Consider the following 121,896-nt stretch of genomic DNA (forward strand, 5'->3'; position numbering starts at 1 on the left):
AAGCTTAAACAGTAGTTGTTGACATTTAGTTTCTCATTGGACTGAGAGTCTCAGTTCCTTACTAGCTGTTGGCTAGAGACCATCCTCAGTTCCTTGCCACATGGAGCTCTACTAAGTGACAGCTTGCTCTATCAAAGAGTGCACGCCAAAAAATGCAATAGAGAGTTTGCTAGCAAGACAGAATCTTTTGTAATCAAATCGCAGAAATGGTATCTCATCAACTTTGCCTTATTCTATTGCTTAGAACAAGTCACTAAGTCTATTCCACACTGAAGGGGAGGGGTTCACACAAGGGCATGAATCCCAAGAGGTGAAATCATTGACACCATGTTGGAAGTCTGCCTACCATACTTACTAATATTTACCAGTCTACAAGGTCAAAATAAAAAGAGGAGCTAACTCCAATAAATGATCATATTTCTGTATGGAGTTATGTGATGATATACATATCTGGGCCCTTTAATTTGTTGGTTTTTCAATGAAAGGAATAATTAAAGTGTTTTCTGTGTAGTATGTACTCTAGAAGGTCAGGAAACATACTAATTGACAAAGATACACAAAACAATATTCTAAATAAAAAATGTGTTTCTGTCTAAAGTTACTTGGAAACTCTACTGGAGGCTTCAGAAAATGTACTCTTTAGCACATTCTTCCAAGAGTGTCTTTTAAAATTATTCTCAAGACCTCACATTTTTTTTTAACAAATACAAATTTCTCAACATCTGTCAAAGTGTAAATCTTAGAGTATTATATGCTGAACTTACAGATGTGGCACTGAAGACAAGTATTTCTTGCAGTTTGCCAGATTTCTGCCATATTAGAAAATACACAGATGACTGTTTAACACTGTGTGTCACTAGACAGGAATTATATTTCACATCTTAATGAGAAAATACTGTCTCAAACTTGTTGCATTAAAAAATTAATTAGCAATTCAACCGTTTTAAAGTATTTTAAAAACTAGCTGTCACAAAGAGATTTTCAATTCTACAAACAGCAGAATCCGAAATGAACTTTCAGAATACAATGTTATCATTCTTAAAAACCTGATTACTAAAAAAGAAGGAAAAATAGGGCTTCCCTGGTGGCGCAGTGGTTGAGAGTCCGCCTGCCGATGCAGGGGACACGGGTTCATGCCCTGGTCCGGGAAGATCCCACATGCCGCGGAGTGGCTGGGCCCGTGAGCCATGGCCGCTGAGCCTGCGCGTCCGGAGCCTGCGCTCCGCAACGGGAGAGGCCACAGCAGTGAGAGGCCCGCGTACCGCAAAAAAAAAAAAAAAAAAAAAAGAAGGAAAAATAAACAGTCATAATCCCGCCACTATTAAATATTTTGGGATACAGATACAGGTATAGATCTACAGCTCTACATCTAAACCTATACATGTATAAACATAGACATAAATTCTTTCAGACATTTAAATATGTATATAATTTTACCACAAATGAGATCATACTCCTCTTTACAATGACATATGAAACTGTTATAAAACAAAGATTAACAGAGCAACTGGTTTTCAATGAGGCATTGCTAAACATGTAAAGTAATGTTAGCAGCAAGTTAAATGAGAGCTACACAGAGCAATAGGATGGCCCTGCATATAGTGCTGGATCTATTGTTCCCAAATGAATGACTTTTAAAATAGATAAGACCGGCACCTGATTTGTGCTGTAGTGTTTTAACCATATTGTTTTGATCATTCTTTTACTTTGTCATATCCTTCTGTAGCTGTTTATTCTGTTAGGTACTCTTCTTAAATTCTTTCCTTCCCTAGTACCTGAATCTAATTTACTGGTTTCTAAATCACTGAATTATTATTTGTTCTTCTCAGAACAAATCTCACTTCTGATAAATCTTTCTCTGATATCTTAACTAGCTTTGCTTCCCTCTTCCATCCAAACTAGTTGGCATAGTTATTAACTTACTATTTCTCTTTTCCCCACTTTCTTCCTCACCACCGTTTATGACCCTATGGTTTCAATGATTAGTTCTATTCTGGAAACTATTAAACCTATCTCACCTCAAGTTTAACATGTGTAAATGGAAATTCATTCACTTCCCCCAAATTACTTGCCTCCCTCTCCAATTTCTCCAGTATTGTTCCTTTATTCTACTTAACACCCAGGAATTATCTTCAACTTCTCCCTCCCTTTATCCTATCCAATCTCTCTTTATTAAATCATGCTTCAAGATGCCTCCTAAATTTGTTCATCCCTTGTCATTTTCTTTGCCTTCACCCTAATACAGGCCAACACTGCTTCACAACTAGACATTAGCAACAGTGTCCTGAATGGGGTTAGGATATCTGTCCCCATGCCCCTGTCCCTCTTTCTAGGCTACTCTTACTGCAACAGTCAGTGAGATATAAGGAAGGGGGACCTGTGCTTGAAATTAGGGGCTCAAGGGTAAATTCTCTCTCTGCTACCTCAGGTGTCACCTTCAGCATATCTCTTTTCTCTTTCTAGGCCTGAGAATTTCCTTATCTGCAAAATGGCACATTGGACTGTCCACGTGGGCTCTAAGCCTCTTTGTAATTCTAAAAATCTCCTACTCTGACACTTCTTTGTTCAAAGAACAGCAATGATTTTCCAGAATGCCCCCACCCTAAAGATCAGAGCTATTACGGTTTTCCGGTTTGTACTGTCCCTTAATTCAGATTGCTCACTTTACTGTACCCCTAATGACAAGCCTTTCCACTTGTTCTACTGTTGTTCTCCTTCATTTGTAAACTATATATTTTCTAAATGTTTGGGAGTGACTGCTAATGTACAAAGCACTTTGCCAGGCCCTGGGAATAGCAAGGTAAAAGACATAATCCTTACCCTCAAAGAATTTACCATCTTATTGGAGATATGGGTAACAAACAGACAGCAGTGTGTTAAGTGCTATGCTAAAGAAGTTACCATATCCCAGTTGTTTGGGGGGCAGAAAAAAGCATCACTTAACATGACCTAGGAAGGCTTCAGAAAAAATGCACCAATTCCAAGCTGAGCCCTTGAATCTTAAAAGGGAAAACAAATATTAAGGAGGAAAGGTGTGTCCTATTGCTACCCTGAGCAGCAGGAGAGAGAGGGTAAAATTTTTTTAGTACTGGGCCAAGTGCCAGATTGTAAATACTGAAGAGGGAAAGAGGCAAGCAGTGAGGCTGGTCATTATAACCGGACTGGAATGCCACCCTAAGGAGTTTGGATTTTATCAGAGGAAAGGTGAAGTATGTCTGAATTTGATTCAGACAATTCGTTTCCTGCCCTATTATTGGGAAAACGTGGTAACTGGGCACTAAAACGTTCAAAGCTGATGGCAAGGACAATCCAGTAGGGGGAAATGGTGACCTGCCAAAAATTGTTCTGGCTACTGGTTGGTCTATGAAAACGCTAATGTGACCGATGCCTTACGGCCTCATCCCCCTAACCAACCTCCACTCGTACCCTGCCTAGTGGCTCCCATCAACCCCCGGCCGCCAAGACACAGAGCGCTGGGCCCGAGCTAGGACACAGAGGAGAGCGCTTCCGGAGACCTCGCGAGATTTCCTGTGAGCCGCGGCCGACCAGACGCCTCTGTCTGGTCGCCCAGCAACCGCACCTGCTGCCGAGGAGGCCGGGCACCCGCGAAATTTACCAAACCTGAGTTACTGACCCGGCTCATCCCGCGAAAGGTGAGATGCCCTCAAGGGAGAAGTGTGGGAACCGAGGAAACCCTACAGCCATGTTTCTCAAACTTACCTGCCAGTAAGATCTCCTGACATCAAGAATTTCCAGAAAAAGTCTTAAAGTCTGTATTTTAAACAAAGGGCTAGAATCAGGCAAGGTTGGGAAACAGCTCTAGGGGAGGGAGACACGGGTGGAGTGGTAGCCAAGAAGCTGAGGAAGCGGGATTTGTGGGTTTGAAAAGAGGAAAGCCTCACAGCCGGCGATTTAGAGCATCTGTAAGCCACTGGGTTTGGGGCTACCTAAGGGAAATATACAAACTGAATTCGGAAACGTCCCCCGCATCTAGCCAGTAGGAGCCCCAAATGATGAAAGCCAAGGGGTCTACTAAAATGGATTTCCAAAGCACTTGTATAGCAGCTCTAAGCTGTCCCCACTAGCGATCTGGAGAGCTAGAGACATCCTAGCAAATGGAGCCCTGAGAGTACAGAGATACGTAGTAGGCAAAAATTATGGAAAAGCAGTTTCTCAAACTTTAGAAAATAATGAACCACTTTTAAAAGAAAATCAAGGACATCTCACAAGTGTTGACATAATTATTTCAGTTTAAACTCCTGAAGCTTATAATATCTCTGAAACAAACTATAGTACCAATAAAGTTTAATATTCTATTAACAACATGAATGGTGGTGTTTTGATGAAACCAAATCCTTTCTTGTGGATTTGATTGCTATAATGCACATTCTTTTGAGTTAACAGTCTCTATCATTGTGTGTTATGGGTTCAATTCTCTCCCTTTCCACATTCAAACCCCTGGAAAGTTTGCCTATAGCTTGTTGATGAGGTCCATTGGCCTTCCCCTAGTTTAATAAATACTTCACTTATATATTACATTAGCCTCTTTCCTTTTCTAGTTGTCTGAGAGAAATTTACTTCTATACAGACACCAATTTGTGCACTGGAACCTAGAGACAAAGTCCATTTATAGCATGGTCATTCATGAGGATTCAGATGATCCAAAATTTCTGTTTTAGCCCAGGTTAGAAAACAGAGCCTGAAGGAAAAACTCATGTGATAACACTTTTTGGGAGGCTGTAATCTCAGGGAAGGAAGAGAGAGGGAAAAAAGGAATGAGACAGAGATGGAAGGAGAGCAAATATAAGAGAATGTGTAAGGCAGAAGTCTGCAGCATGTTTTCAGAGGGACCTTTTGAAATGGCTGTGTCTCTTAAAAGTCTATGGGGGAAAGAAGGGAGAATAAATCACTCATGGTTCCTGTCTCTCATTAGTAAAAGTTACTGCCAAAGGGCATTGCTTCCTTCATAGTATAGGCTTGCTCCTGCATGGCCACCTGCACAGCAGTCTCCTGCCTCAGCTGTAAGGGAGAAACCCTGGGATGTATAACCTTTTTACGATGTGCATTTTTACCACAGTTATCGTGTAAAAAATATATTTGAAATTTCTAGAAAAGTATCTAAAATTTTAAAATATGGGCCAAGGAAATATTTTTAAAATACTTTAAATATTTAAATAATTTTAAAATATTGCATTTCGACACATTAGCTACAGAGAATGTAATTCCTAAAAGAATGACATTTGCAATATAAACAAAAATATATGATCCCTAAAAATGACTCTAAAAAAAACCCTTATGCATGGCCTTAATTAGGAGAAAATTATAAAACTACTGAAAGTCATTAAAGAAGCACTCCAAAAAAGGAGAGACATACCATAGTGATGGAAATGATAACTCAGTATTAGAGAGATGTTAGTGCTTCACAAATTATTTATAAATTCAATGCAATTCCTAACAAAATTCTGACAGGATTTTTCATGGAACATGACAAGTTGATTTTAAAATGTATATGGAAGAGTCAGGGAGGAGAGGATTCTGGGAATATGCCAGAATAGGGAGCATCTGTCTCCCCACCTAAACAACAGCTGCACTGGCAGAACCTGTCTGCTGTTAACTATTTTAGAATGCTGGAGTCTGCTGAATGCTTACAACTTCCAGGGGAAGGCTTAGACAATAGACTGCATAAGCTGTGGTTCATGTTGGTCAGTTTCAGATCTTACCTCTGCAATAGCTGCCCATCCCTCACACCCAACCTTGTGGCAGGAAGCTGTGCAGGGACTTCTGGAGCATCTTGCTCACAGCTTACAGGAGCCAAGTGGGCAAAAAGCACTATCCACCAAATATTGAGGATCTGCCCGCTAATCATTCATTGCTGCTTCTGGTCACAGAGATGCAGACAAAGAGGCTGTACCTCTCCCCACTGTTGCAAGCCCCACTCCCTCTGGCTGAAGTGACTTCCAGAAGTATGTAAAGGGCTACTGCCCATTATTTCCCCCCTCTTCCTTTACTTTTCTCTTTTTCCCCTTTTGGAAACCAGACATTAAACACTAGGGCATTCAAAAGCAGCTCCACATAAAGGGAAAAACAGAAAGTGACCTGTACATGCCAAAAGAAAGGTTCAGACTTCGAAAAGACCTGAGAAGACCTTAAGTTTATACCTCAGGCTGATCCCCAGCACAGAGATAGCCTGTAACAATTAAAAAAAACAAAAAAACAAAAAAACAATAACCAAAAACAGCAAATTCTGGGGAAGGAGGAGAATCTGATTTTCAGAGCTACCACATTATTAAATTAAAATGTCCAGTTTTCCACAACAACAACAACAAAAAAAACCAAGGCATACAAAGAAATGGGAAAGTATGGTCTATTCAAAAATACATAATCAGGGACTTCCCTGGTGGTCCAGTGGGTAAGACTCCATGTTCCCAACGTGGGGAGCCTGGGTTCAGAACCTGGTGGGGGAACTAGATCCCATATGCATGCTGCAACTAAGCGTTCATATGTTGCAACTAAAGGATCCCACATGCCACAACAAAGATCCCACATGCCACAACTAAGACCCAGCGCAGCCTAAGTATTTTTTTAAAGTTTATTAAAAAAAAAACAAACTACATAATCAGAAATTGTCCCTGAAAAAGACCCAGTGGCAGATATACTAGACAAAGACTTTAAAACAACTGTCTAAAAGATGCTCAAAAATCTAAAGCAGTAGAGAAAGTCAAGAAAATAATGTATGAACAAAATGGAAATATCAATAAACATATAAATACTAAAGAGAAATTCTGGAGCTGAAAAGTATTGAAGAAAAATGAACAGAGCCTAAGGAACCTGTGAGACAGCATCAAGCAGACCAACATATGCACTGTGGGAGTCCCAGAAAGGAGGGAGGGAGGAGGGGAGGAGGGAGAGAGAGAAAGAGAGAGAGAGGAGAGAATATTTGAAGAAATAATGGCCGAAAACTTCCCTAACTTGATGAAAAACATAACTCTAAACATGCAAGAAGCTCAATGAACTCCAAGTAAAATGTACTCAAAGAGACCCACACTGAGACACATTACAATCAAATTTTCAAAAGACAAAGAATCTTGAAAGCAGCAAGAAATAACTCATCACATATAAGGAATCCTTAATAAGATTATCAGCACGTTATTCATCAGAAACTTTCAGGTCAGAAGACAGTGAGCCAATATATTCAAAGTGCTAAAGAAAACAACCTGCCAGCAAAGAATCCAATATCGACAAAACTGTCCTCCAAAAGTGAGGCAAAAATAAAGACATTGCCAGAGAAACAAAAGCTGAGAGAGTTCATTACACTAGACTTGCCCTGCAATAATGCTCAAGGGAGTCCAGCAAGGTAAAATGAAAGAACACTAGATAGTAATTTGAAGCCACAAGAAGAAATAAAGATCTCAACAAATGTAAAAACAAGGGGAACTACAAAAGCTAGTATTTTTGTAAAAATGGTTAGTAATTCCACTTTCTGTTTTTCTACGTGATTTAACAGACTAATACATTTAAAAAGCAATGAGTCTAAAATCTGGTAGTATTGTAACTTTCGTTTGTAACTCCACATTTTGTTAAATAATTTAAGTGACTAATGCATTTAAAAGAATTGTTAGTTTATATTTTTGGGTACACAATGTATAAAGATGTAATTTTGTGAGATCAACAACCAAAAAGGTGGGGACAGAGCTATTAAAGACACAAAGTTTTATGTGTTATTTAGGTTAAACTGGCATAAATCAAATTAGAGTGATATAACTTTAGGATGGTAAATGTAACCACATGTAAATGTAACCCCATAGTAACCACACAGAAAATAGCTCTGGAATATACACAAAAGGAAATGAGAAAAGAATTTAGTTTCACTGCAAAAAATCAACTCAACAAAAATAAGACAGGAAGACAGAAAATGAGGAGCAAAAACAGTATAAGACATATAGAAAATAAGTAACAAGATGACAGAGATAAACATTTATGCACCTAATGAAAAACCATCAAAACACAATATATGAAGCAAAAACTGACAACTGAAGAGAGAAATTATTACAGTTCTACAGTAATAATTGTAGACTTCAATATTCTATTCTCAATAATGGATAAAACAACCAAACAAAAGTAAGGAAATAGAGGTCTTAAACAACACAAAAAAGAAACTAGGTCTAACAGATATATACAGGACGTTCTACCCAACAACAACAGCAAGCACATTCTTCTGAAATGCACATGAGACATTTTCCAGGATAAACCATACCTTAGGCCACAAATTAAATTTCAATAGATTTTAAAAGATAGATATAATACGAAGTATCTTCTCCAACCACAATGGGATAAAGTTAAAGATCAGTAACAAAAAGAAAATTGGAAAATTAACAATAAGCAACGCATTTATGGATCAAACAATAAATCACAAGAGAAATTAGAAAATTCTGAGAGATGAGTGAAAATGACAACACAACATACCAAAACTTATGGGACACAGGAAAAGCAATTCTAAGAGGGAAATTTATAGCTATAAATGCTGACAGAAAAAACAAGAAAGATCTCAAATCAACAAACTAACTTTACAACTTAAGGAACTAGAAAAATAACTAAGCCAAGGCTAGCAGAAAGAAGAAAATAATAAAGACTAGAGCATAAATAAATGAAATAGAGAATATAATAGAGAGAAAACCAATGAAACCAAAAGCTGGTTCTTTGAAAAGATCAACAAAATTGACAAAGTCTTAGCTAGATGGACTAAGAAAAAAAGAAGACGCAAATAACTAAAATGAGAAATGAAAGCAGGGATGTTACTACCAATTCTACAGAAATGAAAAGGATTATGCAAGTACTATGAACAATTGTATGCCAAAATTTGGATTACTAGATGAAATGGGAAAATTCCTAGAAACACAAAGCCTACCAACACTAAATCATGAAGAAATAAAAAATCTGGGGCTTCCCTGTTGGAGCAGTAGTCGGGAGTCCGCCTGCCAGTGCAGGGGACACGGGTTCGAGCCCTGGTCTTGGAAGATCCCACATGCCACGGAGCAGCTAAGCCCGTGTGCCATGGCTGCTGAGCCTGTGCTCTAGAGCCCACAAGCCACGACTACAGAGCCCGTGTGCCACAACTGCTGAGGCCTGCGCGCCTGGAGTCCGTGTTCCGCAACAAGAGAAGCCACCACAATGAGAGGCCTGCGCACTGCAATGAAGAGTGGCCCCTGCTCACTGCAACTAGAGAAAGCCCACGCAGAGCAATGAAGACCCAACGCAGCCAAAAATAAAAATAAATAAATAAATTTATTTTAAAAAAGAAATAAAAACTCTGAATAGACTTATAACTAGGAAGGAAATTGAATCAGTAATCCAAAACCTCCCAACAAAGAAAAGCCTTGGCTCTGATGGCTTCACTGGTGAATTTTATGAAACATTTTATGAAAAACACCAATCCTTCTCCAACTTTTCCAAACTTTGAAGAGAAACAAACACATTCTTACTCATTCTGTGAGGGCAGCATTACTGTGATACCAAAGCCAGACAAAGACTACAACAAAAGAAAACTATAGACCAATATCCCTTATAAACACTGATGCTAAAATCCTCAACAAAACACTACCAAACCAAATTCAGCAGCATATTAAAAAGATTATACACCATGAATAAGTGAGTTTTATTCCTAGAATACAAGGATGGTCAACATGTAAAAACTGATGAACATAACATACTACATTAACAGAATGAAAGGAAAAAAACACATAATGCAGAAAAAACATTTAACAAAATTCAACAACCTGAATTTTCACAATAAAAACACTCAACTACCTAGTAATAGAAGGAAACTACCTCAACATAATAAAAGCTATATATGAAAAACCCAAAGTGAACATCAGACTTAATGGTGAAAGACTGAAAGCATTTCCTGTAAGGCAAGAATGCTCACTTTCACCACTTCTGTTCAACATCACACTGGAAGTTCTAGCCAGAAATATTTGGCAGGAAAAAGAAATAAAAGGCATCCAAAATGGAAAGAAAGAAGTAAAATTATCTCTGTTTGCAGATGATATGATCTTATATGTAGAAACTCTAAAGACTACATACACACACACAAAAATGTTAGAACCAATAAGTGAATCCAGCAAAGTATCAGGATACAAAGTCAACAAACAAATACCAGCTGTGTGTCTATACACAAACAATGAACAACCTGAAAAGGAAATCTTTTAAAAATTCCATTTTCGGTAGCACCAAAAAGAATGAAACACCTAGGAACTAACCAAAGAGGTGAAAGATTTATTCACTGAAAACTACAAAACACTGTTGAAAAATTTTAAAGAAGATATAAATAAAACATATCCCCTCTTCAGGGACTGGAAGACTTAATATTGTTTAAGATGTCAATAATACCCAAAGTGATCTACAGATTCAATGCAAGTCTTATCTAAATCCCAAAGATGGGTTTGGTTTTTTTTGTTTTGTTTTTTTGCAGAAATAGAAAAATGTATCCTAAAATTCATAAGGAATCTCAAGAGATCCAAATATCCAAAACAATTTTGAAAAAGAAGAACAAAGCTAGAGGACTTGTACTTCCTGATTACTACAAAGCTATAGTAATCAAAACAGCATGGTACTGGCATAAAGACAGAGATATAAACCAGTGGAATAAAACAGAAAGCGTAGAAATAAACCTGACATATACAGTCAAATGATTTTTGACACGGATATCAAGACCATTCAATGGGGAAAGGACAGTCTTTTCAACAAATGAGGCTGGGAAAGCTGGATATCCACATGCAAAGAATGAAGTTGGACCCTTATTTAACACCATATACACAGATTAACTCAAAATGGATCAAAGACCCTAATGTAAGGCCTAAAACTGTAAAACTCTTACAAGAAAACACAGAGCAAAAGCTTCACAGTACTGGATTTGGCAATGATTTCTTAGAAATGACATCATTGACACAGGCAGCAAAATTAAAAATAGGCAAATTATAGTTCATGAAAATTTTTTAAATTTGTGCTATCAACAGAATAAAAAGACAATACAGAGAATGGGAAAAAATATTTGCAAGTCATATATCTGATAAGGGATTGATATCCAGAATATATAGAGAACTCTTAAACCTCAAGTGGGCAAAGAACTTGAAAATATTTGCAAATCATACACCTGATAGGGGTCTACAACTTAACAAGAAAACAACCTGATTAAAAAACGGGCAAAGGACTTGAATACACATTTCTTCAAAGAAGATATACAAATGGCCAATAAGCACATGAAAAGATGCTCAACATCACTAATCATTAGGGAAATGCATATCAAAACCACAATGAGATACCACGTCATGCCCATTAGGATGGCTACTATCAAAAATACAGATAATAACAAGTGTTAGCGAGGATGTGGAGTTATTGGAACACTTGTGCACTGTTGGTTGGAATGTAAAATGGTAAAGCCACTGTGGAAAACAATATAGCAGTTACTCAGAAAATTAGAAGTAGAATTACCATAAGACCCAGCAATTCTGCTTCTGTATATATACCAAAAAGAATTGAAAACACAGTCTCGAAGAGATATTTGTACACCATGTTCACAGCAGCATTATTCACAATAGCTAAAACATGGAAGCAACCCAAATGTCCACAGATGGGTGAATGGTAAGCAAAATCTGGTAAATACATACAATGGAATATTATTCAATCATAAAAAGGAAGGAAATTCTGACTTATGCTACAATAAGGATGAACCTTGAGCACATTATGCTAAGTGAAATAAACTTAGTCACAAAAATAAAATATTATTCTACTTATATGAGGTTCTTAGAGTCATCAAAATCATAGAGACAAAATAGAATGGTGGTCACCTGGGCCAGGGGGGAGGAGGGAGAATGGAGAATTATTGTTTAACAGGGATAGAATTTCAGTTTTGCAAGGTGAAAAGAATACTGGAGATAGATTGTGGCAATGGTTGTATAATATTATAAATGTACTTAGTAAAACTGAACTGTACACTTATAACATGGTTAAGATGGTAAATTTTATATTTTACCACAATAAAAAAATTGGAAAATAAAAAAGAGTTAAGAACCAAGACTAACCAAGGTGGAGCGATATTATTAAGCTGTACTAATTTAGACAGGGTTGACCTGGGGATAGATACATAAATCGATAGAAGAGAAATGAACCATGCATATATGCTGGGATAATTGGTTCTCCATAAGAAAAAAATAAAATTAAGTCTCTATCTCACTTCTTATACATTAATCAATTCTAGATTAAGACCAAAACGTGCAAAGCAAAACTTTAATATATTTAGAAGAAAATATAGGTCTTTCTCTTAAAATTAGGATAGGGAAGGAGTTACGTAATAAGCTACAAAAAGCTTAAAACATGAGCAAAAAATTTCTTGATACATTTTACTATATTAAAAAATACGGCTTCCACTTTTTATAAGATGCCATTAAAACCAAACTGAAAAATCAAGGAGAAAAGACAAGCTACAGCTTGGAAATAGATATTTGCTACTATAAAATCAATAAAATATTAGTATCTGATAGAAATACACACATATCTAAAAATTATTTATAGAAACAGAACCCAAAAGGAAAAATAGGCAAAATATAAGAAACCACAATTAACAGAAAAGGAATTCCACATGGTCAATAACAGGAAAAGACTCTCATCGAATGGCAAATTCAAATCCATTTTTGTTTCATTTTTATAAATAAAAATCTCTAAGAAAAGAAAAACAATGAGATATATCACACCCATCAGATTGGCAAAAAGTTAAAAACTGCAAATATCAAGGTTGACAGTGGTGTAAACCACATTGTAGAGCAACAGAAACTCTTAACTGCCAGTGGTAAAATTCTTTGGAGAACAATTTGGCAATATACAGTAACGCTGAAAATGTCAGGAAAAGCCATCCTTAGTTTTAAACCTTAAAGAAGCTCTTGCACATGTGCTAAAGATGTTGTATATACAAGAACCATAAAAGCAACACTGCAAAAGCAAAGAATTAAAACACAAAAAAATCTATCATCAGAAGAAATACATTTCTTACAATAGGATTTTATACAGCAGTGCATATTTCCTAGAGCTAATACACATCAACTCTGATGATTCTCACAACCAAAATATTTTTAAAAAAGAAAGTTGGAATCAAAATAATACCATTTATGACTGTAAAAATGTAAAAAACGATACCATGTATTGTTTAGATACACACATATCTATAGCAAAAGTATAAAGACATGAATAGGGATGTCTAAATTTAGAATAAACCCTAAATTTGAGAATGGAGCAAGAGAAAGATATAGAGGGGTTCAAATGTATTTGTAATGTTTTATATTTTCAGCTGACCTATGGATTCATGGGTGTGGTGTTATTCTTTATCATGAAATATTTTTAAGGTCAGATTAAGAAAAGCTACTTATACTTAACTAGAAACTTTGTTCAGAATATTATTTTGTCATGTTTGAAATTTCATCTGTAAACAATAAGCTTAAATTTTTATTATAAAAATAATGAATTTATGGAAATTTCAAAAATCTATGAAGATTTCATAATTTTATTCTGTAGATTATATCTTGCATTCTGAAGAGCCTAAGGATACATTCTATATCTTAAAATACTTTATTGTGGGTATTTTATATAATATAGCCTGGGTAATTATATGTCAATGAGTGAGAACACAAATTTATCTTTCAGTGAATTCATTTTTTCCTCCTAAGCATTTATTTCACGTCCAGAATACCACACAAATTGAGGTGTTTGGTTGGTGAAATTCCAGATACATTGGAGTAAAAATGCTTAATTTTAAACTGTATTTTTGGTTACATATTGAATAAGAGAATATAAAACACAATTGGGGAAACTGGGATATTTATCACTTAAATAGCTATACTTTCTGGATGATTGAAAACAATGGGTTATCTCAAACTTATGGACCACATATGGATATCTTACATAAAGCAATATTTTATTAATAGCATGTTTTCCTTATTCAGCAGCCTTAATATATTCCAGGTGAAATAATGAACAGTTATCTGTGAACAAAACAATTGTAGCATAATGACAGCAAACATTTATTGACCTATATACCAGGTACTCTGTACATGATTATCTCATGTAAGCCTCACAATATCCCTTGCAAGTAGGTACCAATCCTACTTTTATAAGAACCTGAGGTAACATGCCCAAGATTGCCTAACCAGTGAGCAGTGGAGCCAAAATTTGAACCCAGGCAGTCTGGGTTGAGAAACACTGCATTATGTTGCCTCCTTCTGGATTACAGTTGTAGTAACATAAAATGTCAAGGCCAGCTCCATTTTTAAGTATTTTCACCACTGTCCTGTGAATATGCTCAAGGTTTGCATACCATGTGTTCTGACTTGGGAGACTAATAAATATGAACACTTGGTCTCATTTTCAACTGTCACTAACTTGAGTGGTTTGAGACAGATCTCTGGGCCTTAGTTTCTTCATGTGAGAACACTAAATGATACTGAGGTATTTTCAACTCAAAGAAAAATAATCCTTTAAGAGATGCCCACAATAACAAGTCAACACTAGGGAGAGCAAAAGATTTAAAAGTAAAAGTGAATGTGTATAGTGATTTAATCAATTTTGGTGTTTTAAATATTTTTATGAAAATAATTAAGGCTATAAACTTAGAAAAAACTAAATATCCCTAAAAATGTCTATGAACTAGTTTATCAAACAGTTTTATGTAAGAAAATTACAGAATGAGTCAAAATAATTTTTCCTAGGGCTTCCCTGGTGGCACAGTGGTTGGGAGTCTGCCTACCGATGCAGGAGACACGGGTTCGTGCCCCGGTCCGGGAAGAGCCCACATGCCGCAGAGCAGCTGGGCCCGTGAGCCACGGCCGCTGAGCCTGCGCGTCCGGAGCCTGTGCTCCGCAACGGGAGAGGCCACAACAGTGAGAGGCCCGCGTACCGCAAAAAAAAAAAAAAGAAAAAAGAATAATAATAATAATAAATTGCTATGTACATAATACTTTTTTTCTTTAATTTTTAGAAAGTTGGGCATAAAAAAATACCTAAACCTGCTTCTTAACATGGTACCAGAAGAGAGCTATTGCCAAGAGTTTGATTTATAGAGAAATCATGGTTCGACTGACCTTGGATCTAATTGCCAAAAAGAGCAATCTTAAATCCCGAAAAGAAGAAACCACTTTACAATACCTGAAGAAAATAACTCATATAAATTTTTCAGCCAAAAATATAGATGCAATTGTAAGAACTGTGAAATTATTTCCTCTTTTTATATAATTAACAATGTAAAGTTTAGAAACTGGTATCAGGGCATACTTTCTTTTTAACTATATTTTGATTAGTCAGCTTTATGTTTTTATTTTAGTTTCCTGCTTGTGATGTTAAACTTTAAAAATTAAGCCTCTATAAAATACACCATTGTAATTGTTAAATATATGTGTTAAATACATATGTTCCCCTAAAATTCTTTATAGTGTAGCAAACTAGATTTAGAAGTATATGCTGGAATAATTTCAAAGATAATTAGTTTTGGATAATTCCAAAGCCTTGGAATATGAATTTTTAACATATCAAAATATTAAGAATTATATGTAAGTACCATATTTCAAAACATGAACAGTGACATCTTTTTTGCACATAATTTGACTGGTTATATAAATGTAGGTTATACCATGTCAGTTATATCAGACAAGATTATGTTAACTTGGATATATACTCTGTGCTAAGCTAATTTTCTCTGTGCTAAGCTAGTTTTTGGCTATAATTTGGGAAATTTTAAAGGCAGCAATAACCCTTTTAGGCCATTTGTATTGGTATCCATTGTCTACAATAAAATGCTGAAGACTACAGATAAGCAAAATTTTCTTGGAAGCATAAGCTACATGAGGGCAGGGATCATGTCTTTTTTTTTTTCACATCACTCTAAATCCCCTATCCAGTACAGTGCCCGACTCATATTAAGTGCTTTAATAAATATTTACTGAACGAATGAATGAATGAAAAAAACACAAAAGCTCCAGGCAAAATTGTCAATTAAGACAGTCAGGGTTTTTTTTTTTTGCAGAGACCTTCTTCAGCTCCCATTCTATATTCCTTTCCAGTTTCCAAGTGAGCCTTTTCCCTAACTGCCCAAATCTCATGTTTCCTTTTTATTGCCCAGAGAACTCTGCCTCATCATACCACCACAGACAGCTTTCTCCAGAGAGCTTCCATTTAATGTACTTTTGGCTCCTCACAATCAGTGCTCCTTCAATGTAGAGGACCTCTGTTAGGAGGAAAGCAAACTGGTTAAAATAATTCAACCAGTTCCTAAGATGTGGCTGTATTTTAAAAATCTTGTTGACTTAATGAAAGCTGAGATATTTTTGAGCAGAATTTCACTTTACCTCTTGCCTACTTACTCTAGACTAACTCTACCACACACAAGAAATGACAGACTTTTTAAAATACCTTTATTTTCTTACCTCAAAAGTAAGTGGTGTTCATTTAAAAAACACATATAAATACATATAAAATAAATATAAAAAGAAAGAAATTGACTTGTAATCCGTCCGTGCAGAGAAAACCACTATTAACATTTAGGTGATGTCCTTTCAGTCTTTTTTCTAGGCATGTATTCACATAATTTTACAATAATGGGTCATGTTGGATATACTGTTTTTATTTTATTATGAGATCTACAAGATATTACTAAAGAAATTAAAGGATAATTAATGGCTATAAGGTATTCCCTTCAATAGCATTATCATAGTTTCTCTATTAATCCATTGTTCTTGAATATCTAGATGACTTCCAGTGGTTTTTCAGTTTATTTCCAATTTATTTCCAATTTATTTCCAATCCTACAGAAAGATTAAGCCCTGATTCATAATGTTGAAGCAATTATTTGTTAGATGCTTCAACTTCCAGAGGAGCCTAATTGCTTCCAAGGAAAACTGCTTGCCCTGAGAAAATCTTTCCTAACAAACACAATTTTATTGATAAGGTTACAGAATACTAAAACCTAGAACTAATTTTGTAATCATTCTAGTCTCGTTTTGACTGTGCTAAGAACAGAGGAATTCTATTCTTTTATATTAACCTTAACGAAATGTGTAGAATGATTAAGTGAAAAACTTTCTTAAAAACACAAGTTTTCAGGAGAAATTATCACCTGTTTTTATTTTTCTTTTAGGAAGACCTCTCTCTTTGCAAAAATCTTAGCGTTTTATATTTGTATGATAACTGTATTAGTCAAATCACTAACCTGAATTATGCCACAAATCTGACCCACTTATACCTACAAAACAATTGTATTTCATGTATAGAGAACCTCGGGTCATTAAAGAAACTGGAAAAACTGTAAGTGCTTTTATTTCTAAGTAATGTAATTGTCATCATTACAGTAATATTTTTGCATTCATGCATTTCCTTTATCTGCCTCATTTTTATTCTTTTGCAGTATTATTAGTACTAAATAGACTGTTATACATGTAATACTTGACAATTTGTGTTTTATTAACCCTGATAACTTCTTTTGAAGGAGGGTGAGTTGTCTTAAGGGCTTATAGGGATACATACCTGAAACCTGCTTATTTAGGCTCTGGTGAAAAAAGTTTCCATGGAACCCAAATGAGTTCTGTACCTTTTAGAATCACACATCTCAAAAAGGCAGGGTCATAGAACTGATAACGTTGATATAGATTTGATTGTAAAAGGCATTTACTACCTATGATGATTTTAATTAAACAATGAGGCCCAGTGGATCCAATTTCCCCAGATTGGAGGAACGATCAGTGATTCTCAAAAAGCAGGTCAAGGGCCTCAGAATGGGGAAAATAAGTGGGGTGGGAGACGCTTATTAAAAATTCAGATTGCTATACAAAACAGATCAGCAACAAGGCTTTACTGTGTAACACAGGGAATTATATTCAATATCTTATAATAACCCATAATGGAAAAATAATCTGAAAAATATATATATACATAACTGAATCACTTTGCTGTACACCTGAAACTAAAACAATATTGTAAATCAACTATATGTCAGTTAAAAAATGCAGATTGCTGGGTTCCAACCTAGGTAACCAAATCAGAATCTCTGGAGGTTAAGCTCAGAAATCTTCATTTTTAAACCTATGACCCAGGTGATTCTATGCACTTCAACACAACAGGAGCACTGGTAGACAGGACTATTTCTCTCACTTCAAAAAAATAAATATTTCTCAGACTTAATTAAGTGTAAGAATCAAATAAATAAACTTTTCATTGATTCAATATAAAGAGAACATTCTGCACGTACAGTTGACCCGTGACCAACATAGGTTTGAACTGTGCAGATCCACTTACACATGGATTTTTTCCAATAGTAAATAATACAGGACTACACGAGCCATGATCCACAGTTGGTGGAATCTGCAGATGCAAAGTAACCAGAGATACAGAGTCCCCACTATAAGTTTTATGCAGATTTTCCACTACATGGAGGTCAGCGCCCCTAACCACACACACCCCATCAATGTTCAATGGTCAACTGTATAATTTTCACATAGCTCCATGATTTTGTTATTATGTTTTTAATCACTTCTAGACCATGATGCTCTCAGAATGTCTATTTTAAAATGGTTTACAGGGGATGGTGGTGGTGGTGTGATGAACTGGGAGATTGGGATTGACATGTATACACTGAGGTGTATAAAATGGATGACTAATAAGAACCTGCTGTATAAAAAAATAAATTTAAAAAAATGGTTTATATTTTGCAGATATCTGGGAGGCAACTACATTGCTGTCATAGAAGGCTTAGAAGGCTTAGAAGGACTAAGAGAGCTTCATGTTGAGAGTCAGAGGCTTCCCCTTGGAGAAAAGCTCCTGTTTGATCCAAGAACTCTTCATTCTCTGGCAGTAAGGCCAAATTTGAGTATTCTGACAAAGAATATAGTGATCAATGCTTATAGTGAAAAAAGGAAGGTATATCTGGACGTTGTAATACTCTGCATGTTTATATGGCCAGTTGAGAATTTGAGAGCTAAAACTAATTTTTCCTAAATAATTTCTCAGAGACTCAGCAGCTATAAAATGGGAATAATAATTCCTGCCCCTAGGGTAACTGGAAGGATCAAAAGAAGGATGCGAAAAGGCTATATAAAGTATGAAGTTCTAATACAGATGTTAACTCATTCCTATTTTGACCTTGGTGTGATCATGATGACTCAAAACTTAAAATTTTAGGAAAAAAGCCTCAGGAAAGAGGAAAGCACAGTTATTTGGAAAAATAACAACCTAGAGAATCATTATAATGATAAGTCATTTTCTCCCTGGATTCTGATTTAATTGTAGGTTGCATTACGTACAGCTCTGCCTCATCCAAAGCAGGTAGAACTGGGAACAGAGATAAGAGATTCCAGCTGTCACCTGACAACAGGTCAAATCACATAGAGGTGTCACAATGAGTTGAGAAGCAGGGAGCCAGAGGGTGCCAATCCTCAAAATGAGATTTGATAGGATATGCTACTTTCAATTCTGGAGCAAGGGATGTAAATGGAACAGATTTCGTTGGTTTTACTTCAGAGGGCCCAAAAACAGAGGGCAATAGGAGGTTTTTTTAACAAAATTTATAACAATTGAGGGGTAGTGCTATAAATTGAAAAAGAAAGGAGTGATCTGATTTCTGTCCTACCCTCCCTACTATCCCATAGAAACAACTGTGTCTCAGCTCAACCTCAGCTGAACCAAGCAGACTCATGCCACTGTGGAGATGGATAGTTTTATTACAGATTATGACCGAAAACGTTTTTGCTTGCTCATTTTTGCAGATTCAAGTAGATTCTGAAATTCTAAATATAAGGTATACTTTTTAAGCTGTACAGCAGGTCTTAAAAAGTATCAGGAAGTATCTTCTCTAAAGGTTAGCCATGTGTGGACACCTGGGTGGGTAGTCTCCATCTTGGTAGAGAATCCCAGGCCTTAGATTTTAAGATGGCTCTGATTTAGTATTGCTCTATTGTATATTTATGTCCTCATTAACGGCTGATGTTGAACTTCTTGTTAATTAGATAATTATTATTTTAACTGGTTTCTGAACATATGGATTACCAAGAGAAAACTATATGGAGAGATAGACATAAAAATAAAAATCAGATATTCTTTCAATTCTTGGTCATGTTTCCTATTTAGAAAAATAAAGATAAAAACTATTTCTCCCAGGGACTTCCCTGGCGGTCCAGTGGTTAGACGCCATGCTTCCAATGCATGGCGTGCGGGTTCAAGCCCTGGTTGGGAACTAAGATCCCACATGCCACACAGTGTGGCCAACAAAACCCCCAAACAAACAAACAAACAAAAATTATTTCTCCCTAATCTTAGTGATATTTAACACAAAATGATAATTTGCTTGAACTGAAATAAGCATTTTTTCTATATTGTGTTATCATTTGCTTATTGGGATATCTTTGTTCTCTCTTTGCTTCTTTCTTGGCTTCTTTCTATAAATTTCTCTTATATCTTGGAAGAGAAATTGGACTTACGAAGGAACTTTAGACAAAAATAGTAAGTTACATTACAATTACTATATAGCTCTAAAAATTCCATCTGAAAAAAAGTATGACATAAAAACAAAATCTCCAAGGATTTTTATTTTCTTGCCTAAAGAGCAAAACAGCCTGAACTGATAAATTTTTAATTTTTCACAGATTAGGATTTCTGGTTTCTATATATAGTATTTAATTAGACTATTTATTAACCCTAATTTAGTTACCTTTCTTACAGAAATCCCTCTCTATATTGAATATCAGCAATAATAATATTGATGATGTAAGAGACTTAGAAATACTGGAGAATCTTAATCAGCTCATAGCAGTTGACAACCAACTTCTGCATGTGAAGGTAAGGTAAAGGAAAAATTCTTTAATATTTACATGAAATTGTGATTGAAAAATACTTATTTTGCTAAATAACTATAAAATGTATTAATTTTAAAACGACTCTGAATTTGTCCTAAAACAAGTTTATGAATCTTTACTTCTTAATGCATTTATTTGCATAATTCTGTGTCTTACCTGGTTTTCTCTTCCATACCCCAATGCCTCCATCCCTCACCAACAGAAAAATGTTTCTCTGAGAAGGAAGTATATACTTTTTCCACTCTATATTACTTTTCTATCAAATGTTTCCCTCTGGAGACTAGATTTCTTGCTCCTTAACTCTGCTCTCCCAGCGAATGAGTTTCTAGTAACTGTGACTAGACTTGAACTCTCTCCCAGCTGCTCCTCCTTGGGGAACACCTGGATCTTTCATTTATTCTAATTTGCACTAGCTATATTCATGTCATGTTATGCCATATCATGCCATATTCATTCCATTACTCATTCATTCAAACATGTATTGGGCACCTACACATTTGCCAGGCACTATACTACTCCATGTATTGAAAGAACAGAGGAAGAAAGAGTAGAGTTCCAGAGATTAAAAAAAACCCATGGTCAACAAGTGATAAGACTACAACGTGATTCTGTTTTCATAAGTATTGTGGTATCACTAACTTAGCTTGGGGCTAGGGAAGGCTTCCTGGAAACAGTCATCTGTGAGCTGAACCATTGCCAAAACCTCATAGTTTCTGGTTTGGCAGTGGGGTGGGCTATTATATAATTTTTTTTTAAATAAATTTATTTATTTATTTATTATTGGCTGTGTTGGGTCTTCGTTGCTGCGTATGGGCTCTTCTCTAGTTGCAGCGAGCGGGGGCTACTCTTCATTGCGGTGTGCAGTCTTCTCATTGTGGTGGCTTCTCTTGTTGCAGAGCACGGGCTCTAGGTGCACAGGCTTCAGTAATTGTGGCACGCGGGCTCAGCAGTTGCAGCACACAGGCTTAGTTGCTCCATGGCACATGGGATCTTCCTGGACCAGGGCTCGAACCTGTGTCCCCTGCATTGGCAGGCAGATTCTTAACCACTGCGCCATTAGGGAAGCCCTGTGACATAATTTCTTTACATAGGACCATAGAAGGAAGAATAGGCTTCTTTCTCCCATAAACAGAGCTCTTATTTCAAAACCACTTTCAGACGGCTATCATCTGACCCTAAAAAAGTTACCCCGGTCTTGTTTACAAATTCAGGACTATTACCTGGCTCATCTCATAACTACTGTAAGCAGTAGATAATTATGAAAAGAAATATTATTCTACTACAAATGAATTCCCCCAAATATTCAAAATGCCATTAAACAATCATGGTAGATATTTAAAATAAAAAGAAATAAGGAAGCATGACTCAATTAGTCATTTCAACTTACAACATGAAGGAATTAAGAAGTTCACGGGATAAATTCTGCATTCAAAATATTTTAAATTTTAGACTGCTCTTCTATGCTTTTTCACTGGGCATTTTGTATTCATCAGAATTATTTAATTTTCCTATGATTTCACAGTATTTGTATCCATACTGTGATAGATGGGTAGTCTTATATAAGATACTGTATACTATATATATGATCCTATTCAAAGTGACAGAGCCTGGAGTTTAGGTATTTGATTAAGTAGAGAGGACCTGGGATGTGCACAGTGTTCAACATTCACCCCATGGGAAATGGGAACAGAGTGGCTAAAGACAGCAGCTCACCTTTCCTGGGGAGAGAATGGTGGAGAAATCCGGTCTCCCAAATCTGCAAGATAAGTATTTTCCCTAAATGTTTTTGAAGGCCAGGTTCTAAGCACAATGCTTGGCAAATGTTCAGTAATGAGTGCTGAATATATCTTGAAAGATCTGGTTAGTTGTTAATTATCATAATTACCAAGATTCAATGTAGTTATTGTCATTACTTTTAAAGTCTTATTCTATTATGCTTTAAACTCTGAATAGAAGAGGAGAGTTTAACAGGACAAAAATGCTATCCTATAAATACTCCCAAAGGAAGTTTTTCTGAATGACATTAAAACCAAGCTATTTTGCCTACAATGATTCTCTAAGGCCAAGTTAACGTGAGATTAGAAAGGAAGGTATAGGGGCCATGGTCATGAAATTGACTATATTCTAAGTGCAACAGAAAGTCACTGCACTTAGAATAAAGGTCCTTTTAGGCCATGGTCATGAAGTTTACTATATTCTAAGTGCAACAGAAAGTCACTGGAAAGATTATATTTTTTAAAGATTTCCCTATCAGCTATGTGAAGAATGGGTTACAAGAATGACAGCAAAAGAGATCAGTTGGGTGACTACAGCAAGATTAAGAGAAGACGGCTGCTTGGAGATAAAAAGGAGTGGATGGATTGAAGGCATATTTAGATTGAACTCATGGAATCTGCTGATTAGTAGGATGTGTAGGAATAAAGAAAACAAGAATCAAGGTTTTTGTGTGAGGAACTAAGGAGACAGTGGTAGCCTTTACAAGTTGGGGGATACAAGGGAAGGGATAAAAGAATTCCTTCTATTGAGAAGCCTATTTGATATTGAAATGCACATGTAAAGTAGGCATCTGGAGTTCAAAGGAAAAGCAAGATTGGAAAGTTTGGGAGTCAACAGCATTTAAATGATATTTAGAGCCTTGGGACAGGGTGACAGACAAAGATAAAGAATAAATGAGGCCACTCCAATATTTAGAGATCATTTAGATGAGAAGGCACTAGTAGGAGTCAATGATGTAGGAGAAGACAAGAGAAAAAGGAGGTTTAAGGAAGAGGGAATGGCCACTTGACTTGAATGCTGTTGAATAGCTGACATGAGGGCAGATAAGAGGTTATAGAAATGCACTGAATCTGGCAATAGTGAGATTAGGTCTGGTCAACTGTGTTTTCTGCATATTTCAGAACAGAGTATTTAACAGGTGTTTGCATTGTTTTTTCTTGTAACCAAAGCCCCACATACCTGTTAGAAACTTCTTTCCATGTTATGGATTGAGAAATTTCAGGCTTTTCATGAAATACTTCCCCATACCTGAAATTTCAGTATATAAACTAAAGGACAAGAGAAGGGAAAATTAAAAGGCTAAAACACCTTAAAAACAAAGTTAGAGGGGACACGTTTAATTTGTTAAGAAGTTGAACCAGAGAGGCTGTGGTTCAAAAATCACAGCTCTGTGTCTATTAAATAAATCATATTAAATAAATCTATTAAATAAACCATATTTATAAGTAAAAACATTGCCACAAAGAAAACTCCAAGCCCAGATGGCTCCATTGCTGTATTCTATCATATACTTAAAAAGGAAATTATATCAAAATTACAAAAACTACTTCAGAAAAATAGATAAGCAGGGAATACTTCTCAACTCCTGTTATCAGGCTAGCATCATCCTATCCCCAACACTATTGCAAGAAAACTACAATGAATAAAATAAATAAAAGCAATATCCCTCATGAACATAGATTCACAAGTCCCTACCAAAATATTATCAAATAAAATCCAGCAATATAGGACTTCCCTGGTGGCGCAGTGGTGAAGAATCCAGCTGCCAATGCAGGGGACACAGGTTCGAGCCCTGGTCTGGGAAGATCCCACATGCTGCGGAGCAACTAAGCCCATGCACCACAACTACTGAGCCTGAGCTCTAGAGCCCACGAGCCACAACCACTGAGCCCACAAGCCACAACTACTGAGCCTGCCTGCCACAACTACTGAAGCCCGCGCGCCAGGAGCCCGTGCTCTGCAACAAGAGAAGTCACTGCAATGAGAAGCCCGCACACCGCAAGGAAGAGGAGCCCCCACTCGCCTCAACTAGAGAAAGCCCACGCGCAGCAACAAAGACCCAACGCAGCCAAAAATAAATTGTTTTAAAAAAAGTCCAGCAATATATAAAAAGATTATCCATAATGACCAAGTGAGATTTATCCCAGAAATCAAAGACTGGTTTGACATTCAAAAAATCAACGTGATGGGGACTTCCCTGGTGGCACAGTGGATAAGACTTCACGCTCCCAATGCAGTGAGCCTGGGTTCAATCCCTAGATCCCACATGCATGCCGCAACTAAGAGTTTGCAGGCCACAACTAGGGAGCCCACCTGCCATAACTAAGGAGTCCACATACTGCAACTAAGGAGCCCGCCTGCCTCAACTAAGACCTGGTGCAACCAAACAAATAAATAAATATTTAAAAAAATCAATGTGATGCACCAAAAAAATTAAAGGAGAAATATTCTATGATCATCTCAATAGATGCACAAAATGCATTTTTAAAAGTTCAACAAATTATAAATAGAAGGGAACTTAACCTGATAATTGGCATTCATGTAAAATCAACAAAAATATCATACTTGATGATTAAAGACTGGATTCTTTCCCCCTCAAGACAGGGAGTAAAGCAAGGATGTTTACTCTGCTCTATAGAAGGCTTAGCCAGTGCAATAGGCAAGAAAATGAAACAACACTCAGTTTGGAATGGAAGAAGTAAAACTATCTTTATCTGCTGACTACATGATAGGATATATATTTAAAATCACAAATCTACAAAAAGCTATTAGAACTTACAAATTTAGTAATGTCATAGGATACAAGGTCAATATGCAAAAAAACAATTCTCACATACTAGCAGTGAACAACTGGAAAATGACATTTTTTAAAAATACCATTTACAATTTATGTCAAGAAAGATTAAATACTCAGTAATAAATTTACGAAAATACATGCAAGAGCTATAGAATAAAAACTATAAAATACTGGGAGAAATTAAAGAAGACCTAAATAAATGAAGAGAAATAACATTTTCATGGACTGGAAGACTCTATATTATTAAGGTGCTAATTCTTTCCAAATTAATGTATACAGTCAACATAATCCCAGTCAAAATCCCAGCAGATTTTTTTTTAATTGACAAACTGATTCTAAAATTTACATGATAATGCAAAGGACCTAAAATACCAAAACAATATTGGTAAAAAGAATTAATGTTGGAGAACTTACACTACCTGATTTCATGACTTTAACATTATAATAATCAAGACAGTGTGGTATTGGCATAGGATGGATACAGAGATCAAGGAAACAAATTAAAGACTTTATAAATAAATCTATACCTATGTTCAACTGATTTTTTTTTTACAGAGGTTCTAAGATAATTCAATGAGGGAAGGATAATCTTTTCAACAAATGCTGGTGGAACAACTGGACATCCAAATAGTGAGCCTTCACCCTTCATACTATATACAAAAACTTACTCAAAATATAACATATCCAAATTTAACTGCTAAAAAATAAAAGTTCTAGAAAAAAAACATACATTTGAGTTCTTTAAAAGAACACAAAAAACATGACCTATAAAAAATTGATAAACTGGACTTCATCAAAATTTAAAACCTGCCTTTTGAAAGACATTATTAATGAAACAGTGAACCACAGAGAGAAAATATTAGCTATCATGTACCTGACAAAAAATTTTTATCCAAAATATATTTTTAAAAACTCTTACAACTCTATGGTAAGAAGACAAGCAACACATTAAAAATGGACTAAAGATTTCAACAAAAACTTACAAAAGAGCATATACTAATGGTCAATAAACAAAAAAAAGATACTCAGTATCATTATTCATCAGGGAAATACAAATTAAAACAAAGATGTGATACCACTACAGACCCACTAGAATGGCTAAAAATAAAGAGATTGGCAGTATCAATTTTGGATGAGGATGTGGGGCAACTGGAACCCTCATTCATTGCTGAGGAAAATGTAAAATGGTACAACCTTTTTGGGAAACAGATTAACAGTTTCTTATAGAGTTAAAAATGCACTTACCATATGACTCAGCAATCCCATTCTTAGGTATTTACCCAAGTGAAATGAAAACCTATGTTCACACAAATATCTGTATGCAAATATTTATAGTAACTTTATTTGTAATTTTGGAAACAACCAAATCTTCCTCAAACGGGAATGGAGAAACAAACTGTGTTCCATACAATGGGATATCACTCAGCAATAAAAAAGAATAAACTACTGATGCACACAACAACACGGATAAAAATCCGATTATACTGAGTGAAATAAGCCATACAAAAAAAAGAGTACATGCAGTATGACCCCATTTATATGAAACTCTTGAAAAATAAAAACAAATGTATATGGTAACAGCAGATCAATGGCTGCCTGATGGGAATGGTAAGAGGCTGACTGGAAAGGGCCATAAGTGAATCTTTTGGGATGATGAAAATGTTTTTTTTTTTTAATTAATTAATTTATTTATTTTTATTTTGGGCTGTGCTGGGTCTTCATTGCTGTGCATGGGCTTTCTCTAGTTGCGGCAAGTGGGGGCTACTCTTCGTTGCAGTGCGTGGACTTCTCATTGTCATGGCTTCTCTTGTTGCAGAGCACGGGCTCTAGGCATGCAGGCTTCAGTAGTTGTGGCACACAGGCTCAGTAGTTGTGGCTCGTGGGTTCTAGAGCACAGGCTCAGTAGTTGTGGTGCATGGGCTTAGTTGCTCCGCGGCATGTGGGATCTTCCCAGGCCAGGGCTCGAACCCGTGTCCCCTGCATTGGCCGGTGGATTCTTAACCACTGTGCCGCCAGGGAAGCCCGAAAATGTTCTTTCTTGATTGGTGGTCATTGTATGGATGTACATGGTTTGATCATTTAAATAAATGTATTTTGTTATATGTAAATTATAATTCAATAGTTAATTTTAATATTAGAAAAATTCTCCAGAACCAAAGGACATGAGTTTCCAGATTGAAACAGTCTCCCAAATGCCAGCACAGTGGATGAAAACTGACTCACACCCAGGTCTATCCTTAAAAGTTTTTAGAACACCAGGAGTAAAGAGTTCCTAAAGGCTTCTACAGAGGAAAAGCAGATCATAATGCAAAGAATCAGAAATCAAAATGGAATCAGAATCATCAGACTTTTCAATCTGGAAGATAGTAGAATAATGTCTTCAAATTTTTGAGTTAAAAATATTCTCTATCTAGAATTATATATTCAGTCAATTTTTCAAGCAATTATGGAGGTATGAAACATTTAAAAAATGCAAGGTTTCAAAAAAATTTATGTCCCACATACGTGTTTTAGGCAGCTCTTGGAAAATGTGTTCCACCTAAACAGGAGAGGAAAATAGGAAAAGGGAAGACATGGGATCTAGGAAACAGAAGAAAGGTTAAGGAAATTCCCAGAAAGAATCTGAAGGGAATTTGAAGTGAAGGAATGTCCTAGGAAAACATCTACTAGCCCAGGCTGCCTCAGGCTGAATTGGTGATAAATACATAGAAAACTAAGCAAATAAATAACCAACCAATTTTTAACTCTAGGGAAAATAAGAAACAACCATAGTGCATTAAGTGGTTTAGCTCTGAACAATACTTAAGTGATCTTAGTAATATGGTCAATGGATATTAATCTTATTAATTTAAGTATGACTCTGTTGACAGGATGGAGGAAGGGAAGAGTCGTAGGGGTTGGAGTAATACTTATGAAAACTAAATCATCATCTTCCATAGTAGGAATTCAGTAAATACCTAAGATTTAAAAATCAATAAACAGCAGTTGTTATTTAGCAATGTGGAGGTTAAGTGTGCATAGAAATAGCTGAAGTGGGACTTCCCTGGTGGTCCAGTGTAAAGAATACGCCTTGCAATGCAGGGAACGTGGGTTCGATCCCTGGTTGGGGAACTAAGATGGGGCAACTAAGCATGCCCACCACAACTACTGAGCTTGCGCACCTTAACTAGAGACCCGACCCTGCATGCCGTAAACTACAGAGCCCATTGGGTCTGGAACCCGCACGCCACAACTACAGAGCCCACGCGCCCTGGAGCCTGCATGCCACAACTAGAGAAGAGAAAAAGCGCACGCCATGACTAGAGAGAAGCCCACGTGCCGCAACGAAAGATCCCGCATGCCTCAAGGAAGATCCCGCCTGCTGCTGCTAAGACCTGATGCAGCCAAAAATAAATAAAAATAAATAAAATGTATGTTTTTAAAAAAAAAAGAAAGAAAGAAACAGCTGAAGAAGTTGAATGTGGTTTTGTTTTAAGCCCAAAGGTACTCTTTACTTTTTGTTATAAACCCTATGGTCTTATTTGATTCTTTAACTGTGTTGATTGTATTGCTTTGATTAAAAAAAAAGAACATAATTTAAAAAACAGTGAATGGCTGGTAAGGAACAAATGGTTAATATCATTGTTATTGTATATCACCATATCCCCCATTAGACTGAGAGCCTTTAAGAGCAAGGAATTTTTGTTGATTTCAGGATTCCCTAGAGCTCAGCCCAGTGCCTGGCACATAGTACACACCTACTACATGTTTATAAAATGAATGAATACAAGAACAATTTAAAATATTCAACTATCTGGGGAAGGAATGCAAACCATTTAGCAAGTTCCAGAGGCTGGGATAAGCCAAAAGTTGCTTTTCCCTCCCACAGAGAAAAGATATTCAGGGAGTGAGGATGAAATCTGAAGTTCTTTTACTTCCAGCAAGAAGACACAAGCAATTAAAAATGCCTAGACACAGCTTCTTGGAGGCCTGAATATAGACTTGCCTAGGAGTCATCGGAAATGTGCTTTTGTGGTCCATTTTAAATCATCCTCTGAAGGCTTAGTCAAAGGACATGAATGTTAGCATCAGAATATTAACTTATTTCTCTGTATCTATTCCTGGGATCAGTGTCTCCATTTTTTGGATTTAAATTTTCCATTCTTTATACTCATTGATTGAAGTTGCCCAAAAGCTGCTGACATCAAACCCTGTGCCATGGGAGAGAAAGCTCAATGTGCCATACATAAAGTCGCTGACATCCATCCTAACTAAGAGTCTTCAACAACAGACAGCTTTGTGCCATGGGGAAAAAGAAGTGGACGTCATTAGAGAATTCTAACAAAACCACTATAATTACCAAAGGTTTTTAGCACTTAGACCAGCTGCCTTTAAATAGCCATTGTAGGTTCCTCGTATGCATCTACAGAAAATACATGAAAAAAGAAAAAAATGAAAAAAATAATGATCACTTAGGATGGTTGCATAAGGACCTGGAAGAAGCTGGGCCAAGTGGCTTCTGTCCTTCCTGCTGTTTGGGATTTCATTCCCTTCCCTCTCACTTCTACAGACTCACAGCTGCCAAGGACTCCTTCCCCCAAGATCCTCTAACCCTGCCATCATCTCTCCTATTCCCTAGTCCAAAGTCCAGGGCAGAGACTTGGGGTGGGGGAGGAAAAGGTGAGAATGGCAGAGGAGTAGAGGAAAAAAATAGAAGATAAATCCTGTCTTTCCTCTCTTTCTCTATGTCTGCAGCACCCCTAACCAGCAAATTTTTCAAAACAGTTCCATATAATTTCTTGTTTAAAATTCTTATCCTGCTTCTAAACCATTCAATCATATATGCATTCATTATTTCTTCTTCTTCATTCATTCAAAACACCTACCACGTGGCAGCACTTCCTAGACAATGGGGGAGACAATAGTGAGCAGAAAGCAGATACAGGGCTTCCCTGGTGGCACAGTGGTTGAGAGTCCACCTGCCAATGCAGGGGACACGGGTGCGTGCACCGGCCCGGGAAGATCCCACATGCCGCGGGGCGGCTGGGCCCGTGAGCCATGGCCGCTGAGCCTGCGCGTCCGGAGCCTGTGATCCGCAACGGGAGAGGCCACAACAGTGAGAGGCCCGCGTACCGCAACAACAACAACAACAACAACAAAAAACAGATACAGTCCATGGACTCAAAGAGCTCTCGGCATTGAGAGGAAGAGAAACGTTAAGCACGTAATTACCCCAAAAGTAAAATTGCATCCGTGGCAAGTGAAACAAAGGAGAAGTAAGTTGCTCTGAAAGCCTGTAACTGGGGGATTTGCCTTAGGGAGCCCAGTGAAGGCTTCCCTTAGGAAGGTATTGCTGAGCTGACCTCTGAGAGAACAGAAGGGCTTACCAGGTAAAGAGAATAACATGTGCAAAGGCCCTGGGGCAGGTAAGAGTATGACAAAGATGAGGAAAGAGAAGCAGAGACAGTAAAGATGGAGCATAGCGCAAATAGAGGCTGGTGGGCAGATGAGCTGCATAGGCCATGATAGAGTTTGTCTTTATCCAAGAACAGTAGGGAGCCACTGAAGGTGTTTAAGCCAGGGGTGATGTAATTATAGATTAGCATTTTAAAAAGATCAGTGTGGATACAGTGTGGAGAATAGACTGAAAGAGGCCAGGCTGGTTAGGAAGTGAGAGATGGTGGAAACTTGAACAGGTAAAAATGAAGTGAGCTGACAGACTGGAAATCTGTTTAGGAAGTAAAGTGGACAAGACTTGATGGTGAGTTGGATATAGGGAGTGTGGAAGAGGGAGAGGTCAAAAATGGTTCCATAGCTTTGCCTTGAACAATGGAAAATAGGGAACTCAAGAGTCAGGTTTAGGCGAGAGAGAGATCATGAGTTTTGGTCACATAGAATCTGAGGTGTCTTTGAACTGTTCTAGAGAAAATATCAGTAAGACAATTGGTTATATGACGCCAGAGCTCAGTGGACAGAAGAATGTGGGAGTCTTCAGCATATTGGTTAAGTGCCCACTGAAACTGTCATCATGGATGAGATTGCCTAGATAGGGGAGGAGACAGTGTACGATAAAATGCTCAATGTGGCTTCCCACAAAATCTGGTTCTTCCTCTCACATACAGATGACCCTTCCTTCCTTGGTGTAATAGATGTTTTACTATTTCCATCAATCTGGCCATCCTTTTTCTGTAAAGGGTCTGCTTATAAATGGAGAAGGTGGTGGGTTACAGGAGAAAAAAGTTTTTCTAACCATGACTTTACATTCTTCTGTGGTCCATGGAAGAAAAACACTGTTTGAAAGGAATAAGTGTAGATTATAGAAAAGGATGCAAGAGAACTGATCCCTGATGGTCTGCTGCAGGGACACCTACTTCTGTCCCCAGAGGGTGCTCCACTGCTGGGGAAACATGGTGGTAAATTACAGGGAGGTTTTATTGCACTATCACTGCACAGATATTCTTTGGGCTTTTTCTTGACTAAATATTTTTATGGGCTGATTCAGGCAACAGTCCACCAGGCATAGCACTGTTTTTTTTTTAACAAGATGTGTTCTCCATTCTCAAAAGCAACTTTTAGGAAGCAGCCTGTTTATATACTGGGGATTTCTAGGGCCAGAGGTTTGTTATTTGTGGGTCAAAGATTCATGCAGGATCCAGGGAGCCTGCAAGAAAAGTCATAAAGGGTGCGGTCAATAGGGTAAGTTGCTCCAAAGAATGAGACTAAGAAAGTCCGGGGAGTTCCCTGGTGCTCCAGTGGTTAAAACTCCACACTCCCAAAGCAGGGGGTGCTGGGTCGGTATCTGGTCAAGGAACTAAGATCCCACATGCAGTGCGGTGCGGCCAAAAAAAAAAGAGTCCGAAATTGTCAATGTGTAGCTCAATGATAATGTTAGCAGTGCCTGACCAAAAGCACCAGGCTGCAGGAGTGCCCAGTGACTGAGGAAGCAGAGGCAGTGACCTAGACTCATAACTCCAAATGTGGTCCTAGAACCAGCAGCATCAGCATCAGAAATGCAGAGTCTCAGCTTCTGCCCCAGACCTAATAAATCAAAACCTGCATTTAAACAAGATCTCTAGGTGATTTGTAAGGACATAAAAGTTTGAGAAGAACTGGTCTGGACTCAAGAAGTGTAGTGATGGTATGTAAGAGGATAAAAGTCAGAGGTGAGGGATAGACTGGAAATGGAAATGCAAGAGAAAGATGATCCCACGAGGAGGAGGCCTGTGGAGAGGGGAAGGGATAGAGAGAACTGATTAGTTTGGGAAAAGAGGTGGGACTTTTCCTTTGTTAATAAAAATCGGAAAGAAGAATGGAAGAGGAAGTGTGAGACCAAAGGCAGATAACTGAGAAAACTCTGTGCTTGATGACTCAGTTCTCCCCAATAAAACTGGTGGCAAAACCAATCACTGAGGAGGAGAAAAAAAGGTTGTAAGTCAAATACTCCATACTTTAGAAACTCCCTTCTTTAACTCTACCGCTCTAGTTTCAATGATATTTATTTTTGATTAACATTTCTTTCCTTTTTTTTCTGTAACTCCTTTAAATAAGCATGCAGCAATGTATTAAAATATTAAATTCTTTAATAACTATAATAAAACTTGGAGTTCTACAAGTAGCTTGATGAGCCATGAACTTTTCTAGGGCCAACATTATATATCTTGCTGACACTATTAGGTCAAATATCATGGTTGCAAAAATGTATAAAAACTTGAAAGAAAAAAATTTTAATCTTTACCTATAGTTTTTATTTCTGCAAAGTTTGCTAAATCAATAAAATGATCTGAAAAGTTCATCTCACAGTCAGATATATCAGTGATTTACTTCATTGGTTTTCTGATGACCATTTATCATGAGGTAAAGCATCTTAGAATGAATGGTGGAAATCAAAAATTTGACGTGCTTGCCTCTTAAATAAACTAAATATTTGATTTATAAGACACAAATGAACAAACCACTACAGCCTGTCATGTTTTTCCAGTTTCTAATTTATTCAACCTCTGCTCAATATTGATCCTGACAAGCAGAGTAACCCAAAGATAAATTTATTCACTCCACAGTTTAGTCAGGAACAAGCCAAAAATTATAGATTTTCCCAGGCAGATGATGACAGGCAGTCAGGGGGATGACAAATGGCTGTCTTTAGATTTAGTTAGGACAGTTGGGCTAGACGTTTCCGATAAAGATTGGAGCACTCTGGTCCAATACAGGTTCATCAGCAGCCATCATTAATTGTAGAGAGAGCACTGCCAGTGCAGCAGGCTCCTATACAGGAGCTGAGGCACCAACCCTGCATGGGAAATAGAATTGGCTCTTTAGTATTTTGCAGCACTCCTCTAAGTGATAGCGTGACATGATCATTTATCATACAGAGACTGTCCAGAAAAGTGTCTGCTCCCTTTAGTAACTTATTGAAGGGCAGGAAAGTGAAAGCATTTTATTAAAGACAGGAAGGCAATGAACAACCAGAGCGTATCCAAAGAGTAATCATATTGCAGCACAGGATTAGTTTAGTCTTAAATAAACATACACTGGAAGGAGTATGTTGAGGATAATTTATCAGGTGAGGAACAATTAACAAAAATCTACAGGATTCTTTTTATCTATATAAATTTAAAGTTCTCTTACTGCTATTATTAACTTTTGGATGATGGGCATCATATTCAACGATGTACAAAGATGCAATGCACAATTCCATCCTTAGAGTTTTTTAAACCAAGAGAAATACAGTGAAACTGTCACATAAAATAATTATGGCTGTATCAAAAGCTGTGGAACAAATGCTGTGAAGAGGGCATAATCCAGGGCCCAGGACTGAAGGATGAAGTTACAACTTCTGAAGAGAGCTTTCTTTTACGAAGTCAATTACTTGTCAGTGGATCAGAAGCTTATTCTCCCTTACAACAATTTTTGCTCTCTGCTGACCAAAATTAAGAGAAAGGGAATTAACTGAGGGGTGGCAGAGCAGGCAAAGAGGAAGAGAATTAACACATGTATTCTTTACCTGCTTTGTTCCACGCACTTTATATCCCACAACAACTAATCCTAATTATCCTTACTTTATAAATGAGGATACAGACTTGCCTAAGGTCAAATAGTAAGAAGCAATGTCAGAAAGTTTAGGGTTGCCTGTATATTTTTAAAACAAGTCCTTATATTTTTCACATAAATTATTTATTTGAATACATTAGAGTCTAGCACAGAACTTAGCCCTTGACTCAATAAATATCTGATGAATAATGAAGTAGGCAGAACTCGAGCCACCATTTTATATACGAAGACATTGGTCTCAGCAAGATTAAAGTGCTCTGCAGTGGGTTCTGGACATCTGGCTGTTCTTCTAATTATTCCCCAAAAGACAGCATTTCTTCATGTAGATGCAGGCACATATCTGGATGTTCCATATTTGTTACCTCCTGGATATGAAAGTTTGGGAAGGATTTTTAATATATAGAAGGGAACTGCTGTCAAAGCTTCATAGTAAGAAAAAAAATTTTTCTAAAACCTAAAGAGTAAATGCAGTCTTATCATAAGAAAAATTTCCAAAAGTGGAAAAATGAAATATCTAAGCAACAGTAAACATGGATCAAGCAAAGAATAAGATGGAAGGTGTAAATAGTTAAATTAAATGGATATACAAAGCTGAATGGTATCAAGCTTTGCAGGTGAGGAAATGCTATGGGGAATAAAAATACCAGGCAATGCATTATCAATTACTTTCAGCTTTGCAATTAAGAATATGTATGAATTAATCCATAACTTTTATTTCCCAATTTTCCCTTATACCCTATGATAAGTTTGGTCTTGGCTTGAGGAAAACAGATAAAAGAATCATAGGTGTTTGTCTGCTGCTATCCTCTGGAACTTTTACTAACTTTGAAATCCTCATACCCATATTCTAAAGAAATGCAATCCTCCTGGATGTGTACAACATCACATATACGGCAGTGCTCTGACAACCAGAAAGCTCTCCACAGAATTAGTTATTATCAGTATTTATTATTAATATTAGCAAAACATTTGCTTTAAAGTAATGTTTTTGCCCTACTGAAGGTATTTTTCCTTTTCTTATTTTTCTGCCTGTGGCCACTGAATTTTTACAAATCAATCATGGGCTATAGAGTAGAAAAAGTTTTTCCATTACTTGTTTTGAGTAATTCTTTACAGATTAAGTTTGGGGCATATATTGATATAAGAAATAAAGTATAAAGTATATTTCACTTCCATTAAATAGTAGCTAAGGGACTTCCCTGCTGGCGCAGCGGTTAAGAATCGCCTGCCAATGCAGGGGACACGGGTTCGAGCCCTGGTCCAGGAGGATCCCACATGCCGTGGAGCAACAAAGCCCATGTGCCACAACTACTGAGCCTGCGATCTAGAGCCTGTGAGCCACAACTACTGAGCCCACATGCCACAACTACAAGTCCACATGCCTAGACCCTGTGCTCTGCAATAAGAGAAGCCACTGCAATGAGAAGCCCGCGCACCGCAACGAAGAGCAGCCCCTGCTCGCCGCAACTAGAGAAAGCCTGCGCACACCAACAAAGACCCAACGCAGCCAAAAATAAATTAATTAATTAATTTTTAAAAAAATAGTAGATAAAGTAAAATATACACATAAAAAATGAGGAAGGGGAGAAAGCAAGAAAAGGAATGAGAGAAAAACAAGGCATTGGAGACAGAGATATTGGATTGAAAAAAAATTCAAATAGGGAGAGAGAGGAGGTGAAGAGGGCAAACTGAGACAGCTGGTTCTTAAAGGCGATCAATCTGTTTTTCTCACATTTATTTGGATTTTCAACCATGGAATAACTTAATTATTCCTTTAAATATCAATAAGTTGATTTTCTTATGAGCTATTAAAACATGCAAATGTTTATGATGTACATAAAACAAAACTGTACCTACAGTATGATGACAATTAAAAAGGAAATCCCTATGCTCAAAAAGAAAACTAGAAGGATACATAACATATTAAAAGTGATCTTTGGGTGATAAGCACACAAGTTTTTTTTTTTTCCTCCTATTTTCCCCTTTGATATTTTTTTAACGGATTTTTTAAAAAGAAAAAGCAACAATAAATATTGCTTGTAATGTCAATGGACTGCTTACTTACTACTCCATAATGGCCTTAATCTGTAAACTTCCATAAGCTCCACTAAGAACAGGGCATCTTCTGTAGCATGGATAGCCAGAGGCAAAGTGGTTTCTGAGCTGCAGGTTGGGTCCATTTAAGGGAGTGTGACAGTAGAGTTCTGTGGCCCCCAACTCAGGACCCTACTTTTTGCCTCATCTTTAGTCCTCTCTATTATTAGTATAGACTATTTTATCAAATAAACATTTATTGTAACCTAAGTACCTGGCACTGAGCTAGAACTCCATGGAAAACAGTAATTACCTTTTAAAACAGTTAACTGACATGAAAGAAATATTTATACTATGAAATACCTGTGTCTTGCTTTTTTCTTCTCTAACGATAGGATTTGGAGTGTTTACTGAACAAGTTGACGAAGCTGTGGAAAATGGATCTAAACAGAAATCCTGTTTGTCTCAAACCGAAATACAGAGATAGACTAATATTGGTGTCCAAATCACTGGGTACATGTTTATATTATATTAATATGATTTTCTTAGAGAAAGAGAGCTGGTTAACTCTTTAGTTAATTTATCAGCAAGCCTTCAGAAATATGAATATGACATCTGGATCTACAAAAATGGTCAACTTTAAATTTGATATTTTAATAAAAGCAAAAGTTAAAATTGAGAAATAAAACATGAAAAAGATCTGCTGTTCAGAAATAATTAAGACATCAGACACTCTTTCTTTAAAAAGAAAATGTGGCTGTTACCAACAAAAATGGTTAGTCATAAATGTGTAGAACTTGCTGGCCGTTTGCCAAATTTTCACTGGCACAAATCCTCTGAAGATCCGGAGACTCTTGGTTCCGTAGATAAAATTGATCAAGGTTTTCATTGCTTGACACTTGCCAAATGGCACCTTAAGAACATACAGGAGTTCCTTTCATTTGAAAGGGGAGAAGGTGGGGAGTCCCTTTATGAGATCCGTACAAATAATAACATTCCTGAATCCGCACTATATAAGGGGAAATTGACCAATGCTCTTCAATAGGTACCAAGTTATACAGTATCAGAGAGATAATCACTGCCCTCTCACAGAGGAGATTTGTGAGAGTGTTTCTATGACATGCTGTACTTGAGTATAAAAACTAACGTATGGCAAAACCACTTCAAAGCTCATAGCTATAGTAAACTTGGTTAATCATAATGCTAGTACAGTGGTTCTCTTGGGGGAAAGAGGGGATGACAGAAGGTATATCAGAAACATCCAAGACGATTTTTCAAAACACATATGTGAGAGTCACACCTTACCTACCCTCTACCCCACCAGCCAAGAGTAGGAAACAGAGAATACACAGGAATAACAGTCATGTATATTTTTAAAGGTAAATTACTTGTATATTTGTACTTGGAACACTATCAGTCATTAAAAATTGTGTTTAAAGAAAGACATGGTAAAATGCTCACAATACAATATTAAAAAGTAAAATGTGATACTGTATAAATAGAGAATTCCATTTTTATATAATACACACATATACACACAATACACACCTAGAAAACAAAACAATGCTAAGAAATATACTAAAGTGTTATCCGTGGTTGTCAGTGATTATTTCTGGTTGTGGAATACAGGCAATGTTTTGTTTTCTCCATTTCTTTGAATTTTCCAAATCTTACAACACACAAACTTATTTAATATGCTCAATTTTCAAAACTTTTTAAAGAAACAAAATGTAAAGATAACTGAAATCTCACTTCATAGAACGAAGAGGCCAGTTATGCGATTATTCCTATTATATCCTATATCTTAGGATATAATAAGCATTATTAATGTATGTATTTTTAAAATACCATGTTACATATATAAAGCTTCTTAATGAAATTAACATAAAATATATTTTACTTTTTCCTATGAATAATCATAGAATTATTTAAATGAATAGATAATATTTAATTTTTGTTGAATATGACGTTTTTGTTTTTTAAAATACTTTATGATCCAAGAAGGGTGACCATACATCAAATTGTTTATAATGATTACCTTTGCTAGTGATGGGAAGGAGAGATATGGATAGCAATTACAGAGCCTTTTTATGTTTTTTTCCATCATGTTTCAGTTGTTTATAATATGCACATATTCTTTTTGAAATCAGAAAAAATAATTAAAAATAAATAAAAGCTCAACAAAAACAGAAGCTGTGTAAATAAGGTATTTTAAAAATAAATTTATTTCAGCCTATCGTGTAGCTCTTCATGTGTCCTAAACCAGAGGTATATATATTGTATGTGTATACATAATATTTATATATTGTATTTATAATGTTCATGCTGTATTGATACATAACATTTATAGCATTTATATACTACATTTTTTAACATATATATTTTCTCTAGAATTCCTTGATGGAAAAGAAATTAAAAATATGGAAAGACAATTCCTAATGAATTGGAAAGCATCCAAAGATGCCAAGAAAATCAGCAAAAAAAGGAACAGTAAGAACGAGGATATAAGTAACTCACACATAAGTAAGCAGACTGTCATTCATTAGTTAATCACTTCTACTAGCAAAGAGAATATTCTACTCAACAAAAAAAAATACCAGAAATAAGGGGGATTTGTGGGTACATGCATGTGTGTATAAGTGCTCCAAGGCACATAACTATAGAATGGAATGGAGAATATTTGTAATTTTTGAATTCTGAAATTGTGTGTTTTAAGATTTTGTGTTCACATTAATATTAGAATCCTTGTTACAAAATTAAAAATTAAGCTTTGCATTATCAAAAAGTCTTAAAAACAATGTTGTTATGAACTAGCACTGAAAAAATAAGAAAAAGAGTGTGTTTATTTAAAAGTAGATAAATTTTTATATAAACTATTTCTATTTAAGGTAAAGCAAATGGAACAAATATGGTGAAATGTACCCAACGTTAATTCTAGTTTGTTAGATTTTTGGATCACAGTTGTAGCTATTATTATTTATCACTGATTCAATAAATAAAATATAAATATATAAACAAACAAAAAAATAATGGGGGTTTGTTTAGATTTTTTATGGGCTTTTTTTAACTTGTTTACAATTCCTAGGAAATTTTTCCTATAATGTTTATATATGAAAATGGTAGTTACCATATATGAAAAAAGCTATGTTTAGTTCATATTGAGTATAACTATGTCAGCTATATAAACAGAGAGCCATGAGGGTGGGGAAAAGTGTATAATTTTATATCTGGCAAAAGTGCATGACACTAGTTATATAAATGGTGAAACAACAATCAGCTATGTAACTTGTGAAACAATTCACAAGTATATTTGTTTAGCAAAAGTGCAAAAATCACATTTTTCATCAGGATAAAAAATAAAAATGTATCACAACCACATATGTTCCGTATACTCTGTGGCCTGTCCTCTTTGTTAAGTACACACCCCAACATTTGAATATTTTGATTATAATATGTCTAAGGTTGTGTTACAAGGACACACCAACCTCCCCTGCCTAACTAATGAAACTAAATGTAGCTAAGTATGATGTGTAACAATCATCTTTAGCATACTGGGGAGTATCCTAGAATTCACTCTTCACAGATTCTATAGTCCACAAGGCTGAAATGAGGCCCTTGCTCTGTTCCGTGACAGTGTTTGAACGCTAATGGTCTTCTAATTCCACAGCTAACAGGGGATGGAGACACAGAAAGAGGTGAGACCAGGGGAACAGGGAAACGGAAACCAAAACAGTGTAGTGAGGCTTTATGCATAGATAGCATATCCTAGGAGCTCTATCACTCTAGGACTAGGAGGTTGAGGTGAAGAGAAGCAGAGATGGAAAGCTCTGATGATTTTGCCATATTGTATCCCCTGAATATGAATTGTTAACATTATTTCAAAGAATTGGACTTTTTAAGCTGACAATATTCACATGAGTGATGATATTGTGTTGGCAATATGAACTTCTCAACATCTAAAACCTATAAAATGGACAGGAGGCATTTCTCCTCCTCTGCTTATACCTGGCTGGCTGTGAAGAGCAAAACTAGACTCAGGATAAGGACTTGCATATTTTCAGTATTACCCCAAAGATGCCAAAGTACCACCAAAGCAATGTTGAGAAAGAACAAAGCCAAAGGGATCACACTCCCTGATTTCAAACTACAGTTGACCCTTGAATAGTGAGGAGGTTAGGGGTGCCGACCCTCCCCAAAGTCAAAAATCTGCATGTAACTTTACAGTCAGCCCTCCATATCCTTCGTTCCGCATCCAAGGATTCAACCAACCTCAGATCGTGTAATACTGTAGTATATACTATAGAAAAAACTCCACATAAAAGTGGACTTGAGGAGTTCAAACCTGTGTCATTCAAGGGTATACTACTGTATACTACAAAGCTACAGTAACCAAAACAGTATGGTACTGGCACAAAAATAGACAGATCAATGGAACAGAATAGAGAGACCAGAAATAAACCAACGCCTATATAGCCAATTAATCTACAACAAAGGAGGCAAGAATATGCAATGGGGAAAAGACAACCTCTTCATTAAATGGTGTGAGGAAGACTAGACAGCTACATGCAAAAGAATCAAACTGGACCAGTTTCTCACACCATATACAAAAATAAACTCAAAATGGATTAAAGGCTTAAACGTAAGAGCTAAAACCATAAAACTCCTAGAAGAAAACATAGGCAGTGAGCTCTTTGACACTGGTCTTAGCAATATTTTTTTGGATCTGTCTCCTCAGGCAAGGGAAACAAAAGCAAAAACAAACAAATGGGATTACATCAAACTCAAAAGCTTTTGCATAGCGAAGGAGACTACCAACATAGTGAAAAGACAGCCTACTGAATGGGAGAAGAAAATTGCAAATGATAGGACTGATAAGGGGTTAATATCCAAAATACACAAAGAACTCATACAGCTCAGTATCAGAAAAACAAATAACCCAATTAAAAAATGGGCAGAGGACCTGAATAGACATTTTTCCAAAGAAGACATACAGATGGTCAAGAGACACATGAAAAGATGCTCAACATCACTAATCATCAGGGTAATGCAAATCAAAACCACAATGAGATACCACCTTACACCTATCAAAATGGCAATTATCAAAAAGACAACAAATAACAAGTGTTGGCAAGGATGTGGAGAAAAGGAAACCCTGGTGCACTGCTGGTGCAATTGTAAATTGGTGCAGCCATCATGGTAAACAGTACAGAAGTTCCTCAAAAAATTAAAAATAGAACTGTCATATGATCTAGCAATTTCACTTCTGGGTATCTACCCAAAGGAAACAAAAACATTAATTCAAAAAGATATACACACACCAATGTCCACTGCAGCATTATTTACAATAACCAAGATATGGAAGCAACCTAAGTATCCTTCAATAGAGGAACGGATAGAGAAGATTTGTGATATATACAATGGAATATTACTCAGCCATTAAAAATAAAAATAAAATCTTACCATTTGTGACAACATGGATGGATATAGAGGGTATTATGCTAAGTAAAATAAGTCAGAAAGAGAAAGACCAACACTGAATGATCTCACTTATATGTGGAATTGAAAAAACGAAACAAAGAAAACAAAACAAAAACAGATTCATAGAAACAGAGAAGCAGTGGTTGCCAGGGAAGCGGGATGAAAAAGGTGAAGGGGATTAAGAGGTAAACCTCCAGTTATAAAATGAATAAGCCACAGGGACGTAATATACAACACAAAGAATATGGTCAACAATATTATAATAACTTTGCACAAGGACATATGGTTACTAGGCTTATGGTGGTCATCATTTCACAATGATACAAATGTCAAATTACTACATGGTACTCCTGAAGCTAGCAAGATATTGTACATCAACTATATTTCAATAAATAAATAAAGTGATTTCAGGCACACCTTGTTTTATTGTTTTATTGTGCTTTACTTTATTGCGCTTCACAGATAATGCATTTTATACAAATTGAAGGTTTGTGGCAACACTTTGTCAAGCAAGTTAATTGGCACCATTTTCCCAACAGCATTTCCAATAGACATATCTCCAAAGAAGACCTACAAATGGCCAACAGGTATATTTTTTAAATGCTCAATGTCACTAATCAACAGGGAAAGTCAAATCAAAAACACAATGATGGGACTTCCCTGGTGGTCCAGTGGCTAAGACTCTGTACTCCCAATGCAGGGGGCCTGGGTTCAATCCCTGGTCAGGGAACTAGATCCCACGTGCCACAACTAAGAGTTCACATGCTGCAACTAAAAAAAACATCCTGCATGCCGCAACTAAAAATCCTGCACGCCACAACGAAGATCAAAGATCCCGCATGCCGCAACTAAGACACAGCAAAGCCAAATAAATAAATAAATATTTTAAAAAAAAACACAATGAGATACTTCCTTATACCTGTCAGGATGGCTATTATCAAAGGACCAAAAAAAAATGTTGGTGAGGACATGGATAAAATTGGAACCCTTTCACACTGTCGGTGGGAATGCAAAATGGTGCAACCAATGTGAAAAACAGTATGGCAGTGCCTCAGTATTTTAAAATAGAATAACCATATGATCCAGCAATCCCACTTCTCACTATTTATCCAAAAGAACTGAAATCAGGATCTTGAAGACACGTTAACCCTCCTATGTTCACTGCAGTACTATTCACAATAACCAAGATGTAGAAACCTAAATGTCCACTGACAGATGAGTGGATAAAGAAAATAAGGTATATACAAACAATGGAATACTATTCAGCCTTAAAAAAGGGAAATTCTGTAATATGAAACAATGTGGATGAACCTTGAGGACATTATGCTGAATGAAATAAGCCAGTCACAGAAGGACAAATATTGCATAATTCCACATATATGAGGTATCTAAAATAGTCTAATTCATAGAATCAAAGAGTGGAATGGTGGCTGCCCAGGGCTACCGGTGGTGGGAGAAATGGGGAGTTACTAATCAACAGGCATAAAGTTTCAGTCAAGCAAGATGAATAAACTCTAGAGGTCTGCTGTACAAAGTTGCACCTAGAGTCAACAATAATGTATTTATTGTACACTTAAAAAATAAACAGGGTAGATTTCATGTTAAGTGTTTCTACCACAATTTTTTTTTAAAGCCATACAGAATGTTATATAGTACAGAAGCATCATTTCATACCTTGTTGTAGTTGCTATCATGATAATCATTAATAATTTAAAATGGAAAGCACTCCAGTCTAGGAAGCCAAGAAGAGGGGGCAAGGGAAGAAAAGAGAGCTAATATTTATTGTGCCAAACATTTCAGATATTTATGCGCACTACTGCTTTAATCATTTTAACTTGTGGAAAAGATAATTATTATATCCATTTTGCAGCTGAGAAAGCTGAGTTTTAGAAAGATGAAATAACTTGTCTAAGGTCACAAAGATAGCAGGGAGACAGTGATTAATCAGTTATCTGACTTCATCAAACAGCTTTGGCTTCTAGTGACCACTCTACTGATGACTGGCTGAATCATGCTTGGACCTAACGATAATAATGTCTGCTCTACGTAGAAATTCACTTCAGTTTAGTGGGAATTTAGAAAAATCTGCAAATGTGTAAATATGTGATATGTAAACATATAATTTTTATAAACAAAAAAGGAACTAGGGAGAAAAATGAGACTATATTATGAAAGAACTTTGAAATTTTAAAAGTATTCAAATAGGGGCTTCCCTGGTGGTGCAGTGGTTGAGAGTCCACCTGCCGATGCAGGGGATACGGGTTCGTGCCCCGGTCTGGGAAGATCCCACATGCCGCGGAGTGGCTAGGCCTGTGAGCCATGGCCGCTGAGCCTGCGCGTCCGGAGCCTGTGCTCCGCAACGGGAGAGGCCACAACAGTGAGAGGCCCGCGTATGGCTAAAAAAAAAAAAAAAAAAAAAAGTATTCAAATAGATTATATGATTTACTATATTGAAAAATAGACTGTAAGGTCAATTAAATTAAAATTAAACTGAAATTGAAAGCTGACTAGCTGTAATAGAAATTATGTGAGTTTTCCTCAGGAGTACTCAGTTATCCTCTCTTGGCCATCTATAGATGTCCTTCTTCCTCACCACCTACACATATTTGCCAACCCCATCCAAACAAATGGTACAGTTCTGAGCTTCCCAGGCTTACAACCTGTGATATCCCTGGATACACGTATTTAACACGCAATAACTCTGTCCTTAGGTATGTGGCCAATAGCTTACACTATAGTCTTTATGTAAAGTGTCTGTTATTGCCATTCAGGAGAAATGGAAAGAATGACTTAAAGTCTAGAAGATATACTGTGTATATTTTTAAATCTACAATATACCTTCAGGTCTTTAGAAGAGCTAAGACGAACCATTTAAAGATACCTCTGTACAACCAAATACATTATAAGTGAACAGGAATTCTTAGGAAGATAGTCATCTTTGTATTTCCTGACTACATATTTTTGGTAGCCCTATAAATTTGGAGCTCTATATGGTAAAATTACCTCAGACTTCAAGGATGTTACAATAAAACAATCTTGTCTTAAATATAGTCACACAACTATATAGCTCAAAATTAGAAGCAAAGTCAAACACTTTAACAAAATTCAAAATATCTGAATGCCCTTCAGCATTTTTTTTTTTTGGTTGAACTGGTTTTGTTTTATTCAGCATTTATTTTTGTAGTGCTTTGATGGAAATATTCATTTAGTCATTTAATAAACATTTGTTGAGCATCTTAGATGTGCCCAAGACTATGCTAGGCCCTGGGAATTAGAGGCAAATAAGGCAGTCTCCACTTGAAAGGAAATCATTGCTGGAAAGGAAGGAGGATCTTTAAACAGGGAAATGATGTGGAATGTTAAGTTTGGAAATAAAGGTATGAACATATTACAAAAACTATAATTGACTAATCTACTCCCTAGAGGTTAAACACACTGAAAAAATAAACTCATAACAGCAAAATGCAAGGGCAGTTAATATTTATATTAATGTTGGTATACCCATTTTGTCTCTGAGAGTTGACCATAAATTTTGCTGTGTAGGTTCTCATGTATGAAAGTCTGTGATATTTTTATCTTGGATATTAATTTTTTATTGGTTTTGCTGTGGATCTATATAACCTCATCTAATTCCATTTCATAAAACATAATTTTAGATAGTCTAATGCTTTTCTATGCCGTGTTTGCAATTTAGTTATTAGTTTCAAAGCAGAATGCTTTTAATTCTTTGTATGTTACAGGTAACTTTGAAACAATGTATCACATAGTTCCTGTTTATTACCCACAGATGGGTAAGCCAAAATTAGTTTTTTTCTCTGATACACAAAGATGCCTTGCAAATGGAAATGCATCTCCAGAAAGCTCCCAAGAAGATAACCCTAAAATTATTGAAGACATGGGGTAGGTTCTTTCAAATATTTTTGTGTGTGATTTATCTTTTGGGGGGATGATGGGACACCCTCACTGTCAACAGCACAGAGGAAGAGAGCCCCTCCGTCTGTCTCCTCGTTCTCTGTTCTCAATTCTTCTTGACCAAGCACCAAAAAAAAAGAGTTTATTGTTCATCGGCCCAAACAGTCATAAAGTTGCAGTGGAAGGGTTGATTCAGGAAGAGCTGGGAGTCACAGACTAGATACACCTACTGAGGTAGGGCAGGTGACTCAGGAAAGTCCCAGAAGCAGCGTGTAAAGATGTCTGAATGAGCAGGGATCATATCAAAGGAGCCCAAGGCCCAGATGATAATGGGTGGTCCATTAGTGAGTAGATGGCTACAGCAGGGCATCTGGTGGCAGAAAGGAGGAGAAGTCAGAGCACTGCAGAGATAGGCTACTTTCACCACTTCTCCAAACCAAAGGTTCTTAATCTGGTGTCCCTGAAGGATACATTAGAAGTTTCATTAGATTCTCAAAGAGATTTATGATCCAAAAAATAGTTTAAGAATCACTATTCTAAACCTTGAGTATATACATAATTTAGCTCATTACGAATCAGCTCTGAGTCTCCTAATGAGAAGAAAATTGCTTTTTTTAATCTTTAAAAAAGATGTTATTTCTCTGATGTAAAGATAAATCATACCAGAAAATAACTTCCTTTATTCATAAAACTAACAGCCACCTGCTATATGCCAGACAATACTCAATATAATAAAAACTCAAATGAGATAGTCCTGATCTCAAAGATCTTGCAACAAGTTAGTGTGAGAGTCAAATGTGATACCGCTACTATACACTGTGATAAATGCTATGGGCGTTATAAACCAGATCCTCATACATCCTACAAATTATCCATTCAACTTTTCTTCATTTATAATCAATACAATGATTGCTCTATTGATCTTTCCAATCATACCATAGTAGTCACTACAATATAATAAAGGGCAATAGTGTATTTCATTGAGAAAGCAATCAGAGCCAGTGGATGTACTCTGGAATAGATTTCCTTTTTCCAGAACTGCCTGATGAAGATCACGTGGGTTTGTCACGAGACCCTCTCTGCAGGGTCCAGTCAAGGGATGGTGATTTAGCATTCCTTAATGGAGCCCTCCTGAAGAAGACCCATGAACAACAGTGCTGCACTACCCTACCCCCATTCCCTGAAGAGTGGCTTAGGCTTGCCAGGAGAGGCTTAAGGGAGAGAGAGTCCTATGAGTCTGGAAAACGCTTTATCTGGGGAGAGGCGATAGGATATATAAGGAGTCCTAGTTTTGGTCTTGCCTCCTCTCCATTCACACACATAAAAAACAGAGGCTGTCTGAGAATTTGCCTTACTGATTATGTCCATTATCACTGCCATCAAAACCATAGCCAGTTTGTTCATAGCACCCCAACAGTTTCTTTTTTTTTTTTGCGGTATGCGGGCCTCTCACTGTTGCGGCCTCTCCCGTTGCGGAGCACAGGCTCCGGACGCGCAGGCTCAGCGGCCATGGCTCACGGGCCCAGCCACTCCGCGGTATGTCGGATCTTCCCGGACCGGGGCACGAACCCGTGTCCCCTGCATCGGCAGGCAGACTCTCAACCACTGCGCCACCAAGGAAGCCCTAGTTTCTTAAAGATTTACATAAATCACGTCAATTCCACAACAGCGTTCTTGAGTCTTGTTTCTTTGCCAAGCATTTTGAAAGGTCTTGCTAGTATATCATCAAGGTGGAAAAGAAAATAATAAAAATGAACAGAGCCTCAGAAAACAATATTGGTAAATCTGTATGTACATTGCCACACACACTGTTAGATCAGTGGCGAGCTATGGCACATACCACATATTCTATAGCCCCAAGCAAAACTCTAGTCACTTGGACTGCACTGACAAATCACTATATGCTCATTTTCCTAACTAGGAACACTAAACACAGAGCTAAATGCATTTTTAACTGCTAAGTACTGCTAAGATAGGCTACCCTAAAGAAACCAGCAGAATAGAGGGGTTCCTGTGAGAATAATATAAAGAATGCCCTGCTTCTGCCACTATCAGTTAAGTTTATTATGTTCAATCCTGATTCCTAAGTTTTATAATGCGAAAAAGTATTACATAAACATTTTCTTTTAAATATTTTTTATTTCCTCATGTAACATTTTCATTGAGGACATGCCAAAATATTGTTTTGGTATCACAAATGATCTAAATCTTATTAAATGGGAATATCAGTTCTACCTCTCTTTAATAAAAGATGACCAAATATATTACGGAATTTCATTAAGCTCTTGATAATAGATTGTTAGGGTATGCCTATTGCTAACATTTTACTAATTTAGTGTAAGGCTAAGAGACAATGAGGATAAAATTAGAAGGTTAGTAAAGTATTAAAAACAAAATATGCGGCCCAAACGTAAAGAACAGATTTTTAGTTTCTAAAAATGTTGATTAAACCAATTCCTTCCCTTAATTACGTGAAGGAGGATAATGAGCTGGCATCAGCAGAAGAGTCCCCTACAGTCTATATTTAAGATTCGAGGTGGGGAGCCTGTTTAGAGGTGGAAAGGAGCTTAGAGGCTTCTTCCAAAACGCTAAAAGTATGTGCCCCACACTCCTTTACGGTTTACACACTGAAAGCTGTGCCTGTATCCTATGTGGAACACAGTGAAGCAAAATCTGTCCAATGACAGGGGAATGTTTTCCACCTCCTTTATAAATGCATGCAGTCTGTGCTCATGTATATTTACACAAGCCTGCTTTCCCTACAGGGAGGAAAAAGTCAGACTCATTGACGTTGCTTTTGACCCTCAAACTGAACTTGATACTATCAACGTACACTTTAATTAAAGATTAGTTCAACACTATTTTTTATTTAAAGGCTGATTCTGAACAAATGCCTTCACTGTTCAATTAAAAATAACATATGTATTAAACAAAAAATGTGCACATATTGCTTCTTTCTATGTTTGTCACAGTAAATACTTCTGACAGATGTTTCCTCTCTTTTCAAACATGCTAGGAGGTACTTGAGCCTTAGTAATTTAAAAATAGACATTAAATGCAGTTATATATTGTAAATAAGATCCACTGAGAATACAGCACTGTACAACGAAAAAAGAAAACTGTTACTTGATTAACTATCTTTCAAGCCTAAGCGATGTCAATAGAGTCAATCCATCTCTTTTCTTAATGTAAAAATAATAACTTTCTATATGGGTTAGAATGTCCTTAGCTTCAGATACCTTTAAGGAATGTGAATCCCTGGGACCCATAATTCATAGGAAATGTTCACTGTATGTTATTTAACTATTTATAAAATACCTACTACCTTTAGTTAGAATATGGAAGCATTATGTTTCTTTGAGTTAAAAAATGACCTTTAAAAACAGTACAAATAATTTGTTTTTACCACTGTTAAGGTTATGTTTGAACAGTTGTAACAACAGATCTCCTATGTGCTTCAAGAAGAATTTTTTAAAACTTAGATAAGACTTTTAGTCATGAAAACTCTGGAATGATCTTATATAAACTCATCTGCAAAGCTCTAAATGTCTTCAGTTTTGCTGTATTCAACCTAACCTCTAATTAACTTTTATATGCAAAATAAATTTATGTATCAGTAACGTAGATATAACATTAAGATTCTGGTTTGCAGTTCTCAAAGAACCCTTTGAAATTAGGACAACCCCCACCTCCCTCAAAAAAAAGCAATAGTGGTGAGCGACACAGTGTTTCTTTAGAACAGTGTAAGCTCACTTTTGTGACTTCTAGTCTCAACTCTGTCAATGGCTTACTCTGTGAACAAGAGTTATGTAAGATCTAAGTTATAAAAATTGTATTAGTTATTTTCCATTTTAAAATGTCTACTTTGAAAGCTTAGTCTTCATTACCCAAACAAATTATAAAACACAGTAGGACCCTTTGAGATAAGAATACTATCAGCCCCATTTTATACATGGGGAAAATGAGTGTTGCAGAAGCCCAGTCAGAGGGGCCCAAAGTCACAGGATTGCCGTGAGGCAGAGCTGGGACTTGTATCCAGGTCATTGACTGCAAAAGCCAAGCTCTTAACTACACTGCAAGGGGGTCTCAAAAACACCCTCAAGTACAGGCAGATAAAGTAAGGGAAGCAGGTGAGAATGTGACTGAGGTAAACTGGAGAGCACATGTCCAACTAAAGGCAACTGCAGCCTGCAGCTACTCAGCTCCAAAACAGTATAGCCAGGCAGACATGTTGAAGGTGAGAAATGAGACTAGCTAGCAAGCAAGATATCTAGATTGTGAAATCATCTGATTTTTAAAATGTTTTAAATATTGGATCAAGTCTTTTTCTTTAAAAATGTCCATTAAAGTGAATAAGAAGAAAAAAATCAAGTAATGCTAGCAAGGATATGGAGCAACTGGAACTCTCACACACTACTGGTGGGAATGCAAAAAATATTTCAGCCAATTTGGAAAATAGTTTGACATATTCTCACAAAGTTAAACACACACCACATTCAGCAGTCCCACTCCTAGGTATTTCCCCAGGTGGAATGAAAACCTATACTCACACAAAAATCTGAGCCCTAATGTTTTCAGTGGCTTACTCATAATCACCGAAAATTGGAAACAACCCAAAGGTCTCTCAACTAGGGAATGGATAAACAAACTGTGGTACATCCATCCAATGGAATACTACTACTCAGTATTAAAAAGGAATGAACTAGCAATACATGACACAACATGGATGGACCTCAAAAGCATTATGCTAAGCAAAAGAAGCCAGACTTCAGGGAGATCAGCTCGGCGCTTTGTGACCACCTAGAGGGGTGGGATAGGGAGGGTGGGAGGGAGACGCAGAGGGAGAGGATATGGGGATATATGTATACGTATAGCTGATTCACTTTGTTATACAGGAGCAACTAACACAACAGTATAAAGCAATTATACTCCAATAAAGATGTTAAAAAAAATAAAATAAAGAAGACAGACTTAAAAGGCTACACACTGTATGATTCCATGACATTCTGGCAAAGGCAAAACTATAGAGAGAAAATATCGGTAGTTGCTGAGGACCTGGGGTTGACTACAAAGGGTCAACACAAGGGAATTTTGGGGGGGTGATGAAATGTTGCATATCTTTATTGTGGTAGCAGTTACATGACTGTTAGTGTTTTTCAAAACTGCTGAACTATACACTCAAAAGAGTGAATTTAAGTCTGTAAATTATACCTTAATTAAACAATGAGGGAAGTAGTTGACAGGTGAAAAAAAGCACCAACTCTATAAAACCCATTGATATAGATATATAACAAAACAATATATTTTCTTCACTGGTATGTGTGATTATTTTACAATATAAAGATAAGATGCCAAACTATTTGACACATTTAGAAAAAAGATAAGTATGATTTTAAGACCTACATCACGCTCAGTGAAATAAAATCTACGGCACTCTAAAACCAGATTAGACAAGAACTCCAAAGAAAGACATACTATAAAAATAGTATTTGGATTGGTCATAGGGAGTCAAGTTATTGAGATAGCAGATACAAAAAAAATGTTTTGCAAATAATGAAACACCCTACAAATAGTAAATAGAATAGTATGGTAAAAAGCACAAGTGTTAGGGTCAATCTGCCTGGCTTGACTCCTGTCTCTGCCACTTACTATCTATGTGACCTTGGACAAGTTACTTCAACCCTCTGAGCTTTATTTTTCTCAACTGTAAATGTAAAGTCCTCAAAGGGTTTTTGTAAAGACAAAATGAGAAAATAAAGTGCTTTTTGTAAAGCACTTAGCACTTAAGAAGTGCTAAATAAGGTACCTGTTACTAATTTATGTAATGTGGAAAATTTGAAGATTTTCATCTTCCATTTTGAATTTAATTGCAAATACTGGTTTCTTGCAGGAATTAGGACTACTCTAGAGTCATCAGAGGATTCGGAGATGCTGCTTAGAGTGGCAGTAGATAGGACAAGGGGGGTGGCCTGCAGTGGCTGGTCTTGTTACCTCAGTCCTTTCTTTGGAACTTGACTGTTGGGCAACTCAGCAGGCAACTGGCCAGGCATTGTTAGCAGTGAAGTGCCTCTGCTGTGGCTGCACCTCCACCCCACCTCCTAAAGCAGCAGGAGACTCTAGCAGGCTAGGCTAGGGTGAGGTGTGTGAGGTGCCAGGGTGCAAAACATAAGGAGCCCTGAGCACCTAATTTGCCTACCCTAGTCGGCCCACCTTCCCTCCAGTATTCTTATTTCCACATCGCTCCCAACTCATAGATTTTCCACATTCTTCCCTTCCTCAGGGGGAAAAAATCTTTGTTTCTGCTTCCTTTCAAGCCTGAGAAGATGCACAGTTTAGTAACTAATCATTAGCCCTCACTATTGTTATTGTGTCCTAGATTATATATGTTTGCTACCTGTTGTGGATAACTTTCATTTTTAAAATAATTTAAACGCTGTTTTGTTTTGTTTTTTCTCTGTCAATACAGGAATCTCTCTTTGAAGGAATCTGAAAGCTTGCTGACAAAACATGATGTATGTGAACCTCACCTTCTTCATAACTCAAAAGTAAAAGAAAATGTGTTTGTAAAACACCAGTAAATTCAGCCTTAAGCGATCTGAAACGTGTGACTCTTTACCTTTACAGTATTACTAGGCAACATCATCCTTTGTGGTTTGTAGCTTTATGGCATCTCATTATATAAGAAGAACCTTTTGAGTTCTTGTTTGATTTGCTTCTTTATAGAATCCGAAACAGTGCTTTCCAACTGCTTTATTCCTCATTACATACAATTCACAGGGGAAATAAAGGTGTGCTTTCTCATTCACCAAAAGAAAGTAATCCTTTTTTGAACCAATAGTATTTTGGTGTGCTTCTTTCTAAAGTGTAAATCGAACTACAGTTACTGAATGGGAATTGAGATGAAAACCTGAGGATTCTTTTGATTCACTAGTATACTTAAAGTGTGTGGAATTCTACACTCAAATACAATAAGTGCCACCATTACTATGCACTAGTCGGTAGCTCCAATTTTAAAGTCTATGGTAAAGGATGAAATTATGTCAGGTATACAAGAGCGGTTTCATTAATGCTATTTGAAATTCGATATTCAGTCTTGACCGCAAAGAAGGTGTTTTAACGTCCTGCTCTTCCCCACGCAGGCACTGTTTTCAAGGATGGACTAATCACGTCGCTGGGAAATACGGGGCGTCCGCTCAGACTTCACCTCTGAAGGCGATGGGTCCAAACGGGCGGAAGCCACAGAGGGTCGGGGGGCGTCCAGGGCCCAGGCTTCCTGGGCGGCTGGGAACGGGCCTCGCGGGGCAGCGCCCCCTTTTCTCAAGGAGGCCGGAGAGAGCCCCTCCCCGCACAGCCGCCGGCCCCGCTCCCCGGGGGGGCCACGAGGGCTAAACACTTCAGGCGAGTTCCCCGCAGGGAAACTCCAAATCCGTCCAAATAGAGAAACAAAGCGGGGGCCCCTGGGGGACGGGTGAGGCGCCGGAACCTCGGGGAGAAGCGACCGCGACTGGGGGAACTTCCTAAGGTACCACAGACAGTGGGCGCGCTCGAGCTAAGTGCAGTTTATCTCTGGGCGGCTCAGTAAACTGGTCACGGAATCCCGAGAGTGGAGGGACTACGCTTTAAGTAGTTAGGGCAGCGGGAGACATTTACCTTGTGGTAGAGTGAAAGGTGAGCGCCTCGAGGCGGCACACTCCACAGTTCCTCACAGAAAGTTACGTCACGCTCAACAAAACGGCCGCGTTCCCGCCTCGGCTCGGCGCCGGCCTGGAAGGTGCCGGAGCTCAGACTGGGCCCGAGGCGGAAGGGCGGCGGCGAGGCGAGCTAAGTTGCGACGCCGCGCTGGGGTCCTACAGCCCAGACCGCGGCTCTGGCCCAGCCGGCCGCCAACCCCGCGGGCCGCTGGACGTGCGGCTCTCGGAGTCCCGCCCCGGGGAGAACCTGGACGCGGAGGGGCGGGGCCAAGAAGACGCCCCGCCCCCTCTGGCCCGGCCCCTCCCCGCCGGACGGTTGCATTAATGACTCTCCCGAGGCGGACGGGCTGCTCGGAGAGGACTGAGTTCCCTGCACGGCACCTCAGGTGCCTGCGGACGTCAGCTGGTCCTTCTGCGGTCAATCCACGCCGAGCTTGGCCAGCACGCACGCCTCGCCTCGCAGGAGCCCGCATAAAAGGCGCGTCCGGCCCAGGCTGGAAGCGGCCGTAGCCTTCGGCTGGACGAGGATGGAGTGACCGGCGCGGTCCTGGCCACGCAGACCCAGCTCGACGCTCCTCGCCTGCTCTCGCAGCGGAGCCGAACCTCGTACGGCCGCTCCAGGAAAGGTGAGGGCCCCGGTCCGACCCCCGCCGCGCTGCTCCCGGGCTTGGAGGGGTAGCGGGTGCCTTAGTCCCGGGAGAGGCCACCGGTCCCCCGCTTCTCCGGCAGAAACTGCACTGAGCTCCTGCCGTCGCCCCTCAGGTCCCCGGGCCTCGGGAGCTGATGGTGCGAGGGCGGCCGGCGTGGGCACGGCTGGCCCTGGCGAGGCAGGGCTTCCCGCCACACTCCACGAGTTGACCAGCTTCATCTTTACTGCTGGACAGGCGGGATAGCGTTCCAGAAGCGCTAACAAGTTCCGAACCGGAGCTGTGCTTCCGAAATCTTTTTCCGCAGTAGCGTAGCCCTTCCGATTAATTTGTCGGCGGAAAGTAAAGCCGGCACCGCGCCCCTCCTCACCCTTCCAAGCAGCCCAGGAACACTCGGGCCCCACCACTCACCCCAGACGCCGGGAGGCAAAAGTGCCCCAGTCAAAAGGTGCCCAACTCTGAGATCGCCTGGAGCCATGTCGGACGGCCGGGCACGGCGCGCAGGGGGAGCGGGAGGGCTGCGCCTCCCCGGGTTAAACTCGACCGGCGCCCCGGCCTCACCGCGCCTTCCGTCGTTTGCAGGGCGCGCAGCGCCGGAAGCCGCTATGGACAGCGGCGGTCCCGCAAGCAGCCACCTGATCGCCAGCAACGAGCCCGCGCCACCGGTAGCCGCCTCCCGAGACTCGAGCCAGGGACGGACCGGACCGGGGCCAGCGGGCCCAGGCGGCGGCGCGCGCTCGGGGGGCGGGAGGCCGGCGGCAGCAAACGCGGCGCGGGAGCGCAGCCGCGTGCAGACTCTGCGGCACGCCTTTCTGGAGCTGCAGCGCACGCTGCCGTCGGTGCCTCCGGACACCAAGCTGTCCAAGCTGGACGTGCTGCTACTGGCCACCACCTACATCGCGCACCTCACTCGCAGCCTGCAGGACGACGCCGACGCACCGGCGGATCCCGGACTGGGCGCCCTGCGCGGGGATGGTTACCTACACCCTGTCAAGGTAGGCGGGCAGGGCGCACTGCGGAGCCGAGGCCGGGAGCATGGCACCTTGACCGCGGGGTCTGTCCCCGCCTGGGCAGATACCGCCCAGCTCTCACCCCTCCTTCAGCGTGAAGCGGGGAACAGATCAGGAGAGCGACCTTGGCCCGCGAAGGCACCCGTAGCGAGGTCCACACTGCACAAGGCTGCTCCTTGACGGTTTGCAGGTAGAGGGCTTAAACCCGGGCTGGCTTGGGTAGGGGAGTCTCAAGCCCCTTATAGGATGCAACCTACAGGATTCCTTTCCTAGATGAGAAGTTTCTTGCGGGTGCCTGGTGGGGTGCTTGGTTGCACGTCCTGATAATTTTTAGTGTCCGAGTTACATTTATGAGCCTTTGAGGGTTTTAAGTTTACATCATTGTTACCATTGTGGTGTTTATCAAATATTTGAAAAGTTTCAGGAATTAAACGGGGTGACGGAAGTATCTGCCCCTAACTAATCCTAGGAAACCAATGTTGAAAATTTTTTGTAAAGCTGGTAAAAACAAAAGGAGACGATTCTGCGTCCCCACACAGTAAATGTTCAGTCCGTTTTAATGAAGGTTAACGATCATGGACTAGACAACCACCAAGAATGTTAGAAAAACTATAATGAGTTTATGTGATTTTCATAATAAGTTGGCATATATGTTGTGTTCTGATTAAATATTCAAATTACATAATGTACAAAATTATCCAAGAGACTTCCTCTTGTATTTTTTCATTACATATAGGTAGAGTGGTCAGGGTTTTTGTTTAATACGGTATATATGATTATGATTCATTACCTATATTGCAGTATTTAGACTCTCATCATCCTTTTCTCCTAGATTTGTTTTCAAATCTTACATTGATCAGGTTTTCTGTTCAAAATGGATCACCTTCCCTATGTTTTCTAAAACTAAATGTTCAAATTTTTGATTCCACCATTCTGAAGCATTCTCTCTTTCTCTCTCTCTCTCTCTCACACACACACACACACACACACACACACACACACACACATATACAAAATTAGAACTTTGCCTTAAGTATATCAATGTTCAATAAATTATTGAATAATCATTATCAAATTGAGGGTAAAGTACATCCTCTAATTACTGAACTTAAAATTCTGTGGTAAGGTTTAATAAAATTTACTTTGCACATTTAATCAACATGATGATAGACTCAAACTAGTTCAAATATTAAGTATAAAAATTTGAGATATCATTTATTCATAATTATGATAGATTATTCCATTCCATTCATGTGTTGTATAACCTCAGCTGGAAAGTTATTCATTATTAATTAAGGGGTTTTGTATTACTATTGATATTAGATGCTACTAATCTGTTAATATTAGATTGATATTAGGTACATTAGATTGCTATTCAAATATATCATTAATATTAGATTTCTTTTGACTTGACATTATACTCTAAGGAAGTTTATTTTAACATTAAGTAGGCTTTAATACAAAAGACATCTGTTAAATGCCTCTTTGTGGGAGAGAGAAATCAGATGAGAAATCCAGTTGTTTTTCACCTTAGTTTCTTGCAGTGCTTTTTTGAATGAGTAATGTTAAAACCATAATTTTCATGTAACAATAAGCTTAACAAGAGTTTTTTTGCCCTGACTCCCGTACCAAATGTTTTTGTAGTCATATAACTCTTTAAAGAAAAATTAAATCTCATTTGTTCTCTGAATCAATTATTTTTATTTTAAAAGACAATTCTAGGGATAATGAAAGAAAGCCAAAGATTACCTCTTAAAAATGAAATTGATGATGGTTGAACAAGTGACTAGTCTAGTTTAAAATCATTTACTGAGTGCCTGCTTTGTGCAAAGCACTGTTAAGAGAGTGAATGCAATTAAGGGTAAGACTCGATCCCTGCCCTAAATGAGCATATAATAGAGACAAAGACAGAAATATAAATAACAGTATTATAAGAGAGAATGTAGTATGTGCCATAAGAGAGGCTATAACCATATGCAGTGGAGGTGCAGAGGAAAGAGATTTTACATACATAATTGAAACTGCCTATGACACATTATTTTACAGAGACTACCAAAATGCTTAAAAATTAAGTCTATCATTGATTAATCTAATGCCAAAGAAATAAAGATATTCTGATTATTTGTACTTTTTGGTTTACATAGTTAAAGAGTGTTCCAAAATGACTTTTTCTGCCTTACAACGTAAGGGGGTCTTTACTTTGATCAAAGATCCATTAACAAGTATTTCAAGGCCATAATTTTGAATCATCAGTTCTTATTATCAGTATTGGGGATTTAGCACTGTTAGCATTGTTGGGAATTTACATTATGAGTACCTCAAATGAAACTGGAAGGTTTAAGCGACTGGAATCCCAGGGCATAGCCTAAAACAGCAGTTTTTATCCCTTTGGGATGTGAGCAGTTCTGATCAGCACCAGTGTCTGAAAGGGCAGTGCTTCTCCAAGGGAACAGGGGTATATTTCAGATACTTACATTGAAAGAAAAGCACAGATGGCTTTATTAATTGCATTACCCCTGGAGAATCATTGTTGATAATACAGGTAAACAATAATTTCAAAAAATAAATACAAAGTTTTGTTATTTTGGAGTCATTTAACTCCAAAAACCAGGAATATATTTTTAGTCTTCAGTTTCAGGTTCAGTTCTGGTTAATTGTATGAGTTTGCTAGATTGTTCTAAGCTAATGAAACTACATAATTTTAAGTATGACTTATTAGGTAAAGTAGAGGTCAGGACTGTGTTAATCTACACAATGCTAAAACAGACCATTGAGAAGTAAAATGTAAATCAGTCACCTGGCTTTTTTGGCATGAGGCTGACATGCAACCTAACCAATATTGTATTTATATTTTTATTTCTGACTCTTAAAACTATTTATGTATCTACATTAAATTCATTTGAATAAAATCATTTGAAAATCCAGGGACACAAAGTTATTAAAAAGGGAAGTTTTATTAAGTCCATGAAAAATCAAGCAAAAATCCACATATACATTTTTCGATTTGCTTCATAAATTACTTACATACTAGCAAGGCTGTAAAAAACAGATGCCTTCACTTGTCTCCACTCTTGGTTGCATGATTTAGAGTGATTCTCAGTACAGTGGAACCCAGGTAACAGAGAGAACTAACAGGGAGCATTCAGCAGTATTTTTATTTTATTTATACTTAGATGTGTTTAATTCACATTCTCAAATTATTATCTACATTTTCAAATGTAGAATTCTCACATTACATTTGAGGTTTGAGCATGAGATTTTTACGCTCATGAAAATGTGGCAGGAATGTAAAAGATTGAAAAGCACTGGTTTATAATATGCCTAAAATTCTGCACTTGAAATTGATGACCTATGCGCTACACTATTTGCTACATGTGAATATTAGTCTGCTCAGGCTGCAATAACAAAATACCATAGACTAGGTGGATTAAACAACAGAAATTTCTCACAGTTCTGGAGGCTGGAAAGTCCAAGATCAAGGTGCTGGCCAATTCACTTCCTAGTGAGAGCTCTCTTCCTGTCTTGCAGCTGGCTGACTTAACTCTTTCTCAAAGAAGGGGAGCTCTCCCCCTTCTTAAAAGGCCACTAACCCTATCATGAGGGACCCACCCTCATGACCTCATCTAACCGAAATTACCTCCCCAAATATCATCACGTTGGGCGTTAGAGCATCAACAAATGAATTTGGGGGAACACATTCAATCCATAATACCATGACACTAGATTTTTCAGTATAATGCAGGCCTTAAATCTGATCTAACAATGCCAAATCCAAACATATAAAAAAATCCCAGGCTAGTTTCTAAAACACTTAATGTTACCAACTGGTAGCAGGGATCCCAAGAATAGGATCAACATGATATACCCAGAAAGTACAAGAATTCACATCTATGATTTAAAAAAACAAAACCTGAAATGGATTTGCAAAAATAAGTAACACAGTGTCAGTCTTATTACTGTATCAAACATAAAATACAAGTTTGTTTATAGGAAGATTATATAGGAATGGATCATTTAAATTCCAGGTAACACAGATGTTATATTTAATCTGTGTTAAAGTGTAGATTCCCAGCAGAATAATCTGAATTTAGGACTCTTAAATTCACTTATCCCATCTGGAGAAATAAAAATCACATGCCTACTTATTATGCCTGTGGCTACATTTTACATCTGGAATCCCAGTTTAGGTGACAGTAGCTGTATTCGGAAGTATAAGGAAGGCTTATATTATTCCAGATAAGAACTGACTCTACCTTATACTTCTCCAAAGAGGTCCATTCTGATTTAAGTGGCCTGGAGTGTGACTTGGCCATCAGTATTTTTTAAAGCTCCCATGTGATTCTAATATGCAACTTGTGTTGAAAACCCAGAGCTCTTACGGACTTTGGATTGTTAATAATTGTACCTCTGTTTGAGCACCGTGGATCATCTGCGAGGCATTTAAGAACATTTCATGGTGCTGTGTAACCAGCAGTCTCCCCATGAATGTTTGCTGGTGAAAAGAGCCTGCTGCTCACAGCATCATTTACTCTCTGGAGAGTGTGGGACCCCACTGCTGACCTTTAAGAGTTGCACTCTTTTAGTCTAAGGACTTATCTTTGTATTAAAAAAAAAAAAAGCACCATTTCTCTGATTAGTATTCCAAGGACCTTAGAACTAAAATTATATGACCCTCCTCTCTTAAAAAAAAGAAAGTCCATCCTAAAAGTACTACCTATGTAGTATATTTTTTCATCATCACGCTTGTTTGGAAATTAATTGTATTGTTTGAGAGGCTGTCCATTTTAAAGGTAAATTTAGAAAAGACACAATCAGAATACAAATGTGATGATTACTGAAAGGTTAGAGCTGTGTGATGCCAGTATAAGCAGTCATTTAACCTGGATGTTCTAGCTATGTAACACCAAACATTCTAATATGTGCAACTTCAAGATATTGCTTTTAGCTAGATAAAATGTTTAGATAGTCGAATTAGTCACTTTTCATTGTAGTCCTTTGACAAATGTAGATGCATAATACTTAACACATATAACTTTTTTTTTAGTATTTTTAAAAATTTTTATTTATTTTTGGCTGCATTGGGTCTTTGTTGCTGCGCGCGGGTTTTCTCTAGTTGCAGCACTCGGGGGCTACTCTTCGTTGCGGTGCGCGGGCTTCTCATTGTGGTGGCTTCTCTTATTGCGGAGCACGGGCTCTAGGCGTGCAAGCTTCAGTAGTTGTGGCACACGGGCTCAGTAGCGGTGGCTCGCGGTCTCTAGAGCAGACTCAGTAGTTGTGGCGCACGGGCTTAGTTGCTCCGTGGCATGTTGGATCTTCCTGGACCAGGGATGAACCTGTGTGCCCTGCATTGGCAGGTGGATTCTTAACCACTACACCACCAGGGAAGTCCTACATATAACTTTTAAAAATATTTTTAAAGCCAGGGATCTTGTTTTAGGCTTAATTTTGTTTTAGGTTTAGTTTAACATTAAAACATTGTGGGTAGATATATTTTCCTACATTTAAATATATTCATTCTCCATGATTTTTTGCAGTTCTGGTCCACATGCACACGTATTATTTCATATAATTATAATCAAAGTCTGGGTATGTTTTTACTTTTATTATTAGCACTAATAATTTTATTATTAGCATTATTTACTTTTATTATTAACTTTTTTTGTGTCATCACTTAGACTTCATAATTATCATCGTTACCAGCTACATGATATTGCATTTGCATTGAGGTATTTGGAATTTTTAATATTACTATTTACACTATATCTGTCACAGATACTAACTTTTGGATTCTTGTTTAAATATTCTTTTTCAGAAATGGCCCATGCGATCAAGATTGTACATTGGTGCTACTGGTCAGTTTTTGAAGCATTCTGTCTCTGGAGAAAAAATAAATCATGACAATATTCCAACAGACTCACAGCCTTAGGCTCTCCCCTGAGGGAGGCTGGTAGAAAGTGATGTCGTTGTTTTTAAATGATATGAAATAATTCTATATTTATTACATCAGACCTAACAAACATCATTTCTGAAAGTTTACATGTGAATCCATAGTTGGATGTTCAGATTTATCTAATCTAAATAAATGTGGAATGAAATAATCAGTCTGGTAAATAATGTAATAATAATGATGTAAAACACACAGCTTATCTATTCAGTGTGAGAGAGTCACTACTATATAGTGCAGGAGAAACTAATGGAAAAAAAGAAAGAGACATAGGAAAGCAAAGAATTGTGTATGTATCCAAAGAATACACACATTTTCTGTAGTATATCTGTTACAAACTGAAAGCTAACTAATATCTATGTATACAATCTTCCTGGTTTAAAAAAAATAAAAGCTGGGTTTGTAAAACACCAGTATTTCACTTTTGTGAAAACCAGTCTGTGCTTAATATTGGTCTAAGAAGCCGTTCCACTTGGAAGGTCTGAGATCATTTATTCAGTTTTAGCTGAATATGTGTGAAAAGACTGTTGAGGTAATATGACAATGCAGCAACTTCTATAACTATTTTTCCCTCTTAGAAAACTTGGAGTATTAGAAATGGTTTGCTTCCTAGGCCAGGGCTTGGCCACCTTCCTAGAGTATTATTAAATATCTTATTATGTTTCCAAATTGTGGAAGGCATTGGGAAACCCTGCAGCCCTGTGTGAACAGCAGACGGGTGTCACTGGGCAGCAGGGTTTGTCACCCTCCCCCCTGGTCACTCCATATCCACCCCACTCTCTTTGAGGTCCCGGACTAGGTAAACAGGTGCAGCTGTAGCCCTGTAGAGAGAGTGGCACATTCAGGCCTGTCAGGGGCCTCCAGCGAACCCCCGTGACCTTCACAGTCACAGCTTTGGCCAGGTCCCTTCTCCCCATGTCAATTGCTGTTCACAGTCTACCTACTTGGCCCTTATGAAATGGGAGAAATCCTGTCTGATTTGGGAATTCTGGCGCTGATCTGCACCTTGAGGGGGTCTGAGAACACAGAGTGGCCATCCTGTGATACAGGATGCCCTGATTTGGACCTACAAGCAAGGAAAGCCCTCTGCTATGGGCCTCTCCCACTGCCCTGCACATGAAGTGCCCAGGGAGCAGCTGTTCTGCCTGACTGAACCAGTGCTTTCAGTTTTGCCAGGAGCCTGGGGGTCCTAGCTATGAAGTGGAGACATTTGTCAGGGAACACACTGAATCTCAGAACACCAGGGTGCAACAGAGACACCTGGAAAAAAAAAAAATCATCAGTCTCTTTTGTCATGTCTTTGCTGATTTCGATTCCCTTTATCTCCTTTTCTTGTTTTCCTCCTCACTCTTTACTAGTCCACTGTCCAGGTGTAAAGTTCATTCATTTCTCGATAACCCACAGTTTTAAAGTTGCTGGGTTTCATCCAAGATTATTAAATAGAAATGTGTATGAATGGACTTGGTTGAATTAAGATAGCAGCAGAACCACCATTTCATTTTCTCCTCCGTTTAACTCCAGCTTTTGGCAGTGAAATGAAGTAAAAGACTATCTGAAGGCAAAAACTATCATTCAGTTGATTCAAGGATGATCATGTTTTGACTCATGTCTTATAGTTAGTTTGTAATTTTTATTATTTTAATGTGAATATACTCCTTGTAATGTGACCAAAGCATGTCTCTAAAAGAAAAGCCATACAATGAAAGCTGTCTACATATTAATATGTAGCAAAAATGTTTGTATATTTAAATATTTGTGAGTATATTTACCTACTCATATACCATTGAAAGGAATAAAAAGTAAAATGAGATGGATTCAGCCATTCACTATCATAAGTTATTGGAATAAAAAGTGCTAAGAATAATCTTTTATCTAAAGGTATGAAATCAGAACTATAAAGTTACCTGGAACTGAACTGTAAACACTAAATGTGCTAGCAAGAATTTCAGAAAAAAATGGTTTTATCGCTAATAATCTATTTGGTTATAGTTGTTAAAGCATTTAACTGGGGAAAAATTATGACTATTGTTGAATTATCAGACTTTTCTAAATCCTCCTGTTAAATCATTAGTCATTGTCTTAAACAGTATTACTTTTTATTTCTTCTTGTCCAGTTACAAATGTTTTAATGCCAAAGAACTATATTTCTGTCATAGGTTTTCATAACATTTTATTAAATTGCTAAATATGCTAACAGCTTTTGGTAGGTTGGGAAATCTGAGGTGAAATTGCATATTTTCACCCAAAGTTTCCAAGGAGCATGCTGTTTTGATTAATGGTGCATGGTCAAGATAAAGGATAAGATAAAATAAAGCACTAATTTGAAAAGTAATTTAGTCTGCTAAATTTATATCTGTCTCTATGGTCGTTTAACAAATAATGAAGGTACACTTGAAAATCTTTCTAGAAGATAGATACCTATTTGGTATTAGCATGCTGTCCTTAGTGGAGTATATATAATAGGGCGGGGAGGGGGGTATATTTGGATCACAGTATTATCCCATAATCTGCAAGGGAAGTTCTCACTTAAATTTCTGTCAGTTCATTCACCTCTCTCAGTAATAGTCACAAAAAAAACATTTACAATTCCTCTATAGTGATAATTCGGGGGAATAAGGAAATACCTTTTTAGAAGCAGAACTAGTTCCAACAGACTTTAAAATATTGTTTCTTTTCCTAGTTGTAAAAATACTTGTAGTGCAGTTTATTGTATGTCAGTTATATATCAGTAAAGCTACATTAAAAAACTCAAAAATAGAACTACCATATGACCCAGCAATCCCACTACTGGGCATATACCCTGAGAAAACCATAATTCAAAAAGTCATGTACCACAATGTTCATTGCAGCACTATTTACAATAGCCAGGACATGGAAGTGACCTAAATGTCCATCAACAGTTGAATGGATAAAGAAAATGTGGCACATATATACAATGGAATATTACTGAGCCATAAAAAGGAACGAAATTGAGTCATTTGTAGTGAGGTGGATGGACCTAGAATCTGTCATACAGAGTGAAGTAAGTCAGAAAAAGAAAAACAAATACCGTATGCTAATGCATATATATGGGATTTTAAAAAGCAGTACTGATGAACCTAGTGGCAGGGCAGGAACAGAGACGCAGACGTAGAGACCGGACTTGAGGGCACGGGTGGAGGGGACGGGGAAGCTGGGATGAAGTTAGAGAGTGGCATGGACATGTACACACCACCAAATGTAAAATGGATGGCTAGTGGGAAGCTGCTGCATAGCACAGGGAGATCAGCTGGGTGCTTTGTGACCACCTAGAGGGGTGGGATAGGGAGGGTGGGAGGGAGACGCAAGAGGGTGGGGATATGGGGGTATATGTGTACATATGGCTGATTCATTTTGTTATACAACAGAAACTAACACAACATTGTGAAGCATTTATACTCCAATAAAGATGTGAAATAAATAAATAAAAATGGAAAAAAGAAAGTATATACGTAACTGTTTTAAAAAACAAACTTGGGCTTCCCTGGTGGTGCAGTGGTCGAGGGTCCGCCTACCGATGCATGGGACACGGGTTCGTGCCCCGGTCTGGGAAGATCCCACATGCCGCGGAGCGGATGGGCCCGTGAGCCATGGCCGCTGAGCCTGAGCGTCCGGAGCCTGTGCTCCGCAACGGGAGAGGCCACAGCAGTGAGAGGCCCGCGTACCGCAAAAGAAAAAAAAAAAAAAAAACTTAATAACAAAAAGAAATGAAGTGGAAAGTAAAAGTCCCACAGTGGAGGTGGGTGTTTGGGATAGAACAAAGGTAAGGATATCTGTTTCACATGTTACTTGGTGATTAAAAAAAACACTGATTTTACATTTTGATAAGGGTTTTTTGACCCAACTACTTCAATCTGCAGAGTTACAGATATCCTAAACAGTAATTTTCTTATCTATTCATGGAGATTTTATTTAAACTTAGAAGAAGCTGTACGAAATAAATAAATAAATGCTGATTGTCCTCACTGAAATACACAGTATTTTAGTTGAAATTGCTTTTTAGGCTAAATTATTCAGTAATTTATCCTTCTTTCAAAAGACCTCATTTTATATTCACAAAAGCAACTAACCAGTTATTATCAGAGAGGAATTATGCAAGCTCTAGTAAGATCTCTTTTTTGGTTTGGTTTGTTTGTTCGTTTAAGGGGGAGGGGGAGAGGTATAGAGTTAATTCTATATATATTTTCCAGCAGTATTTAATCTTCTTCTTTAGTCCTCGGTGTGTCAGTAGTGCCATTCTGAGGAAATAATCCAATACAGACAAAACATCTCCACCGTGGCCAACATAATTCCCTTAGAAATCAACACATGAACTGTATTTGGCATCTTTTAAGACAAATTGCTTCCTGGCTTTATATAAAATTGTATTCTTAGCTGGCAGGGAGAAGAAATGATAAGTCAAACAGATTGCTTCTGATCCAAATTCATGTATTAGATACCTTATTTTGAGAGAGGGGTTTAATCTAAATGCTCTTTCCCAACTCTGTATAGCTCATTGCAAATTATATCAATCATGTAATTTATTTGAAAACCTATGAACTTCAACTCTTCCAGCATTGGCAGATTCTGTCTTAATCTGATGACAAACTCTTTTTTTAAAAAAAAATCATTGATGCATGATGTGATATCTACAGTTTCCCAGATGACTTACCACTAGTAGTGTACTATTGCTGTCTTTCTCCATGGTACACACTTTTGATTTTTTAGTTTTGTTTTTCTTGTTATTGTAACCAAAAATATACAAAAGCTAAGATTCCAAATGTTTGAAAGGAGCACTAGGGGAATAGTATAAAATTGTATATCTCAAAGAAAGTTAATATGTACTTTTATTTTGTTACATACTGGCGGCTCGTGGTCTTATACATGACTGTTTCACTGAAAAAAATAAATGCCCCTTAAATCCTATAGATTTGCTTCCTATAAACTTTGAGTACAGCACAGATGGTACTGCAGCACAGTTGGGAATGAGGGACATTAAATATTCTTGCCCGACTGCATAAACCCGGGAAAGGCTTCCCTTCCTATGTTTACACAAGTCTTAGTTTCAACTCATAAGAGAAACCAGCTCAGTGAAATATACCTCAATCACTCAAACTCTTTCATTATAAATTATACCATAGCATTTAGCTGTCAGAAGCTTTTAAATTATAAACTGAAGAATAATCTTAACTATTAGGCTTAAAGATTATGTCAATAGTCATTTCCTGTGCACATGAATGTTCCTGAAGAAACACGCATTCCTGCCCTCTCAGGACCAAGAACTATGTCCATGGGGAGGTCTGGGGATGGGCTTAAATCACTTGTCTCTGTTTTTATGGCCATTGAAAACTGGGGGCCATTTAAAACAATGTGAGGTCTAAATAAGAACTGATTTTAAACCTTATTTTCAAATAAGTTCTGAAATCACTCAATTAAAAAACTTTAAATGTGTGCTGTTATAAGGCATCTTAATACTTTACATAGATGGGTATATCATGTGGGTCAAATTTTTAAAATTAAGTTATATAATTTTTAAAGGCCCATGCAAGACTGTCTCTATTCTGTGTGTAGCACATCTGCACCTCCTGCTGACTGTAAGCCCCTAGACCAGAGTCTTCTTGAAATGTGGGCAATAAACAAGAGAAAAAAAGTGGGGTGCAATGGCAGAGACAGGAGAGTCAAGGGACGGAAGAAAGGTAGGAAGCAGGAAGCTATTTCCATATCCTCCTTTCAGAAAGAGGAGGCCTGTTCCACCCGTGTCCCATCAGGCTACAAGTGTGATGTCTGGGACATACAGGAGAGGCTGCCTTGGAAAAGAGACCTGACTTCAGGCCAAGCCCAATCACTCACTGTAATAAGCACTAGTGTTTGCCCTCAATAAACTTCCCTTGCCTTATCTCTTTCTTCCCCTAGGCTCACAAAGTTGATGTGAAACAATAGCTAAGAAAATATATGTCAGCAGCTCAAAGCAAGACAGGTTTGTCTTCTCTGGCTGGGTAGATGTTAGAAGAAGGTTAAAGATGGCAAGGTGAAACGTGACACAAAAACACAAGAAGCCATAAAGGAAAAGCTGGGTAATTTTGACTATAATAAAATAAATTCATAAAACAAAAGAAAAAAACATAAACAAGGTGAAAAGACAAAAACAAACAAACAATAAAAAAACCTAGAGAAAAAAGTCACAACAGATGATAGTCACAGTAGTAATTTCCTTTATATAAAAGCAGCTCTCAGAATTTAAAAAGACCAGCAACTCAGTAGAAAATTCCACAAATGATATGAGTAAGTGGTTCATAAAAAGAAATCAAACAGCTAATATCTTTATGAAAAGACACACAACTCACCTATGATAAGAAATATAAATTTAAAAAGCAATGAAATAACATATTTCACCTATCAGAATGATACAAACTGTCCAGTTATAAGTAAGTCCTGGGGATGTAATAGAAAGCATGGTAAATATAGTTAACAAGACTGTATTGTGTATTTGAAAGTTGCTAAGAGAGTAGATCTTAAAAGTTCTCATCGCAAGAAACAATATATAACTATGTGAGGTGATGGATGTTAACTAGTAGGAATCATCTTGATATACATCAAATCATTATGTTGTACCCCTTAAACTTATACAGTGTTATATGCCAATTATATCTCAATAAAACTGGGGGGTAAATGGGTAAGTGATGATGACTAATTTTTCTGGCATACTAGAGTTAACTTGTTTTAGCCATAATGCTTGAGCATGTATGTTTTTAATGAAAATTAATCTTCGTAATTTTTATCCTCCTGCCTTTTTTTCCCCTTTAATATTAAATGGAGAAATGTGAAATAAAAGAATGACACAAAGGTAAAATACCCATTTTTGGTGAGGGTGGGGAAATGAGGATTATAGCACTGTTGGAGTATACGAGCTTTTTAAATACAATTTTGCAGTATCTCTCAATATTTTATGTGTACACGTTCTGACTTAGCAATTCCACATTGAAGAATTTCACTAATAATATACGTACATTCACAAAAGTCTGTGAGAATAATTATTGCAGGTATTCATCACCTTTCACCCACACTCTGTAAACGTAGAAGTTTTCCCTGCCTTCTGTATTGTCTGCACCCAAGCAACCTATCAAAAATGCAAACCTGAAGATGTAATGTATTTACTTGTGCAAAACCATTCAGTGGTTCCCCATCATGTAAGAGCAGGTTTCAACCCTTAACTTGGCTTATGAAACCCCTACCTATATCACTGCTCACTGTTCTCCACCACTGCCTATTTTATACTTTAAGTTGTAGTAAACACACACACACACACACACACACACACACACACAGAGCTATTTCATGCTTCAGTGCTTTTGTTCATCAATCATCAGTTGGTCGACAAATATTTTCTTAATACTATGGCAGGCATTGTTCATTGCTTACTATATCAGTTAGGAATTGCATTCAGCTGCTAACAAGAAAGACCGAACCATACTGGCTTAAATAAATTAGGACTTTATTCTCTTATGTTAAAAAAATCCACAAGTAGGCAGTCCAGGGCTGGTAAGATGGCTTCGTAAAGATATCAGGGGCCAAGGCTTCTACTTATTTCTGTTTTGCCAGAAGTGGGTCACAAGGTCACCCTCAGTTATAAGGAAGGAATATCAGTCTGGGTTTGGTGGCGGTATCTGCTCTAGCTAGTTTAAAAGGAAAGGGGTGTCTTATAAGGTATTAGTGACTTACAGAATCATTGGGATGAAACAAACTCGGGCTGGATTTACAGGAACAATTTCCTAAGTCATTCCATGCAACTGGGCTGCCAAAGCAGTTAATCTTCTGCCGTGACCCGGACCCTGCCAGCCCAGTGGAAGCTGCCCCTGCAGTGACTGACTCCAGAAACATGCGGCCTTTGCTGCATAAATACCAGCACAACGGATGCCTTGCAGCCTGCTTTTCTCCTCTCATAACTCAAGTTAGAATTCAGGTTTTGCACAGATGCATTTGATTGGCAGGACCTAATTCACATCCATAATCCAAGCTGCAAAAGAGTTTTGGAATACTATATAATACTTAGCTTTTCAACCTCTGAAGTACAGAAACATAGATAAAAGGAGGCTGGAGTAAGTACTGAGTGAACCAGTTCTCAGCATCTACCACAGGAGATGGCAAACAGATTGAAATAATAGGCTGAGCCCAAGGACTGGGCACATAACACAAACAAAATCAGGGTTCCATTATCAGGGAAGAAGGCTGGCAATGGCTACGGGATGGCAATAAGGGTAACTGACACAGTCTTAAGAAATCAAGGAAGGCTTCCTGAGAAGGCAAAGAGGGACAAGAAGAGCAGTCTAGGCAAAGGAAAAACCAGGTGAGAAGAACATGCTGCTTTGAAAGAAAGTGCCTGGGGAAGAAGGATGGATACTTCACATATATTATCTCATTTAATCCTCACAACAATCCTAGGAATAAGTTATATTATTCCCAATTTTCAAATCAAGGAGGACCTTGAAAGGTACATTAAAGGATCTGGATTTAAGGGTAGCCAGAAATCTTGCATAGAAATGCAGAGGTATTGGGTACCAAGGAGCTATTCCTAAGCAGAGAGAAGAGTACAGAGTTCCAAACAACATAAAACACCATAACTAAAAAATAAAACCAAACTGAGAAAAGTTATTTGCAATGCATGTAACTGTTAATTGACAAAAGATTAGTATCTAGAATATAGAAAGAAATCCCATAAATCAATGTTTTAAATTAGATACTTCAATAAAAAATCGGGCAAAGCTCTGAAGGCTATGATTTACAGAAGAGAAAACCCAAATGATTAAAAATGTGAAAAAAAATTTAAGAGAAAAGCAAAACATTCATAAAGTTATCTTTTCAACCTTATAGCAAATGCAAATTAAAATAACAGTAAATACTATTTGATATTTATCATATTGACAAAAATGTTAAATTCTGAAAAGAGCAAGTTTTGACAAGGAAGTAGAGCAACTACTTGGAAAGCAATTGACAATATTATGTATGAAGATGCATGTATCCTTCAACCCAGAAATTCAGCTTCTAGGGACAACGGTGTGCTGGGAAAGCTAACTGTTAATTATTCAAGCATTCAGCTATCTTGTGAATCAGTTGTTAGTAGCTTGAAATCGCCAAAATGTATTAATAGCGTGGATATCTGCAAATGCTACAAATCAGGGTTTTGTTTTAGGGGGGTTGGGGTTTTGTTTGTTTGTTGTTGTTGTTTTTTTTTGGAGATCCTGTTTACCAAAATACCACCGGGCATAGAGAAATTCATGCATAAATACAAGGAGACATCATAGAAAAAACATTCAGAATCTACGCTGTATTTAAGTTTAACGGGGTGTTAATTTCAGGACATAATTTGTATTAGATCATCACTGAGGTAAAATAACATCATACTTTAACCTTAGTTTGAATTTTTCAATTACTTCCACATTCTCAACTCTCTATGTAATCATTCTTAAATAATTTTTTTTGAACAGTAATAAAAGTGTATTATTTCACATAACAAGAAGCTGGAGTGGCTCCCTGGCTGCTTAACTTGGTGACTATTCGATGTCTTTAAGTTGCTTGGTTCCTTTCCTTCCCACTTTGCCATCAACAGAAGCTCCCCTCATTTAACAAGAGGGCTGCAGCGATGCCAGGAATTCTTTCACCGTTGATCGATGATGATCATATCTAGGGGAAGAAGAGCTGTTTCTTCCCACATGTGCCTTTTCATCAAAGAAGAAAACTCACTGAAGTTCCCTAGCAGACTTCCCCTCAGGTCCCTTTGGTCAGCTTGAATAATTTTAATAACATTCCATTACATTCAGAATTTGTCATAGGATTTAAGTAGTTGTTTGCAAGGCTTACTTGTAACATAAAAGTTAAATTTTTAAACAGAAAAGGAAAACCCTAGGGTCTCACATTGACAATTAAAGCCACTCATTATTTTAGATCCGGGCAGAAATCATAAGTAATTTGGGTAATTTTCACCGAAATTATCTCGGTAAAGTTCATGTACTTCAAGTGTTTAAGAATCAACTTTCATTCAGATCAGTGCCCTATATTCTGACAACTTAATGTATTTTTCACAGATTTAGAACTTTAACCTTGACGAGAGGTATAAATGCTATGATTATCTTAATGTCAATATTATGTTTAAAAATAATCTTGCCTGAGGTAGAAGGATCATATATATGAAAGTCATGCATTTATGACTAGGGTCATTTACATTTCTCTTGCTTAACTCTATTTTGACATGCTTACCATTGAGCAAGGGAAAGCACAAGCATATGGTTATTATAGCCAACTTCCTTCCAGTTCCAACCTCATTTTTTGCTGCAAACATCTAGGGGAACCAGGAGGTTCTCCAAGTCATTCACTAATATGAAAAAGACTGAAGGCCAAATGTATTAATTTACTAATGAGATTTACATGTGTAAGTGCAGACTATAGATTCTGACAGGTTATAAGGGAATAATATCCTATATGCCCTGAATCCACACGTATGTCTATCTAAGAAATGTAAACTTTCTAAGATAATCCAAGTTATACTATCAAAAAATAGCTATTTTTTTAAAAGTTACTTTTGATAGGGACTTTCCTGGCAGTCCAGTGGTTAAGATTCTGTGCTTCCACTGCAGGGGGCACGGGTTCAATCCCTGGTCAGGGAACTAAGATCCTGCATGCTGCATGGCGTGGCCGAAAAAAAAAGTTACTTTTGATAAACCACTATATCATATTTAAACCATGACACTTTTCTCTTGAAGTGGTTTTAGTTGTATTTGCAACTGGCAGCGTTAACTCACTTCAGCAACTTGGAGACCAGCAACCCCCAAGGATGTGCTCCTTGCTGGAGAATACCAAACACTTGTTATGATACCAGTCAGGGAATGATGGCTGAAGGGGCAAATCTTAGAAATGGTATATTTTTGCAGTCAGAAAAGAAAATGCACTACTTTAATAATTTTTCAACTTGATTTAATTTAATTATAAAATTGCATACACGTAAAAATCCAAACAGTAGAGAATGGTATACAATAAAAAATTAAAATATCACTTTCCCCACAAGTCCCAAGTTTCACTCCCTAGAGGCATGCACTGTAAAGTTTCGTCTGTTACCTCTCAAAAATATTTTATGTATAGTCATATAAATGCATGTTCTTTTTATTTAACCAAAAATGGGATTTTACTAAATACCTTCTGCATCTAGCTTTTAAAATTTAATATATCTTGAAAAAATTTCCAAATCAGCACATATTCATTTATTTATGCATTCAAGGGATATTTATTAAGTATTAGGTACTAGGAATAAAAAGGTAAGCAAAACAGATTAAGGTCTTTCCTCTCACAGAATGTATATTCCAGTGAGGGCAGCAAAAGTATATGTTTTTTTTTAGAGTATCATTACAGATTATGAAGGAAACAAAAAGGGGGATGTTTTATAGTAGACCCACTTTAGATAGGTGGGGCAAGTGTGGCCTCACTGGGAAACTGACATAGAAGCTGAGATCAAAGAAAATAATTAGTCACTCAAAAAGCTGGGACAAGAGAATTCTAGGCAGGAGCAAAGGCCTTGAGATGTGAAAATTGTTCGGCATGTTCCAAAAACTAAGCATAGGCCAAGGTGACTGGTGTGTAACAAGAGAGGGGAAGCAAGAGATGTGGTAAACCATGTGAAAGGTGTGGATCTTTTTTCTCTTTTTAAAATATTTTGTATTTAATTTTATTGTGGTAAAGTATACATAACATAAATTTATCATTTTAACAATTTTTAAGTGTACAATACAGTGGCATTAAGTATATTCACAATTCAGTCACAAACCATCACCACTATACATTTCCAGAACTTTTTCATCATTCCAAACAGAAATTCTGTACCCATTAAACAGCAACTCCCATCCACTCTTCACCCCAGCCTCTGGTAACTCCTGTTTCACTTTCAATCTCTTTGAATTTGCCTATTCTAAGTACCTCATATAAGTGTAATCATACAATATTTGTCTTTTTTTGTCTGGCTTATTTCACTTAGCATAATGTCTTCAAGGTTCATCCATCTTATAGCATATATCAGAGTTTCCTTCCTTTTTAAGGCTGAATAACACTCCATTATATGTATGTACCACATTTTGTTTATCCATTCATCCACTGATGGCATTTGGGTTGTTTCTACCTTTCGGCAATTGTGAATAACGCTGCTATGAACACTGTTGTACAAGTATTTGAGTCTCTGCTTTCTATTTTTTAGGTCTATACCCTGAAGTGGAATTGCTGGATCACAGGGTAATTTTATGTTTAACATTTAGAGGAACCACCATACTGTTTTCCACAGTGGCTGCACCACTTTACATTCTCACCAGCAATGGTGCGCGGGTTCCAATTTCTCCACGTCCTTCCTAATACTTGTTATTTTGCTATTGTTTTTCAAATAATAGTCCTCCTAATGGGTGTGAAGTGGTATCTCACTTTTTGAGATTAGTTTTGATTTACATTTTCTTAATGGTTAGTTACCTGGAGCATCCGTTTCATGTGCTTATTGGCCATTGGTATATCTTCTTTGGAGAAATGTCTATTCATGTCCTTTGTCCATTTTTGAGCTGGGTTAAATTTGTTGTTGTTGTTGAGTTGTAGGAGTTCTTCATATATTCTGGATATTAATCCCTTATCAGATATATGCTTTGCAAATATTTTTTTCCATTCTGTGAATTGTCTTTGACAATCTCTTGATAGTGTCTTTTGATGCACAAAAATTTTTAATCTTGGTGAAGTCCAATTTATGTTTTTCTTTTGTGGCCTGTGCTTTTGTGTCATTTCCAAGAAATTATTGACCAATCAGTAATAGTGGCTGCCACACCTGCCCACCCAGCAAAGGCCTGGTGAAGGTGGCTGCCCATGTTGAAATTAGGTAGTGGAAGTAATATCCTTCCAGGAGTCTGTGATGGCAGGCTGAGGCCCAAGTCACTACTTAACGGAAGAAACAGTGCCCACTTGGGGCCCCAAACAAAGAATTTTCCCCCCTATTCTTGGCCTTCTTGGATATGACATCCTACCTTCACTCCATCCCTTGTGTATTAAGTAAACATTGGCCATGTCCTGCTTGGCTGGCATGATGGTAAGGCCCATCTGCTTTTCTTTGAGGTCTGGTTCACTCACAACTTGATCACCTAATCACATATGTTCTTCCTTTCTAAACTTCCATAATTATTTTGCTAAAATGAAAACTCTAATCATGTGCTTTTAATAATTTTTTAAGGCTAAAACTTACACCATGACCCATCATATGCTTCACAATTAGGCCCTGCACACTGTGTCACACTCCAGCCCCACGAAGGGGTTCAGAGGAAAGTTCAGTGCTAATGATATTGGCGGTCTTTTTCAAACAAAGAATTTTAAGCCCCTGTAAATGTTAGCAACCCGGGCTCTTGGACTCTTTAATCAATAGATATTGATAAGGGTCCAAATGAGAATTTCAGGCAAGGCTTTATTGGGGCTTGTGCTGCAGCACGAGGGAGCAAAAGAAGTACAGGTGTCCCTGTTCGCTCCCAGAGAGGAGCTGCTTGGGAGCTTAAATGGGATAACAACCAGGGCGGGTCTGTGGGTTGGTCAGGAGGCATGGCTTAGGTGGTCTGCCCACCCCCTTGGTGGTGCCCTGTGCAGGGATCATGCTTTTTGCTCCCAGCACCTCAGAAGTGGCAGTTGGTTTGTGGCCAATTTGTATCTTATTACTCATAATTGCCCCAACTGCACACGTATGCAGTTATTTTTAGTCCCTTATAGTTTCTTTCAGGTGCAAGCACTGGGTTAAAGGGTCCCAGGTCCCAGCCTATCACATAAAGATGAATTCTTTGATAAAGTGAGTATAATCACAATTTGTTTTGCTAGGTTTAGATTTTCACACCATGTTTCTTTGAGGCAAATATATTCTGCCCTGGATTTTGTATCAATTTCTTGGATTTGGTTAACCAAGAATTCCAAGAACAGAGACCTGGTTGAAATAAAGAGGCGTTTATTTGGGGTGTGTTAGGACTGCAGCCCGGGAGATACAGCTCCAGGGAGCACTTGAACTGTGTTCTGCCATACTACAAAATGGGGGAAGCTCATAAAGGCAGAAAACCATAAGATTACATAAATTGTTTGTCAAGAATTAGAATTGGAGCTGGCAAGAAGTAAGGGTGCTTGCTAAACACGGATTGTTTGGGCGTTGAAATGACTACATAGCTGCCACAGGTAGCGGGTAACCTTTGAGACTACAAGGTTGCAGCTAGCAGCTGCTAGCACATACTGTTTTGAAAACAGCTGGTGGTGTCCTGAGTTTGACACAGTGCAGAAAATTGAAGTTCTCAGTGATGCAGGAACATGTCTGAAACCACACCCAACACTGTCCACCCAGCTCAATTTTGAATGCCTGAAACCATAGTTACTCCATTTTGGTTTTTAAATGACTTAAAATATGTCAACAACTTCCAGTTTATACAGGAGGGATGATGTGTCTTTTACGGATTCAACTGTTTAATTATATGCTTTCATATGTATTCTTTCTGGAAACAAGATCATCAGCCTGTCTCTCCTCTAGCACTAAGCCTAATGCTATGCAGCCAGGACTCAAGATACAGTGATTGCGAGAAACAAGCGTAATAAAACACAAAATCAACAGCAAATTATAACATGTTCATAAAAACAAGGCAAGTGACTGCTTTATGAATGCTTTTTCTTAACACTCTACTATTACTACCAATCAAATTAGTAACAATATCTATTGTTATAATATAGAGGAAATGTAACAGCTCCTTTTTTTTCTGGTAACTACTTCTTCTGTGTGTGTTAAGGGGTCGATTCCAGATGCCCTTACTCTAAATTGGTATGTCCAATACCACCACTTTTTAAAGTACTTAACTACCCAAGAAAGTAGAAGACCAAGCAAATATAACTAGGAATGGGAGACCCTTTCTTTTTAGAGCATTTTCTGCTTGCTTGGATCCATTACAAACTGGTAGACTAATCACTTACATACTCAAGGGGAGAGCTCACAGCGAGGTCCTCAGGAGCCCCGAAAGCCTCTATGGAAATTCACAAAGCGCCTCCTCTGCGGGCCACGTAAACTTGTGGCGCTGCCGAAGTGCTCCGGATGCGGGGGCGGGGCCAGAGCAGGAAGGGGCGGGACCAGAGCCGGAGCGCCGAGCGCCCCTCCCGGCCGCGGTGCTTTCTTTTCTGCCGGGCCGCGGGAGAAGGAAGGCGCCTCGGGAACCGTCGGCCTAGCGGGTGGGGCGGCAGCGCCTGCGGGCCTGTCGCCGGGCTCTTTGAGGGGGTGGGGGGGAGTACCAGTCTGACAAGTACCAGTCCCTGCGGTGTTAGATCCTCGTCTTTTTTTCTGCCTGGAACCTGGCTCCGAGCCAGAGCGCGTGGGTCCGCCTCGGGCCTCTCCGCTCTGTGGGTCCCGCGCCCGGGGCCTCCATCCCGGTGCCCTCCGTCCACAGCTGGGCACAGCGGAGCGGTCGGCGCAGCCTCAGCCGCAAGGTCATGTCAGGAGGCCCCTTCCTCTCCGCCTCCCCAGTTGACGCAGCCTCGAGCTTTCCTCTGCGCCTTCTGCTCAGTCGCATTTTGTGAGTAGCCGTTACCAGTCTTAGCTGACCCTTCTCCTTAGTAAGCGCCGATTAAGACTGTTCTCAGCTCAAACTAAGTAAGGGCCTTCTGCGATTCACTTGGTTCTGAGGCGGCTGGAAGGCGCGGCGGGTGGCTTGGCCGGAGCCCTTTTGTATCCCCAGTAAAGCTTTGTGTGCGGCCTAGATGGTTTCAGGGTCCCTTAAATGGGCGCTCATTTATCCTTACTAAGGAAACGTTCTATAGCGGGGGAACGGATCTTAAGCCTCAAGACAACCTTGACATGACTTTGTGATTGGTTTTTAAATTTGTTAACAGAGCACAGTTTACCTACTAACAATGAGTTCTCGACGCAGTGGAGCATTGTCGGCATTTGTTCCCGGATCTTCCTTTGTGAATATGCTCTGGAGACATGGCATTGAAGTTGGAGAAGAATCCGTACAGTATAGGAGGCCCTGAGGCTGTAAATGCCGGCTATACCCTTAGATGCTTCGGGTCACAGAGATGTGTATTTCCCGATACGATACAGAAGAAACCGGTCAAGAGCTGGGAGACTGGAAGAACTTTTGCCTCTTCAAAAGCAAAGGTATAAGTGAAGCTCGTCCATGGGACTTGGTATCGTCATACGTTTGTTTGTTTTTTTCCTCCCCCCAATTTGAAATACAGGTTGTTTCATCTAAAACAATTCAACGGTTAGCTGTCAAGGCAAATGTGATGGCTGGTAGTTTATATTTGGTATCAGAGTCATCGTTTTTGAGGCCTAAGCGGCTTGAATACTATTTTCATTGCTAAGTGTTGGTATTTTTTTAAATTTTACAAAATAAATATTTGATTAAAGTTTTGATAATGTATGTAAGTCCTTAAGCATAATAAATATACAAAAGCCCACTGATCCATTTAAGAACTGGGATATTATCAATACCATAACATATGTTTGCTTCCCTATCCCAGCCCTTCCTTCCTTCCTATCCCATGCCTTCCATCCTGAAGTGCCCATCATCTGGGATTTTGTGCCCAGACTCGGTTTTTCGAGGGGAGTAGGGTGGATAGCAGTTTTATTATACATACATATCCCTAAACATTCTTTGTTTGTTTTAGGCCTTAAACAAATAGGACTTTCATGTATCAATAGTTGTCAGAAGTGCCATGAATCATATATTAAACTGAAGTTTTCCAAGTTGGAATTATTCATAAACAATAGTATGTGTTCCTAATATTATGTGAGAGATTTCAGCATTTCAAGACTTGAAAATGATAAATTGTCTTGCAAGGCCCAACATTTGATATGGCTTCATAAATCATTTCCAATAGCTGTCCAGTTCAATGATTTATCCTCCTGGGGTTCTGTAGGACATGATCTGTGGCCCTGGCCATGCCCTTTGCAGTACATAAATATGCTTTCAGGCAACTTGGGACTTAATTCTACAGGACTGTGTCCAGTAATGATGTCAACATAATGTATCTCTGCTCTGAAACTATATTAGATATGCCATAATAATGCTCTTAGTTAGAGGTCTGCACACTTGTTTTTATATATCTAACCTTTAACCTGGCTCATCTCATTCTTGTCAAGCTCTGAGGCAGAAAAGCAATGGTTGGGTACTCATTAGGACCATCATGTCTGAAAATCTGTACTGCCACAGTAAAAGAGCATCATAAATATATCCATCATTTTTGCCCATGCTAATGAATCCATTTCCAGCTTGGAAAGATCATTTATGGAATTATTAGGGCTTAACCGGTCAAAAGGACTAACACATCCTCAAGTCATTATAGATGTTTAAAATTGGGGGCTTATCAGTTTGACTACCAAAAAAAGTATAATTAAGCAGCAAGCACATTCTTTTGTTCCTTCAGAGGTGTGTTAAACAACAGATAGAAAATGACTCCACTATATAGTCTTAATGTTAGTAGCTTTATTATAAATTTGGGAGTCAGGAAGATTGCAAGTTTTTTTTTTTTTTTTTTTTTTTAATGGCTCCTGATAAGAACGGGAAAAAAAATCCTACTGGACTGTACCACATATAAGATGCCAGACAAACAGATACAAATACAAATGAGAATTCACAATGAAATATATTTAATTTCTAGGTACAACAGAGCTTATGAGTTGAAGATGAATGAAGGTCGTTGTGATAAATGTTTTCCAAAAACTTGTCGTAGAGGATGGCTGTGAAAAAACCACCAGGAGGACAGCTGTGCACGTAACAAGGTACCAAAAGTTTAATGTAAATTGTGTGCTTTTTTATGTGTTCGTGGTATTGTTCCTGAAGCACAGTACCAAAAATGTTTAATAACTGGCACAATGATGACTTACTTTTTGCCGTTTACCCAGCTGAGGGTATCTTTGAAGACATAATTTAAGACTGAGATGCCAATAATATATATTATGTGAATTACTCAAATATAATGCAGTTTTTTATTAAAATGGATGAAATGTTCTTTTCAGCATGTAAGTACCTGCAGATGAACGTTCAAGTCCTTAGCAGTGGTGTTTAAAAATTCTTCATTGCCTCAAGTAAGTAATTAAGATTTATCAAGCAACCGCATCTAGAGATAATTTGAAAGTACCTGATAAATTCCAAAGGGCTGAGGCCATTTCCTGTTAAAGGTGCCTTTGTGTGTCAGGTTTTGATTTTCTTCGAGATTTGATTATGGATTGATTTTTCACTGTTGGTTTCTGATTTTTTTCCAGAGGTGTGGCATACAACATTTTGGAAGGGAAAATGAAGAATTGGTCAAGAAGACATGAATTAAAGCAAATGATGAAAATTAATATTTTATTTAACATTGATCATCTCACAATAAATTATGTAGAAAAATATAAGTTCAAATGATTTTAATTGCTGGGCAATAAAGTCTCTTTTCTTTAAAATATATCAGGTCTTTAAACAGCTTCATTTTCTCTTTTTTTTTAGATTTTTTTATAAGTTTATTTTATTTTACAAATTTATTTATTTATTTTTGGCTGCGTTGGGTCTTTGTTGCTGTGCGTGGGCTTTCTCTTGTAGCGGCGAGCAGGGGCTACTTTTGTTGCAGTGCGCAGCCTTCTCATTGTGGTGGCTTCTCTCGTTGCGGAGCACAGGCTCTAGGCGTGCGGGCTCTAGAGCACAGGCTTAGTTGTGGTGCACGGGCTTAGTTGCTCTGCAGCATGTGGGATCGTCCCGGACCAGGGCTCGAACCCGTGTCCCCTGCATTGGCAGGCGGATTCTTAACCACTGCGCCACCAGAGAAGCCCCTAAACAGCTTCATTTTCATAGTTAGTAGTCAGACTTGTTTTTAACATACTTTAGGGATAGTATATTCTTGTCAGTAACTAGCTTCCCTGTGGATAGTGATTCTCTTTGAAGTGTCAGGTGGTGGGCAGCTGGGGAGACTTTTTAGTACATCCAGTTCTCATACCCTTTCTTGCTTTACTGGGTTTCTGGAGAGGTGCTAATCACTGCGTACTAAATAACTATGAGGGCCTCCCCTTTAGAACCTGCTGTTGTTCCTGAAAAACAAGCATTAGTTGACCCTTGACCCTTAGGGGCGCCAACACTCCCTAAAGTCAAAAATCCAAGTATAGCTTTATAGTCCACCCATTGTATCCAAGGTTCCACATCCTCTGATTCAGTCAGCTGCAGATTGTATAGTGTAGTATGTATGTATTGATAAAAAGAAAATCCACCCTTTATGTGGCCCCATGCAGTTCAAAGCTGTGTTCAAGGGTTAACTAGTTGAAATTTTCTCAAATTACCCATTATAAGTAAAGGTTTCACCTATGACCTACAGATTTTTTAATTTTAATTTTATTCTTTGTTTGCTTTTACATTTGTGAAGAAAAAAGGATTTGGGAATTAATTTAGGACAAATTAGGATTTGTCCTAATCCTAGTATTAGTAATAATCTAGATTAAGGCAAATAATGACTGGACAGTCCAATCTGTCCAGGGCATGCAAATTTACAAGAATTCAAAAACAACTGAAATCCTACCCAGGTGAAGATTTAAATTTAGCTAAATCTTGCTTTTCCCCTGTTGAGTCCCATAGTACATAAATTCCTTGCTTTTATCAAGGTTATAATTTCAATATGGTAAGTCAAACAGTATAAATTGTACAGCAATATCACTTCCCATCAAAGGCAACATTTTTTTTTGAAAAGCACTTATATAATGAATCTCCCACCATGTTGCTTCAAGCTACCAGGAAACAAGCCCCACCAACACCCTTAATCTTCTCAGCTCTTCTGAAGAATTTGGCCTTCAGGATGACAGGCTGCTTCGGGAGCTTTCCCTTCCCCAGAACTTTGTAGTAACTGATTGCACCACATCAATGATAGGAGCAGCTCCAATCTTGTTCTTGGCAGCATTTACCCCTGTCTGCTCACTGACCAAGGTCCACAATTTATCAAGGTTGACAGTTGGACAGAAGCTCTGGTTCCTCTTTAAGTGGTAATGCCTCATACCAACTTTCCCAAAGTATCCTGGGTGATATTTGTCGAAATTGTGCCTGTGGTGGTGCATGCCACCAGCATTACTGCAGCCTCCTGGGTGCTTACAGTGTTTGCCTAACATTTGAAAACCATTTTCCTCCCCAGTGTTTGACACTAGTCCTTTCATTTCATCAACAGAATCTGAACACTGCACAATTAAGTGTAAAATGGGGGCTATTTTATGGATCCTAGTTTTATAAAACATGTTTTGACTTCACCCCATAGAGAACAAAAAACTGAAATATAGTATATAAGAAGCCACAAAATAAGGTCTTTAATTTGTAATATATGATTTTTTTTTAGACTAGGTTTGCCTTCTGAAAACAACATTGTATAGTCTCTGGCACTAGTGGATATTCAGTAAATACTGTTGAATGAACTGCAAGGAAAGAAAGTAGTAAGTGACTTGTTAAAAAGTCCTCTAGAGAGTGAGAGAGCTGTCTGCCTTCACAGTTAAACTCCATGAAGTACCTATTTCTAAAGAATTGATGCATGACAGTGTCTTGGTTAATAAGGTGGCAATTTTGTGATGACATTTTCCTTTTAGTGAGTAGAACTGTCTTTTTAATTAAAACTTTGGAAAATAAAAACAAGGATTTGGGGATTTTACAAGATAAGTATATTTTTGCACGGTGTTCCTACCTTTTCAGAGCAGATATCTTCCCTCCAAAAATGAAGACGGTTTGCAAATTGGTTTCTTTGGCTTTTGGTACCTTTCTTGTAACTAGTTAGGTTTAAGGAGCCAATTACTGCTCCTTGATTCAATGGAAAGTCTTTTCATTTAACCTGGTTTAAAAATGGAAAATTTCCAGGGCTTTTCCTGATCCCATAATTAGGGCTTCTAAAACAACATAATAGACATGTCAGTATCTAGCATGAAAAGTCCTTACATTGAAGGCTTCTGGTTATATAAATGCTGTTATTTACTCATCAATTTTTCAGGTTCACAAATGAAGAAAAAAATGGTTTTACTTTGTAAGTAAATATTTAAAGTGTTATTGCCATCTTGTGACAAATAGAGGGAACTACACAAAAGTTACTATTTTTTTTTTCCATTGCTTAGTTTGCAACATTCTTTATATTTTAATCTGTGGACCACTGGTACACTGGGCTAACCAGAAGTTTTTTTAATAAGATTATCCTAAATTATAAATTTCTGCTGTTGGCTTTGAGATTTGTATTAGTGTTTATTCCATTAGCAATTAATTTGAAGAAATCATATTTTATATTTTTTAAGGTGGCATTCTAATGTACCCCTACACACAAGATTACCTGAAGCATTACTTCAAAATCACTCACACTTTTTTCCATTGCTTAAAAAGGAATGAAGGAAAAATTTCTTCAGATTACCTATTCATCGCTAGCAAAGATAGCTGTCCCAGGTCCATATGTGGCAATAAACTGTTGGAGCTGTTGTTGGCACTCAGTCAGATAGATATCCCTTTGCTCTAAATATTCTTCATTATACAGTTCAAATGGAAATACTGCATTTGGAGCAACACAAAGTACAGCGGCCCCTAAGTGAAGAAGGAAACAGTATAAATGAGAAAAACAAAATGCTAAATATGAAATCATATTTTCAACAAAATAGTGAAAGTTTTACAATTTAGTTCTGATCTATCTAATAGAGTATTTCAATAGCTATTATTTAAAAAAATTTTTTTGAGACCCAGGAAACAGTTTCAGTAAATGCACAAACTGGTACCAGGGCCAATGGAGGAAACATTGATATTTAAATTTTAAAGTTTGGAAACTAGAAATTTGTCATCCATTGAAATAGCCATTAGTGTTCTGAAGCTGAATAGTGATGTGAGGAGGTGGAAGAGGTAAGGAGAGAAGGTATTGGAAGGTAGAGAAACAATAAAAAGATAAATCTATGGAGTAGAAGAGAAATAACCTTGCATATATATTTAAATGATTTTTGACAAGGGTGTCAAGACCATTCAATGGGGAAAAGATGGTCTTTCCAACAAATGGTGCTGTGAAAGTGATATCCATGTGCAAAAGAATGAAGTTGGTTCCTTACCTTACATCATAAAAATTAGCTCAGTGAATCAAAGACCTACATGTAAGAACTAAGACTATAAAACTCTTAGAAAAACACACTGGGGAAATGCTTTATGACATTGAATTTGGCAATGTTTTCTATGATATAACACCAAAAGCATAGGCAATGAAAGAGAATAGATAAAATAGGCCACATCAAAATTTAAAACTTTTGTGCATCAAAAGTTACAATCAACAAAGTAAAAAGGCAACTCACAGAATGGGAGAAAATATTTGCAAGCCATGTATCAGATAGGGGGTCTACAACTGAACAAGAAAACAGCCTGATTAAAAAATGGGCAAAAGACTTGAATAGACATTTCACCAAAGAAGATATACAAATGGCCAATAAGTACATGAAAAGATACTCAACATCAGTAATCATTAGAAAAATGCAAATGAAAACCACAATGAGATACCACTTCACACCAGTAAGAATGGCTACTATCAAAACCAAAATAAAACAGAAGAAAGTAACAAGTCTTGGCAAGGATGTGGAGAAATTGGAACCCTTGTGCACTGTTAGTGGAAATGTAAAATGGTGCAACCCCTAAGGAAAACAGTATGACAGTTCATCAGAAAATTAAACAGAATTACAGATCCTGCAATTTGACTTCTGGGTATATACCCAAAAGAATTGAAAGCAAGGTCTCAAAGAGATATTTGCACACTCATGTTCATTAGCAGCATTATTCACAATAGCCAAAGGCAGAAGCAACCTAAGTGTCCATTGATGGGTGAAGAGATTAACAAAATGTGGTATATATAGAGAGAGACAACGGAATATTCTTCAATCTTAGAAACAAAATTCTAATGCATGCTACAACGTGGATGAACCTTAAGGACATTATACTATGTGAAATTAGCCAGACAAACATATGATTCCACTTAGATGAGGTACCTAGAGAAGTCAAGTCCAGACAGAAAGTAGAATAGTGCTTGCCAGGAGCTGGGGGAAGGGGAGAATAGAGAGTTATTGTTTAATGGGTATGGAGTTTCAGTTTGGGAAAATGAAAAGGTTATGGAGTTGGTGTGAATGTCCCTTACACCAATAAACTGTATACTTAAAAATGGTTAAGAAGGTAAATTTTATGTATATTTTACCACAATTGAAAAAACAAAACAAAACCTTTGACTCATATTGCAGAAGTTAAGCTCTTAAATTCTATTTCATTGATTCACTAAATGAGTATCTAAATGTAACTGGCTGGGAGTACAACTGCTGGCCAAGCAGACAGTGCCTACCTTCCTAGAGCTGTCTGTCATTAGTAAACACAAGTAGCCTCAGACTTCTGTGACTGCTCCCTGTACTGCTTTACCTTACCTGAAACCTTGCTGTCCCTTGAGAACACTGCTTTCCTTGTGGCTCTCAAACACCCCACATACCTTAGTGTCACAAGAAAGAGTCACTGCCTAAATTGCTGCACCTTTGCGGCTTCCAGACCGTTCTTTCCTCTTGTTAAAAATCTTTCTTCCTTTGATGCCCAGTGCCACCTGGGCTTTATCATCCTTTCCCCTTCCACAGTGAAGTCAACAATCAGCTCTCAGTACTTGGCTCACAATCTTCCTCTGTTCCCTAATACCTGCCATTCAGCGATTTCCATGTGAATGACCCATTTAACTGCCAATCTCCAAGTGTCCTGACCTTTTCCCTCTACCTCCACCACACATTCCCAGAATCAGAGGAAACTAATATCTCCAGAAACTTACTTCAAAACCATGAGTTCAAATGTCCCTCTTCTCTATACTACCTCCTATGCTTCCAGGTCTTCTATCTCAGAGACCGCCAATCTGCTTCCTTCAATTCACTTCCCTCTTTTAGCCAATTTGAGTCCCTCCCTTGCCAGTCCCCACACTCCCTTCCCCCCCTGCAACACTCTGCCACACTCATCTATCAAAACCTCAACTCTGCATGAACCCAACCATTTACCTTGTGCCTGCATTCAGGCTGCTAGGCAGAAAAACACACAATTGGCATTGCTTGGTTTCACTTTAAATGAATCACAGAAACCTGAGATGATCAGTTGCACTGCCTGACAACCCTGTTGAGTTTCTCTAACACATTTGCTCTTCTTCCCCCTCCCCCCCCGCACCCCACCCCCCAATGACTATTACATTCCATTCTTTTCTCCTCAAACCTTTCATTTTTAGCTGATGACCTTGTTGACCTTGTGGAGAGTAAAAGACCAAATCTACAGACCTACCTGATTCTGTATCCATTGTTTTCCCTCCTATAAAATGAAGTGACTCTTCTATAAGAGGCCTTTACCTTCACATGTGCTCTGGATCCCATCCCCTCTCACCTTTTTAAGGACTTTACACCTTTGATCTTCCCCTCTTTCTATAGTTTCATTAGTTTACTTTCTACTGCACATCATATGAGCTATTATCTTCTATCTTAAAAAAAAAAAATCCCTTCCTGGAACACACATCCTTCTCCAGCTAATACCCTATTTCTTTCCTCATCTTCATAGTCAAACTTCTCAAAGTTGTCTATATGTGCTGTCTCCATATCTTCACTTCCTATCCCACCTGAATCCCCACTTCATTGAAATAGCTCTAATCATGACCACCTACAACCTCTAGATGGCCAAATCTAATCTTATTCAAACTCGCAACACATGATACAGTTGACCACTACACTCCTTTCTTGAAACACTCTCTTTCTTGGCTTCTATAATACAACTGCTTCTCGGTCTCATTTGTTAGTTCCTCCTCCTCAACTCCATTTCTAAGTATTGGAATTCTTCAAAGGCAGTCCTGGGGTTCTCCGTATAGTCTCTCTCTCTGTGATTTCATCCATTCCATGGCTTTGAGTACCATCTCTGTGCTGATGATCCCTAAATTGTATTTCTAGGTTAGAACTCTCTTCTAAACTCCAGATTATTATATCTGTCTATTGATATCTCTGTAGGATGTCTCAAACTTATATCTATAATTTGATCCCCGCCCCAGCCCAAACCTTTTTCTCTTTCTTCCTAGTCTTGGTAAATGGCACCATGATCCACTCAGTTGCTCAAGGCAGAAACCTGAGAGTTTCCTTAATTCTTCCCTCTCCCCACCGCCCAACTCCTAAATCTAGTTCATAAATGTAACTATTGGTTTTTGCATCCAAGAAAAATGTCCCTGAGTAGGGATTATTTTCTTGCTATGTTTAAAGTAAAATTTAAGGAGCTCTTAACATTGTTTTGCTAAGACTTGAAAAAGAATATACCTAACTGCAACTTATTATGAAAACAAAAAGTAACTAAAGGAATAAAAACTTCATATAGTTTTATTTCTCTCAACAAAAGCTTTCTTATATGCTTCAAGAAAGTCCTGACAAAATAGTTATCAAGTGAAAATAGCCATATTCAGTCACAGGAGTCCTTAATATTATAATACCACAGTTTCTAAGTTCAAAGACACACATTTTTGTCTTCTTACTGAAATCTAGTTGTATCTTAACAATTTTGATGGTGATAGCATGTCACAGTAAAATTGGCAGCATTTTTTTCTTCATGGTATGTAAAATAATGTCTTAGATTTTATCAAGTATATTTTAAAATATAGAATAAGAAAATAAAGATAAAGCAAGTTAAAAACAAAAATACCTATCCTTCTTATTTAATATTGGTTGAGAACAAGCGATTTTCTCTTTTGGTAGGTAAAACTAATTCAGGATGATAATTAACCTTTTCTGGGGGTTATGAAACTCTAAAACATACTTCAAAAAACTTATGATTGGGGGAAAGCGGCAGGGGTGGTGGTGGTGGGATGAACTGGGAGATTGGGATTGACATGTACACACTAATATGTATAAAATGGGTAACTAATAAGAACCTGCTGTATAAAAAAATAAAATTAAATTAAAAAAAACTTATGATTCCTCTCCCTAAGCAAAAAGGTAGAAAGCACATGCACATACAAATTTACATATAATTTAGGGATTCACAAGTCCCTAGGACTCCCTCAGTATCCATGGATCCTAGGTTAAGAATTCTTGATTTAGATAATTATAGAACAAAGTTCTAATGTTCTAATGGATCTCTGTAAAAAGTTATTACAATATAAATTGAATTTGAAGCAAATTTAAACACTAAACATATACATACAGGAAAGTCAGTGTTAATACATCCTTTCCCAGGGTTGGAACTGAAATAAAGTAAAAATCTCACTAAAATAGAGTCGGGAGGCCAGAAGGGGGAGCTCTCATGCATGTACCTCTCAACATCAATACAGATCTCAACAGGAAGAGACAAACCCTGCATCTCCAGCAGGAGGTAACTATTGGTTTTTGCACACTACTTTACTACCACCAGCAGGAGGAAGAAAGATTTTCTCCTTGCCCGGCAATAGCGCCACTAAAGAGAGACTGTCACAACACAGCCAATGAAAAGCCACTATACTTGGAACTCCCAGTTTCCTCCAATGGACTTTCTGTTAGAACAACCCTCCCAACTCCACTTCTCCTCTAGAGAAGAGTTTCTTCTTTGCTTTACCAGACTTGCATGTGATTTACCATAGTTGCAATGTCCTGAATTGCAATTCTTTCCTGTTCCTGAATAAAACTGTTTTGCTGATAAAATAACTGGCTGTTTTATTGTTTTAGGTTAGCAGAACCAAAGTTTGGTTTGAAGGATGGTAAATCTCATCGAAATTAATGTCTCATATAATTCAAAAAGAACTTTGTGAGGATAATTCTCTTTACTCTTACCTTTAAGAGCCCCTTTATGTTTTTATTAGCAAAACCATGATAAGCTCCTTTGATTTCAAATAATTAAATGCTATAGTCACAGTATTATAACTAGCAACTGAGAGAAGGTGGTGATGCAAGATGATCACATTTTCTTTGGCTATGTGTCTAACTCCACTCTGGGGGATTGCTTGACAATTAAATGTTGCATGCTATTTTAAAAGGAAGATAAATTTTAAATCATTTCATGTGTCATACTTTTTTTTCAGAATTCTCTAAGCAATGCAAAAGTTCAAGCATAGAAACAATCATGCACAATTAGGAACTTGATACCAGATAATGATACTACCTGTAAATAATTACTAAATGTTTAAATTCAAACAGGACTTACGTGGTAGAAATTTATTATTCTTTAAAATATTGTTTAAAATATATGTAACATCTTAATTTACCGGATTAAGAATATTCAAGTTTAAATATAATTATTTGTAGTGATCACTAATAACTTAATAGATTACCATATTTCAATGTTAGAGATGTTTCAAATAATAAGGCTGCAATAAGTACATCTTCTTTAAGCACTTTATTCCTTAGGTTCAGTCGAGCATGGGCTTCAGATAGGGAAACTCTAAAAAAGAAAACTGATGCCAATCAAAATATGTTGATATTATAAAGATAATATATATTTTGGCAGGAACAAACCAAGATATGTGTGAGCAGAAGCCACACCTTAAATATCAGCATATTCTTATTTTTAAAAAATTTTATTTTCTTTTCAAAGCATTTTTTCCTACCAAGTTGAATAGACTGTTGCAGAACAAGGAAGTATCCTGACTTATTATCAAAGAATTGGTTTCTATCCTGGCTTTTCTTTATTATTCTACACCCTGCGCTCCCCAAGTTCTGTTCAGTTAAATACACAGTTAGAAAAATTAACCTAACTAAATATCTCTTACAGACACATCCTTCGTATTTTCTCCTAGTTCTTAATCCATTTGAAGTCCTCATAGAATCTTGAAATTTCAGTGTTGGAAGACATTTTAGACAGCAAATTTCAAATCCCATCATGTAACTGAATTTTCTCTACAACATCCCAGGCTACTTATTATTCGGTCCCTTTTGAACTTCACCTAGGATTCACTAGGAATCATGAGGCAATCCATTCCTTTATTTTTTATTTTTAAGCTAGCTTTAATGTACTTGAATGATTGCTGGATGTGGGAATCAGAAAACCTGGGTTATGTCTCTAGAATTTACTAGCTGTGTGAGTTTGTATGAATCATTTAACTTCTGAGATTTTTTGAAGCTCTGCTATAAAATGGGGATAATAATAATTAATAGGGTTATTGTGATTTCAAATAAGGTATTTGAAAATTTTGGGATTCACCCACAAAGATTATATAAATGTAAGCTGAAATTGGTTTCACTGCAATGTATACCAACTGGTCCCTGTTTTGTCTTCTGGGATTACAAAACAAGTCTAATACTTCTTAAATGTGACAGCTCTTCAAATATTCAAAGACAGCTTTTCTAGTTGCTCCATGCTTTATTTTCTCCAAAATAAATATTCCTAGTTCTTTTTTTTTTTTTTGGTGCGGGGGCTGCACCACACAGCATATGATCTTTGTTCCCCCAACCAGGGATGGATCCCGTGCCCCCTGCTTTGGAAGCGCGGAGTCATAACCACTGGACCGCCAAGAAAGTTCCTCCTAGTTCTTTTAATATGTCATGTGACATAATTTTCAAGCCCCTTGTCATCTTGGCTATTCTCCTTGTGACCAGATTTGGTTAATATTCCTTTTCAGTACAGTGCTACAGGTGTGATTTGATCAGCAGGGTACAGGTGGGGCAGAATTAGCATCTTCTCACTCTTGATACTATGTTCTATTACTACAACCCCAAATCACAGTATTATTTACAGCCATATTACCTTGCTTACTCATATTATATGTAAAAATAATGAAATCTCAAATCTTCTTCATATTAAGCCAGATCACCCCTTTCCAATGTATTCACACTTATACCAGGGAGGTTGGGACCTAATTAAAGACATTACAGGGACTTCCCTGGTGGTCCAGTGGTTAAGACTCCACACTCCCAATGCAGGGGGTCCGGGTTCAATTCCTGGTCGGGGAACTAAGGTCCCACATACCACAACTAAGCCTGCATGCCTCAACTACTGAGCCCGCATGCTCCAGAGTCTTTGAGCTGCAACTAGAGAAGCCCGCACACTGCAACAAACGCACAGCAAGGTCAAAAGTAAAAAAAAAAAAAAAAAAAAGACATTACATTTGTCCTATTAATTTTCTTCTTGCTAGACTAAAATCATAATTTGAGCCTGTGAAGATCTCTCCAGAGTTGTTTATTTACAAATTTGATTATCATGTTCCTGATGTCCTCACCCAAGCTTCTTCTAAAATTGTTGACCAGGACAGAATATGAATACAGCCTTTCAAGGAAAGAAAAGAGCATTGTTCAGCTCCACTTCTCTAGAAAAGCAAGGCTGGTGTTATTAGGTACCTGTCTATAGAAGGAGGAGAAAAAGTCAAGGTTTATGACTCTTCTGAGTAGTGCTTCATTTACTTTGCTATTTCATAAAACCCATCTGCATCTCTAATGTTTATTTCTAAAATAGGAAAAAGTAGAGTTGTCATATTAAAATTAACTCTGCTTTATTCTTGGATCAGTATAGTCAAATGTAAACTGAGGCTATGTGAGTTTAAATAAAAAATATCTTTTTACTACAGAGAAAAAGCATTATGAGAAAATAGGACTTTCAAACCTTTTAAGCTTTGAGTATTGAATATTTGAAATATTACTTCAGAAAATGGAAAGCATTATGCAATTCTGTTTACCATTTTAAAACGTCACAATTAATTTCTTCCTTGCCCTATCTTTAGCAATTTTTTAGCTCTATGAAGATAAATATACAGTTGGAGAAATTAACTGAACATATTTATCTCTTATAGTCCTATACTTGTCACATCCTATCAGTCCTTCACTTGTCTTATTTTGTATTGCAGTCATAAAAAGGTATTTATTTATTTATTTAATGGATTATTTTACCCCTGGTCCTACTTCATAATTTGGTTGAGATTATACGTTAATCTATATTAAATGAAGTAATGGTCTATCAACAGGGGGCTGTTTAAATTATGGTACAGCCATATGACAACATAGTAAAACTGTAATGCAGCTATTAAAACAGTATGAGGTAATTCTTTATGCGCTGATAGTATGACATCATGATATGTATACCTGCATGATTCCATTTGGGCAAAAAGAGAATATCTATCCATATAGGTATATACCGATTTATATATTATAAAAATATTTTTATATAATATATTTAAATAACATATTCATCTAAAATATATAACATAGTCAAATAAAATATGTATTTGATATACATCACATATTTAAATTACATATTTGTATACGCTAGTATTTGAATGAATAATATCTGGAAGGATACACAAAAACTCTTGCCAGTGATTATCTCTAGGGAGTAGAATAGTAATAGGTAGGGTTAGCAGGGCACTTTACTCATTATTTTAGACTTTTCTTTCAGTATGTCTGTACTTTACTTTTACAATAAAAATTAGTTTAAAAAAAACCTTTCAAGGAACAATAATACATGAGTGTACTAAAGTATTTAAAAGTACAAGGAACAGGGGACTTCCCTGGTGGCAAAGTGGTTAAGACTCTGAGCTCTCTATGCAGGGGACCCCGGTTTGATCCCTGGTGAGGGAACTAGGTCCCATATGCATGCCACAACTAAGGAGCCCATGAGCTTCAACTAAGGAGCCCGCCTGCCACAGCTAAAACCTGGTGCAACCAAATAAATAAATAATTAAAATAAATTAAAAATTTAAAAAGGTGTTACAGATGTTAACACTTAAAAAATAATAAGAGTACAAGGAACAATATACTTAACTTTTTTTCTAGGTTCAACTACAAAATATCTAGAATGTAAACAGCCCCATTTTAAAAAACAGTCATTTTCACTTGAATTCAGTGCATTTTTCTCAGACATATCTGATACAGGGTATCCAATAAAAATTAATTTAGTGAAAACAAACTGCTGGAGGTTCAAATGATGCAATACTACAACAGAAGGAATTATTGTCACCTTAAATTCTTTTGGAACAAGGTATATTATAAACCAACCAACCAGCAATCAAACAAACAAACAAAAAAAACAAGTGAGACAGTTAATAAAACACATCATTTAAAGGTCAATAATGGTTTTAAAATTGAATACCTACAAATATTTTAATGCAGATGCTGACAGCTTTGATCCACATATAGAATCTGTTCTGATTCTGCGACTTGCTAGGTAATAGCCATGAATCATTCTTTCTGCCTCCAAGCTGAATTCAACATTCAAATTCTTTGCAAAAGCAAGCAGCTAAATTGAAAGTGTGAAAATTTAAGAGATTCAAACTTTATTATAGAACCTATATTACAAAAATCCAAAGTATACTGTCATTTTTTTTAAAGTTTGCATATTTTGTTTACAACAAAATTGATTAAATATCTGGGGCCATCCCAAAGTCACTGAGCACTTTAAATCATAGTCTTATAAAGAATATCACAGTTTACCCAGAATAATCTCTTCCTCCCTTTTAGTACAGAAATATTCTGTGCAATGTACTTGAATGACGATCAGATCTTTGCTTCCAGTGGAACAAAGGCTCACTTACAGCCTTTTAGTGGGAGAGAGCTTCCCTCAGAATCTCATTTCCCTTTGAATAGCCTTAATTCTCTGACAGTTTACTTCCATCAGACTACCTCTCATTGGCCCTAGAGCTGCATGCCCTCCTTCCTTCCCTTCCTTTTAAAGAACACAACCAAACACTAGAAATGTACTGTGTTAACTACTATGAAGGTAGGTCTTAGAGATTCAGTAAGATTTTGGGTAGAGAATAAGTCTTCAACTTAATGATTATCACTGTTTTCTCTGAGGTTTGTGCTTTTTTCTTTCTGAGTGATTCCTAGTTCCTTAAGTCCTTATTCTATGACATCATTTCCAGACTTTTCACCATCTGTGTTGTTTTCTGGTTTGTCAAGTCATAGAACCAAAAGGAAAAATCACCCATAATAAAATGTTGCTATTAACTATTATATCTATATTTTATAAATTTTTATTTAGCTTTGGCTGCGTTGGGTCTTCGTTGCTGTGCGCGGGCTTTCTCTAGTTGCAGCGAGCAGGGGCTACTCTTCGTTGCGGTGGGCGGGCTTCTCATGGCGGTGGCTTCTCTTGTTGCGGAGCACTGGCTCTAGGCGTGTGGACTTCAGTAGCTGTGGTACACAGGCTCAGTAGTTGTGGCTCATGGGCTCTAGAGCACAGGCTCAGTAGTTGTGGTGCACGGGCTTAGTTGCTCCGTGGCATGTGGGATCTCCCCAGACCAGGGCTCAAACCCATGTCCCCTGCATTGGCAGGCGGATTCTTAACCACTGCACCACCAGGTAAGTCCCAATATCTATATTTTAAATATAACCTTTTAAAAAGATCTGGATATGTCCTGGGTTGGATATGTCCTGTCTTTATTCTCCTTATACTCCACAATTCCCTCCAGGCCTTCAGAACTGGATAATAATAAAACTATTAATAACATTGGTAGCTCTCTCTAGATTTTATGCTATGGGGGCACAGTGATATGCCATCTATATCCCCTTTCAGTAAAGGACCCGTTGTCCCTGCTACTGAGAGTGCAGCACTGGGAGTTAGCATTAGCCTCCAGTTGTCAACTTCTGCAAGAACTACCTACCTTGATGACTTCATAATACAATTTTTGCTCCAGTCGGGCAGGTTTTCTCACAGTTTTCCATTTATACTCATCTCTACTTTATGTCTTTGCTCCTATTTTTATTTTTTGAATGCCTATCCTTCCTGTCATCTAAATCTTACCTTTTCTTAAGGCCCAACTAAAATCTCACCGCCTCCTGAAGTCTTCCTAACTCTTGCATTCTACTTGATATCTTTCTTTCTGAATTCATGAAATACTTATAGTCAGCACCACCCAGCTTAGCACTTAAGTTGTCCCTAATTGTTTCATATCTCAATTAAATAATAAACTATTTAAGGAAGAAAAATGTACATTTCTTAGAGAATATAAAAGAACAGAAAGAGGCTCAAATATATAAAGTATTCAGTAAATGCTTGACTAATAAATCCATAGATTTTTTTTGTTTGTCTTTCAGGGAAAAACTGGGCAAAAATTTCTCCAGGTCATTAGCGTGTCTATATTATTTAGTATCCCAATTCCTAGAGACTACTTTTTTTTATATACTAAAACAAACAAAAAGACCTTATCAAAAATATTATTCTTTTTCTGTTCTAATTTATGTGAATAAATTATGCTTATATTTCATTTTTAAATCCACCTTTCAACCTTTTATCCATGCAATTTGGGCTACAAGGAAGGCAGGTATGAACAAAAAATTTAATGACCCATGGATTCCCACTTCCCAACATTCCATGCCTTTTAGCTATCCTACACAGATACTTTAACTCTACTGTGGACAGATTTCTGAATAGTTAATAATAAAAGGGCTTCACTTGTAAATACCTGACTACCTTTAATAGCTATGAGAAGCATTACTAAATTTGCATCATCTACTCTCAGGTTCTCTGAACATACCACACGTGTTTTCAGGTCAGGACATTAAAATAAATGGGTTTGTGAGTCATGAGAGATATCCCCTATAGTCAGAACTCTGCAGGCATTCATATAAAGTTTCCCTTTGAATAGTCTGTAAAATGTAGAAAGCTGTATACTTATAAAGCCTCTCAACATAATGTTTTATAGAAATATTCTATTTTGAATCTTTCCATGGAAATGCTTTAAGCTAGGTGATTTGCTCAGTGGTTCAAAGAATAAACTCAATGTTTTAATATCTATGTCCTTATAGTTTTTAAAAAATATTTATTTATTTATTATTTTGGTTGCACTGGGTCTTAGTTGCAGCATGCATGTGGGATCTAATTCCCCGACCAGGGGTTGAACCCGGGCCCCCTGCACTGGGAGCATGGAGTCTTACCCACTGGACGGCCAGGGAAGTCCCTATGTCTTTACAGTTTCTAGTTTAATTATAAACCTAAATTTTTTCTATACAATGTCCTTAAAATGCTTAAAAGCTGGAAGCAAATTAGAATAAAAGAATTCTAAATAAGGAAAATTAAATGTTCAAAGGGAGTTTTATTTACATTGAGAAACATTAGCACATACTTTTACCTTTTCAAAATCTTCAGTTGTGAACTGTTTAGAAGCTACATAAAGCAGCCCTTCAGGATCAATGGCTTTCTTTAAAGTATGTTGCACAGTAGGAAGAAGTGGGTGGCAAGGAGATGACTCATTGCAGTTAATCAATAATCCAAATGCCTCTATGAGATTAGCTGGAATCAAACTGCAATCCTACATCAAACAAAAATGTAAAAGGCAAATATTAAACACTGGCATTTTTATAAACACTTCTAATTAACTATTATTTAGAATTATTATTTAAATTATTAGAATTATATTATTATAATATTAAATTATGAAACTATAATTGTAATAATTATTTTATTATTTGTTATTATTAATTATTATTTAAAGTGATTCCCAAATAGCATGGGAACTTAGTGATAATAAATTTTTCTAAAATGCTTTTTACTGAGTATCTTCTTACACATTATTCATTAAAGCCTCTCCCACTACCTATTCAAATAATAATTTCTAGTGAGCAGACACCTGCTTTGCATGACTAAAAACTGAAAATTTTCAAACAACTGTGTCATTATTTAGTTCTAGTACCCAATTAAGTATAGAAATTAAGCACAGAAATAATAATAAAACATTAAGAACAATAAAAACATTAAGATTAAAATCTGTGACTAAATTCCCTGAACAACACTCTAACAATAAGATACACATATACTTTACCATCTGACCAATTAGAGTATTGGTTTTCTGTACATTTCTTCTTGAAGATGAATCCATATCAACAAAAGACCAAAAACTGCACTGAACTGGAAAAGTCATTTGCTGATCCATATCATCCCCAAACTTCTTTCCCGAGATGTATACTGTGATGCTTCTACTTTCCACAGCTAAGTCAAAAGACATTATCCATTTGTTATTTAAGTTCACTTTGGTCTATATGTCTATAAATTAATAAATATTATTATACAGAATTTTACAGTCTAAATTTGGATAGTAAAAACACAAGTAAATTTGATTGTTTTGCAAGATATGGCTAAATTAGAGGATCTGCCATATAAAAGAAGGAAAGAAAAACATTTGAATGTTTATGTGTCCCCTGACGATGAGTATCATCAGTCCAAAGTATGTAGCTAGAATCGTGAACTGGGAGGAATAGGCAGAGAGTAAGGAGAATGGTCACATAGTGCAGGTAGTGCAGGCTTACAAGGGAGGCTGAAATTAAACAATGTTCTGGGTTTTTTTTTGTTTTGTTTTGTTTTGTTTTTTTTGGCTGTGTCATGAGGCATGTGGGACCTTAGTTCCCTGCCCAGGGATCGAACCCACGCCCCCTGCATTGGGAGCGTGGAGTCTTAACTACTGGACTGCCAGGGAAGTCCCCAACAATGTTCTTTTATGTGCCAAAACAAATAATAGAAAGTGGGCCATCTAAGTAGGAGTGACTAGGAGAAAATATATCTCAAATTCAACATGTGAGAAACCAAATTCATCATTTCTCCTCCTCAAATGGCTCTTGTGCATTACTCACAATTAGGAGAATCACCACTGATCCACTTAAAACCCAAACAAAAAATGTGGAAACATCCCATTCTCCTTTCTATCCTCCCCTTATCCCTTATAAGCATTCAATCTATGGATTCATTTCTATTCCTAGGATGCTATCTCCCAAATATTTCTCAAAATTAGTCTTCTCTCCGTTCACGATAAGAGTTTTTTGTATACATGTTTATTTTTCTTTTGGATCATAAGGTAAATATATATTTAACTATATAGAAACTGCCAGAGCAGTTTGCAAAATGGTTGTACTATTCTATACTCTCATCAACAATATATGAGAACTTCCAACTTCTCTACATCCTTGGTAACATCCGTTGTTGTCGGTCTTTTTAATTTTTGTCATTCCAGTAGCCAGGGCCAGCCACATAATTTGTAGGGTCCAATGTAAAATGAAAATATGGGCCTCTTATTCAAAAAGCAGGGGAAAATGCTTTTTTTTATATAAAGCTTTTTCTTTTAAGAATATTTTATTACTTATAAAATGTAATAGGGGTGATGTGGAGAGATCAGAACCCTTGTGCATTACTGGTGGGAATGTAAAATGGTGTGGCCACTGTGGAAAGCAGTTTGGTGGATCCTCATAAAGTTAAACATAGAATTACCACATGATCCAGCAATTCCACTTATAGGTGTACATGCAAAAGAGTTGAAAGCAGGCACTTAAACAGATACTTTTACACCAATGTTCATAGCAGCATTATAATAGCCAAAAGGTAGAAACAACCCAAGGGTCCATTAACAGATGAATGATTTTTTAAGTGATTATATAAATATATATATATAATCCCTTATATATATTGGAATATTATTCAGCCATAAAAAGGAATGAGATTCTGTGAAGAGGCAAATTCACAGAGACAGAAAGTCAAATAGAGGTTTCCAGGGGCTAGAGATAGGGGGGAATAGAGAGTTATTGTTTAATGAGTACAGATTTTCTGTTGGGGATTATGAAAAAGTTCTAGAAATGGATAGTGGTGATGATTGTGTAACATTGTGAATGTACTTAATGCCACTGAACTGTACATTGGAAAATGGTTAAAATGGTCAATTTTACATTGTGTATTTTATCAATATTTTTTTAAAAAGGAATGAAGTGATACATGCTACAACATGGATGAACCTCAAAAACATTATGCTAAGTGAAAGAAGCCAGTAATAAAAGACCACAAATTGTATGATTCCATTTATATGAAATGTCCAGAATAGGCAAATCCATAGAGACAGAAAGCAGATTAGGTTTCCGGGAACTCTGGGGAGAGGGGGCATGGGGGGTGACTGCTAATGAGTACAGGGTTTCCTTTGGGGTAATGAAAATGTTCTGAAAGTATAACAGATAGTGGTGATGGTTGTACAACTCTGTGAATATTCAAAAAGCCACTGAACTGTACATTTTAGGTGGGTGAATTTTATGGTGTGCAAGTTATACTTCAATAAAGCTATTACCAGAAAATGTAATAGAAGTAGCTGTCAGTCTAATACTAAAATTTTAAATTATTGACACGAATTTTACCATTTATATTGTACAATTCCAGTCTTAAATACAAATATTTGAGCATTTAACTCATATGCAGCATCATCAGTATTTTGTAGGAAGTATTAATACACAGTTATGTATTTTTGTTCTTATCAGAACAGGGGAAATATTTTTATTTTGCACAAAACTTTTTAATTTGTTTCTTGATATTCACACATTTCACCAGCACTCTCTACTGATGAGTAAGGAAGGACTAAAAGGAAAAGGAACAACGGGTTGCCCTATCTTTCCCTTCCCTCCTATATTATCATTTTCAGTGTAAGAGGTTGGCAAATACAGGGAAGTAGCCAAGTAAGAAAGGATATGATGGGGTTCCTCGGTCATTTGTGTTTCTTAGAATGCAACTGCCTATTACAGAAGCAAGTCTGATTCAAATGGAAAGCTTGGCCTCCTTGGGGCTATCAGCTCCCCATCTCACTCAGCGGAAGATGTTTTGAAATGGAACATGGGCACTGAATTGCAGTGTAGTCACAATGCATGAGAGTCCAGCAAGAATCAAACTGATTACAAATTGTGTTAACAAGCCTCATAGTGATCACAAATGCTATTTGAAATAGGGCAGCAAGGCATGGTGGACACAGGCATGGATGTATCCCCTCTGCTCACGTTGAAGCTCCACTGTCTTCCTTACAAAACAACTTCAAAGATAAAATCATTAAAATTTTCTTTTTATAAAAATTTATTTTATTTATTTATTTATTTTTGACTGTGTTGGGTCTTCATTGCTGTGCGCGGGCTTTCTCTAGGTGTGGCGAGTGGGGGCTACTCTTCGTTGGGGTGCACGGGCTTCTCATTGTGGTGGCTTCTCTTGTTGCGGAGCACGGGCTCTAGGTGCGCGGGCTTCAGCAGTTGTGGCTCATGGGCTCTAGAGCGCAGGCTCAGTAGTTGTGACACATGGGCTTAGTTGCTACGTGGCATGTGGGATCTTCCTGGACCAGGGCTCGAACCCGTGTCCCCTGCATTGGCAGGCGGATTCTTAACCATTGAGCCACCAGGGAAGCCCTAAAATCATTTAAAATTTGAAGATGGTGACAGTAGAGTTTTAACCAAGTGCCAGGCTCTTCTAGGGGGAGCTATACTTATTCCCCACCCATGAAGCAGCACCTGCTAGTATGTGTAAGTAGTGGTATCTCATTGTGGTTTATTTTTCATTTCCCCAATATCCAACTAATGATATTAAGCACTATTTCATGCACTTATTTGTCATTTTGTATACATTCCTTTGTGAAGTCACTAAGTCTTTAGACCATTTTTTTGCTGGGTCCTTTGTGTGTATGTGTTTTTAAGTTGAAGAATGTTTGATTTACAATGTTGTGTTAATTTCTGCTGTACAGAAATATATACATAAATATACATTCTTTTTTATATCTTTTCCATTATGGTTTATCTCTAGGTCTATGAGTCTGTTTCTGTTTTGTAGGTAAGTTCGTTTGTATCATACTTTAGATTCCACATATAAGTGATATCATATGATATTTGTCTTTCTCTGTCTGCCTTACTTCCCTTAGTATGACAATCTCTAGGTCCATCCCTGTTGCTGCAAATGGCATTATTTCATTCTTTTTTATGGCTGAGTAATATTGACAAAGTACATCTTCTTTATCCATACATCCGTCAAGGGACATTTAGGCTGTTTCCATGTCTTGGCTATTGTGAACAGTGCTGCTATGAACATAGGGATGCAAATACCTTTTTGAATTATAATTTTGTCTGGATATATGCCCAGGAGTGGGATTGCTGGATCATATGGCAACTCTATTTTTAGTTTTTTGAGGAACCTCCATACTGTTTTCCATAGTGGCTGCACCAACTTACATTCCCACCAACTCTGTAGGAGGGTTCTGTTTTTTCCACACCCTCTCCAGCATTTGTTATATGTAGACTTTTTAACGATGGCCATTCTGACTGGTGTGAGGCGGTATCTCATTGTAGTTTTGATTTGCATTTCTCTAATAATTAGTGATGTTGAGCATCTTTCCATCTGCCTGTTGACCATGTATGTCTTCTTTGGAGAAATGTCTATTGAGGTCTTCAGCGCATTTTTTGATTGGATTGTTTGTTTTTTTGTTGTTGAGTTGTATGAGCTGTTTGTAGTATATTTTGGAGATTAAGCCTTGTCAGTCACATCCTTTGCAAATATTTTCTCCCATTCTGTAGGCTGTCTGGTTCTTTGTTTTTCAAATTACTGACTTGTTAGAATTGTTTCTATGTTCTAGGTGTATGTCCTATGTCAAATATATGTATTGCAATTATTTTCTTTTTCTTTGCTTGCCTATTCACTTTTTAAATGGTCTTTTTGATGTGTATAACTTTTTAGTTTTGATGAAGTCCAATTCATCAATTATTTTCTGTTTATTGCTTTCTGGGTTTTGTCTAAAAAATCTTTGCCTACCCTAAGGTCATGAAGATTTCCCATGTTTTCTTCTAGTAGCTATATAATTTTAGTTTTTACATTTAGGTTTATGATCCATCTTTAATTAATTATTGTATACAGTTGTGAGGTATGAGCCAATATTAATTTTTTCCATATATATAGCCAGATGTTCCACTATCATTTGTTGAAAAAACTTTCCTTTGTCCATTTTCTTGCTTTGATGCTGTGGCCAAAAATCAAGTAAGCAGGGCTTCCCTGGTGGCGCAGTGGTTAAGAATCTGCCTGCCAATGCAGGAGACACGGCTTTGAGCCCTGGTCCGGGAAGATCCCACATGCCGCAGAGCAACTAAGCCCGTGTGCCGCAACTGAGCCTGCGCTCTAGAGCCCGCGAGCCATAACTACTGAACCTGTGCTCTAGAGCCCACGAGCCACAACTACTGAGCCCGCACACCTAGAACCTGTGCTCCGCAACGAGAGAAGCCACCACAATGAGAAGGCTTTGCACTGCAACAAAGAGTAGCCCCTGCTCGCCGCTACAAGAGAAAGCCGACGCACAGCAACAAAGACCCAACACAGCCAAAAATAAGTAAATTAAATATATAAATTAAAAAAAAATCAAGTAAGCATACTAGTGTGGGTCTATTTCTGCATTCTCTTGTAGGGAGAGGCAATATACTATGTGCCCTGAGTATTGCTGCACATTCTTGCCGGTATGCTAAGAGTATAAGGCCCTAACTTCTCTTGGCCCGATACTTATCTGTCCATATCCTTGTTAGTTATAAATCTGGCCCAAGAAGCATTATCCTAATACTAAAACCAGACAAAAGATATTATAGGAAAACTACAGACCAATATCTCTTGTGAATATACAGGCAAAAATCCTCAACAAAATAACAGCAAATCAAGTCCAACAATGTATAAAAAGAATTATACACCACAGCCAGGTAGAGTTTATGTTAGGTATGCAAAGCTGGTTCAACATTTGAAAATCAATTAATGTAATCCATAATATCAACAGGCATCCATTTATCAACAGGCATATCACATTTTTCAATATGTGATTGAAAAATCACATTATCATATCAATAGGTGTAGAAAAAGCACTTGATAAAATTCAGCACCAATGCATTATTTAAAAACTCTTAGTAGATTAAGAATAGAGTGAAATTCCTTCAACTTGCAAGAGAACTTCTACAATAAACCTACAGCTAACATCATACTCAATGGTGAGAAACGTGAAACTTTCCTGTTAAGATCAGGAGCAAGACAAGATCAGGATGTTCCTTCTCACCACTGTTTTTCAACATCATATTGGAAGTCCTAGCTAATGCAATAAGACAAGAAAAGGAAATAAATCTGGTCTAATACAAACTCATCTGTTAGCACAACTGAGAGCAAAGCCTAAAACAATGCATTTGCACATTAAATTCCTCTGTTTTTATTTATAAAGGTAAAATGAGAAATGTCATTTAATATAATTTCTCTATTCCTAAAACGTGTACAATACAATCTTAATTGTTAAGTAACCCCTTGACACTGGTAAGACTATAAGTTAAACAGGTGAAAATTAATTTGAAAAAATACTGTTTACCTGATTGAAGCTGTTCAAGTTTATCTTTTTTGTGTGAAGCCAAGTCTCCTATAAAGCAGATACCACCTTTAGCTAGCAAAGCACTGCCACCTTGAATGCTAACTGCTCCAGTTCCATACTTATTCCTGGATAGAGTAGGAAAAATTTCAGTAGAGACTGGATGACGTATACCACGGGGCACAAGGTTTATACTAAAATTCAAAAGCCTAAGGGAAAAAATAAATTATTCATTACTTATTCATTACAAATATTACTTATTTAATATTTGATTTTCAGAAGTCATAATATATAATAGCTATACAATTAGATTTAATTTGATTCAATGTCTATTGAGCACTAGTGTTATGGATAAAAACGTATATGTAGGACTTCCCTGGTGGTGCAGTGGTTAAGAATCCTCCTGCCAATGCAGGGGACACGGGTTCAAGCCCTGATCCAGGAGGATCCCACATGCCGCGGAGCAACTAAGCCTGTGTGCCACAACTACTGATCCTGTGCTCTAGAGCCTGTGAGCCACAACTACTGAGCCCGCATGCCACAACTACTGAAGCCCACACGCCTAGAGCCTGTGCTCCACAACAAGAGAAGCCACCGCAATGAGAAGCCCATGCACCGCAATGAAGAGTAGCCCTTGCTCACTGCAACGAAGAGTAGCCCTTGCTTGCTGCAACTAGAGAAAGCCCACACGCAGCAATGAAGACCCAATGCAGCAAAAAATAATTAATTAATTTTAAAAAAAAGAATTTGTCTCTGCTATGTATTGTCTCAGGTTATTAACAATATATATATATGAGACTTGGTCCTTAACTTGGAAAGCTCACAGCCTAGAGAGATGTAAACAAAAAACTAAAACACGATGTGATAAGTACTAAAATAATGTCATGAGGACATCCATAAAAGATCATTATTTCCTCCTGGATGGAAGTCAGAGAAAGCTATAGAGAAATGACATTTGAACGGGGACTTCCTTTTTTTATGAATTGCTTTCTTTCGTTTATTCAAAATTTTTGCATTTAGGCTTGCCAATAGTTCATCATGACTACCCCTGTTACCTATGTATCAAGATAACTCTTGATACATCCTTTTGCTTTCTAATCTCTTTGCCAATTGCCTCAACCTTTTCATTTCTCAAATTTAAATTATAAGAAAGGAATATGATTATCTTAGCTTAGCTTTTAAATCCTTGCCACAGAAATCATAGCTTGCTGGTGCAATCTACTATGATGAGTAGAGACATGGTACAAAGAGGGTGAAGCAGTATCTCTTAAATGTGGATAGGTAGATGCTATAAAATGTCTAGTGTATGTGTCATTCCAAAGAATTTAGATGCTAATTTGAAGATATACAATATGGGTGAGTAAGATTTAGAAAGAAAATTTGCAAGCCTATAGAGCAGTGGTTCTCAACCCTAGCTCACATTAAAATTACCTGGGGAATCAACAGGCACATGAAAAGACGGTCAAATCACTACTTATCAGGGGAATGCAAATCAACACCATGATGAGATATCACATCACACCTGTCAGAATGGCTGTTATCAAAAAGACAAAAAAAACAACAAAAAACAACCCAAGCGTTGGCAAGAATGTGGAGAAAAGGGACTACTTATACACTGTTGGTGGGAATGTAAATTGTTGCAGCCACTGTGGAAAACAGTAAGGAGGTTCCTCAAAAAACTAAAAATAGAGTTACCATATGATCCAGCAATCCCACTCCTAGGTATTAATCCAAAGAAAACAAAAACACTAATTAGAAAAGATATATGCTCCCCTATGTTCATTGCAGCATTATTTACAATAGCCAAGATATGGAAACAAGCTAAGTGTCTATGAATAGATGAATTGATAAAGAAGATGTGGTATATATATAATGGAATATTATTCAGCAATAAAAAGTATGAAATCTTGCCATTTGTGACAACATGGACGGGCCTAGAGGGTATTATGCTAAGTAAAGTAAGTCAGATAGAAAAAGATAATTGTTATATATGATTTCACTTATATGTGGAATCTAAAAAAAAAAAAGAACAAACAAAACAAGACAGAATAGATATAGAAAACAAACTTGTTGTTGCCAGATGGGAGGGGGATTGGGAAAGTGAAATAAGTAAAAGGGATTAAGAGGTACAAACTTCTAGTTATAAAATAAATGTCACGAGGATGTAAGGTACAGCATAGAGAATATGGTCAATAATATTGTAATAACTTTGTATGGTGACAGATGGTAACTAGACTTATTGTGGTGACCATTTTGAAATGTATATAAATATTGAATCACTATGATGTACACGAACATGATATTGCATGTCAATTATACTTTTTAACAAAAAAAAATTGCCTGGGGTTTTTAAAAAATTCTAACGCCAAGCCCCATCCCAAACTATGTAAATTAGAATCTCTAGGGGTGAGCCACAGTCATAATTTTTTTTAATAAATTTATTTATTTTTGGCTGTGTTGGGTCTTCGTTGCTGCGCATGGGCTTTCTCTAGTTGTGGTGAGTGGGGGCCATGCTTCCTTGTGGTGCGTGGGCTTCTCATTGTCGTGGCTTCTCTTGTTGCGAACTGCGGGCTCAGTAGTTGTGGCTCGCAGGCTCTAGAGCACAGGCTCAGTAGTTGTGGCGCACGGGCTTTGTTGCTCCGCGGCATGTGGGATCTTCCCAGACCAGGGCTCGAAGCCGTGTCCCCTGCATTGGCAGGCGGATTCTTAACCACTGCGCCACCAGGGAAGCCCCATAAATTTTTTTTTAATATTATCCCAGATGATTCTAACATGCAGTCAGGCTGAGAACCTAGTTATATAGAACAATGGGCCTCAAACTTGGCTAATCATTGGAATCAGCTGAGGAATTTTTTGAACTACTGATACAAGGTCACAGAGTAAAAGATCCAAATACAAAAATCAATTGTATCTCTATATACTCACAGCAAATATTTGAAAAATAAAATTAATAAAACACTGCCATTTTTCATAGCATCAAAAATACCAAATACTTAGAAATCAACTTAAATTATGTGCATGACCTTTACAAAACATTGCTGAAAGAAATTAAGATTTAAATAAACGGAGATATATACCATATTCACAGATTGGAAGACTCAACATTGTTAAGATGTAAATTCTTCCCAAATTGATTTATAAGTTAAATGCAATTCCATCAAAATCCTTAAAGGCTCTTTTGGGGTGATGGGGATGGAGGCTGGTATTAACATATAGATTCTAAACTTTTTTTTTTTTTTTTTTTTTTTTTACGGTACGCGTTGTGGCCTCTCCCATTGCGGAGCACAGGCTCTGGACGCGCAGGCTCAGCGGCCATGGCTCATGGGCCCAGCCACTCCGCGGCATGTGGGATCTTCCCAGACCGGGGCATGAACCTGTGTCCCCTGCATCGGCACGCAGACTCTCAACCACTGTGCCACCAGGGAAGTGATTCTAAACTTTATAAGAAAATGTAAATGACCTAAAATAGTGCAAACAAATCTTAAAAATGAAGAATAAAGTTGCACTACCTGATTCAAAACTTAATATAGAGCTACAATAATCAAGAATGTGAGGCATAATTATAGACATAAAGGTCAAAATAACAGAAAAGAACATTTAAATAGATATATACCCAGTTCAATTTTACACCTAAAATTGTTTATAACCAGTTTATAACCACTGTTTATAACCAGTTCAACTAATTTGCAACATTGGTAGCAAAGCAATTCAATGGGGAAAGGAAAGTCTTTTAAACAAATGGTATGGAAAAATTAGATAAATGCATAGGAAAAATATTAATCTTGGCTCCTACCTTGTAACACATACAAAAATTGACTTGTAATAGAAAACAGACCAATGTAAAAACAAATACTTCTAGAAGAAAACATAAAAGAATATTTTCATGACCTTGGGGTAGACAAAGATTTCTTAAACAGAACCCAGAAAACACTAAACATAAAAGAAAATAATAACCTAAACTAAAAGGACTGCTCATCAAAGATATCTTTAAGAAAATAACTCAAGCTTTAGACTGGGAGAAAAATTTCATGATACATATGTGATAATGGATGTGCATCTGGAAGAGCCCCATTTAAAAGTGAACAAAGGACCTGACACTTCAGAAAAGGAGATACATGAGTAACTAATAAGCACATGAAAAAGAGCTTGAATCAGTAGTCATCAAGGAAATGCAACTTAGAACTGTAGTGAGACACCATTTCACATATACTAGAATGGCTAAATTGAGAAAGACTGACCACACTGGATGTTGGTGAGGATAGAAACAACTGGAGCCTTAGGAATGTAAAATTGTAAAACCACTTTAAAAAACTGTTTGCCAGTTTCTTATAAAGTTATATAAACCTACCTTATGACACAATAATTCCACTCCTAGGTATTTACCCAAGATAATAAAAACCTAAGTCTACAAAAAGACTTATACAAGAGATGTTTATAGCAGCCTTACTTATATAGTCAAAACATGCAAAACCCAGGGCTTCCCTGGTGGCGCAGTGGTTAAGAATCCGCCTTCCAATGCAGGGGACATGGGTTCAAGCCCTGGTCCAGGAAGATCCCACATGCCTTGGAGCAACTAAGCCCGTGCGCCACAACTACTGAGCCTGGACTCTGGAGCCTGCGAGCCACAACTACTGAGCCCATGGGCACAACTACTGGAGCCCATGCTCTGCAACAAGAGAGGCCACTGCAATGAGAAGCCTGCACACCGCAACTAAGAGTAGCCCCTGCTCGCTGCAACTAGAGAGAGCCCACGCGCAGCAATGAAGACCCAAAACGCAGCCAAAAAACCCCCACAAATCCACTCATTGGTTCATTCATCAAATAGCAATTGATCATCTTCTGTGTGCCATGCCCTGTCCTAGGACTTTGCTTTAATAATGAAAAAAAAAACAAAACAAAACATGCAAAACCCAAATGTCTATCACGAGGAGAACAGATAAACAAATTCTGGTATATTCATATAATGGAACACTACTCATCAATAAAAACAATGAACTTCTGATACACACAACAGGGCCAATCTCAAAAACATGTTAAGCGGGGCTTCCCTGGTGGCACAGTGGTTGAGAGTCCGCCTGCCGATGCAGGGGACGCCGGTTCGTGCCCTGGTCCGGGAAGATCCCACATGCTGCGGAGCGGCTGGGCCCGTGAGCCATGGCCGCTAAGCCTGCGCGTCCGGAGCCTGTGCTCCGCAACGGGAGAGGCCACAACAGTGAGAGGCCCGCGTATCACAAAACAAAAAACAAAAAACATGTTAAGCGAAAGAAGCTAGACCCAAAAGAGTGTGCACTGTATGATCCTAGTTATACGAAGTTCAAGAACAGGAAGATTAACCTATGGTGACAGAAATCACCCGTGGAGATAGGAACTAATTGGAAGAGAGAATGAAGGACCTTTCCAAGGTAAAGGAAAATGGAAATGTTCCATATCTTATTGAGGTGATGGCTATAGGAGTGTATGTCATCTGTCAAGACTCATCGAATTGTATACCTAAGATCTGATTACTTCACTTTATTTATGTAAATTTTACCTAAAAAACAAAACAAAACACCAAATCTCTCATACAGCCCCAAATACCACAGGAAAAGATTAATGACAAACAGAAAAAGAGACAAAGGCTTTAATTTACAAGAGCTATCACAAATCAGTAAGAAATAAACAACTTAATTTAAAAAATGGACAATGGTCAAGGAGTTCATAGAAAAATAATAAAAAGTGTTTAACAAATTCTAAATGATGCTAAAACTTACTTCTAGTTAAAGAAATACAAATTAAAATAAAATACCACTTTCCATCCATCAAATGGCAAAATTTTAAAGTTTGATAATACCCAGTGTTGGTGAGGCTGTTAGGAAACAAATATTCTCATGCTCATTAGTGTAAGATTAAATTGGTGCAATCTGTAGCAGTTAGCACTATACTTACATTGTGATTTAATTTTAATTTTAGCAAAACATCATCTGTCCAATTAAGTTAGAGCTAATTTGAATTTTATTTTTTTAATTTAAAATTCATTCTATAAATTTGTTTTTGCTTTATATTTGCATACATGATTTTAATATATGAAGCTTATTCCTAGCTTTTTGCACATTTAAGTAACTTTTTAAAAAGGGTACTTGCTAGTGGGGAGCCCCAATATGCTGAGTAGAGGCTTACTCCAAGGTTAGAGTGACACCCCCAAAACAGTAATTTTGCCACTTTTAACAGCCTTATTTGGGCACAGTGAATCAATACTATTGAATGGAATCTTGAAGAAAAAGAAGAAAACAGCTTGTTAGCTCTAGCGGGGAGATTATTTTGAAGTGAAAACAAAGTACAAAAGCAGAACACTGATCTAGGGAATGGAGGACAAGGAAGCCTGCAAAGGAGCCATTTATTTAAAAAGGTCTGAGTGGGGAAACAAGTTGAAACTTCGAGTGGTTAGATTCTCAAAATGTTGAAAGCAAATATCCCATTTCTCAATTCATGTTTTAAAAAGTTTTGAACTTCATTGATAAAAGTTTATTTAAATATTTATACTGCTCAGATAAATTCCAAATATTTGTCTTGTAATAATGCTCATGGAAAAGATGTATGCAAATCTGTGACCAATTCATAATGTCATATATTTTACCTGTCTACGAGTAGAATATCACTTGTTATAATTAAAAGATCCAGGCAATCTTCCAGTTCCTTGTTACGGTCACTTGTCTGTACTAGACTCATCAACAAACAGAGCTTGAGCAAATTGTAAGTCCCAGGAGGAACAATTTGTGATGCAAAGACATTGGCAAGTATTGCTGTAAACTTCCAGTACGAGCTGGAAGTCAAAGAGAGGAGACACCTGAAATTGTCGCTAATTCCTGAAGGAACTGAAAGTAAATATTACATATATGTTAAAAAGAGTTTTTTAAAACAAGAAAATGATATTATAGACATCTAATTCCATTTATCTAAAATATTATCAAATTGCAGTTCTTTTAATGATGCTACATTCAAATTATTACAATGATATTAAATTATGATCAGAGGTCACTCTGGTCTATCATTTCTATCCCAAGGAATGCAGTAAGAAGAAGCAGTCAACCTTTGTGCCCACATAGACTGGCTGAGGGTTGCAAGCAAATCTCTCATTTTTTTCCTTTTAAGTAAGACCTATGTGAGCAAAGCCAGATCATGGGGCTCTTGTACTGCAGTGTTTGCTTCTACATATCTATGTTTGAAATATTATCACCTTTAGTGAGGTCTAAAAAGCAGAATGGGAAATATTTGATTATTGCTGTTAAAAGGGGAGATTTATACTCTACTACTTCAACATATACTGTAACATTCTAGACCTTCTCCACTACCTTATTCTGTCCAACTCCTGAAAGAGATGAGTGTTTTAATCCAGTTGGTCAGTTTGGGAGAAACAGCTGCGCACATGTAACCCAGTCCCTTTCTCCTTCCTCTTAGGCTGTCATCACAGGGCAATGATTTCTTCTACTCATCGATGCCCATGGACCAAGGGAGGCCTACATTAGTGTAGCTCTTGCCACATTTGGGTGGTTAAATCTGCCTAATTCTGGAGTTCAGCAGGAGAAAGTACACTTCACCTACATATATATCATGTTCTGCCACCAAATCAGTAAATCTTAAAGCACTTCACAGCAGAAAATATTTTAAATATCTTTAAAATGCCTATTGTTCATTAGTAGTTTCTTTCTTCAATATTTTTATTCTTTTAAGAAGTTTTTCTCAGGAATTCCCTGGTTGTCCAGTGGTTAGGACTCTGTGCTTCCAATGCAGGGGGCATGGGCCCGATCCCTGGTCGGGGAACTAAGATTCCCACAAACCACACATCGCAGCCAAAAAATAAATAAATAAATAAAGCTTTCTCTTCAAAATAAGCAGAGATATCTAGAATCCATTGCATTTAAATTCAACTTGGGCCTCTGTTATTGCAGATGGTTATCTAGGGAATAGAAAAAAAAATCTAACTTCATTACTTAAGATTTAAATAGCCTGTCCTATATTTAGATATTTGTGTGCCAAGTTAAGAGTAGGTCTGCTCTCCGCTTTTGTTTACTTAATTCTTAATTAGGTTGCAAGGAAATTATCAGTAATAAGGGTGATATTTTGGGGACCAACTGCCTTTCTCTTTTGTCTTATTTCTCGATTGGTTCAAAACTCAGCTGAGGAAAAGGATGCCATTTTATTCGGCTCTTTTTCTCAGACCACAACAGTTACTTAGTTAGAAAACAAAAGGCTGGATAGAAAAACCTTCTAACTAATCTCTAACTCTTGGTATCTTAAAACATTTTTCTTGTTGGTAATTATTAAAAAAAAAAAAAAAATCTAGGGGCTTCCCTGGTGGCGCACTGGTTGAGAGTCCATCTGTCGATGCAGGGGACACAGGTTCGTGCCCTGGTCCGGGAAGATCCCACATGCCGTGGAGCGGCTGGGCCCGTGAGCCATGGCCGCTGAGCCTGCGCGTCTGGAGCCTGTGCTCCGCAATGGGAGAGGCCACAGCAGTGAGAGGCCTGCGTACCACCAAAAAAAAAAAAAATCTAAATAAGGTTTAGCCAAAAGAAAGGAGTCCTTCCTGTGGGCAAGGTTTCACATTATCTTGCTTTATTTCCTTTGCAGCATTTATTATCTAAAATTGTCTTATTAATTAGTTTACAGATTTATTGACTGTCTACCATATGATTTAAGAGTAGGAACCCTGACTGTCCTCATCACAACTGTATCCCTAGTGCTTTGAAGAGTGTCCAGCACATAGGCAACCAGTACTTATTTCCTGAACAAATGGATTTAAATTTAAATATTTGTTAATATACGATACTAACATTTTTCTTACCTTTTGGATTGAAAACAGTGATACTATTTGCCTCTATACAGAGAGCAGTTTGTGATGTTTTTACACAGGTTGGAATTCCAATAATCTTATACTCATTTCCTATATTCACTTCATTCACTAATTCATCTAAAATTGTTAAACACAGAAGAAAATAACTATTTACTAAACAAAACTTTTACATGATCATATGGTTCAAAGATCTAAAACCAGTAACAATTCAGTAGTTCAATGAGTTGCTAAGTATTTACTTTTGTTTAGTATAATATGCATATTGAGTGGCATTAATATCAATACTGTCAAAGTGACTATACTAACCAAGGCAATCTACAGATTCCATGCAATCTCTATAAAATTACCAGTGGCATTTTTCACAGAACTAGAACAAAAAATCTTAAAATTTGTATGGAGACACAGAAGACCCCAAATAGCCAAAGCAATCTTGAGAAAGAAAAACAGAGCTGGGGGAATCAGGCTTCCTGACTTCAGACTATACTACAAAGCTCTAGTCATCAAAACAGTATGGTACTGGCACAAAAATAGAAATATAGATCAATGGAACAGGATAGAAAGCCCAGAAATAAACCCATGCACCTATGGTCACTTAATATATGACCAAGGAGATAAGACTATACAATGGAGGAAAGACAGTCTTTTCAGTAAATGATGCTGGAAAAACTGGACAGCTACATATACATAAATGAAATTAGAACATTCTTTTTTTTTTTTTTTTTTTTTTTTGCGTTACGCAGGCCTGTCACTGTTGTGGCCTCTCCCGTTGTGGAGCAACAGGCTCCGGACGCGCAGGCTCAGCGGCCATGGCTCACGGGCACAGCCGCTCCGCGGCATGTGGGATCTTCCCGGACTGTGGCATGAACCCGTGTCCCCTGCATCGGCAGGCGGACTCTCAACCACTGCGCCACCAGGGAAGCCCTAGAACATTCTTTAACACCATACACAAAAATAAACTCAGAACGGATTAAAGACCTAAATGTGAGACTGGACACTATAAAACTCTTAGAGGAGAACATAGGCAGAACACTCTCTGGCATAAATCACAGCAATATCTTTTTCGATCCATCTCCCAGAGTAATGGAAATAAAAACAAAAATAAACAAATGGGACCTAATTAAACTCAAAAGCTTTTGCACAGCAAAAGAAACCATAAACAAAATGAAAAGACAACCCACAGAATGGGAGAAAATATTTGCAAATGATGTGACTGACAAGGGATTAGCCTCCAAAATTTACAAACAGCTCATGCAGCTTAATATCATCAAAACAAACAACCCAATCAAAAAATGTGCAGAAGACCTAAATAGACATTTCTTCAAAGAAGACATACAGATGGCCAAGAAGCACATGAAAAGATGTTCAACATTGCTAATTATTAGAGAAATGCAAATCAAAACTACAATGAGATACCACCTCACACCAGTCTGAATGCCTATCATCAAAAAAATCCACAAACAACAAATGCTGGAGAGGGTGTGGAGAGAATGGACCCCTCCTACACTGCTGGTGGGAATGTAAATTGATACAACCACAATGGAGAACAGTATGGAGGTTCCCTAAAAAACTAATAATAGGACTACCATATGATCCTGCAATCCCACTCCTGGGCATATATCTGGAGAGAAACATGGTCCGAAAGGATGCATGCACTCCAATGTTCATTGCAGCACTGTTTACAATAGCCAAGACACGGAAGCAACCTAAATGTCCATCGACAGAGGAATGGATAAAGAAGATGTGGTACATATATACAATGGAATATTACTCAGCCATTAAAAAGAGTGAAATAATGCCATTTGCAGCAACATGGATGGACATGGAGATTGTCATACTGAATGAAGTAAGTCTGACAGAGAAAGGGAACTATCATATGATATTGCTTATATGTGGAATCTAAAAAGAAATGATACTAATGAATTTACTTACAAAACAGAAACAGACTCACAGACTTAGAGAACGAACTTATGGCTACCAGGGGGGACGTGGGGGGAGAAGGGATAGTTAGGGAGTGTGGGATTGACATGTACACACTGCTGTATTTAAAATGGATAACCAACAAGGACCTACTGTATAACACAGGGAACTCTGCTTAATACTATGTAACAACCTAAATGGGAAAAGAATTTGAAAAAGAATAGATACATGTGTATGTATAGCAGAATCACTTTGCTGTACACCTGCAACTATCACAACATTGTTAATCAACTATACTCCAATTAAAAATTAAAAATTAAAAACAAATAAAACCAGCAACAATTTAGTAGTTCAGTGAGTTGCTAAGTAGTTACTTTTGTTTAGTATACTATGCATATTGAGTGGCATTAATAATATAAATTGAGAAAACTTTGTTGCTGATAAATTTTGATACTTATAGGTGATGAATTAACTTCAAGAAGCATGTGACATAGCAACTAGATAGTGTCCTATAATAGTCAAAAGGCAAAATAAGATCATTGTGTTTAAAATGAAACATCTTTCCATTAAATGACAAGAGATGTTAATAAAAATGACCTTATAAGTAATAATTTTATTTGGGAAGAAAATCATTTTAAAAAGTATTATTCACAGTCTGTAATATAGGCAAGTCACTTTTATACACATTATCTAATTGTAAACTATAAGACAGATATTGTTATCCCCACTTTATATATGAAGAAACTGAGAGTGATTTGCACCAGGCTAAGTAGTTAAGTAGCAGAACTGAAATTCCCATCTGGGTCTGCCCATGTCTAAAGTCTACCCAGCACAGGGAACTCTACTTAATGCACTGTGGTGACCTAAGTGGGAAGGAAATCCAAAAAAGAGGGGATACATGTATATGTATAGCTGATTCATTTTGCTGTACAGTAGAAACTAACACAACATTGTAAAGCAACTATGCTCCAAAAAAATTAATTTAAAAAAAAAGAAAAACAGATACCGTCAATGAAAATGTATCCATTTGTAATACAAATAAACTCTTTTGAATCAAAATAAATAAATAAATAAAGTCTACCCAAAAGACAATTTACTAGGTTCCTCTCTCACCTCTACAGACTGAGCAAAGCTTTTGCACAAGTTCAAAATTTATTCTAAAAAACATACGCTAAAAATCTTGAGCCTCCATTATACAGTTAGAATTTGGATGGTTGTAAAACTATGAAAGAAAGGCTTACAAGAAGGAGCAAGGATTAACTTCCCTCTGTGATCAAACACTGATCTCCATTTCTTTCCTCCTCTCTGTTTCTCTCTCTGTGTCTCTCTGTCTCTTTTAGAGCCGGAGAGCATATTGATATACCCTGTAGAACTAGATGGGAAGAATCAGCCCCAAGATTTGAGAAAATAAAAACCCCAAACCAAATAAACAAACATTCCCCCTGTCCCACCCCCCAAAAAACCCATGAAGGATACAGTATGAATTACAAGGAGAAAATTAAAGCAAATCATTTTTCAACTGTTCCTTGGAATCGTGGATGTGTCCTGAAGTCAAGAAAGGGTCAAGAAGAAGGCTAGGAGGCTGGGAAGTCTGGGTATCTCTGCTGAGAACCCCCAAAGGCCTGCTTTTATTAATTTAACTTTTAAAAATGTATTTGGGTTCTATTAAGAGTTTATTAGAAGAAAGGGTTTTCTACTAAAATATAAGTTGGATAGTCACTTAAATTTCTATATTGTAATGTATGGTTTGTATATAATAGAATTAAGTAGTTAAAATCATAGACTTTGAAGCTAGAATGCCTGAGTTTGAATCATGGCTGTGCCATGTACTAGCTGTGTAACCTTGGAAAAGTTACTTAACTTCTCTGTGTGTCCATTTCTACACTGTAAAATGGAGATAACAATAGAACCTACTTGAAAGAGTTGCTGTGACTAAATGAGTTAATATATGTAAAAGTGCCTGGCACATAGTAATTGATATTAAAAATTACCTATTATCATCTGGGCTTACACGCCTGCCTTGTCCTTGCCAGGCCATGGTAAAAAGACTTCTTGTTTGAGTCTCTGCTTTCTAACCCTTGAGTTTCCTACACATGGTTGACATTCAAGATCTCTCTTTACGAAAAGTTTAATTCTTCCAATTTTAGCCCAAGAAAAGAGACTGAACCCCATCCTCATTTTCACAGTTCTGGCTTCTCAACTATGACTCACTCTTCCATGGGTGATTGATACTGATAATGATTTCCTCCTTTATGGCAGAATCTGTCTACTCACAGGTCTTTACCCATGCAGTTCTCAACAGTTAATCATATGTCAATGCTCATTCATTGATTTAACAAACATTTATTGAGTTTTTACTATGTGCAGTAAAAAACCCAAGTCCCTACCCTCCTGAAGCTTATAGTTTAAAACAATAACTCCAATATTTATATAAGACATACACATACAATAATGGGAGATTATTACTGTAAATAATTGTGACCCTGAGACTTAGCATAGTGCTTGAGACATAGCAGGTGCTAATATCTTAAGTGAATGTTGTATGACTGAATGAATAATTGCTACATTAGCTAAATATGAGTCTTTAAAATACTCAAGAAAGAGAAGACCTATTATTTTCAAGCTTTGAAGTACCATTTATAATATATAAGCATAAACAAGTCAATTATATAGTTTATATATTTTAGTGCAAATAGAACTTACCTCTGAGGAAGACTGTGAGAGATTGAAACCTAAATGGCTGGTTGTTAGAATATCCTTGAAAAGCACGAAGTGCCTTTGTGGTAATTATTTCAACTATCTGTTTATCTTAAGGCAAAGAGTAAAAAAGAATCAGTTATTAGAATATATATTCAATTTAATTTCCACATTAAAATATCAGACATTATTTTAAAAATTGTAATTGTAAAACGTAAATGCATTTTTTACCACCAAGTACTCTAAATTTTCTGTCTTCTTGAAGTGAAGATGAACATAGATTACACAAAAAGTCATTTCTTATTGTTGCAGACTCTGTAGCACCAGGTACATGCACTCTTATATACTGAAATCCTGAAAGAAAACAGTTAAGCTAAATTTGCCTTCAGATTTAGCTTTCCATTTTCAATCCTTTAAAATGAATCTAATTCAACATACAATTAAATCAGTTTTGCATGTGGGTTCATAGCAGTTCAATTAACATTTATTGCATGGCTATTTCTTGCCAGGCACTGGTGATATGGATACTTAAGCACACAATTTCAACAGGTGGCAATAAGAAACAGATAATTTCAATATGCAGTATTCATATACAAAGTGTTCAGAGAGAAGAGAGGAGAGGCATCCAACCCAATAAGAAGTGGGGATGAATGGAAAAGATGTCCTGGAAGTTAAGCCAAAGGGTTGAGAGAGGACATTACATGGAGAGGGAACAGCATGAACAGTCATGAAACAGCGTGTGAGAAAACCAAGTACTTCAGCAACACAAGAGCATCTGTTAAATTATAGGGGAGAGGTGTGGAAGAAAGAACGAATTTCAAGATTATGCAAAGCAGACTTGTAAACATTAGGAGACACCTAATTTTACTCCATTCTTTCTATGCTGTGAATGTTTTTTAACTAATTGTAAACATGATTTAAGATTAAACAATAAATTGCTTTGATTTTACATTTTAATATTTACCTTTTGAAAGAGGGCATGCTTCATCTGAACAAAGAAATCTTGCACCTTGTGTATACTTGGTTACAGTTGTCATTGCAATCACAATTCCTTGCATCATATAAAATCTTTGAGATGTATAATCAAGCGGAAACTCACAAAGATCAAGACTATAACTTGGCAGAGGAGGTAAATGTGTTAACTTCAGCAGTATATTAATCTAATAAGAACACAAAAATAGTATTAATAAAAATTGCAGATCCAATTGGACTTACATTACAATATAGTAAGTATATTTGTAGGTTAAATCAAACAGATAATTTGTTAGTAGTATTAGGAAACAATCTTTTGAGCATTAAGAGAAAAGTGATTTAAATATAAAATTAAAGATGCAAAATCCTTATAATCTGATATTTTAATTGAAAATATCATTATGAACTCATTTTTCTTTAAAAATACACATTTCTCGCTATATTCACTGAAAAGACTTATTTATAAAACAATGACAACTCAATAGCAACAAACACTTCTAGTGCCCAGATCTCTAAATATAATTTCTCATGAAAAGGAACCAGAGCTCCTTAGGGGAAATGGCTGATTCCATGGGGCAGAAAATACACCAGATGGACCTCCTTGTACATCTCCTTGTGATAGAAACCAGGGGGGCTTAAAAACTAATGAAATGTGTCAAAAGGACATAAGAAGAAACTTTAAGGAGCTCCCAATGACCAAAGTTAGATAATATAGGCATCAAAAAGAATGACAAAGATTCATTGAAACCTATCAGATATATTTAAAAATTCATGTAATTCCTCATAATTTAAAAAAGGAAAAACAAACAAAAAATATTGGTCATCATTAGAGGCTGTTATATTTCAACTCATCACTATGAAAATTTATAGATTGGAAAGAATCAAACATTCCTTCTACTTTTCCTGTACAAATTGTATTGCAGGGTAACCAAATAGTTGATGAGAGGAAAAACCTCTCTTACAGGACAGTTTCAGCCAGTAAATATAGAAAGTTTGCTAAAATTAGGAAAATCACAATTTTGAAACTCCTAATGAAATAATGGAATCTAGGCAGTGACTATCAATAGCTGCGAAAACCATTAGGTGACAGTTGATGGGAGACTGTATATTGGAGGAATCAGACTGACATCATCTGCACCCACTGCTCAATTGTGGCATTGCTAAAAGTGGGATAACAAATAGGACAGTTCTCCTAATGTAGGGCAGTATGAAACACATGACACTATGATATATTCTCATCAAAATGAGTTGAATTTGAATCTAAGCAAGTCTTTAGAGCCAATTTTTTTTCCAGAAATTTGGTGTCTAGGGGTATAAGTTAAATACTACAAGAACATAATCAGACAAGTCCAGATGAGACATTTTACAGGACAATTAACTAGCTTCTTCAAAAATTCAATGGCATAAAAAAGGAGGGGGAGGAAATGGCTCTAGATTGAAAGAGACTTAGGGAGATGTAAGAACCAGTTATAATGTGTGTACCTTGTTTTAGTCCTGACTTGAACACATCAATTGTGAGACAGCCTTGAGACCCCGACTGGGTAAATTTCAATATGGACTGGATATTAGATGATACCAAGGAATTATTATTTTTTTTGTAAATGGTAATAATGGCATTGTGGTTATATAACAAAAATGTCCACAATTTTTAGAGGTTGATACATACCGAAGTATGTAGGGGTGAAATACAGAATGTATTTTAAAGATTTGCTTTAAAACATTTCAGAAAAAAAGTGACGATGCCAGTATGGCAAAATATTGCAAACGATTAAATCTGCGTGATAGATATATGGAGGTTCACTGTATTATTCTCATTATTTGGGGGTATGTTTGAAATGTTTTATTATAAAAATGTTTAATGTTATAAGTGATAAAACAGGAAGTAAAGATGCATATGTAAGATAATTTATTAAACTTTGAAAATATGTTTAAACAAAAAATATATATGAATATAAAAATATTTATTTACAAGGTATCATGAAAGTATTGTGCCTTAGTTTTCTTTGTTAAATTTAACTAAAACTTACTTGAGCTTCAGTCTGTAATTGTTCAATTAATGAGAGAGTCTTAACAGCAATAAAACAGACCTGTGATTTCAAACAAAAAATCAAAGAAGTTAGCAAAAATTCCATGTGGCATAAAATTATCTTTCTTTAACTTACTGATTGAAAAACTTGAGCAGCTTTTAAAGGCTGGTGTAAAATATGATTTCCAAGTTCAGCATCCAACTCAATAATATCAGAGGGATTTATTAAAATACTGAATCGATAGACAGCATAACTTTGTTTTGAATCTGTAAAAATACACAAGTATAAAAATGAGGACAGTTATACGTAGGACTTTAAAGTTTCTAAAATAAAGTCAACTTTGCTGAACATACCACTGTAGGATTTGCAACTGTCTATGAACTTTTGGAGGCCTCCACTTCTGTCAAGATAGATAAGGGCTGCCTCTTTCATTTTTAGATTTGACATTTTCTCCTAGTTAATGATTCTTCTCTTTTACTGAATGATTAAACCACAGCTGCTGGTGAAGACTACAGAGAGTGAAATTCATAGAAAAGACAGGAACACCTAGAAATAAAATAAAAGTTACATTTAAGGATCTATAATAAAACTGTTTAAACTATTAAATGTAAAATTGAGGGTGAAATAAAATGAGGTAAAATTTCCAACTTAAAAAATTCCTGGGAGTTCCCTGGTGTCCTAGTGGTTACAATTCTGGGCTTTCACTGCCATGGCCTGGGTTCAATCCCTGGTCCGGGAACTGAGATCTGGTAAGCCGTGCGGTGCACACACAAAAAAATCCTACTCAAAGAGAAACAAAACTGGTTTCTCTTGCCAAATGATATTTTTATCAACACTAGGTTATGAGCCTCTCCATAAGATTTCAAATTTAAGAACAGGAGCCTCAAATGTCTCTCTACAGAGTAGGTATACCAAAAATGCTTGTTGAAACTAATATTGGATAATGAGGTCCCCTTGCAGGCGTTGTTTAAAAAAATGAAAGTGGTAAAATCTGTTTCACAAATTCAATATAAGTAACAAAGTATAGCTAGCCTAAGAAGTCTGAAAACCTGGATCTAGATCCAGCATTTGCTAGTTGCTATGGGTAAATCACCCAACCTCTCTTGGTTCATCTGTAGGAAATTAAGGGGTTGTATTAGATGATAAGGCCTCTTCTGGCTTTAAATTTTCTATCAGTGACCAACATAAAACACTAAACCATAGTAATGAGAGTGGAATACGTAAAATTCATTTAAAGACAGCAAACACCAATTGGAAACAATATATGTCAAACATTGTATTAGGGTCTAGGGATAAAATGAATAAAATTGAATCCTGCCTTCAATGGCTGCCAATTTAGAGGAGTCAGAAATAATGACTATCACATGTATTCATTATCAAGTATTTATTGGGCATTTACTATTTATTGGGTATCAGACTGTCCTAGGCACTGGGGATACAAAGATCAGTAAAATATAGGCCCTACTGTTCAGAGAGGACAGTGAGGGAAAATAGATATGTAAAAAATTATAATTCTGTACAACTTACGTGCTATTAAAGAAATATTAATGTACTAGAGAGCACAGAAGGAACAACACACACGAAATAGCTCACAAAATTTGGGGTCATCCTCGTGTAGGGGTCATAATATTTTCTATTGTTTTAGGACATTTTGATTTAATACAGTGGGGACATAGACATGAAGTGATAAATTCTACTTTAAAGGTGACATTTGATAGGTAAGATGTCACTAATTGAAGGAGAGGTGAAGAGAGAAAGAGAAAGTTTTCCAAGGAGACAGGTAATCCCCCTTCCCCTAATTTTCAGACCCACACTGTTGAATCCATACCCCTGCTCCTTGGAGTTCAGGTCACTTTCCAAAGAAAAGTAATCGAGACTGTCCTTCTCCCTATTATATGGCGGGGGGGTGGGGAGGGGTGGAGGGACGCACGGGGGGAGGGAGCGGGAAGAGAAACTTCGGAGTTTATTTCTCTGTGGCCCTAAGTTCAACCATCTTAAAGTGTGTGCTGTGTTCAGAACGTTCCATCTGTGCTTCATGAGAACATAAGGTTTCCGGGGCCGAATGAAGGGAGGCTGCTAAAAAGGAAATGGCTGGGTGGAGCTCAACCAGATTGAAAATTTTTGAAGTCCACGATGATTATACAGACAAAGGGAAACCATCAAAGTTTTTAACAGGTGAGTAATATGGTCAGATTTTTATTTTGTAAATCAGTACTTGCCGCCAGTGCGGAAAGTGGGTTGGAATAGAGGAAGAAGTGTCGATAATCAGTTTCTAAGTATTGAAAATAGTCCTGGGAGATGGATGGCCCAATCTAGGGCATTAGAGGTGAAATGGAATGGAGGGGCTGGATTCCGGACATTTTTTTTTTAAAGATTTCACCCTGGACATGGTATCCGGTCTGTGAGGGTGGGTGGATGATGCCGCTCTAATGGAAATATGGAAGCCAGGAGAAGACGAGGGAAATAATAAGGTAAAGCTCCTTTGAAATATGCTGACTCTGACGGGCTCCTGGGACATCCAGATAGAAGCACTGGGGCGACATAAACCAGGGCCTGGCGTTCAGGAACTTAAAAAAGGCTAGAGAGAACGCTGCTCTGGGCATCACCTGGGTAAAGCGGGCGTCGTCCTGGGAGGGGATGCATTTCCAAGGTATGGGAAAGTGGAGGAAAAGACATGGACGCCTTTGGAAAAGCACCCAATAAGCGAACCGGGATAAAATTCTACAGGTCTTCCCACAGCCTAAAGAACCCAAGTGTTGGTTCCCTTGAAACAGACGCGGGGGCGTGTGTTCTCTGAGGGCCGCGGCAGCAGGAAACCACCTCACAACCAAAGTGGATGGAAAGCCAATCCGGCCTCACACCCTGGGCTCCAGGGCCTGTCCCACCCTCAGAAGCAACCTCCAGCACTGCGGACCCCAGCCCAGCAGTGTGTGACCACCCCCCCCGCCCCCCGACTCTTGCACCCACCGAGCTTCGCCCGTCGCGTGCCACCTCGAGCCCGAGCCCGGAAACCAGCAGGCCCACGCGCGCATGCGCGCACCTCCCGGCCGTTGGCTGCGTGGAGCCTTCCGGGACCGCCCCTTCCGGTCACCAAGGCAACTACCCTGACATGCCCTCCACCCTCTTTATTAATAGAGTCGTCGTGCTTCCTCCCTGCAGGACAAAGGATAGAGAGAAAGATAGAGACCCTCGGTTTTCGTTGTTATCGCAGGCCAAGGGTGTCCCTG

At 37.4% G+C, this 121,896-nt stretch overlaps 4 protein-coding genes and 1 long non-coding RNA gene across 5 annotated transcripts; 3 read left to right on the top strand and 2 right to left on the bottom strand.

Moving 5' to 3' along the window:
* The first annotated feature begins 14,052 nt into the window (after positions 1 to 14,052).
* Positions 14,053 to 52,891, top strand: PPP1R42 (protein phosphatase 1 regulatory subunit 42). Its single transcript, XM_079902352.1, is given in 9 exon segments — positions 14,053 to 15,237; positions 17,171 to 17,337; positions 18,741 to 18,879; positions 20,743 to 20,859; positions 36,906 to 37,023; positions 38,902 to 39,033; positions 45,729 to 45,888; positions 52,367 to 52,412; positions 52,414 to 52,891. Coding segments are annotated over 9 exon segments (1,044 nt in total). The 5' UTR covers positions 14,053 to 15,108; the 3' UTR covers positions 52,450 to 52,891.
* Positions 52,892 to 54,630: 1,739 nt separating this feature from the next.
* TCF24 (transcription factor 24) lies at positions 54,631 to 61,174 on the top strand (the record flags this gene model as incomplete). Its single annotated transcript, XM_079901943.1, has 2 exons — positions 54,631 to 55,233; positions 61,061 to 61,174. The coding sequence occupies exons 1-2, from the start codon at positions 54,715 to 54,717 to the stop codon at positions 61,172 to 61,174; spliced, it is 633 nt and encodes a 210-aa protein (XP_079758069.1). The 5' UTR covers positions 54,631 to 54,714.
* A 15,222-nt stretch (positions 61,175 to 76,396) lies between these two features.
* On the top strand, positions 76,397 to 79,648 carry LOC307176197. Its single transcript, XR_013824640.1, has 5 exons — positions 76,397 to 76,773; positions 77,090 to 77,357; positions 78,863 to 78,983; positions 79,221 to 79,289; positions 79,467 to 79,648. It is a non-coding gene; the product is annotated as an uncharacterized lncRNA (long non-coding RNA).
* Positions 79,649 to 81,014: 1,366 nt separating this feature from the next.
* LOC307176390 (large ribosomal subunit protein uL15-like) lies at positions 81,015 to 81,449 on the bottom strand (the record flags this gene model as incomplete). The annotated part of the gene is made up of 1 exon (XM_079902419.1): positions 81,015 to 81,449. One exon carries the CDS (start codon positions 81,447 to 81,449, stop codon positions 81,015 to 81,017), a length of 435 nt encoding a protein of 144 aa, XP_079758545.1.
* An 800-nt stretch (positions 81,450 to 82,249) lies between these two features.
* MCMDC2 (minichromosome maintenance domain containing 2) lies at positions 82,250 to 121,687 on the bottom strand. Its single transcript, XM_079902052.1, has 15 exons — positions 121,637 to 121,687; positions 119,023 to 119,215; positions 118,805 to 118,935; positions 118,670 to 118,729; positions 116,635 to 116,830; positions 115,902 to 116,024; positions 115,677 to 115,781; positions 111,048 to 111,173; positions 108,840 to 109,077; positions 102,230 to 102,435; positions 95,897 to 96,063; positions 95,207 to 95,386; positions 92,234 to 92,376; positions 88,484 to 88,593; positions 82,250 to 82,761 (listed from the first exon to the last, which is right to left on the bottom strand). The coding sequence occupies exons 2-15, from the start codon at positions 119,114 to 119,116 to the stop codon at positions 82,595 to 82,597; spliced, it is 2,046 nt and encodes a 681-aa protein (XP_079758178.1). The 5' UTR covers positions 119,117 to 119,215; positions 121,637 to 121,687; the 3' UTR covers positions 82,250 to 82,594.
* Between the last annotated feature and the right edge of the window lie 209 nt (positions 121,688 to 121,896).

The sequence above is a fragment of the Stenella coeruleoalba genome (genome assembly GCF_951394435.1).
Source record: "Stenella coeruleoalba genome assembly, chromosome: 17".
Taxonomy (NCBI): Eukaryota; Metazoa; Chordata; class Mammalia; order Artiodactyla; family Delphinidae; genus Stenella; species Stenella coeruleoalba.

Excerpts from the sequence above, each read along its gene's own strand:
- MCMDC2 (XM_079902052.1), bottom strand. The coding sequence starts at position 119,116 with ATGTCAAATCTAAAAATGAAAGAGGCAGCCCTTATCTATCTTGACAGA. Across the intron at positions 116,025-116,634 it reads AGCATGCCCTCTTTCAAAAG|GATTTCAGTATATAAGAGTG; the intron begins GTAAATATTAAA and ends GTTTTCTTTCAG. Across the intron at positions 92,377-95,206 it reads CAACTGAAGATTTTGAAAAG|CTGCTTGCTTTTGCAAAGAA; the intron begins GTAAAAGTATGT and ends CTTTCAATTTAG.